The following is a 133,269-nucleotide window of genomic DNA, read 5'->3' as shown; positions in this document are numbered from 1 at the left end:
ATATAAAGAAAACCTTCAGAAAAAAAAATTAATAGCGTATTTGCTCAAAAGCTCTTCTGGCTCTGGGAACTTTCTGAAACATGATGTACCTAATGCAGCTGGGCGCCTCTTACAGTTGTTGGGGGACTGCAGATACAGCCATTGAAGGATGCTACATGACATAGGGTACAGGGGTTCCCAGGACCTCAGAGGCCACATACCCCCCCATTTCCAAGTACCAACCCTGAAACCCTAACTGGGGCATGACTCAGTGATGGCTCCAGCTGGGACAATGGCCACCAGGACTTGGGCGAAATGGCAGCAAAGGCAGCCTCACACACCCAAGCCCTTGCTTTTTATTCTGGTGGACTGTAAGTCTTCCTAATGTGCTAGTGCTTTAGGAGAAGAAAAACATAAAGGACCTTATTTTAATCTGAATCCATAGCAGGGAAAACAAGGTGTCGTGAGTGTGATACTGTTTGGGAGAATATTGTAGCTTCTTCGTCTTCCCCTAGCATGATATAAAGGTTCTATTAAAAGGGAAACTATCAGTTTCTTAAAGAAAAAAAAAATGCCCTTTCAAAATGAATACATGTCAGTCCAAACTGACAGCTTAAATTAAATATTAAAGATTAAAAAAAAATAATAAACCCCCTGAACCAGAGTTTGATTTATACAGTACTGTTCCTTCAGAGAGGATTTGTGGAAGCAAGAATTCGCTCTGTGTTGTTCTTTGTAAAAGGAAAAGAACAAAATCAATTTTTATAAAGCAAGATTATTTTAGGAGTCAAGATACGCCAGCTGTATCTGGGACATCTGTTTTTCTCTCCCCCATCCTGTCTCTTATAAAGCAGCGACTTCAGAAAAGACTGAAAAGGTGCCCAGAGCCTGCCCCAAACGAGGTTATTACTGCTTTTCTCAATGTGATTAAGCTTGTCTTTATTGCAGTGTCACTCATTTTCAGCTAACCTAAGCAGCAGAAGCACAGCTCTTTTCCCCAGACCCAAGTTTACTGCAGTCAGAAGCATCCCTGGTCCCACTGGGTGGTCTTTCACGCTATCCTCATTTGACTGCTCTCCTCGGGCCGTTAGGACACACCATTGGGCACATGGGCACCCAGCATGCAAAAATCACTATTTTCTCCAGGGGGCCCTGCTGTGTACGGGAACCGCACTGGCAGTACTTGTTAACAAAGCCAAAATGCTTAATTATTTCTCCAGCAAGCCCTGGACTCCTGAACAGGTGATTACAAGGTGATGTTTAATAGCAGTTGTGAGCCTTGCACCCCATTTCCAGAAATAACACAGGCATGGACAATTCTTACCAGACTTTGGGCTCCTTAATCTCCCAGGCTCTTCTGAAAGGAATATTCACAGCATCTAGCAGCGTTACACTGGCTTTTGCAAAACATCCCCATCTTTCAGGAGCACGTGCCAAGTCATAGCCCAGGAGACACCGAATGTTAAAAGCCCCTTATGCACGGCCAGTGTTTTACATCTTAGGAGTGGCCTGGCACCAAGTCTTCAGCTGCCCAAAGCAACCCAGATCCACTGGATCTGATGGACAAACTCCAGACCTAAACCAGGTGAGGAGGTGACCCTGGTGCCTGAGAGCAGATAGGAACAGATGAGTGAGGGAAGCTGGTGTGGGGCTGCAAAAGGCAGCGTAGGGCGTGGGAGAGTTTAAAAGACGTGCCTCGCTCCCTCGTGGTGGACACAAGCTGCCCACGGTGATGGAAGGGTTAATCAAACAACAGCTCCCATGCGGGCCTGTCTCGCAAAGGCTGTCTTTCACAAGTTGAAAAAAATGAGAAAACAGCTGCTAAAGAGAGAGAAAAGACGCCGTATGGAAGCGGCATTAGAGAACTCCTCTGGGCTTGCAATAAGTCACTGGAGCAAGTTTGTTCTTAAATGTGTCTGAAATGCCTCCAAAGACAAACATGTTATTTTGGAGAAGGATGTTTTTAGATGGAGCATAAAAGAGATTAGTTGCCAATAGAAGAGCACAGCAGAAGAAAATACTGAAAAACAACCCGAGACTGTATTAGTGGTTATCACGCAGGTCAGCACTCAATGTTAAGAGTCTTGTTAATGCTGCCATACATTAATTTAAACATATTAAAAACTCAAATGGACTAAGGAAACCCACATAAGCATAATGAAATCAGTTCGTTCACCTGCCCCCAGCCAATTTAGAGAACAAGTTTCCTCTCCTCCCATCCTGCCTCTGCAGCCACTTGTATAAGTGAAGTGAGTTTGCATCAAGATTTCAAATATCTGGATAACCCAGAAAAATGTTCAGATCAAGTTGGATTTGGCTCCATGACTTCAAACAGAAAATGCAAATCCCATCACATGTTGCACACTCACAGCAGGATAGAGACAGAGCAAGGGAACTGCTGGGACATTTGGTAGAGCAACTGGCACAAAACTTGGCCTGGCCTTCTACCAAATGCCCGTGCTTTCTCTGAGCTCAGAAAGAGAAAGGTTGAAAGGCTGTCCTTACTTCTTACTGTTTTCTCCACGTTTATTCTCTCCAGAAAATGCTGAAATGCTTATCCAACTGCTAGTTTTTAATGCCGTCTGCTCCAAGGGGACTAGAACTATTTTACAACTCTTTTGGAATTTTGTTTTTTCTGAGAAAAAAAAAAACAAAAACCTGAAAGAAAACTGAGGATCTGGATAACTAGGTAAACTTCAACTTGAAGTTATCCGAAGTGCTGTTAGGCAAAACAAAGGGATTTTATTAAAGCAGAGATGTGCCTCTTGCCATATGTTACTATATGCCCTTCCTAAATGCTCGCAGATGCGGATGCTATGGCTACGGGAAGTTTATCAGGGATCCAGCCTACTCAGTGCTGGGCAAAATAGCCCTTAAAAACAAACAAAAAAACCCCAACAAAACCAAAAACCCACACTCAGAAACCTTGAGTCTTCCTAGGCAAACCAGCCCAAAGCTTCACCCAACTCTATGTCACCCAATGAACCCAAAACCTTTAAATCTTGCAGAAAACCCATCAGCCTCAAGTCACAGCCTTCAGGAGACAAAATCCCCTGGCTTTTAAAGGTTAATTTCTAGGCACATTAGAAGATACCTTATGTGTATTACTTGGTTGGCTCCATTATTAATTTAGCAGGTTACAAAACTCTTGGTACATTCTCACCATGCTCTGCACTGGGACATTAAGCTGTGGGAATTTTCCTCTCAACATTGGCATTTCATTATCTGCTTCTGTTGATTATTCAAATTGCATTAGATGTCAAGGCTTGCTAGATTCAAAGACCTCACTGAGATGAAGGCAGTTATATCCATCACTGACAATGCCAAGGAAATGAGTACAAAAGCTACACCATCCCTCAGGATAACAAGTGAATGGTAGGATGTAAAATATATCCACGCCATGCTTTATTTAAAAGTCTCTTGAAATGTCATAATAGCTTAGATTTAATAGGGGGAGTGGGGGAGGAGGGAGAAATCCATCCACTTTCAAGATCATGGTCTACAGCCAGATCTCAGTGAATTGCACTGGTTTTTGGCCCTCACATATATAATTCATACCTAGCTCACCTCTGCAGTACAGACACGCTCTAACCCTGTAAAATGGGAGGCATTTATACAGCAGAGGAACAAACTAAGAAAGAAATCTCCCCCTTCAAAGAGAGAGCTTAGTGCAAGAGTAGGTCCAGTCCCCAACCACCCCAGCAGCTTGAAATATCCTCTACAGACAAAGAACAGCTGAACATAAAGATAAAGCAACTCCATGGCTGCTCCAGCCTGCACCCAGCCAGCCTCCCTCCAGCCTGGTCTGCAGCTCCAAGGGAGCCTCATCCTTCCCACCCAGGAGGTCTCCTGTCCCTAGGGCAGCCCTGCCCAGGGAGCCCACGAGCAGCACCTCCGTGCCCCGTCCCCTGCTGAGGCTCCCTCCTGCCTGCCGCCTGCCTGGAGAGGCTCTCCAAAGCAGAGAGATTTGATCCCACACCCCTGCTCAGGCACAAACTGAGGAAAAGAGCCTGCACAGCCAGAAAAATGAATTTGCTTTTGTTTAATTTAAAAAAAAAAAAAGGGAGGGGGGGAGTAGAGATTGCCTAATTATTCTCTCAGCTAACCATTTTAGCCTTGTTTTCTCCTACTAAGTGAATACCTTATGTGATTTCTGTGCTAAAAGCAGCTGAATGTCAGGGACATTGATCTTGGCTCCAGCGTTTGTTTTTACAGGGTTTGGATCTACTCTGTTTTGGCACCACATTATTGGTTTCTATCAGTGTCAAAGTGCCCCTTCCTGTTCTGTTTTTGCTTGGTCACAGAGCTCAGCCCTTTGGAGGGCAAGTGCCAGCCTAAGTACTTGGGGCACCTAAACTGCCATGGGAGGAGATGACACTCCTGTCCCTGGAGCACCCTTCCAGTGCTTCCAGGGGACACAGAGTTACCAACTGGATGGGAAAATTATTTCCACAGGAATTCACTGCCTCACTTCTGTACTAAAAAGGTTAGGGACATCGCTGCCATCAGGTGCCCACCCGCCAGCACATTGGGACCAAACAATACCGGTGGTGAAGCAGCAGGAGTTACATCCCGACGCTCCTGGCTTGTAACCACAATTTCAGCTTGAAAGATGACAGCTCTGTCAAATGAGAGAGAGAGAAGCCTCTGCCTCGCACAAGCCCCAGGCTCATTAAATGATTTTTTTTTTTTTGTAATAACCTTCTTCTGCATTCAGAGCATCCTCATCCTTTTCTTTCCATTACCTTCTCCCAAAATACTGAATGCTGTCTCCAGCTCCCTGCACACCCTTTAGAAAACAAGTACAAAGCATTTCCCCCCCTTCTACGATGATACAGCTGTGTAAAGGCAGATTAATCACAGAGCTCACGTTCATTTATTCATACCATTATAGACAAGAAATATTCTTTGGTTTTGAAGGTTTATTTCTTTAACAAATGAAGGTTGGAGGTGCCAAAAGAGAAAAAGAAAGAAGAAAATAGAAATAAAAAAGCTACATCAAAACATTAAACATGGGAGAATATCAAGCCAATGCACTCATGGACTTCTTGCCAAAATCACTTGAAAGACTTTCACAACTGAAACCAGGACAGAATAAAAAAACTGAAAATACTAAACGAACATGCTGAACGATTAAAAACAAAATAAAAGGTGAACAGAAATGCTGACCGAAAAAACTTAGCTGTGATCCCAAGGCATTCCCACTATCCACGAGAGCCCAAGTGCTTCTCGGGCTGGAGTTACCCTTCTCTTGTCAGGCAGCATGAGGACAGGGGTCCTGTTTGGGTCACAGGCACTGACTGGCATGGCCAAATCCTCTTCTCTGTCCCCAGCACTGTGACAGGGTGAGCAGACAGGGAAGGAGGCAGGAGTGAACTTTTGTTCCTCCTCCCAAGACTGTAGGATGCTATGGGAAGGAAAAAAGCCACCTACTCCCAGCTTTTGAGAGAGGAGGGTCTCCATGGGCTCTACATCTGGGCAGTGGATCCCCAGTGGGGAAACCATTGACCTCCCACCTGTCCCTTGCTGCTCTGACACCGGAGACATGTGCTGCTTCCTTCTGAGAAAGGTCAGCCCATGAAGGGTCAACCCAAAACATGCAATAACCTGGAGGGAAGACAGTTCCACAAACGCACAGAGCTCATCTGAATTTCAGCAGAAGAGGACTGCTCGTGCTTGCCCCTGTCAAGGACAAGCAGGGAATTTAGCAGCTCACAGACAAAACCCAGTACCAGCATTTCTTGTAGGCTCCTGGCAGAGCAGCTCCCCTTGGCCTAGGCCAGCTGAAGTAGCGGGAGGTGGTTTTAATTGAGATCTGGGTCTGGGAGAACAAAACACTGTTGTGGTTTAACCCCAGCCAGCAATTAAGCACCACGCAGCCGGTCACTCACTCACTCCCCCGCCTCAGTGGGATAGGGGAGAAAATCGGGAAAAGAAGTAAAACTCATGGGTTGAGATAAGAACGGTTTAATAGAACAGAAAAGGAGAAACTAATAAGGATAATGATAACACTAATAAAATGACAACAGCAATAATGAAAGGATTGGAATGTACAAATGATGCGCCGGGCAATTGCTCACCACCCGCCAACCGACACCCAGCCAGTCCTCGAGTGGCAATTCCCCTGCCCCCACTCCCCCCAGTTCCTATATTAGATGCAACATCCCATGGTATGGAATACCCTGTTGGCCAGTTTGGGTCAGGTGCCCTGGCTGTGTCCTGTGCCAGCTTCTTGTGCCCCTCCAGCTTTCTCGCTGGCTGGGCATGAGAAGCTGAAAAATCCTTGACTTAGTCTAAACACTATTTAGCAACAACTGAAAACATCAGGGTGTTATCAACATTCTTCACATACTGAACTCAAAACATAGCACTGTACCAGCTACTAGGAAGACAGTTAACTCTATCCCAGCTGAAACCAGGACAAACACCCTCACCCACAAGCCGCCAAGCAACAGTTAATTCACAGCTTTTCCAACCACAGAGCCAGCTGCAAAGCACTGCTCTTCTGGGAGATGTTTTGGGGAATTCCTACTCCCCAGTCATCAGCTCTCCTCACTATTAAAAATAATGTTTTTACAGTTATTTATCCTTCTCACTGTGGAAGGCAATGCGGACTGACCCTCTTTTGCCATCTTTTGGTAAAGAAGGCTGCCCACACAACTGTGTCAGCCCAGGACCAGAGGTCGCCAGTTAGCCGGGTGTCCTGGCACTGGTGAACAAAGAGAGGAGCCCAATTTTCCATTGCACATTGGTATAAAATTTCACCATTAACAAAACCAGAGGACACTACTCTGTCAGCATTTCACACCCAGCCACAAGCCATAACCCCCAGGTGCCAGGCTCTAGAGAAACGGCATCTTCTGCAGATGTCTAAAAGCAGGGGAAGGTACAACCGTGGTGCTAGCCAGGAATTAAAACAAGCAAATGTAGATCAGTTCCGATTTAGGGCTCAGGGGACAGTCAGCAACCCCTTCCTGAGGCGCAAATGGGGTCGAGAAGTGTGAAAGCAGAGAGGTGTGAATGGAGCCAGTGTTAGGTCCGTTAGGTCTGGACCGTCTGCCAGAGGTGCCTACCCATTTGCCAGCTCAGCCTGCTTTGAAGATGACTCAACACCAACTTTCAACTCAAGAGAACCGAAGACAAGTAACTGATGCGGGTTTGGGAGCAAACAGCAGGAACAGCCAAGAAGGTACAGTGAAATGCAAGAGCTTCTTGTTGTCCACACTAAGAGCTGAACAAGGCAGAGTGGTCTGTGAACATCTCTTGCGGGAAGATGCTATCCACAGGGACGGCGATCGCTTCCAAAACCTAATTAGGCCTTGTCTACATCGAAATGTCAGAGTGAAATAAAGGTGTCTGATCCAAATTTGTCAAGTGCCTCCCAGCATTTCCGTAACAGACAGTGTGATTTTTGACAGACCGTGAAGTTGAGACTCATCTGCAAACTGCAGATGATGAAGACATGATTAAGGAAATAAGAGTCACTCTCGGAGGTGGTGGTCTTAATCAATGAGTTTCCATTTCTTGAATGCCTGCCAATGTAAAGTCTGTTCTACAGGCCATTTGCAACTGACCAAGGAAACTTAAGTTGCCAGTAATTTCCTGTAACAGCCAGAAAACACAGTAACTGATAAAGCAGAAGGTGAACGCAAGTTAAGTCTTCCAAAACTCCTTGTTCAAATTCAAAGTTAGCTATTATTTTGTAGTTAATCTTCTGTCCATTTGTGGTGATGAGGGAGGCAGATGTTTAATTAGTTTTAACAAAAAATTCCATTAAAAATTGTCTTGCTTCTACTGAACTAGATTTATAACCTGTGTAGACAGAGACAATTGAAAAGCTAGAGAAAAATATTCTGTGGGGAATCCAAGAAAATCTGTATCTCAGAACACTTTCTCCTGCAGAGACCTTCAAGGTCTGTAGACTCAGATAGAAAACACACGTGCATTTTTCAGCTGTCACCATCATTTATTCACTTAACAAAGGAAAAAGAAAAGCCTAATTACTCATGGGTTCCTTTTTAATTTGCAGGGTTAGTGATGTTTAAGAAAAAAAAAAGAAAGAAAGAAAAACACACTGATGAATTACCCCTGCACTTACAGCAGGAAAAAGATAGCAGTGTTTCCAGGCAGGTAGGTCCAGAGGGGCATGCTCAGGAAGCATTACAACCCACAGAGTTATTCCAGCCTAGTGCTAACATCATGGGGTAGCATTCAGTTTGCAACCCTCTGCAGTTTTTGTTTGCATGTTTTTAAGTAATATTTTGCTCAGGGACTCGTTTCAATGTTATTCTGCCCAAACAATCTCATCAAGTCAATTTGTATACCCACCTTCCTTGTGTACAACTTCCCCAGCACCCTCAATTCAGCAGATCCAGCAAGCAGAGATGATTTTTTTATATATATTTTTTTGCTGTAATTTTGTAATAAAAATTCTGAGCTAGACTAGGGCCACCTTTTTTTTAAATAAAAAAAGTGTCCTTTCATCATAATCCTCCCAGCTGTAACAGGAAAACCTTCCATGTGCAGACAAATTGTTGTTAACAAATAACTACAAGCAGTTTCAAGCTAGTGTTTTGCAATCAGATATTTTAGTATTAGTCTGTTGGGCACAGAAAGACCTATGGTCCTGGTTACTTTGGCTCTTCAACCCTCCCAGTGCCCTACACGTACTGCTGTGACTGAGAACATAGCCACCCCCAGGAGGCTGCTAGCATGATTTTCTACTTGTTGCAATTTTCTTTCCTCTTCTCCTAATTAACACTGCTATGAAACTCGATGCTCTCATTTAACCTAAAAAATTTTAACATATGCAATAACATCAACAAACCCCACAATTAATTATTTGCAAATACCAATAAAAATACATTTTGGGGCACTGTACAGCCACATCAGTGTAAATTAGGCTTAGATATAAAGCAGATAGGGAGCTGAAAGGACTTGCTTTTGATCACAGAAAAAAGCCTTTAAGCACAATGAGACTTTGGCCTCTTTCAGGCTGTATTCTCATATTTTCCCATATGAAGGGGGAAAAAAGAAAAAAAAAAAGAATTGCAAACACATTTCTTTCAGGGCAGATTTCAGCCTTATACAAAATCGAAATTTTTGTCTTCTTTGAATAACACTACCCTCTTTGCCACAGCAAGTGGAAAACTACATTAGCCAAGACCATTTTTTAAACTGCTGTTAAGAAAAACAGGTTTTTCTAGTAAACACAGTCCTCTGTCTAGACTGGGCCTGAGAAGCATCCACTAAACCCATTCAAAGAGAAAGTTGTAGCAACAGCAGAGCTTTCCTTCATACAGGTAAAGGTCTTACCTGGAGCTAAATTCTCTCCCCAGGCTCAGCCCCAACCCTTTCCCAGGTGGTTGAGATGCATCTGACAGGAGATTTTGGCTTCTTTCTCAGCTGGAGCCAGGCTTCTGAAGAGTTATTGCAATGCCCAGCACCTTGGTCAATAATTGCATCGTTAGGGGTTGTGTCATTACACATCCACGGCCAGGCCCCCAGTGCCTCCCTGTCCCTCACTAATAAGCCTCACCTAGCACCGAGGAACTCACACCTGATGAGGAATAAGAGCTGTGAGTCCATATACAGCGGAGCAAACCCTGGCAGAAAGGAGTCACTGCGATGAGACCTTGTGAAACTTTTTGTCTTTCTGTCAGGGCCAGGTTTCCCTTGGTCCCCAGAAAAGGGCGAGTGTGGGAGGTGGGCTGTAGCCGCAGGGCTCAGCTCCTGCCTCCGGATCCATCCCGCTCCACATGGCTGGCCTGATCCGGCAGACCTCCGCTGTCACCTCAAGGCAATCCCCTGCTCACAAATGCCCAGACAGTTCAGATTATCCTCCTCCCTTTCTAAAATGTGTCCTGTACTTGTGCCCAGGACAGGAGCAATTTAGATAGCATAAATAGAAATAAATGATAACTATAAAGCAAATAAAGCACTGTGGAGGGAACGGCATCTCCCACAGCATGTTAAGAAACACAAAACAAGCTGCACTGAATATCAGATCAGGAAGGATGGCTTTTTTCTTCCTCTTCTTCTCCCTGGTGAAACCCCAAGGCATTTCTTGCTCAGCTCTGAGGCACAGTGCCAGCGCTTCTTTTAACAGAAAGTTGTTTTCTGGCCAAGCATGGGGACTGGGAAACTCTAGTTAATCAGAAAATGTCCTGCTCTCAATACTCCGGTGGGTGCTGGGTTTTTCTAAACTACTTCTTTACCTCCCATGACAGCAACCTACAGAAAGTCCTGGCAGGATGACTCTGTTTTCCCCTCCCTTTCCCCAATTACAGCCAACCCTCCCTCCTCCCCAGCTCAGACACAGGTCCCCTTCCCTAACCACATCCCATTTACCAGCCTTCCTCAGGGACGCCCCCATCCTCTTACTCTTCTGAACTTATCACTCCCATCTGGCATCTCCCACTTCATCTTCAGGTAACGGTTTGTGGGAAGGAGTATGAAAGCACGCTGTATGTATGGTATGGGGGCCTAAGGAAGCTGTTGAGAACTATTCATCAGAAGAAAGAACTGTGTCACTTACCCGTTTGGTCTAATCACTGGAAATGGGTGTAGAGTGCTGCTTGCAAAGGTTTGGAGTGCCCAGCATGGGCTAATAAGGCAGGACATCAAAATACAAGGTAGAAAATAAATGAGATGTAAAGTGATACTAATGTCACAGCAGACCTGGGAATTTCCTGCATCTCAAACATCAGTTTTCAAGGGGTGAGTGGATTCCCGGAGCATTGCTTTTCCCCAGTCAAAGCAGGGCTAAGGTCCCAGAACACAGGGAGGGGAAGCGAAGAAAAACCCAAGGGATGTTGCAGAAGTGTATTCAAGGCAGTGATGGAGTTAATGAAAGTTCAGCTCACAGAGGCAATTGAACATGGCTGGTGAGAAACAACCAAGGAATGTGCATGACAATACAAAGATGCTGAGCAAGAGCCTTCAGGATCTAGAAGCCTTTGGCAGGATCCAGACAACTTTGGCAGGATCTGAAGCCAGCCCTAGGGTAACAGAAACACTGCTGCCCAAACAAACTAGAGCAAGCATCAGGATGCTGTAGGGCATATAAAGCAGATGGCAAAAAAGGCACAGGGCTCATAGTGGCAGCAGGCGGGTTGAAAGCAAATCACCAAAGACTGGAAGATTATACCAGGGAAGAGTCACTGCATGCCCTGCTTCTCTTCTACTCTTCTCTATGCAACCTCTGCAGGCCACCATCTCAGACTGAGGTCTCTTCAATGCAGTATCCACCGTGGGGGGACTCTTGCATAGTAGGAATAGAGTAAAAAAACATAACTTGGTATGGTCCCAAAACTAAATGAACACTTAACTTCAATTTGCACTCAAAAAGGTGGATTTTGAACTCTGCGACACAAATAGGATGACTAATACGAATGAGTTAATAGAAATCACCCCCATCTGAAGTGGAAGTAAAACCCAGAGCTTAACACTCAGGTTAGGGGGACTAGGTAATTCCTGAGGATAATGATAATTAAAGGGAAAAAAAAAATTCTATCAAGGCATAAATGGCAGCATGTGTGAGAGAACAGCGAGCATAAAGCTGTATTTAAGAGAAGAGCATTAATCCAACTGCAACAGTGTGCAAGATTTCCTGAACAAGTTATGAAGGGAACAATAATTAAAAGATACAGTGGTTAATGGAAAGTGGTATAAAATGTAGCACAAGTTTACAAAGGGAAGCTTATGCCAGACTGAATCCAATATCTTTCTTTAAAAAGATAACTAGTTTTCAATGGGGGAAACGTGGTAGGTCTAATCTATTTGGACACCTGTAAGGAGCTTGGTAATAAAACTGCATGGGAAATTACTAGCTGGAACTAGAAAAAAGAGAGGGTGCTACAAGAATTAGTAACAGGTGAGGAACTCACCAAGAAGGTGACCAGGATACACACAGAGGGGATTTCAGTCCTGGGGGAGGCTTGGCTGTCCTGGACTGAGTTCAAGGACAACCTTGTCTAAAGCTTTTGGTGCCAGTGCTGGCTCCAGCAGGACAACCACAAACTCCAATGGCAACCTGGGTGGGAGAGACCAGCTCCAACAGGGCTGGGCTTTACTGCACAGGGGCCACAGAGTGACGTCCAGGACTGGATTAATAAAGTAGGATTAAAAAAAAAAATCTCTAAATTCAGTCATGCATTTAGGCATTAACAAGCATCTATGGTCTGACATGAGAGCTCATCAGTTGGAAAGGGAGGACATTAGCCCATCTCAGAGTAGACACAAGATACCAAATGAGACATAGCCATGAAAAAGAGAAATTCAGTCCTAAAATATACCAAGTCAGGAATTTCTGCTAGAAGTTATCCAAAACATTGCATAATGATACAGAAGACAGTAGCGAGGTGCCCATTAAGGACATATACACCATTTCATCATGCATATTTTGGAAAGTTTGAATGTCACCCATCACTCAGACATGCATGATGTCCTTTCCAGCCACGGCTATAAAACCATCACCTTGAGGTCAGTAATACTGTTCTAAAAAAACCACCCAAAACCACCAACCAAAAATCCCCTCAGCTTATGTTTGGCTGAAAACAGCCAACAGATCCTTCCTGGTGACATGCACAAGTCTTAGCGCAGCATTCGCCAGCTGATAGCTGCATCCCACCTGGCACAGACTGATTGCCAGCAAAACATTTTCTCCATGTTATGTTCTTGCCCTCCCATCTTTTATCTTAGACTAACCTTAAAAAAATTAAAGCCACTCCTGGATTTCTATGATGAAATTCAATTCTCACATCTCAGGTACTTAATAAACCTACATACAGAATGAACTCTTTTCAGGGAATGTAATAATTTATTGTCCTTTGAAGTAAATAAGGACAGTGGTATAAGTGTCCTCAGGTTTAGAAAATCTCTGTGGAAATTTTATGTCATAAAACATCCAGTTGCTGATGCTCCCCAAGCCTGCAGTTCTCTCCACAGCTGCAGAACAGCTTTGTTTCTTCACACGGTTTCAGTCCACCCTCTCTCTGTTCTCTGCAGGCTCAGTCACATAGCTGCAAGTGACAAGATGTGAAGTTTGCTTCATGCTGACAAAGAGAAGATCCAGATACTCTACCTCCAGCTTTGAGCTATGGATACTGCTGGGGCACCAGAGATGGACATTAAGCATGTGGGAAACCATCTGCCCCATGAGGACCAGCAGCATCAGCCCCCAGCACAGCTGGACTCACTTCAGTGATGTTTTGCAGCATTTAAGGCTGTTCTCCATAACTGAGAGGGAACCCCTTGTAATCTGCTATGAGTGTAGTTTAGAAAAAGACACCCATTGGCAAAGGAAAAGACTTGGACCATTCTCCTGCCATCAGATGGGGAAACTTAGTGTTTATTTATGGCTATTATTCAATACTGTGCTGGCACCAGTCAAACCCAACACCAATCTACTGTGGAAAAGCCCAGGGCATGACTTCCCTGGGCCACGCCAGGCAAGTCCAAGACCAAACAGGAATGATATTGTTCTGGACCATAGCTGGCTGTGTTGCTATTAGGGAGACCTTTCCACAAAGGCACATTCTCCTTGCCTTACAGGAGCACGCTCCCACCCTGAGTTTTCCCCAGGCACAGTGGCTCTTCAGCTCCACAATCACAAGCCAGTGCCTAGAAGGCACAATTTTCCCTATATTAGCAAAGTGGCAGATACTTTGGCAGCATGAAAGTGTCTGTATGGCTATTTGAGAAATAAAATCAGGAAAGGCTGCACACACCGAGTGGTACTAAACTGCTATAAAATTCAAATCGGGCTGCATTACATTGCACAAACTTCCCCCCAAACCCACCCCGAGTAAGGTTATTAAATGGAAGCAACACAAGTGCTGTAGAAGAAAAACAATATGAAAAATCTGAAGAAAGCCAATGCATAATTTTCCCATCTCGAGGCTGTAATGTGGCAGTGCTACGAAGGTTTCCTATTTTGGAAACATCAGGCAGGCATATTCTGTCTCCATCCCAGCATGCTCTAATCAAAAGCATCCCGATCTCAGGTTCGGCAGCTATTTGCAAGAACAGCCAGCAGCATGCAGGCGATCAGAGAGATTACAGAAGAGATGAGTCCCACACCAAGCGGCCTTAGCTGGGTCTCCTACCCTTTGGAAACGCACGTGTCTTTGTGCTTTAATATCTCCATCCACCGCTGCACAGACCAGACGGGAAATATAGAGACAAGATGCGAGCAGTATGGCCAAACCAGGCTTTCCAGGGCATCGCTCACTCAAGGATGCTAAAGAATTTAGCTTGATTGCACTTTCTGTGGTGCATCTTCCAGCCTCTGGGCACAGTGAAGAAAGCAGGGAGGAGGCTAGGAGCAGGGTGGGAAGGTGCTCAACCAGCCTGGAAAACACCTGCAAAGAGCAACAGCACTTAAAATTAGAAGTTGGATTTCCAACAGGAAACAGAAGAAGATCCAGTCCTGATGTAATTTATGGTTTAACTGTTTTAGAGCGGCTCAGTTATGCACTGACTCATGGCTCTGCCTTCCCTGAAACCAGAGGTTCAGACATTGTGAAATGGAAATCAATGTCGATGAGCCAGAGCTCACTTTTCATTACAGAAATAATGAATAAACAGCTATTCCTCAAAAAGGGCAACAGAAAACTTTACAAAACCATTCACAATTTGAATCTTAACAAGCTTAAAATATAAGAATACCACAAGCATTTGATCTTTCATGAGAGGGGAAAGAATATTAATTTACTGCTGAAGAATATTTTGGTTTTTCACCTCCTGTGATGAATCTCTCAGAGAAAATCAAATCAGTTCGCATTACTACATGTATATCATCAGATCATACTGAGGTACCATTCAGAAGGTAATTGAATAAAGTTTTTAATCTTAGATGACATTCAAACATAAGTAAACAGTTTTCTCACTGCTAAAAAATACCATTCAACAGGCGGCAGACGCAATGACAGCTTTTAAAGAGATTGCAGTATTAAGCTGAACAAAATGACAGAGCTGACAGTATCTCTTCAGTGGTCTTTAGAAAACAAAGTTTGCTTGCAAATGTTTAAGTCACTGTCTCAGAAGCTCTCTGGGAAAGATCAGCTATACATAGACATGATCAGAAATTTAGAGAAGACAATTAAATTTTGTTTTGCAAAAAGTTAAATATAAGATTTCAAAAAGACACAAGAAAACTGATACAGTTTATAAACCAAGCTTTTACTATTTCTCTTATTATTCTCTTACTACTATTAGCCTTTGGGGAGAATATGAACATCGTGTCCTAAGAGTTGATGTTTAACTGAAATGACAATTATGGGAAAAGGCAATACGTAACCTTGGTAATCAGTATTTTTTTATTCCTGCTCATCCCCATAAAGGGATAACTTGAAATATTTCCAATGAAAAATTGTGATAGCTTTCACCAAAAGCCTTCTTTTAGAGAGATGGAAAGAGCACTTTGTTTCTGACACCAGGGCAGCTTGCTCAGCTACTCCCCAGTCTTGCAGATGCCCTCTCCAGTGTCTGGTCCACCTGGACCTTCACAGTCCTGCAGAGAGCACACGGCCATAAGCCTCAGTGAAGTTTATGGGCTCACTAACAAAACACCTGCAGTTAAAGCTCCAGTTTTCTTCATACCCTGCCTGTAATCAGCGATTTGCTGCCTGCAGGCCCCCATGCCCACCACGCAGCGGGAGGACAGGCTGCGGTGCTGGCGCAGGGAAAGGATACTCATGCTGCTGAGCCGCAGGGCAGCGCAGCCTCGGCACCTCCTGGGGCTCAGCCACCCAAGACCCACAGCAACTATCATGAAAGCAGCACCAAAAAAGCCTGCCTAAAGGGATTTTTCCCTCTCTGGCTTTCAGGTGAACCCCCTTAGGACACAGCCTTCACCCCACTGAGCTGAGTGGCACTGGGGAAGCTGGGGCAGCTCAGGTGCTGGTGTTCAACACTGCCTCTACTCATCACCTTTTTGGGCTCATCTGCCCTTCCAAGGATTTAAGGAAATTGATGTCCTCTGGTCTATAAGTGAGACACAAGGATTCTAGGAAGAAGCACTATATTTTATTGGAACAGTGATGTACCTGGGAAAAAGAAAAAGCAAAATAGGAAGGAACATACTTGCCTGGAAGCCTTCCTCACTGCTTCTTTTACCTTAATACAGATATTGCAAACCTCCTTCTCTAGACAGATGAACAAATAAAGAGTTTGCAGAATTTGCTGAACACTGTGAAACAGGCTCCACCTCAACACAACAGTTCCCACAGTATAACCATCCCACAGTAACATCCACCTGAAAGAGACAGTGCTGTCAAAAACCACCGTGCCTGCTAAAATGAACAGTATTGCAAAGACTGCAAATTCCCCCAAGAAGACGACAAAATGCAATAGTCCGCAGACAACCAATGGCCTCCAGGTCAGTGCCGAGTTCACTCAAAGCAAGATCGCCCAGGGATTTCTTCGAACATCTCAGCTCCTAGCTTCAGAGAACCAGCATCCCCCTCACCACCTGGTCTATACATCAAAATATACCCTGTCCTGCTGCCCTGCACCAGGCTCAGTCCTGCTTAACCTGCACAGTGCCCACTATGTCCCCATGTGTTTGGGAAACCCCTGCAGTCAGAATTGCTTTCTGTTGAGAATGGTTAACAATCCAATTAGCTTAAAATTAGCTGGTTTTAAGGTGCAAGGTAAGAAGACATTTAAGTCAGGAGGAATCCTCTTTAATTAACTTTGGTGGCAAACAAGTTTGTCAGATCAGGTATAGATGTGTTTGTTTTGGTTCACTAGATTTCTTAATAAACACATTAGCTGTAACGTACTATGCTGAGCTTAATTGCACAGCTATAACAAAATTCAATAAAGAACATAGTTAACAACTGCTAAACTGCAGTTGTTCCTGTTATTGCTCCTGGACTTATTACAGATGGTAGTGGTCATCTGGTTCCCCTGGAGTCTGAGCAGAACAGGGACTGCATCAACCCATAAAAGAGGCAGAAAAGGGGAGAGACTAATATACACTTAAATAATTGTGTAGCAGCATTTTATAAGTTTCAATTTCTGTTAACACTGCTTCCCATGGAGAACAAACAGCTTCAGCTGGCATGGTCCATGCTTCTCCCACCCAGGAGCTGTTCTGTTCCCTTGCCAAGAGCTGAGCTCACTATGAACTTAGCTGCAGAGGTGCTCCAAGCACTGAGGACCAGTCCTGCTAAGCTCTTCAGCGATACACTGGGATCGAGGATCATGGCATCGCTCGCTCCTGTTAGAGCTCACTCATAGGCCAGGGAGGAGTAATGAATCATTTTACTCTGCAAGTCAGTACCTGGCTTTAAGCATTTCTGTTCACAAGCTGGAAACTCTTGGAGGGAAGAGCAGAGAGCAGGAGGAATAGGTGCCACCAACACCTCCCTACTGCCATGGGGCATGCCACCACTGCTGTATTATGAGGGTTTGCCCAGTTTCCCTATTTGAAGGGCACAGCCAAGCAAAATGCACGCTTTGTTGTTGTTCACTAGTAGCATTATTGGAGCCTCAGATAGTTTTGGGGGGTATTATTGCCCATGTGCTGCATAGGACTTGACTGATGAGGAGCACTCATTTTGCAACAAGAGGAATCAATGCCTCCGCACGTGTGATCTTCCTCTGGCAAGAGAGGAAAGCCAGACTGGGGCTGTTGGAGAATCATCCCAGTGTGGCATTAGTGCAGAGCAACTGACAATGCAGGAGCATGGCAAGGGCAGAAAGGGCGAGACCCTGCACCGAAAGCAGCAGGCAGCAGCTCTGCACACATTGGATTTTGCTGTAGAGACATGCCCCACCCCGGGGAGCCCCCCGGGCACAGCCCCTCCACATCCCAACCTGTGCAAGTCCCACACTTTATACAGGCTGACCCAGCCAAGGCAAGGAGCAGCAGTGACAGAGACATGAATAATTCTAGTTTTGTTTGACATAGCTTCAAATTTCTATTCCTCCTGATAAGCTGAGCAGCAGCAGTATCTCAATACATATATATATATAGAACAAGCATTCATGCGATTCGCGAGATGGACATCTTCCTTCTCTACCCATATCCCTCAGTGCACAAATTAACCTCAGTCAATCAATCATTCTACTATCAGCACCTATCACCATATATTAACTCCAGTGATAAGATGAAGTTTAGATATAGGCCTCTAACCTCTGGCTGGTGCAAATGAGTTTACACAGACCATACTTTCACAATCCCATGAGAAGCAATAATACCTACAACCTCCAGTTTAATGATGAGCCCAGACTGCATAGCCATACTTTTACAGTTACCCTGGAGAAAGGCAAGGGGAAAATGCACTCCATAAGCATACTGATGAGTTATATAGTGGTCCCAGTACCTATTAGACCCTCTAATATGATGTACTCTATTAAGGGGGACGCAGGCTGGATGAATTACTGTACTCCGTTCATTTTATGAGCGGTAGGCAGAGAGGCTGTGGATAGAAGGAAGTTCTCTGACTAAAATTTAATCAGACAGAAGACAGTGCACAGGGTTTTTGCTGCTGTTCCACCCATCGTTCCTCAAAAGGAGAAAAATGATCCTCACTCAGCTGTGCTGGTGGAGAAGAATTACTGCCACACTGGGGGTGAGGGTTGAGGGCATTTTCTCCACCAAATAGACGCTGATAGCTGTTCATTTACTTTTGCCTCTTCCCAAAAGCCAATCATGTCCCAAGCCATCCATTGCACATACCCTCAAAATGGTGTCATTTGTTCCACTCCTTGGTAAAGTCCATTTTGACCTAAAACAGTGGCAATTTAGCAAAGCAAAATAAATTCAACTTCTTTTGGTAGATGAAGCATATTAGTCATGGAAGAGATCTGCAGTTTTCCTCCCTCCACTTGGAATTGCAGGCTGTACTCAGCCTCAGGTGGTTCAAAGCATTTATGTTTGGAAATACTGGTTGTCTGCAAGTAAAATTGTGCATTGCCATTCAAGGGAAAGGACAAAAATTCTCCCCAAAGATTTTGACTGGTGCCCAGCTCTCCAGACCACACAGCCATCCAAGGCAGCATCACTCAGCTATTGTTTCTCCACTATTTGGTGAATATTCTCTATTCAAAGGTAGTAACAAACAGCAGAAAGAAATAACCTGTTTCAGTTGTGTCACAGCAGAAAGCCTGGAGAGCATCAATTAAGGTCAAGGGAAAGATTTAGGAGGACTAAGAGCACAGGAGCAGTCAGCAGCAAAATATTGCCAATTAACATAGAAAGTGCACAAGATGTTCGTTCTATTTAAGCTAGTTAAATATTGAGATTAAATGTTATGAACTATTAAATAAAATTAAAGCCAAAATTAACTGCCATGCATGCTACGCTTCGCCTCATAATGGCTTATTAGCAGTGCTCGCTGAGAAGCGCCCCCCCACACTCACACCACCGATGCTGCTCCCTCCCAGGGTCTGCCTGCAGTTAGCTGCCATGCATCAGGCTCCCAGAAAAGCTAGTGGGCAAGTGCTCAGTACTTGTGGTTTGGGAGCCCAGCCTTGTCTGTCCAAGCTAGAAACAGCTGGCAATGCATAATAACCAGCAACCATCGCCTGAGCATTTCAAGTGACAGCGCTCTTTTCAGAGCAGCTTTAAAATCCCCCCCTTCCACATGTTCACTAATTAATCACTCCTAAAAATACATCATTTGCCCTGGAGACCAAGAGGATTAAGTCATAGATTATTTTTTTTTTAAAGAAGAAATGGTATTTTTATAGGAAGAAAATTTGGTAAATATATGGAAATGAAAAAGCTCTCCAAAAAGGTTCTCTAATTTTAAGTGAAGACTGTTCTGCATCACCAGCTGTTTATATGCACTGATTGAAGGCTTAATTGACAAGGGAAAATTGCTTATTCTTCCTAATATATGGTGAATTACATTTTTACGACTCAGCACATTGTGCTGCTGAGAAGCCTGGGAAAACATTTGTGACAGAATCAGTTTGGAGAGCAGGAGCCGCACGTGCTTTTCAACAGGAGCGGGTCACTTGTCTACATTGACTGTGCCTTGCCCCAAGAACTGGAGAGCCATGCTGAGTCTTGAAGAAAGCCTGTGACACCACCCATGAGGGCTAGGTCTCCATGGCAGTACAAAATAGCTCAGCTAACAGTGCTACAGAGGTACCAGCAAATCATTCCTGGTGCAAAATCCACAATCAAGAAAGCACAGACATGTTCTGAGCGTACGCTAGGACCAGAGATCAAAACAGTGAGAGGGTTTAAATATGAAGAGTATTTACTCATCAGGTGAATGTAAGATCTACTTAGGACTAGAAGCATTTAATAATGCTGATAAAAATTAGCAAAGGCTGATAATTGCTTTGCAGAAAATAGAGCACAAGGAATGAGTGGGAGGAAGATTTAAAACTCCGTAATATTTGAAAGTAAAAGATGTTTGTCCTTAAAATGCTTCACAGCTCTTTAAACTGGGAAAAGGTTTTTCAGAAAGGGTTTTAGGGATTTGAGAAGTGCATTTGGAAATCTTTCCAGAAGTGTTGGAGATTAAGTTGGAAGAAGTTATTATTGAGTGCCCTCAAGTCCACCAATCCCCCAGGCTTAGCCCAAAAGCAGCAAAATGCCTCCTCAGTTTAGCATTAATTGTAGAATGGTACAATGTCTTGTCAGTATTGACAGAGAGATCCTGTACAAGACAAAATGACAGTTCTTCCTTGGTCAAATACTGATTTTGGTGCTCAAGCAAATTCTTCAGGCAAGTGAGGCAGACCATGGTAGTACTTTATGGATGTTCTCACAACCCACCCCAGCCACAGTGTCTTCAAAGGCTTTGGATGAGGCTATCACACTCCAGGAGTATCTCCAGCTCTATCTTATCAGAGGATGAGGCTATCACACTCCAAGAGTATCTTCAGCTCTATCTTATCAGATGAGAAACTGCTTTGAAATCTAAGGCAAGCATATTTGAAGGCTCTTCATTTTCTGCATGTTCATCCTGTTTCAGTAGAAAGATATTTAACCTAATCCTCTAACTCTGGCTACAGAGAATAATTGGCCAAGACTGGCAGATAAGCAGTTAAAAGTCTCCAGTTCCTTTTTCAATTAAGGCTTTCTTGAAAATAATCTGCATCACATTTGATGAACTTGAAATAATTAATGCTTATTCAGTAAGTTTCACTGGAATTAATTTGTTTTATATCCAAACAACACTTCTGATAGGTTGAAATACATATCTCTTAAAATTAAAATCTGCTGTTGGGAGGTATAATCTAGTATCTCCTTCAGATTAATGCCAACATTAGTGAAGACATTTCTTGAGCAACTTTCCTGTTCCAAAGAGCTCTTAAAGGATGGAAAATAAGTTACACATGCAGAGGTGCAGGGTTCATCTTCCCTTGTGGGACACCCAAAGAGGTGCCCTTGCTGTCTCTCCCATCCCCACACACACTAGGGATGGTTGCTGAGCAGACACGGGTCGAGGTTCACCTCCCTGCCTCACGATGGGACAGGGCTTACTGTATGGCCACAAACTGACCAAGTCAAGGTCTCTGCTAAATCTGCCTCCAGTGTGTGCATCCCACCTGATCACTGGTTGGGTTGCACTTCACAGCTGGATGGTTCTTGGCCACAGCCTGTGCCTTGATTTACACAGGCACTTGAAAGCACGCTGATGCTCAAATCTCAAGAAACACCCTTTGCACAGACTTCTTTGGGAGTTAGTAGCAGCATACAGCAAAGGGCAACAACAGTCTGTCAGCTAGTGTGAAGCTTTGCCCTGGCATAACTTCCCCAAGTCAAAGCTAGAGGAGGAGGAATCAAGGTTGGACGTCATCAACGAGATCAGATCTTAAGATGGAGCAACTTTGTCCTAGCAAGTGCCACTGAAGAGTCTCAGCAAAAGGCAGAGAGCACTAACAAGACACAGATTAATAGTCACTTTGGCTTATCTGTTCTTACCTAAAGGAGAGAAGAGTCTGTAACAGCAGAAGGGGTCCCAAGCAGCAGCAGCTTTAGCAAGCCCTCTAAACACCCACATCCCCAGACCTCCTTACCTATACTTCAGCAGTGTGTTTGCCTGTGTGGAGAGATGGAATACACCTGCTTCATCACCCCAAGGACAGGCCCTTATTCAGTGCCAGTGACTTTGCAAAGCCTTTAATGCTGCATGTCATGTGATGTGGGAATACGACACATAAACCACTACTGTTGCAGGTTTCTGCTGTTTAAGTCAAGGAGACAAGAAGGGAACCATGGAAATCTGTGAGGCTGGATTGTGTCTCTGAGACATTTTAGGGCTCCAGCAGTGATGCCCAATTAACATAAACAGCCAGTGCCAAGAGCACTCCCAAAGCACTAGGTGCAGATTACTCTGCAAAATACAGACATCAGCTTACTGTCTCCATGCGGTGTTTTCCAGAGGCTCTGGTGTATCTCACCAAGTAGACTTGTTTTCTTAACCTACTGCTGTAGGCTATGGGTTTAGAAGCAATACAACAGAGAAAAGGAAAAATGAAGATAACCTAAAGAAAATAAACCCACACTTGCTCTCAATGAAACTGCTGGCTCATTTATCAGCCAAGAATTAAATGACAATGGCTGTTCAGCTTGGGTTTTGCTGTACTGCCTCATGAAGTAAGACACTTTTAGCCTGAATTCACTTGCTCTGCATGCTAGGGGGGGTAACTGATATATAGTTGACAGAGGGCAAATATTTTGAGATCCACTGAGCACTCCTGCCACATGGAAGCTCTGCAAGAAGCTGTGTCATTCACAAGATAAGGATGTGATTGCAAGACACAGTGCCTCTCCTGCTAGCACAGATAAGATGACCAGCAAGGACACAGCCCAGGTCCCCGCACACACGTGCCGGCCTCCATCTACACCAAGTCCATAGTGCAAGGTGTGCTTCCCCAAACCCTGACCTCGAGGTGGGATGTCTGTGCCCATCATGGCCTGTCATTATTGCTGTCATATAAGGGAGCTCAGAGCCCAATGTTTAGAGCAGTTGCAACACCAGTGTGGTCCTCTCAGCTTGAATTTGCTTATCCTTGAAGATACAAGTGAGAGCTGCGAGGTGAGGCACCTTTGTGTTGTACAGAGCACACCAGCCCATCGAGGAGAGGTGTCTCTGCGGTCAGCTGCTGTACGAAAACAGACCTCTCCATCAGGCATTTATTTTGATCCTACCAGTCTAAGTACAGCCAGGCCTGCTATCTGTCAGGAAAAGTAAGAGGGGGACAGGAGACATCAGGGAAAATAAGAAATCAAAGATGCTTCCTCTGCACTTCAGAGTACGAGAATTATTAAGGTACATCCGTAACCTCAAGAACTCTCCAAGTGATACTCAGAAAAATGAGTTTTGATGCACGCTTAAGCCAAAGAAATTACCTATAGCTGTTGAACAAACTCTTGCAGCTCAGAAGGTGAGAGGCCGTTAAAGCCCAGCAGCCTTACTAAGCAGCTTTCCATCTCCCCCATTGTGATGTCTCTTCATGCTGCAGTTAATGGGTCACAAGGATGGAGGCTTACATCTGTAGGTTAGTCAAGGTGCTTGACATCAACCTGTGAGATGGGAACACATAGGACAGGTGTTTGGGGCACAGCTATGCTGATTGGCCTCAAATTTTTCTCATTTTATACCTTACTGATGCAAGCTAATTTCTGCAGTGATCTGAGTGACAGTAGCTGGCAGCTGAGGGACAAGAGGGCTGGACTGCCTTGTCCATGCTGGCTGGGATAAGTATCTGCTGAAAAAGCATCAGGTGAGCTACCAAGTGATAGGAACCAGGAAGGGTTAGAAGGCCACTCCAAGGCAGACAGGTATGGCACGACAACAGGGTATCTCTAATTAGGACCACAGGCTGGGGACAAGAGAGGGACAGCCAGTCTAAAACCCAGCACAGCAGACAGCTCAAGTCAAACTGTTCTGGTTTACAGGGGCTGCTGGTCTTACCCAGGGTCCCTGGGAACATGCAGAGCAAAAAGCTTAAAGAACACTGAGAAAATTAGTAAGGAAAGCAAGTGTGCTAGAGATGCAGGCCATGTAATTAGAGGCAAAGACACCTAGCTGGCTTAAAGACAGAGGTAATTGAACTTAAGTTCATTAAGGGTCTAACACAAGACAGCCAATGACCTCAAGTGGCAGCACTAACTAGGGAGTAGGAAATTACCTCTTCAGGTCCAATACCAGTTTGTTTTGCATATGAAGATCCCAACAGAGCAGCTTGGGCACAGCTGGGAATGGGAAGTGAGCAAGAAGAGTTTCCTGCAAACTCATTTGGAAAGGACATCACAGGGAGACCAAGGAAAACCAACAGATCAACCAAGGCACTCACAGCAGGGACTTGCAGTCACAAACCTCTGTCTTAGCTTTGCAGCAACTGGGAGATGCCTCTCTCCATGCAGCAGCTCTGGCTTATTTTGGCAACTTTGCACAGTTGCACCCTGCCTGAAGATGAGTCTTCCTCATCTCTCTTACAAACATTGTCAACAAGCTCACCGGCATGCCTTAGCTGGGGCAGCAAGGTCTCTGCTCTCCTTTGCAACAGCTGAGGAGTCATTTCTCTAGATACACCACTGATTTCCACCTTGGAAATCCAGTGATGGTTTTTGCTTTGCTCTCCCGGGTTAAGTTTTTTCACTGTTCCAGAGTCTTCAAGCAACACTGGTATTAATAAAAGAGGGAAAGAAAGGAAGGAGATAAATGTTTAAAGGCAATTGATATAGCTGGAAACTTAGGAAGAGAGTGGAAATCCAAAAAACACTCCTCTAGGACAATGGGGCTTGGATATTCACATTGTACCTACTTTTTAGTCACCAAAAACATTTAAAAGCAAAGGGGACCCTTGTTAAGGGCATCCCTTGCCCTATGAAAACACAAGAGGCTCTGCCTCCTGCCATGTCACACTGCCTTGTGCCACCAGCTCCACATGCAGACAGAAAATAGCTTTTTCAGCTCTAAGCTTATAGCATCCAAGAGGCCATTGACTTTGTGCTGGCCAACCCCTACCTGATGTGTGAGGACAGTGCAAGGAAATTAGAGAGGCAGAAAGAAAAGGTTCTGGAGTTCTGGAGCTCGGTGCCCCTCCAAAACAGACCAGGTTTCTTGTACCTTCTTCACACTACATAACTGGGGGGGGGGGGGGACACCAACACCAAAACATAGTCTACATAGACTGCAGCAGCATACTTTGCACCAACACACATTCAGTTTGTGCTGCTGTCTTGCTCATATGAGTCCCTACACAGAGATTTTTCAACCCCAACCACCGCTACCCAAAGAGAAGAAACATTGCAAGAAGGTAGAGAAAAAGCCACTTTCCTAGATTGTATCAGGGCTGTTGGCAAAGACAAAGGGAGAACCCGAGCATCCTTCTTGCAGGAGATGCTGAACAAACAGCAAGCTGTGCCCAGCAGTGCTGAAGGCACCAGCTGCTTTGCAGAGCTGGACACAGAGCTGTGTATTGCCATCCCACTCTTGGTGGCAGCTTGTGTCCAAGACCCCAGTGGGAGACACCCTCAGTGGCACAGGTGCTGCCTCACAGCAGCAGAGGGATGCACATAGTGCTTCAGAAGAGAACAAGCTGCCTCAGACAAAAAAGAGAACTTGAATTTCTGCCCAGCAAATCATCCCCTTGAAATGGAACTTTCAGATCAGCGTTTATTAATTCTGGAGTATGATTTTGTTTCCAAGAAACTTTGTCGGCTGCAACAATAAAAAAAAATGCTGGTTTGGCAAAGTTTCTGATTGAGAATTCAAGTGACAGCATAAGTTTTTTGCTGATAACAAAATCATATAAGTTTTTGTTTTATATCCACTGCTATTTGCTGCAGAATATTTATGGGATGTGCAAAAAAAAACCCTATACACTCACACAGCTCAAAATTCTTTCCCCTGGACAGGTCTTTTCCCAATCAGAAGTTTTGTCTGGACAAATAAGATGTTACCTCCCAGAGGTCCAAAAAAATGACACCTCTGCTGCACACACATGGACCAGCTCACCCCTTCTGCATGGGACCAGGACTGCCAAGAGGCACTAGACGGAGCAGGTAGGAGCTGCACGAGACATATACTCATCCATGTCCACAAAATCCTGTTAGTTGGGGTGCAACAGTCCCTGTGGGCTGAAGTCAAGGAGGCAGAGGACCTTGCAAAAGGACATCAGCTAACAGGGTTACCACTGCTTCAAAGCTCCCAGGCTGCCTCCAGCTCCTCACAGAGCCTTAGCCCAGCCACAGCAGCACCAGTTAGAGGCCTCCAGCCACAGCATTACTTCATCCAGCATACAACAAAGCCTTCACCAAACAAATCTCGCCTGGCAAACCAATATGAAATTTAGTTTAGCCAAAGGAACACACAGTTATCCTTCTCCCATGCACAAGGCACATAAAAGCCCACTTAACTGCTCTTTCCCTCCTATATTTTAATTTAAATCCAATCAACATTAGTCCAAATAGATGCTCTCATATAAGCTGTTTCTAGGCAGCCTAGTTTATGAGTGGTTTTTTTATCTGACTTGAAAGTCTTTTTTTTTTTTTTTTAAATACCTCTTGCAGTTAAGACTGGAAGCATAAGGCAATTTCCAGCTCTGCCTCTTGCCTCGCTCAGTTTGCCTAATAGATCTTCGGGCAATGCTGCAGATTACTTGATTGTTGCTAGATCTCATGTTGCCACCTCTGAAAAACAGTGTGTTGACAGGCACCGATGACTGTAGGTCAGAGCAAACAGCTGGTAAATGGCTACTAACATTTCTGTGGAGGAAGCAAGACTATCAAGCCTCAAGTATTTATCAGACTGCAGGAGAGCTGACTTGCCTGCTAAACAGGGTGGGTTGGGTTTTCCTCCATTCAGATGAGGAGGGAGTAGGAATCTCATACAGCTGTTTGCTGGAAAGGAACAGCTTTCCAGTTTAGCAATAGCAGCTCTGCCTGAATTACCACTGTCCTGACAGCCAGGATATATTGCCTTACTATAAGAACAAAATTCATGGATTTGCAGCTACAATGCCTACCATTAATCATCTAGGTCCAGAGATTTTACTTTTGTGCATCTCCAGCAGAGCTCTTCAATGTGCAAAAGATGTCTTAACCCCCAGGTGATGGCTCTGACACAGAGGTTCAAGAGCTCAAACCAGGACCACACGTTTCCATTTAGACAAAGGACCACAATGTGAGTGGGGGGCACTGTGAAGGGTCTGGACACCATCTTTGATACCTGCCTTCCTTAAGGATATGTACGTGCTGGAGATGTAGAAGTCTCCAACTTGATTGAGACTTGTAGCCTACATGCACTGGCTCAGGATACCCTCCTGAACTGTTCAGGTCCATGTTTGCCAAGTAAAGGCATCCTAGCTACATGCAGACAGGGCACTGCTCAAAAGTTGTGATGTATCTGCCATTGTTACTGAACACAGCCGTTTTCCTTCATTTCTCAGTTAAGCTCATCAATCCAGAGAGAGACTATTACTGTTATTGATGTGCCTCCGACCCCAGGAGTCCTCAGACTTCCAACCCCAAGAGCTTTAAAGTCATGAATTAAGCCCTAAGAGTCATTATTAAAAGAGCTCCAACCATTGCATTATTTTCATCTGCCGTCTGTTTAAATGCTTTAGGCTATACTTAGCTCAAGGTTTCTCTCCACAAGAGCTAGAAATGTACTTGCTCTTAATGAAAAAAAGTCCAATTGTCCTGGAGTTATGCAATGATTTGAAGTTTTCATTATTGTGATACTTGCAGTATAGGCAAAATGCTCCAGTGCTTCCAGCTTGCCCTTGAGAATGTATTACTCAAGGTGGGGAGTGATGAAAATCCAGGATCTGGCCAGAGCTCATCTCACATCATTTGTTTCCGCACACCTGCGGAAGACAGAAGTGAGACTGTCCCACAGTTCACATCAAGACAGTGATTTTCTTAGGTGTTTGCCTGCACTCTTCATCTTTGGTTTTAAATCACTAGATCAAGAGGAACTTGGTTTATCTTAACTTTTCTACTTGGATTCATTTTCAAGCCACCAAAATTGAATTGAAAAGTAGACCACAGCTTCAGTTTCCTAATCTGCTCTGATGGATCCACCCCACTCCTCACAGGAAACAGCCTTCATTCACCTGTTTTCACCAAGAGCAACATTAATGGGAACAAATGTGGAGAAGAGAATATTTGCCCTCAACAATAAGGCTTTTGAAATTTTGCATTCTCCTGTTTACTGAACTCCCATTTCCCCCAAGACCTAAAGAGGAACAAAGCTCAACTATAGCTGATTGAAAGATGTTCCCTTCAGCAGCTAAGTATCTGAAGTCCATAGACTCCAGCCAGAAATAGCCATTTAGATTTTAATTACTTCTTCTAATTCATGTAGTAGAAAGTTTGTGGTTACAAATTAGGACCCAGTGCTCCTTGAAATCAGTGAAAAAAAATGGCACCAAGATCAGACTTGGCCTTGCAAGGGGAAACAAAAAAGCTTCTTTAAGAATAGCCTTAATTTCTATATTCAGTAGGAATTCAAGAAAAATCCAGTGTGTTTTTCAAACTGGACAGCACTTCAGTTTATTTTCTGCTTTATAAAATAATCCTATTGGAAACATCTCTGTGCATACATTCAGTAACTCTATTTCAACAGAAAAGGAAGCCCTACCCAATACTGCAGATAGCTTTAACAAATATTGAAAGGATTGCTCTACAAATACTGCAGCCCTGCATAGCTCTGGAATCAAGAACAGCAGCCAGAAGGTGGATGCATCATCCCCATAGATAGAGCACCCCACTCTCCTTCCACAACACCCTCACTATGCAATAGTCCCCTCTATATGGGTATCAGCTTAGCCAATAGCAATATAAAGCAGATTTATAGCAAGACATCCGCAAAAGAAAATCATGAGGAACTCACACATTCACATTGCTGGTAAGGTAATTGCTCCATTAAGGAATGAGACTGTTCACTTAAGTCCGTGCAAAGAGCCTTTATTAGTAAATGAGAGCCCACAAAAATAGCTATACCTTGTACTGTGCTCTGAGCAGCTCCAGCTCACATGGATTGAATCCTCAGAAGTTGCAAGCACTCAGACATCTGTGGGTCTTCACATCATTGACAATGACCAGGCACTTTGCACAGCCCCCATTGCATTTTTGAGTGGCTAGATACCAACACACAAAAAAAAGTAGTAAGTTTCTCTTAATACTTAAAGCAATTTGCAGATTCAAAACACACCCATCTTGGCTGCATCAATTAGTATTTCCTGCTGCTGATATCAAGGTCTCCTTTCTGGAGAGCACTGAATGCTGCAAAGCAGCTGTATCACTCACAAGGGCACTAACAATTCCTTTAATAAGTAATTTTTAAACCACCTACCACACTCAGCCATTCATGTCTTCGGTGCTCATCTGCTGCTTTGCTGAGGCCCTTTGTTAAAGGCACAATGTGATTGACTCGAAGCTCTCTAGGGTGAGCCAATTTTCACAGAATATGGCTTTAACAAATTCTATGTAGCCAACTGGAAAATTAAGAACTGTCTCTTTTTCTCTCAGATTTATTAAGGTTGAAGTGGTCTTTATAAGTGTCTTCTCAACATGACAGTGCTATCTAATCAATTGAAGATAAATTAAGGGTTTGATCAGCTTTTTTCCCACAGGAATTGACCTGATGATTAAAGACAATGCCCTGTGCATTACTTCATCCAGTGCAAGAAAAAAAAGCCAAACCAACTGTAGCTTGCTATGAGTGGACAATTTTGGGTGCTTGAGGCAACCTGACCCATTAAGCATCACTTGGTACTACTGTTGACTAAGAATGACAGTACAACATACTTGTTTTTCATTTGACTTTATGGAAGAACTATAACAGCTAGTGTTTAAATAGCTTTACATTGTGACAGCTTGAAGTGCAGAGGGGCAGACTGGACCATGCAAACTGAAGCAGCTCCACACAGCTCATCAAGGTCACGACAATGCTTCTTCTAAAGCCTTCCTGACAAGAGACAGAAACCCTTTCTGATTTTTCTGCTCAGAAAGAAAACAGCACAGTCTCTAAGCAGTCAAGGGTAGTTAACAGCAGTAAAACCCAGATCCACCTTCAGACATTCAAATTCCCATGTCAGGTAACCAGCCATTTTCTAAACCAGGTAGAGGCAAGGCTGGGAAGCTCACACCAACCTTCCCTCCAGGCACCTGCAGGGTCTGTAGAAATACCCCCACAGGGAGAGAAAAAGCATCACCACAGAGGCATCTTCCCAGCATCTACAGAGTAATCCTTCAACCTCTTACCATGCAGGGCAGCCAGACACTAACCTTAACACAGCTGCTTTGACTTGCTATCAAGGCATCAGAATTGCTGGACATACTGACAAATTTGGCCTGATATCCTTTGCCCTCTTGGTTGCAAGAGGTGCTTCACAGACACACAGTACTGGTGGCTGCAAGTATCCCACGTGCCTGCAGAGATCCTGAAACAACCATGTATTCATTTCAGGGAAATTATTGAAACAGGGACAGGAAAAATAGTTTCTATTTGAGTGTAACGGATAGCCCCTGGGAAGATGACAACCTTTGTGTATTTGTTGATAGAACAAGCCGATGATATGACGGGCCACAAGAGAGGCTAATGAGTTTTTGCAATTATTACAGAAGGTCTGCTCAGGAGAAGCTGGAGATTAGTGTCATTGCTCAAGCAGCGGTAAGGGATCTGAAAAACAGGACAAGCCCAGGCATCCCAATTCAAGAAAGATCTAATTCAGACTGGAACAGGTACAAAGAACCATAGATGTTTAATCTCACAAAAGAAGATTAAGAATAGCTCATTTTGCTTTGCAAATGAAAGACCAGGGGTATAATTACAGTCTTTGAATACATCAGGGAGATTGCTAGCATCGGACCCTGCCTATTTTTACACGGAGACCCCCAAGAGCTGGAGTGATCCCCATCCCCACCAAAGATGTGCAAGACAAAAAGCAGTTTTGGCACAAGAAGAATTTTGCATATAACTAACCGATAAGTTTGTGCTGGAAATTAGGTGTCTGAACATTAGATGAGAGCAAGCCTGGAAAAGCTTTCCCATAGGAGGAGAGGGAGAAATAGGCATCCCTCATTAAAGGGCATCTTACTATGTAGAGAGGGTGACACTGTGGCACAGCCAGTAACAGCCTGGTCTGGACTTCATTTGCTCATGCTGTGCTTCCACACCAATGTCTATGTCAGCATGGTTTTATCTTTTCATTGATAACCATCTTTCCGCTGGGAGGCTGGCTGAGCACACCCCAGCAGCAGTACCTGCTTGCAAGATCCCTGAACAGGACTGGGATTCTTCCTTGAGTCAAGACACTCGGTTAAACTTTCAGCTACTTTCCTTTTTCCCCAAACCCACACAGCAATTTGTGTGGATACCAAAAGCCCCAGTAGTATCTGCAAAACTCTTCATATTTTTCAGTCTCCTCATCACTGAATATTTCCATGAAGTAATTGCAATTTTTTTCAGAAGGGGGGAGAGAGGGTAGGGCAAGTTTAACATTGAAAAATTAAAAATTTAGGGGCAGGATAAAACTAATTGAATCTTATGTTAAATTATACAACTGCAGGAATGCCAGTGCAATTTTATCATTCATACTTAGTCTATTAAAACCCTCAGGCCTTTAATTTATCTCCACTCCAGTACCATCCTGAATCACAAACGGGTTTTGCTGTGGAGCACAGGTCAGGCTCACTGCAGAGCACCACAAGCTGTAAATACAGCCAACTGGCTTCAGCTGCTTCCCATCAGGATGCTCTTTTCTAAGGATAAATCAGAGAAGCACAGCACCTGAGAGCTCATTTGCTTTCCTGCTCTGTACAACTGTTTTGCTCTTGAAAGTGGGCACAAAACCACACAGAGCTAGGATGGGTGAGTCTCAGCTGGGTTTGTCCATTCAGCACAGTGTCACCAGCACACAGCAATAACTCAGGGCTCATGCAATTGCTGCTCTTCGACAGGACAGGAGGAACAGCTTTCCTTTTTCCAATGCCCTGGTCCATCCCCTCACTCCTGTCTGCATGGCATCCATTCCAGGTGCAGTGACACCTCCCTTCAGCTCCCTCGTTACCATCTTGATCTTCCTCCTCAGCATGCCCCAGGCTCTGGGCACACAACCCACACCCATTGCCTGCACCTGCAGGGCAGCATCACCACCTCAGCCACCTCACATGAGCTCATGGCCATAATTCAGCAGCTCCATCACCACCACTTGCCCTCAGAGGGGTCCCAACAGCATTAACTGTCTTGCTATTTTACAGGATCTCCACTTTCTTTTTTAAATGCTCTGAATACAGCATAGCTCAGCTAATCACACCCCTTCACCAGACCTCCCATCCAGATTTTTTGGGGAGCAGGAGGTGGCACTGTAGCACAGAGGGGAGCAGGCAGCACAAGACAGGAAAGAGACATTTTTGCCCATAAGGTGCTTCCGTTACCATTATCCTCAAAGGCTAAAACCTTATAAGGCCCCGGAAACACAGATACCTTAAATTTCCCATGCACCAGAGCAGATGGCCATGGGTAATGTAGAGGGGAATAGGAGCCCTCAGATCTCACTGAACCTGGCTGAAGCACAATGACATTGCCAAGACATAGCTCTTACTGCCCTGTTTAAATCCAAGTGGTTATGAATCTCATGCATTTTCTGGGGCAGTAGCAAGCACAGCATAATGCAAGTCGAGGTTTGAGATAGTCAGGACTAATACATTAATTTTACCTTTTGGTAGCCTGCATTTAGAGGACCTCCTGTAGACCACAGGCAACTACTCAAGCACTGCAAGGTGTTTAAGCCAGGGACACTGGCATCCTCAGGGTTTACCCAGCTTCCTCAGCCCAGTCCCAAATTGCCTGTGAAAGGGCAGGGCTGCATACCAAGCAGTTGTCAGTAGCACATCTGACCCCAGGAGACACAACAGCTAGTGCTGGGGCTTGCATAATCTGCAAGACCTGCTGTACTTTAGTCCCCAGATCTGTAGGGATGTGACATATTTTGTGCATCTTCTGGACTAGAGATTTATTGCACAGTTACCTGAGCTCAGCTTGCCAGCTGATCACTGTTAGACCCATGTCCCTGTACACCTTTGAAGCCCTGTTTAGAGTTGACTGTCCAAGATGGGAATTCAACATGTTCTGGAAGATCCGTGTGGCTCCACCTGCCTGAGATCTGGGTGGATTTTGATTTCACACATCAAGCTGCTCAGTGAAACCTTTCTACTCCATATCTATTTCCCAGCAGGATTCATAAGACCTTGCACTTGAAGGACTACTGGTCCCTGCCATTCACTCACCCCACTCAAACCTCAAGCTCAGCCTGTGCACCATCAGTCATCCCAAACTGGGCAGGGTATAATTTGCACAGTGCATTTTAAGAAAATTTCAACTATAAAAAGCCAACACAAAAATGAACAGCTGACTAAACTGTGGCAAAACTGACACATTGCATGGTTTTGAGGAATTATTTCCGTTATTGATACGAGCTATGCATTCATAAGCAGCTCAGTGCCTCACCAGCCTCCTGCCAGACTGAATCATTTTAGCTGGAAGATGAGAAACCACAAAAGTTCAAGGTTGACACAACAGCAATCAAGCTTTAGGTCTGGAAATACTATAGACAAGTAAGCAAAATCTCTCTCAGCGTCAGGACATTCGCGATTCAATTTCATCTAATAAAGCCGGCCACATGCGATCCACCACAGCGCTCAGCAGCATCATGAGAGCACAGGGCTTTAGCACCCATAGGATGGAGGGACCCACCAGGTACCAAAGGGTAGCCTGGAGAGATCAGTACCATCTGTCTTTGTAACAAAGATGTCCTTTAGGTGGTTCTTACCTTAAAGGTTTTAACCTATTCCAGAATGAAAAGGACCATCAGAGCGTCTCCCCCAGACTGAGAAAGGTAATGCAACTACATTATCCTGCTGCCTCTACAGGGGCATATCAGACAGCAACCTGTAGAGCTGCACTAAGTAGGTAAATATGGTCAGGGACCACCTTCAAAACATAGCAGTTTTAATTATTTTTGTTTCTGTGCCAGACATATGGCTTTTTACCTTTGGTTTAAATGCCATCAGCTTCTATTCCCATACTGTTCCTATCCAAAACTTGTTCTCTTTCTCCCCGCTTTAATATTTTAAGCTGCAGTGGAACTAGATTTTTTCAAAGGAAAAGTTAGTAGCCAAAAAAATATGTCCATGTCATAAAATGAATGATTAAACAGCTAGAGCAGTGATGTTTTCAGGATTAATCTTACCTAAATATTTCATTTCTCCATTTTGAATTATGAACCTCTTTTTACATAAATACTGATAGAGTTTATAGATCATTCCTGAAAGCAAAGTTTGATTAAAAAAAAACCTAGAAAATCACTTGGGAAAGAGGACTTCAGTCTTATCTAAAAGGCAGGTTTTGCTATCTACAGAAGAACCCATGGCAAGATGATAGGTCACCTATTTTTGATAGTGTTTTTACTTTGACTAAGAGGGCTATCATAAGTCTTGCACTACTTTTGCCATTGTTGGATTAATATAATGAAACATTTACCTGAGAATAAAACCATTAGGCATTGTCAGGGACTATCTAGGACTCACCACAAGGATTCAGCCCTGCATGCACCTCCTGTATTGTAGAATTCATTGAGAGCTGTCAATACACATTCCCTTCAGAAAGTTAGAAAGCATAAGAAACCCTGTGGCAGACAAGATGCAAGACTGATGAGCTGCAATCAGTATAAATTAGCACCTGCAAAGGATAAATCCGATACCCAAGGAAAGAGAAAATATCTATTATGACTATCAGGAAAAAATTCAGATGCAACACACACTTGAGGAAGTCACAAGATTGTTATTTACAGCAAGACCTGTTCAGCAACTGGAGCTTTGCAAGAAAACAAGACTAATATCTACTCAGACACCATGAAGATGGGTGTATACCACCCCAGCTAGGCAAATCCAGATCCACTGTGCACCAAGCTAGCGTCAATCTACATTTACAGACTCTCCTCCCGGCAGGATCACAAAGGGTGGATTTATCTGAGTCCTGAGCAGCAGCAACACCTACACCAAGTGCTAAAGGCAGCAGCATGGCTCTAGCACCGTGCAGACAGCAGAGGTTGTAAGGGTGAAACAGGGGCAGCCAGCTCCAGTGCACAACATCCAGTGCCTTCTCTAAAGCAAGTAAGCGGGTCCCCCCACCTAAGCTGCAGCACCCACCACAGTGGTCTCCTTTCAGGCCAGCAGCTCTGCCAGAGCCAGGCAAGGTGGCTCCCCAGATGGTGCAAGCTTTTTGAAATACAATGGGGGCAGCAAATCTTTTGCCACATGCTTCTTGCACAGCATGTTCCTCCAGCCATGGCACCATCCTTCTCAGCTGTTAGTTAATGTTTAAGAGCTCCTGGAAAGCGCCCAGATAGCACAAGATGTTGGGGAGCAGCCTGGGAGACCCTGAAGGCAAACCCCTTCCTCCACTATGGGACACTTCTGATCTAGCTTTCCCTGAGGCCCCTGGTTTGGGGCTCTCACTAGTTTTCCTCTCCCACCAGTGCTCTGCACTGTCTGTGTGCTAGCCCCTAGTATCCCAGGTATTTTCCATCTGTAGTCTGATATGCAGTTTTGCTCCAGCCACCAGGCAGGACTGTCCATGCCCTGATTGCTCACAGCTAACTCCCACTTGTTCTGAAGACCACCTTGTCAGACCCTGTAATGACCTGGGATAGCTCTAGAACTTGGTGTCTTGCCTTAATAATCCAGCTAATATGGAGAAGTCTCTCCCACATGCTGCTGGCTGTACCTGGTCCCCAGGTCCTGTCCATGCTGCTTGCACCAAAGCCAGATGCTCAACCCCCAGCTGGGCACCAGCTCAGAGGTTGTTGGAGGGCTAGCTGGAAAGTGTTAGACCTTCCAGAGGAGCAGTTCTGCAGAAGGTTTCTGCATGTTGTCCAGGCTCAACAAGGTCTATTTTTCTCCTATGGGTTGCTGTGCGGCCAGGACAGAGACCCAAATGGACTGGAAATGCCCTAATAGACCATGCAGATGAGAAGGACTTTGGCGTCAAGAACAAGTGCAGCCCAGTGTCACCAGGCATCCCACCAGGTGAAAAACCATCTAAGTTATTAATTTCATTTAGATCTCCATGTTCTTATTACATCTGCACAATCCAGGTAGCAATCTCACCCAACAGCTCTTCCTTAACTAGGAGACAAGTACCATTAATTACCAGCAGGCCTGAGAATATCTCCTTTCCCTATTACCCCACTTTCTCAGGCACTTTGATAAATACCAAGTTTCCTCTGCAGGGGGAGGGATCATATCTGCAAAGTGTTAATAGTCTAAAGCCACTTTCAAAATAGCTTGTACCAGGTGATAAGTTTATCCTACACCTCAGCACTTTAAAAACAGCAGCTCCAAACATATTTTTCCCTGACCAATTTATCAAGATTTATATCAGATTTGGGTTCTCTGTTCCAGCTTGACTTGCCCAATTTTTCAGCATTCTGTAATCAAACCCCAAGAGGCCCATGACTCCCACACATGACATCTTCTGCTTTTGAGATGCTCCTGTGTTATGAAATGAAGAGGCAACTGTGTCAGGCAATAAGCAGGAAGAGAATATTTCATGAATACAAAAGAAATAATTAAAACTCAGCAATTTATTTGGGAACATGTATGTGCTTTTGTTGGTAGGATAATGCCATCCCCGGCTTTTTTAATCTCAGGATGCACTGATGTATTGTGACACTTTGTGCTTTTCGATGCTGTGCGTTTCCATCCATTTCATTCCCTCAAGTGGGGCAGACTTTCCAATGGATTGCCACCATTTAGTAATTACAAATACAAATGTCACCGCTGTCAAATAATATAACACACCTCACGCATCAGGACACAAGCTGTTTAAAATCAAACTATTATAGTAAAACCGCCACTGTGTGAATATGCCTTGATTAAATTCATAGACATTAATCATTTTTAATAAAAACTGAATTTTGCCAAGGCAGCAATGAACTTTCCAGAAGACATAGGAGTGAAGCAACGTTTCCAGAAGGCACTGTTCCTCCAGGCGTTGCTTTAGCACTGTAGAACAGTTCAAGTACATAATGTATAGCTGCAAAAAGCATTTTATAAAGAGTGACTTCCATACAGCAGTTCAATACTGCAAAAGCCCTGAAAGCTGCAACTCTCAACATATGGCAACTGCTCACCTGAGCACAAGCAGAGCTACTGCAACCAGTAGTGTTGTCTGCATAAGTGCAGCCCTGGCAAGCCGAGACCAGGGTCCACAGTTATTGGTTTTACCACACTGTCAATCCCACCCCCAGGAAGAGGTTTCCCTGCTGGTCTGCTCAATGCCAAGACAGTTTCTATTTTCCACACTGTCAGTCTCAAATCCTATCAGATTTCAGGCTGTAGAAGATAGATTATCTCAGCAGCATTATGACAGATGCACTGCTGAGGATGTCCAGTTACTCAAAGAGAAAAGGGTAAATTTTTTCCCCTAAGCCTTTCTATCTGTGTCAGACCCATCTGCCATCCACTGCTACGTTCATCTCTGTCACACTTGGGAACTGCAACTCTACTGAAGGGTCTGCGACATGCATTAATTAAGCAGAAACATGGTTTGATGGAAGGATTTAGCTTCTTTATCTTTCTAAAGAAGGGATATCCTGGGAAAACAAGCTATGATTATTTCTCCTATATATTCAAGAAGTTATTCTGCATCAGGATCAAATTGCAGTCACAGAGTGGAGCAGCCACTTGGCACAATGATAGATTGCTGTATCAGTTATACCTGTGAACCTTATTTACAGAAGCACCACAAAAATATTTGAGCTGGCAGCCATTCCATTTTGAGAGCAAATATAGCTAAAAAATGTTTTCTAGTCTGCAGAATTTACAACCTCTTCTGGGAAAAAAAAAAAGCCTGTGCAAAACATGTCTCTCCTCACAGTCCTTCAGCTCCTGCCTGCCTTTTTCAATAAAGAGTCTTAAAACATGAAGTATTTGCTAAAACACAGACAACAATGTTGATCTCATTGTTCAGTCGTCTTAGAGTCCAACTCTGAGACCAAGAGCAGATGAAAGAGGAGAGAAACCTCATTTGGAGCCAGATGCTGCTCAGCCTCAGCTTGCTGCACATCCAGCCAAGTCAGAGCTGCATTCTGGGTTTACACCATCACTGAGTCAGCCTGCACTTAAAAGACTGGTTTCCCAGGTGGGACTGAGCCTTACCCAGTTTGGGGTGAGCAGAGACACTGGTGCCAGCAGAAAAATCCCTGGGGACATGGCAGAGCTGCAGCAGCTACCCAGGGTCAGACCAGCCCCAGAGACCAAATTCCTTACCCTTCCCCCCCGCCTTCAAACCCAAGGAGAGCTCAGAGCCCTCACATGAACTGAGCACAGCCACAGGGACACCCCTGCTAATCCCTCCCCTGCCCTCAGTCCCATGCTGCTCCCTCCATCACCCCAGTACAGCTGTACGTGCAGCTGCACGGCAAAAGCAGACTGAGGAATTGATCTGGGCTAAAAATAGGGGCAACTCTTTGTAAATAGTCTCATAAATTTAGCTTCAGAAGACACAGCAAAACTCTGCTTGAATGAGGCTGGTCTGCTGGGAGCAAGATGCCTCCTGGCAGGGAGCAGCCACCATGGCATGCTCAGCTCCTCTCAGGAAATGCTGGGTTTCTCCGTGCCACCCTCGTGCACATCAGCAGCGCACACCACAGAGCCTGTGGTCCCTACAACACCCCAGTCCTCCCCTGGGCCATCCCCTACCAGGCACAGCCAGCCTCACCAGACAGACACAAAGCATTGCAAGGCAGCTCATCTGACCTGCCCCAAGGGTACCTGGTGGCTTTATCACATCATCTTAGCCGACAGCAAAAGCCCCTAGATTTTGGGGTTTACTATTTTTTATAATGAGTCCTGATAAGCTGAAACATGCATCCATACATTCCACAAAATTCATCTCTCTACAGCCAGAAGAGAAGCAGACAGGTAAAACACAAAAAAGGCAGAATTTGTTGTAAGTGCAACAACCAGAGTCCACAGCACTTCCCCCTCCAGCCCCCCTGTCCGAGTCGAGCAGGTTAACCAGCTCTGCAGCTCAGCCTCCTCTTCCTGATATAAATGCATATCAGAAGAGAAATTGTGCCAGAACACAGACCACGTTACCAGCTACTAACAAAGTCATCACGGCACTTCATACCTGGATATCTCTCCCGGGTTCTCATTACAAACTCAGGTCAACATTTGACTTGCCTGGCAGCAAGTGGAGCAGCTCTACTGAAAGATGCTTGAACTGCAAGAGCTTGCACTGGCACAGGCCCCTCTCCCCAAAGGTGGTCCCTGAACAACCAGAGAACTTCACCATATTTAAGCAGGCTTGTTTTCTCACTTGGTTTGCCCAAGTACAAGCCCTCTTCTGCTTCTCAGCACAGCTTCTCAATCTCAAGCAATTGAGCACCAAAGTGAAGCAGTTGTTTCAAGCACAAGCAAAACCAGAGCAGTCATCACCCCAACCTACCATCCAGGCTCCCAAGCAGCTCCTCTTCCCACAGCCATCCCCCTTCTCTGCAAAAGCTCTTCATCCTGCAAGCCTCCAGCCTGAGCACCTCACCCACCACCATCCTGCTAAGCTGGGGAAGAGCCTTTTATAAACTCATGGCCCTTAACGATTTTCAGGTGGTCAGGCTTCAATGCATCAAAAAAAGCCCATCTTCTCCACCTGAAAGCTCTTATCCCAGTCTCCTGGATTACCCAGGGAGAAAATGTGTGACTTTAATGACAAATCAGTTGTGTTCTTTCATGGGAGAGAGAGGAGAGGCCAGCCTGGAGGTAAGGGCTGAGAGAGTGTCCAAATGGAAATACTTTTGGTGTTCTGGTGGTTTTTTATTTCTTTCTGGACAAAGAAACAAACCTTTCTATATGATAGAAATATAAAAACATTAGGCATAGATTCAGCAGCAAAGCACATATCTTCTGCTAAAAAAAAATAACACGTATATACAGATGTAATAAAAGCATCTGCGTCTCACTCTGCACTTCAGCACCAGTGTGTCACTGAGGCATATCTGCCTATGCCACCGATAACAAACCAGCACTGCTGCTCCATCTGCAGCACCAGGTCAGCGACGGAAGAACAACCTGGAGTCTGCTCCGCCTCATAAATCACCAGCAAAATTGTCCTGTGCAGAAAGCCCTCAATGCAGCTAGCGGGGCTGGTTAGCAGCCGTGACCTGTCAGAATGCAATCTCGAATCACGATGTGCTGTCTTGCCCTTCACTTTTCAGCCCCTGTTTTTAATGCGCAGGGTTAAATTCGTTTGCATTAGTTTCAGAAGAGATAACAGGTCCTTAGCAGTCACCAACACTACATACCTGTCAGCGCTTGCTGCTGGGGTGCGATGAGGCATCCCCTACTCTTATCCGTGCATTATAAATGAAAGCCGGAGTGACAGCCGTGCTTTACAATCAAAGGGAACCTTCTTGTGGACCATTGCAGAAACGATGCTCTGCAAAACATGGTTTTCCTCTGCACGTGCAAAACGTGAGCTCGCTAAGATCACAGAGGCGTTAACTTGCAGGACCCCGAAACCCCTGCATGCAGCCAGCTCAGGGCAGCCGCAGGGACTGAGAGCAGTGTGCCCACTACAGCGTGCCCAGGGTGGCTCTAACTTACACCAGGGTGGATGTGCACCCGGATTCTCCCTCCCGCAGCAATCCAGAGAGCACGGCATCTTCCTCATCTCCATAACCCCTGCACAAGAGCAGAAGGAGTGAGCACTGGAGCCTGTTCCTGTGCAGCCGAGAAGCAGTCACCCTGCTGGGAGGGCTCCAGGGGGTAAAAAAGTAGTTTTGCTGAAGTGATGGCTGTACGTGGTACTTTAGTGATAGAGCAGCCATAGAACTGAGCTCCGATCTCCACAAACATCATCCTTCTGATCTGAATCTGAAAATCTTTAAAAAACCCTTTCATACACCTCAATTATTTTAACCACTTAGCCATCACATTCCAGTATTGATTTGAACACATACCAATTATTTAAGTCAATTGCCTATTAAAATTCATTTTTGGTGAAAGGTCAAACCTGTAAATTGAAACCAGATGCAGTACATTATGCCTATCAGCATTGTGATCTGCACACAAGTTCATTATTATGTTTCTGCAGAAGTAATTTCTCTTGTCAAATTTTGCTCTGTATGCCAGTGTCGCTATTACAAGCTCTATTAATTAAGAGGGATTTTTATTATTATTAACAGAAAGTTTTAAATACTGCGGTCTCAAAAAAAGATATATAAAAATGCATCAGGGCTTACCTACCTATAGCATGCTGCTCCTGATATTCGGAGAGAAAGGAAAAGGAATTAAATTTGCAGCTGGATGTGCATTTTATTCAGTTACAGAAGATCTGAGGAGCTTTAAGACTCCCTATGGAGAATAACAGTGATAAGTGGTACCCTCCTCTGAAGCTGCCAGCAACATCCTGGTCACACAGGCAGCACTGCATTGCTTGTAAGGTGCGGTGACTTCTGGGCAGCCGTTAATCCACTTGAAGCCCATCAAGAGGCAAAGGCCAAAGAAATGCCCTCTTCGCGTCACCTTGAAACTTCTGTCAACTCCTGATGAAAGGCAGTAGATGTACAATAAACCTCAAAGTAGCCTCAAAGCGGTTACCCTGCTCTCTCCCTCGGCAGCCGGAGCTGGGAAATCCCACCCTGATTTGCTTTGGGTTGTCCTGGCGTAGCATCTGATTTTAAGGTCCTAGAAAAATAAAGGCCAGTTACTCATGGGTTGCTCTGCCAGTGCTTGCACATGTCTTCCCCCAATACACCCACTTCCCTTTGCATCTTTCTTTTATGTAAAACGATACAAGTGGCTTATGCAGTAAAGGGGGCATTAGTATGCAGGGGGAAAGACAGCATTTTCTCCCAGAATCTCAGAAGCATTTTGTTTCCTTTGAGATTGACCCTGTAACTGTCCCAAGAGAAAAATTAATTTTCTTCCGAACTAAAAATCATTTGAAAGGAAGCCAGCAGTTCCAATGGGAAAATGCTGGCATTCCCCTTGGGAAAACTGGAAACAAGACAAAATGGAAATTTTCATTTTAAAACACCAACTTGAATTAGGACATTTGCATTTCTGCCCCCCAACAGCAGGCATCATTTTCCTATTTAGATGTTTTTAAAAAGGTTGTGTTTTGGTGGAAGGAGGGGGTGTGTTTGATACTTCTGATAGGAAAATCTGATCTCTGACCATCTCTGAACATCTGAAAGTGTTTTGAGCTCTTTGCAACACAGCCTACATTCTCATTTCAGGGTGCTACAAGTTGCACAGATCAAGTCAACAAATTTTAAGCATCTTATGGGTAATTCAGTTCATTATGTCTCTTCCAGCCCAAGGAATCACTTCACTTACTTACACATTGCACCAACACAGACCAAGGCGGTACTTTAATTACAGCTACTTCCACAGTTCTTCCAAGATTTCCTAACAGCTCTTTAAGACAATCGCTGGGGAAAAGTGGAACAGAAAAGCCAAGAGAAGAGGAGCTGCTGTCAGCGCCAAGCATAGCCGGCAGTTCAGCGAGCACCCACAGACAAATGACCTTTTCTTGCTAAAAGTTAAACCTTTTCTTCAGAAAGTTCTCATTACTTTCTTGTAAAAATATTTCTTTTAAGTGGAGCTCTATAAAATCTTTCCAGTTTCCTTATATCGGAAAATATAGTCCTCTTATTTGTCACAATCAATTGCATTTTTGTCTGCTGCTGAGCACAGTTCGGTTTTCTTGTGGCATTTGCAACAACAGAGGAATGGCTAAATTTACTGGCTCTCAGCAAAGGTAAAAAGGGGCGAGGTGGTTGGCACCTCCAACGTGACACCCCAGAAACATCTGCTGCTGGATTTAACACTTGCGTCCCAAAGCCCACATTCCCGGTCCCACAGAGGGGCTGAACTTTGCTGCCTGGCTGACAGCGGACGAGGGGACCTACGTGACTGCTCTGAGCAGCTCTGCTTCCACGTCCCCTGTGTTTGCACGGGCTGGGGAAGGATCCCAAGGGGGCAGGAAGGGAGAAAGGGAATGGCAGGACTAGGAGGACAATTTTAACAGCTGGCTGAAGCCATGCTCTGATTGCAGAAGAGGTCTGGGGATGGGGAGTGACATCCCTGGAGCTCCCATCCACAGCTTGCTGTTAGGTTGCAGAAGTACACCTCACTGGGGAAGACGGGTGAGAAATTCCATCCAGCTCTGTGACTGGCTCTAGGTGCATGGCCAGGAAAGAAAACCCAGGGTAAAATGTTTGTTTGTTCCCTTACACCCACCCCTCTGGTTAAAACTGAGATAAATGGCACTGAAATTAGAGGAAAAGTTTTCATTTTCAACTAATGTTCGAAGCAAGCAGAGTAGCCAACCTCCAGCTGACTTCTCTTACCAGCTACTCATGTCCAGGAAGGTCTGGGATAGTGGGACTTGCATAATGCAAAGGACATGCTATCTCTTATTCTCCCTAACACCTCCCTTGAAATTAAGCCCGGGGAAGGATATACTTTATTTTACAGAAGAGTTGGTATCCTATGTGGGAAGTGTTGGAAAGGTGCAGGTGAAGGGGCTGCACCCAGAGCAGATGTCTCTCTGCTGCACATCTCGTGGGAAATGAGAAGGCGTCTCCTGAAACCGGGACCATTGTGCAAACAGCCACCGAAAAGGGAGTTCAGGATGGGGAAAGGCATCAAAAAGCGAGAGCCCTGTTTGAAGGGATGCAGTGTTGGTCCTGCGTCTGGTTGGGTTGGGCTTAACTCACCTCTCTTGAAAGTTACTTGAAAATAACTCTGGGGACACAGCCTCTAGAAAGGATCACTGGAGGAGATCAAGTTGCTCTCTCATATTTCCAGCTCAGCTGTGGAGGCAGCTGGTCTAAAGGCAGGTTGGGGCCTCTCTTGCAGCAGGTTTTGTGATACAGGCAGATACCTGCTGGGAAAAGAGTGGTGTGGCCAGGCCAGCAATGCTAGCAGATGGTGAGGATCTTCCATCTCCGCACAAGCTGCAGGGCCGTCTCGGGAGGAGGGGAGGCTTGACACCTGCTCTTCCAGTTTCACATGGCTCCGTGCAAGCAAAGGCATGATCCAGGAGCAGGAGTTGCACTGCCCAGGGCACCACCTCCCCAGCTGTGGTTTTTGGAGGCCACAGCAAGAGGTCTGCGGGACCACGGCTTTTGGAGATCCCCACTGGGGATTAAAACAGCTCCGTTTGCCCAAAAGAAACCGTCGGAAGGGCTAGTGCCTTGGAGCTATGTAACCCACGGTTTAAATCCCAAAGTCCAATAACCTTTCTCCACCTCTCTTCCTTCCTTCCCTAAAACAAGGATGAGATAAGTAAGAACCCAGCCCTGGGCAGGACTTCACAGTCTGTGGCAGGCAAGTATTGCCTCTCTGAATGCAATTCGCAAAGCAGGGACATCTCAGAGCAACTTCCAAATGACCAACATCGAGGAGTTACAACAGTTTGGCTGAGCTCATCCCAACGCCAGTGTGAGACAGTCCCCGGGTAGGGTACACAGCTGATGCGAAACCGATGTTACACTTGATCTTAGCTGAAAGGCCATTAAAAAGAAATCAGAAGAGACTGGCTAAAAGCAATTTATGGGGTTACAAAATGATGTATTACATGCACCATGGCTCCAGGTTTGCAGTAATTTAGGCTGGTATTGATTGAGGAGAGACTGGGGCATATTCCACCACCTTTTTAATTTCAGTCTGATTTGGCCGCTGCTTGCAGGTCAGCAGGCAATTTGATGAGACAAAAACAAACCAAGCATTAGAGCAGCCTAAATCACCCGCTTTTAGAAGTACCTTGTAAATAATTTTTAAGGCTGAACAAGGAGAACAAAATGAAAGAACTGGCTTTTAAGGAAATCGAGACTGAAGTTTCAGGCTGAGAAAAAATGGTTTCACGGCACCGTTAAGAAGGAGTATCACTCACGCATACCATCGTTGCCTGCCTTTATTTTCCCAAACAAATATGCTGTCTTTTTCCTCATGTTACAGTGCTAATACTGATTCAATGTGAACTGATTAGATACCAAAATAAAGCCAAAGTACACACAGTTTCTTACAAAGGCCTCTAATCATATCATTGCAGCAATGGGATGGATGACTTGGTGGGATTCCAGATTATTCAAACCATGTAATGGTGTAGCATTGTCTCTATGCTCCTAGGAAAGGGACGGGTTGTAAATTTGAGTGTAAATCTTCTATAAGGGTAAATCTGGGATGATTCTTCTCCTGAAGGTAGAGATTACAGTGCTAAGTGTACTGGCACATGGGAAGTGTTAGTCAATAGTGGAAACCCATCAGTACTTGAGTACTTGCCCATCAGCTGACATCAGGGAAGAAAATTTGCCGGGTGCTGATATTCAGGAGAGGAAGCATAGGCAGAGGAAGTGGGAGGGAAAAGTCATTTAATTCTTCATTATACCTCTTTGATTCTGGGGTTGAAGTGGTCCCCTCCTCACAAAGCTGCATTAACGTGCATGAAATGCCAGTCCCTTTCCCCTCTCCCTGCTAGAAATCTGCCCCATGCATTACTTGTAACTTCTCAAACATGTTCACAGTCCTACAGGGCAAGAGGGTGGAGGTGGGATGTGGTAAAAGGGGGAATTGGAATTGCTTCAAACCAATGAGTGTATCCAACTGCAAACTGACTTCAGTGCCAGCTACAGCCTCAAGCTCACCTCTGCTGCGCTTGCGTATTGATCACATGTAGGCCATAGGCAAAGGTCTAGGTAAAGAAGATCAATTACATAGCTTATACCAGCCATCAGGTGTTGGATATAAATGGATTTTTCCAAGTTTACTGTGACTATCAACAGCTTGAACTCTGATGTGCATAGGAAAAGAGAGACACAGAAATCCTGATTGGACTAATTAGCACTTTCCTGCAAGAAGGCTTCTCTGATCTTTAATTGCATGTTCATTACAGTCTTTTAATATTGCGCTTGTGAGGCTCTTTTCTACTTTCTGCAGGTAAAGGGAGACGTGACCTCGTATTCTGTCACACATATTGGTAGAGCAGCAGATGTGGTATCCAGGTTTGCTGAAGCTCAGGAGGGAGCAGGAAAACTCTCTGCATTTACACCAGACCAAGCAATTGCTGAGGACCCAGTTCTTTATTTCTCGCTAGCGGGGCGTTTGATCAAATAGCATCCCAGGCAAGATGAAGTCCCACAGTTCTGGCTCATAATAAAATCAAGTTGAGTGGAGTGAGGGAGGATAACATGTCCTTCCATGGGCCTGTGGAAATTATAACCTGCTCCCAAATATACACGTGTGTTGGGAAGGCCAGCCTAGCTGGACTCTGATGGACTCACAGCTAGCACGGAAACTGCAGGGATCAGCTGCAGTGAACCTGATTCCACCCTTCTAATAATTAGTTGTACAATCAAATGAAACCACCTGAGCATCTTGTTCCTTTGCTTCAACTCCAGAAGTCAAAGACCTCAAAAGTTATTGGCAATTTTAATTAAAACTAGCTTTGAGATGCAGAGCAACCTATAATGGTTATGGCTCATTCTAGATAATACTGTAATAACCCTCCCTCATATTAAATATAGCAGCAATATTGTTCACCAGAGATGAGGACATTAGCACAAATAATCAGCCTCACGTGGGGAGGGCACTGAAGCCAAGAAGGGGTCTAAAATAATTGCATAAAAGGCATTTGCCCCTGAAAAAGAGATAGCCTGCAGCTCCTTGCCCTCTTCAGTATCCTTTCCAGAAGGCCCCTGAGTCTCCAGCAGATTTAGTTCAAACTCCCCTTACTCCCTCAGCAACATGGGAGGCAATTTCCAGGTTCCTGCCCCTGCCTGGGCATTAGCTGTATTGTCTCTGCTGGACAATATCATTCACATGAGCCATTTGTCACCAGCACAGAGCTTTAGCAGGGAGGGCTGCAGGCACAATTGCAGATGTGTCCACAATTTCAGCCCTGCTCAGCTTTTCTGATTCCAGGCCTTTGACTCTGCCCAAGGGGTTGCAGCAAATGCAGGGCTCAGCTCATGGTTTACCCAGAACTTAATGTTCAAGTAGGCTGATAAATATAATTGCTACTTTGCTGCATTTCAGAGCTGGGGTGGCCATGCTGCTCCAGAAGAAGGGTTTGGATGGAAGCTCATGAGGCTCTGCCTTTGCCTGGAGATGCAGAGAGCCACTGCAGTTTAGCAGACCCTTGCTCTGAAGCAGTGAAGCCCAATGGCTTTGCAAATGTACCCCTGATGCAATGCCTGAGGGACATATAGGGGGTACTTCAGTAATACCCACTTTCTGCTCGCTTATAAATCCACAGTGTGGCTGCAAGTAACTAAAGTTCCCTCCTGTTGATTTAAATAGGAAATGTTTTTTCCCTGGTGTAAATCCACTGAGGTCAACACATTCAAGGAAGCCACACAAGGAGTGAATTTGACCCAGGGAAGTTTATTTCACAGTCTCAGGTGGACACTGAAACTGTTCAAGTCAAATGGCCCTTGCAGCATTAGCCTAGTGAACTTTTATGTGGCAATAGAAGATTCACTTTTTTCCTCACGTGAATAACAGCCAAAACTTCAGTGTATTTTCTAAGCAAATATCTTATGTTCATCTGAAAAACCTTAAGATACTCTGATTTGATTTGAGGGAGTCCTTTTGGGGACAATGAAAACAGTCCATTTGATGGAAGTCTAGTTGAGTATCACAAGGTAAAGGCATCCAAGATCACTCATTTGTTTTGAAAACCATGCCTCTATTCTTTACCAAAATACTGAGCATGTGCATGGAGCTCACTGAAACAAGTTTTTGCTCAAAAGACTGTTTCAGTGAAAAGGATTGTGGTTTTTTTAATTAATGAAACAAAATACAGCAATATTTCTCCTTTGAGAAAAATAAAAAAAATAAACCCTATGTCCTTAGAGTTCTTATTCCTTCTTCACCCTGTGCCTCTAATTAGATAATAAAGGCAAGTGAAAAAAACACTGGATTTGTACTTAGAATTTGAAAATGTCTTCACAGGATTTTTTCCAGACTTCTTGGGGAAATGCTTAGCTTTCCAACAGATGATACATGCCTTACTTATAGAACTATAAGCTCCTGCTAACTTGAAATCCCTCAAATGAAATGCACTTCAGTGGCCATTCTGTTCAGGAACAGTTCATCCTTGGGAAAATATAATTGCTGGAATGCTACGTGAGTCCACAGCTTAGAGCTGGAAGATGCATTTAAATTCTCTAAAGATGCTTTAGGAATTCATAACAGTACTTGATCTACCTTTGGGAGAGGGAATATGTCTTTTTTGCGCTGCAACAGCTGAAAACATTAATTGGTTGATCTTTTCACCAACAATTCATCATATTTCATTATGTGCTTTTTATGTGTTTGTTCTGTTGCCCCAGTGCCTTGCTAAATATTGCCTAGCTGCAAGATGGCATCTTTGAAAGAGGGAGAGGGGCTCTAGCAGTTGCTCTGTTCCCAAAGAATGAAAACAAAGTCAAAATTAAATAGGAAAACAAAGTCAAAATTAAATAGGAAAACAACTGTCACCATAATGATAATCAAACTGCAGACTGTATTAGCATTTTTCCTCCAGAAGCTCTGGAATGAGGCAACAAGATGCATGTCTTTCAACAAAATAATTATGTTGTAATGAGACTGCCCTAATGCGTTCAGTAAGAGAAACTGTTGTTAAGACTGACTTAAATGGAAGCGCATAAGCAGAACAGGTAGCCTAAATGACAGGCTCTATATTTTCTTCCCCAATCTGGAAGATTAGGATCAGTGCAGTCATAGCAAGATGCAGGTGTAAAATCCAGATCTGGATTTCAGGTTTTCCCTCAAGAGGTAGAGAATATACAGAGGAAGGCTTTTGATTCAGATTCATTTTGTAAAGGAAATGTGTAAGTCTCTATCTTTACCTCTTCACTCTGGTTCCAACAAGTAAATAACCTCAGACTCTCTGATCCCTGAGGAATGATGATTTACAACACTGGTAATGTGCACTGAAGAAAAATACAGCTTGTTCCTGAAAACCACTGATTAAAGTGATCATAGCAAAGCCAAATAACTCAGGGCTTCCTCTTTTTATCACTTATACCTGCTTTACCCCTTGTTACTCCACTGAGCAGCACTGGCTCCAATTTAATCTGCAGGAAGGGTGCTTGTCCGCAACGCCAATCAACACAATTCAGCCTTTGCAAACATTTACCAGTGCCAAGGGACCTTCTGGTAATGCTTTTAGCAGAAATATTTTTAAGGAAATGAATTGCTAAAACATGAACTTCCACAGAGACAGCACCAGGAGAAAAAAAAAAAAGAGATGACAAAACCATAGTATCCACTGCCTACTCACTGTGAAGTAGCACTGCGAAGGGTAAGAGCTATTGAAGCATGAGGGAAGTACAACCTGGCAGATCTGTTTAGTCCTGTTTCATCCACCATCACTGCCGCAGTCTCTGCCAGGAGTCTGTCACAGGGGAGATCCATAAAGGGCAAAAGCTACTAGTAATGGAAGCGAGCATTCAATTCCCATTTGGGCAATTGCAAATCTTTTTCCCGGTCTGTCTCCCCTCTCCTGTTGCCTCTCTGCACTGCCCCAGGAATTGGATTAAATGCTTTCCTCGTTTTCCTCCACCACACTAAGAGTATGTTATAGCCTTGAGGGAGAGCAAGGACCAGAGCGCAGAATGTATGGGGAAAGCTTCAGGAACCCAGACCATTTCAATTCTAGAAATTGAGAATCACAGGAAATTTGGGCTAGTAAGAACTCAAGAGTTCCCCCTGTACTAGTGTATCTCCCTGGTCAGGGCAAGGTCTATACGATGCCATTCCTGGCAGATGTTTGAGAAGGCGTCCACTGATGGACACTGCAGGACTCCCCAGAAAAACTATGCTAATGCTGCCCTTACAGCCAGTACAAATTTCCCCTCATACCTAACCTGAATCCACTACTTTGCTCCACCATGGACACAGAGAACTGTTTAGTCTCCCTACGTCTGCTTTGCACACATACATGGCTTGTAAGTCCCTCCACACAAACCACACATTTTGCTGGTGGGCACTTCCATCTCCCAGAGATCCAGCAAGGTCCAGTGACTGGAAACTGGAATGTGACCTATTCGGATTAGAAACAGGGTGCGAATTCAAACAGCGCAGGTAATTTAACAACTGGGACAATTTACTACAGGCTGTGCTGGCATCTATGATGGGCAGTTTAAAATTAGGATACCGGATGTTTTTAAATGATCACTGTGTTTCAAAAAGGAATTAATTCAGAAACATCCTCTACTTAGTGTTTACCCTGCATTACTGTGCTATATTATCCTATAATTGGTTGTTAGGTCAGGATTGCAACCTGGCAGGTTTCTCTTCATTGCCTAATTAGTGTTTCTTCCTTGTTGCTCAGTGCGGGACTCGGTTTTTTCCCCCTACAGATCTCCATCTCCTGTGCACACCCCCTCACAAGACAAACTTATTCCCTCTCACCCCAACAACTCCAGCCCTTCACATGCAGAAGAGCTGCGTTTGCTCAAGTGGGCTGAAACAAAGTTTCTAACAAAACAAGCTGTTCAGTGGGACAAGCTTGAGGCAAAGTGTTTCACACTTGGCAGCCCAGGCCAATTCACCATTCAGATACTGTACATTTCCCTCCTGCCTCATCAGCACCCCTGCAGTGATACGAGTCATTTGCCTTCCCCTCCTCTTAAAGCATGGACTTTCCCGGGGCCGAGCCAACACATGGCACTGCACAAAGGTGTGCCACGCGAAGACCTGGCTCTTGCGATGACAAATCCTCCCCTACTGCACTACCAGTCCGCTGCACTACATCCCGGCCCCAGCACAGGGCTTACGTAGGGTGCAAGTTCTTCACAGCACGAGCCCTGTCCGTCTTCAGCTGTGTAAAGTGCCTGTAAATCGACGGGGCGATAGCCAAAACACAGCATCACCCCAGACATCATGGAAATCTCTTTTCTCTCTAGCACCCTCGGCTAGGCTCAGCCAACCTCCTCCTGTATTTTGGCCTTGAAAATACAGCTTGTTTCTCATCCCAGCCAATGGTCCTGCTCTTGCAAAATCAGGTATGAAGGCCAGCAGAACCTGGCTCCCCATGCCCCATGAGAGACCACACATGAATATTGTACCAGGTCCTTGACAGAGCACTACCAGAAACACGGACAGCAACAAACTGGAACAGAAACAGACAAACTGAAAGGGGTTTGCAGAAACCCCAAATTAAACCAGACTGAGATGTCTGGCACAACGCATTGGGGAAGATCAAAAGAGTTAATCTGCATAGCTTGGCTGAACAGCACAACTCGACAGCTATAGCCTGGACTCAAAAGAAGACAAGAAACTGTACCCTGGTACCGGGAACTGGCATTTAGAGGTAATGAGGCAACACTAGTTTGGACAACAAGAGCTATTTGAGCAATTAGGAATGGGATGCGGTACCGGGTTCACCTATATCTAGACACAGATTTGTAAAGCAGGGGTGAAAGCCTGACCCTGTGCTGCCCCTCCTTCCACAGCAAACAGAGAAAGCACTTGCTGGGACTGCCCTGCCCTAAGCGCCACTGCATGTCCCACAGTGTCTTGCAGGGACATTATTTGCCCCAGATAGGACAGAGAGGTCTTTGCAGATTCCTCCTTAGGATGTTTTCAGGTTGTATGTGGTGAGGAACTATGGGATATGTGGGTTGTTGCATTAAAGCTGGCAACACAGGTGCAAGGAGTGCAGGTCCCGGAGCACATGACACTTGAGCTCTTCTGAGGACCACACTGCTTCCAACAGCACAGACATGGCTTACCCAAACAGCCCAAACCTTTGCTGGCCCTCAGGAGTGGAGGAATCTTATCAGATCAGCCTCTGATTTCCTCTGCTTCCACAGCACAAGCAAGTATGCAAAGAAGTGGGATGACATTTGGCTTCTTGCAGAGAACAGCAGATAATTTAGGGAGATTAAAGCACAGCCTCCTCTCCCACAGAAACCCTCTCGGCATGGCTAGGCAGTAACCCAGCTCCGCTGGAACGATGCTGCTCGAGCGCCTCTCTGTGGATCTGAGCTCTTCTTCCTCCCTCTCACAAGCCTCAAACCACCAACTGCTTTTTTTAATTTTATTTTACTTTTTCAAAATATGGAGCCAAATTGCTCCTATTATACACAGGTAGCACCTCTGAGTTCACTGAACTTGGCACTGAGCTACGAGTTGGCCCAGCCAGAAATCTTACAGTTTCATCTTTTGATGGTGATATTTGTGATACCTCTCAAGGCCTTTCTATAGTTTCCAGCAGCAGAATAGCTCAAATTGGTTCAGACCTACAGCTGCCTAGGGCTCATGGAGTGAGCAGGAATACAAGAATAGCTGCCAAGGGCATTGTCTTTGGAATGAGCAATCAGGAGCCCCTGGTCCTCTCCAGAATGTGCTGTGGTGCTTAGTACAGAGCTCCATCACCAACGTACATGTCAACATGCTGATCATACCAATTTTTCTGTATCCCTTCGAAGAATCAGGAAACAAATGGTCCCCTGCTGAAGTCATGAGTAAAAACAAAGGCTCTTCATCAGCCTCCTGCAGCTGCTTGTTGTTTTCCTTTCTCTGTGGAGCCTGCCAGCTCCTGGTTATCTTGGCCAAGCACATGATTAGAGTTTTAGAGCAAATTCAAACTGCAAACAAACAAGCACATATCAAGATGAATACACACAAACTGGTGGAGGCACAGTACATCTAACCGTTTAGCAGATCCTGTTTTGCCTCTTCTGATGCTAGGCAAGCCCTGCTCCTCTGTCTGAATGGAAAGCAGATGGGGTAGGATTAAGGGCACAGATCCCCAAGCCCTTTACATTTGCACAAATAGCAAGAACTAGACCCAGTGCTGTTCAAGAGGCCACATATTAGTTGTGCTGGCTCTCTGCAGCACAGGAAGCAATGTAGGAATAGGAATTCCCACGCTGAGTAATCCCCTGTGCCCAGTTATGGCAGAAGGTCCATTGTTTCTTAAAGTACCACAGAAACAAAATAATTAAGTTGTTACTGCCACCACAGCAAGAACGGAAGAAAAGATCAAGTATTGTTCCTTGTTCACTTCAGTGCTGAACCAGGTGGCTCAGTTTAAACAGGCATTGAAGATGGTTTGAGCTAACCCTCTTGACTTTGCACTGAAGCAGATGGCAAGTGCTCACACAACCCAGTATCACTATCCGTAACAATCAGATGAGCTGTGAAGCTGTAATCTGTGGCAGATGGAAAATGACAGCACAAAAGGCTTTACTATGGCCCTCAAAGCCCTTCACAAAGGTAGCAAATAGGAAGGTTTAATTCGTATATCTTGTTCTTCTCCAGAGCAAAACCAGGCATCTGAGACTGTGAAACAAGTGGAATGCTTCTCCTCTTTCCTACCTCCACAACAGACTGACTGACTTTATTTCCAGAGGATGAGCTGAGACCTCCCATCAAAACTCAAACAAAACAAGACAACTTGCTATAAAAAACTGAAATGGGACCTTGGCATGGGAATGTCTACATAGCTCAGCCTGTGCTGAATCCCTAGCACCCTGCACTGATGCTTTGCTGAACCTTTGGGGGAGTCACTAGAGGGAGACCTGGAAAAAGTACAGCTCACCCATGCACACAGATTGGAGTGGTTGCTGGCAGATTTGTCAGATTCTTTGTGGATTAGGCAGTCATCCTGGAAGCACAATCAGTTGTAAAAGGACTGAGACTTTCTCATGGTTTTTATGCTCAAGAAAGCTTATGTTTGATATGCTTAAGAATGGATATTTTGGGTCACCTGCTCCAAAGCCCCTCAGGTTCCAGAGGACTCCTGACTGCCTGAAGAGCAACAAAGATGCCCAGTGCAAAATGCAGGTAGGCTGTCAGCCCATGACTGAGCAATCAGACTCTGCAGCCAAGATCTAGATGCTGCCAGTCTCCCACGGCACTACAGACCTGAAAATACTGACAAGTGAAAGACTGACCAGGGAGCCTGCATACTTTTTTGCCCCATGTGTCAAGCATACAAGGCAAGCTACTAACTTAATACACTTCTGGAGTAAGAAACAAATACATGGATATGGATTCTTGGCCTTGAATTGTCCCTGCTAGTTCTTTGTCCTGTGTTGCCTGTAGGAGGGATGCTTCAGCTTTTTATGGCCTTTGACCAATGTGCTGGCCACGCTCCTGGCTTGTCTTTGGCTCAGCATAGCCCAGACTTCTCTGAACCCCCCAGCTTCTGTCCTGCTTCTCAGTGACAAATTCTTGGCTCTAACACCGGTTCTAGCCTGACCTTAACCCACAGAGTTTGTCTGCACATTTCCAGGCTGCAATTCCTAAGCAGTCTTATCCCAAAACTGCCTGCTCTGAAGTCAAAAGAAACAACTAGACTGCAGAACAGCCTAGGTCAGGCCTGACACACTCTGCAGTGTCACTGCTGCTTGGCGTTGCTATGCTCTGGGGGATGCCACCTTCATGGCTGATTTGCCTGGTTTGAAGACCAGGTCTCTTGCTAAGCACAAGGATGCTGCTGCCTGCCCATCTGGGTCAGAGCAGAAGATGAGACACATTGGTGAGCCCCAGAAACAGAAGGATAGAACTTCAGAGTCTGACAAAATGCCAGTCCTATGAAGAGCAAGAGACTTTTACTGGAGAAAAGGCTTTATTAAGGAGGGACATTGTAACATACCATATTGCTCTGGTGCTCCAGGTCTCTGGGAGGACTCAGAGACCCAGCACAAATACTTAGCTCAACCACACAGGTGTTGAGCCTGCCACCTTGGTGAGAGGCCTCTCTTACCTCAAGACTCTTCCATCAGCAGTGTTTGTCTCCGATGAGGAGGGGCTGAACCCTGCTGGAACAGGCTGAGGGTTAGGTAAGGAGAGAGGCAGGGTGCAGATCCTTGTGGTTGAGCAGTGGCAGGTAAGCAGTTATTTCAGATGACAAACTGCCCCAGGATGGAAAGCAGCAGGATAGATTTGAATAGAGTTGCTGTCAAAATATTAGTGCTGGATCATGGGTCTGCAGGATCGTAATAGTGCAGAGCCTGGCCCTCAGGATGCAAGGCTGACTACAGCTTCTTCTGTCCCTTCACTTTCTGTCTCTCCTTGTCCATGGCAGCTGCTTGTGCCTGCAGCCGACTCCAGTACTCAGGCAACTGCTCCCTGAGTCCCAGCCGACTCTGCTGCCTAACGAGGGAAGAAAAGGGTGGTTAAAACAGTCCCTGCCATTCCCCCAGTGCGCAGACAACCCTACCCTGGTTCCCTCAAGGGTCCCTGGGTCTCGAAACAAATTAAGCAGTTCAGAGTTCTTGTGTCCAAAAAACCTCAGTGATTCCCTCATGCCCCTCAGCACTCAAGTTTGCTGTTCTTGACAGCAATGACCTCCATATTTCTCTTTGCCTGTTATCCTCTATAGACACACGTCTCACTGCAGTTGTATTTGCTCTGCTCTGGCTTCAGCTCTCAGTACCCAGGGAGCAAGATATCCCTGGAAGTGATGTCTCCCCACTTTTTCTGGTATAAGGCAGACAAGAGTCTCGTCTCCAGCTTTATGAGAATGAGGGACAGAACTGGTGGCTGGTAGCATGGGATGAAACTTTTCTGCATTTAACTAGCCAGACAACACCACAGGATTCACACTGGACACAAGGAATTAGGGATGGCTACCAGGTAATATGTGTTGTAAGGTCATACCTGCACCCACCAGTTCCATTTCAAATTGGAGAATTAAGGCATAGTGAAAAGAACAAACAGAGTATCATTGACGCGGATCTGGCCCCAGGTTGCCAAAAGTAATTCAAGGAAAAAGTCACCCAATAAGAGATGTCACATTGCCATCTAGTGACAGCATGAACTCAATGCATCAGCTAAGCTCTGACTGCAACCTCGGCCTGAGGCTTCTGGAGACCTTCTCAAAGCGAGAAAACCCCAACACAAATCTACCTAAACATCAAGTGAACGTAGAAACGGAGAGGAGGAGCAAGGTACAAAAAAGATCCAGCTCTGCCTCGCTATGGGGTCAAAAGGAAGACGCAGACGATTGAGGATCATATTCCCAGACAATCTTGCACAATCTGTGTTGCGCAAAAGCACATTAGAACTAGCAAGCCCTGTCTACCTGGAATGATGAGCCTGCCCCAGGCATCCTGACTTACAGCAGTTAAGTTGTTCCAGGAATGACAGACGAGAGAAGGAAGGGTTCTGAGTAGCTGTCAGCAATCCAGCTACCTGAACATCAACCTTACCCAGACATAAATCTGTCACAACACACAGTAGAACCCAGAAGCTCCAGGGCAAGACCTTGCATGGACCTGAGCAACACCACAGCTTACAATAATGCACATGCACTTACCTATCAGTCTGAAGGAGAACCTTACCTATCACGTAAGAAAATGTTACATCTCTCAATCCATGGCAGGTTCTGCAAGGATTTCAGAGGCAAATCTGGTTCCTTTGGGAAAGCCTCCTTCAGTGGATAGGAGTTGAAGTCAAAAAGGAAGATGGTGCTGTGACTGGCTCTGCTCTGTGCCAGTGCATCTGTGTTCTGCTGCCTATCTCCTAGACAGAGAAAAAGAACAGTGGGTTATTGCATCAGGAGTCATCCAATAAGAATTATCAAGGATCAGTGCACAGCTGAATGCACCCAGCGACCATGTACCTAAGACCACTCCAAGGCGCTACCCACCTCGAAGCAGCAAGCACTGATTCACACCATCCACTATGAACACTGGCTGCCAGGAGGATGCTACAGCATGAGAAGGTGGAGTACTGAAGCAGTAAACAATCTGCGATGTGGCAGTGTTCATCAGGGACACCGTGCCATCCCAGGAGAAGACCAGGACCTGAAACAGCAAGTTGACACTTAGAAATAGACGTAAAAGAACTTAAAAGCATTTCCTGGAAATGACATGGAATGACATTCAGGACTTCACATCCCCAACTATGATGCTGTTTTCTTTGCCTGCCCAGTAGTCATAGGGCCACAGCAGATCAAGAATAGGCCATGCAGGAAACTTGGACTGGAATTGCTGCAGGTTGGGATTGGAAAAAGGCAGCAGGGGAGGTTAGAAATTAACTAGATCCAGCTTTCTGCATGGTTGGCTCTGGCAAGCAGCTTTTAGTCCTTTTCTCCCCATGCCTGAAAACTTTCTGAGGCCACTTGAAAGGTCTGGCTGGACTTGTGCTTGTAAATTCTCCTCACTATGATGCCCTCTCATATTTGACCTTGATGCCTGAAGCTTCATGGCTGAACCCTCTTGCCTTTGCAGTTGGCCCTGTCCATGTGCAGAAGGCCTTCGGTGCCACCCACATCAGTGGTCAATTCGAGGACATGAGTGCAAGGGGATACTGATTAGGATCACGGAAGAGAAATCCTTTGAGAGTGACCAGCTACATACAGACCTGTAAGTGGTTCAGGAAGTCCCCATGCTAAAAATAGTTGGAGGCTGGGAAAGGATGTGAGGGCAATACCATATCTGATTACCCTGTTCTTTATCTTCTAGGCACACAGTTACAGCCATTACTGGAAACAGGATCCCAGGCCAGATGGACCTGTGTTCTCACAGAGTTCTTGAGAGCTGGCAGTAATACTCACCGCACTGGGGAATGCCAGGACAGGCACCACCGCGCTGACAGCAAGATTTGGATCTTCAGGCCTGTAAAACACACTCAGTCTTATGTCACTGTTTCATGTACCTGGCACGTACTGAGAGGCTGCGATAATGACAATGGCAGTTTGTGGCACACAGTCTGGCATAAAGTTCCAGCCAAGCCCCTTCCCTATGGAGACAAAGCCTGCCTCCTCCTGGGCAGGAACCCCCGAGGCCCATCCCTGTGCAAACCTGCCTAGGAACTATGTTGGAGATAAAAATCCCCTGCCTGCCATGGAAGCATGAAACCATAGCCTTCAGAGCAGCAGCTTCCCCAAACTTGACACTTCTCCTCAAACCAAGGGGATAAGTGAACATAAAATTGCTAGAAAGATGGCAAGAAATGTTTACTCTGACTTCTAGGGGGAAGTTACTCTGGCAAGGGCAGAAGAGAGAAGAAAAAATCCCCCTGGGTACCTGGCAGAGACCCAGCTAGTTGAACATCAGCCCTGGAGTAGTGCTACAAGCACTTGTGTTCTGGTGCACAGAACTCAGAAGCACCCCCAATTCTGGCATAACCGTTGGATCTTAGCACTGGAACTGACTCCTAGCAAAACCACTCTTGCTGCTGACAGCAGCATGGCAGAGCTATCTGGGTAAAAGCAGTAGAAATTTCTCTACTCCACAGAAAGCTGGGGCTCCCTGCCAGACCTGACCGCTATACCACATGGTTTCTTTGGCTGGTGTAAGGTCCATCAGTCTGCCTCACCTGTCTGCCAGGAGCGTGATGCTGGACTTCCCGGCCCTGGGTGCTTTCACCAAATAGAAAGAGCTGTCTGTACATAGCACTAGAAGCTGCACGATGGGACAGACAGAATCTGTGCCAGGACAAGGTGTCTCATCGCTAACAGCTGCAGAACTCCGCAGGAAGTGGATACTACGGATGAGACGTTCCTCTACAATGGCAGTCACAGACAGTGGGTATCCTGAGGAAGCAGCGGTGGGGGAGGAAAGACAGCAATTTAGTAAGAAAAAGGAAATGGCAATTTATCCAAGGAAAGCTTAGCTTGGACTGTGGCCTGCTCAGGGACAGCAGCCACCAGAACAATCCTGATGGCAGAAGATTCTTCTGCCAGAAGAATCCCTGCATCATGGCAGGATGACACTAGCACTGATGGCAGCCTGGACTGTGATGCCACAACAGCCTTAAAGATGACCTGAGGGTGCAGTGACAAAGCAGTGGCTGTCTCACAGCCTCAGGGCAAGACAGGCATCAGTCCTCAGTTCGCAGCCCCTGCATTGCTGTGGATGGGAAGAGTTCTGTCAGGGCTAAGGCAGTCACACTGCATTGGCAACTTCTGGCCAAGCATCCCATGAAGGAGTCCAAATATTTTCAGTTTTGCTTGTAAACTCACTGCCAGCCCCCTGTTCACACCAAGCCAGAGCCTCAATCTCCTAGGGAAGGGAGCAATTTATCCACTGTGATTCCAATGGACAGTCCCAAAGGGCAAGCTTACCTAGGTGTTTATCCCAAATAGTTATTGTTGCATCTTCACATGCCAGTGCCAGGTACCTGGAGCAGGAGCTGACAGCCGAGCATGCAATTGGAGCTGCACATGGCCACACAACATCAGGCTTTGGATCAGAATCTAAACAGAAGGACATGAAGACAGGTAACTGTAAGAAGGTGCAGAACATTCTCTCTCATGGTACCAGCTTTCAGTTTCCCAATAAAACATGCACCATTCTGGGGTCTCCTGCCAGAGCGGCTTCACTCAAAATACTGCCAGCCTACACAACATGGAGCCCTACAATCCAGCCTAACCTACAAGATATAGGGAAGCTCTCTTCCCCATTCCTCATTTCCCTGAATCATGAAGATCTGACTGAATGACAGCCACTGGTCACTGAATACTCCCACTCCTTACAGACTGCTCTGCTAGAGAAAGCAAGACTTTCTTACCTGATTTCTCCTTGAGTGGACGGTTAAGTAAGTACAAGCAGAGATTGTGGCTTCCATCCCAGTGCACACCGATGCCAGCTGGAACATCTAGTACAAAGAAGGGGACAATAAAAAAGAGAAGGAGATCAGAGACAAAGAAAGGAACAATCCAGGACACTAAAATACCATTAGAAAGCTCTTATTAGAGCTCTCACAGTTTCCTTGATGGGACTTACAGAAACTGTGCTCACACAGAAACTAAACCACGACAAACTCTTCCCTTGCCTGTTATTTTTATCTTGCCTATGTGCCCCCTCATCTTTTTTGGTGTTTTGGGGGTTTTTCATGTAGTGGGTTTTTTGGGTTTTTTTTTAACTATGGAGATAAGTTTGTTTGACTCCATGCCAGTGACTGACTTATAAGTCTTAAGGTTGACATTTTTATCCAGGCTTATGTCCTTGGAGATGGAATTTATGTAGCGAACCCAAGCCAGAGCCATTGAGCTCTAACTGGAGCTCTACATCATGCAATGATGTGCTTCATATGTTAACAGCTTTTTGCCCATTTGGATTACCTGGCTGTACTTTCATTTCAGGTCCCACCTGTAGGATCCGGCTAGGCAGGAGAAAATGAAAAGTAGCATGTCTGAAAAAAAGGAAGTATGAAATATATATAAAAGAAAGGTCTTGACAGTAGGCAGCACTGGGACAAGACCTGGAATGGCTCTAGCCCCCTGCCCTGAAGCCTTGGGATGAAGGAGGCAAAGCTAAGACAGAGGCTTCCATCTACACTTAAAAAGTGCCCTGTGTTGAAGTCTCATGGACTGAAATTCTGGTTGGTGCTCCCACTCACCTGGGGATCTCCTCCTTGCTCTCTCTCACACCCTCAGCCTCCAGATACTCCCGATAAGTGCTGCGGAAGATTGCTTCCTGCTGCTCCCACTGGGAGTCCTTGATTAGGTGATTGTACCCCAAGCCAAGCATGCTGTCATCATCCACTTTCTTCAAGGCATCCAAAGGGCTTTTAAAACTACTGCCTGGATTGGGAACACAAAGGGAAAAGGCACAGCCCTGGAGAAGCAGACACCATGAAGTGCTCAGAGGTACTTTGACCATCCTGCCTTCAGGGTGACACTGTCTTGAAGAGGGACACATTGCATCTTCCTGGTAGAAGTATTTCAACATTAAGAATATATTATGTGGGACTTTCTATATCACTAGCCCATTTTCCAGTATTTGAAGGCAGAGACTAGGGCAAGTCATCTGAGGACCCAGCTCACCTTGCCTTTCTGTGTCATTCTCCCTGAAATTGTCCCAGCATAAGGTCTGCTCCATCCCCATCCTCAGCATTTTCCTATGAATCCAGGACTCAGAGTGGTGAACTAGGGGTGCCACCAGGTTGCTAGGATCTGGGAAACAACCTCCTCCCTCTCTGGTGACAATGAAGCTGAGGGTGTATGACACATACTTCAAGACATGCTGAAGTATTTTGTGCTAAGGTGACATGTGAGATGGTTGGGTAAAAAGCAACTCCCACTACAGGATTACATGTAACTACAAAGACAGGTCAGGAAGGGACCAGGGAGCATGTTACTGAAACTTTCTGACCTGTTCTGTACTCATAAGAGCCATGATTCCTTTGCCACCTGAAGGAGGCTGCAGGTTTCAAGTACAGAATCAGTCCTAACCTGTAATGGGTTTGGGTGGCTTCACGTTCAGCAGCAGCACTGGGAGACTCAACTTTGCATCAGCTTGGTTTGCAGACACAGGAGACTCCTGCAACAGAAAAATGTTGGCCTGACAACTGTGTTGTGCCCTATGCTGCTGAGTTTTCACCTGTTCATGGGAATCAAGCACTTCCTAACATAAGTGTATGCTAAGCTTGGATGACACTGCCTAGCAGATACTGGGTTTAGGCTCATTCTTCAGGCCAAAACACAGAAGCTTGAGGGAGGTCACTGCTTTCTCAACAACATTACAAAGGATGTCCTGCCCAGACACCTCCTGTCTTTGTGCCCTAAATAACCTCCACTTCTGATTTTACTAATCTCTCTGAAATACTCTTGTTGCAGCACAGGCCTGGGTGGGGCACATCAAGGCTCAGGAAAAAAAAAGAAAAAAAAAAAAAAAAAAAGAAGTAGGACTAAAGGTTGCAGAGTTCTTCTGAATACAAGAACCAGATTTTACTTCAGAAAGCCCAGGACTGGAAGAGGTCACATATGTGCTTGGCTAGGAATGGAAAGTACTACAGAGGACTAGCACCGATCTATCCCCACCACCCCACCCACCTACATTGACACTTGACTAAATAGAAAAGATCTGGCTAAATAATCAACCAAGTCTGAGAAGGAAGTGACAGGAACTTGGGTAGTTTACGTGGAATCAGCAAAGAGGGAACACCTGGGTGTTTGCTTTTTGCTTGGCCAGGTTAAGAGGGATGTTTGCCCTGAACACAGGGCTGAGAAGCAGCTCCCTCTTAAATGGCCAGGAAAAGTCTCTGCTGAAGGAGGAGGGAAGAGTTACAAGGCAGGTATCACAGAGGGTTAACTGGAGGTGCTGGGCAGAAGGTGCCTGTGGGTTGAGAAGTGAAATCTAGCAGGGTGAAAGCGATGCAGGAGAGGGTTAAGCACTGACTCAGCATGTAAAAGTTCCCCGTAACAGCTCAGGACATTCATCGAGCCCAGTTACCATCTCTGCAGAACTGTCTCCATGCAGCTCCAGACTTTTCTGCCAAAGAACCAGAGGTAGCAGTGGTTAGTGCAAACAGGCAGAGACCCTGCCCTGCTCTAGTGGGTTCGGACATGACCCCACCAGGCTCATCTGGTAGATAGCCTAAAACACGAACCCTGGTTCAGGACCAGACTCCCAAGTGGAGCTATCAGCGTGATTCCCACTCCTTCACCTTTCCCCAGTAACATAATGGAGAAGCCCTGTGGGAATACCCTTATACAGGGCCTCCTCAGATGGGGCAATACTGTTGGGAAAGGAGCTGCCAGTTTCAGGGAGGGGCAACAGGAATGCTAGCCCTGGGACCAAGGGAACCTCGTTGGAAAGCCAGCCTTGGGAGAGTAAACATGTCCCAGTAACAAAAAGGCCTTGTGAAATGTGGGATGGGCAGCTGTAGCAGCTGTAGAGACATATACTCCATCTCCCCAGGGCCGACAGACTTGTTCAGCCTGTATCTTGCTGTTGCTGTCTGCAGGAGCAAGGGTTGGGGAAAGACCTGTAGGCAAAAGAGTGCAAGAAAAAATAGCACAGTGGGAGATGGATCTGTTTTGTACCGCAGATGTCCAAGTTGGCCTCCTCTCCCTGCAAGCCAGCCCTGCTGCAGCTCCTGGGTTCTTTTCCACCTCCTTCAGCCAGGAATCCTTAGGCAATCGGTAGATCTCCAGCCAAGCTTTTGTGCTGTCTGCATTGGGAAACCATGTTGAGCAATTGGAAATGAGGAGAAAAGGTCTTTCAAGCAAGCAGCCTCTGTTATCTTATATCCTTAAAACAAGATTTTGATATTTTTTGAAATATAAAATCCCTGTGAACTCCACGCAGCCCACCTCTCCTCCCACTTAATGCTTCACATGCTTGACTGAGACTGACGTCTCGGCCTCCAGTTCAAGTCCTTGAGGTCCAACATCCACCAAACAAATTCCATTAAGCAACTCAGTCAAAGAATTTGACCTGTAGCCTCTGAGGTAAAGTAGAAAGTGAGACATGGTCTCACACTGGTTCTCTGTGGATGCTACGCATCTCATTCTCAGCATATGTCCAGGCAGATTCCACCAAACAGGTTCAAAAAACCTGCTAGCAGCAAATGGGTTGACAAAGGCAGCTGCCATGAAGCAGAAGAATGCTGTAGCAAGGAGTTTGTTGTAGTTTTTTTAAAGACTGCCTCTATGTTGTCTGGCTTATGTTTGCAGAGAAAATTCTTCAAGTGTACGTATTTCCAGTGTAACAGTGAGCCATAGCGAACCAGAGGAAGAACTGGGTTTGGTACTCCTGGAGACGAGTGGGAAACCTGCTTTCACTGAGCCTTCTGGGAGCTGGGAACTGCACTGACCAGTTCCAGATAGCTCAGTTTGGGATCAGTCCTGATCCATATCAGGCCTTTTGGAGAGGACAGAGAGTGGCAGGAGCAGCTCTCTAAGCTGGAGGAAGGACTGGGAGGGTTAGGAACAGGACCCCTGGAACCCAGAACACTTTGAGCATTTTAAAAGCATGGCTGCTGGCCCCTCTGCTAGAACACAACAGCCGTCACCCAACACACCATGTTCCTCCACTTGCCTTGCAGCAGGACTCCTGCATAATCGCCTCCTGGGGACAGCACCACCTCCTCACAAGTACTTCGTTTGCTGATATCCTCCTTCCAAAGAAAAACAGGCTGGCATCAAAGTGAGATCACCGATTCAGAGAGCTCCACGGCCTTACACAATTCTCAACAGGGTGAAGGCCAGACAGATTGTTGGAAGAATAGGAATAAATATGGGGCAGCACTCTTGGAGTGCTGCTGCCCATGACAGAAATTCCTGAGGGCAGTTAGTACTCCTCATGAGTGATTACTTACCAGCCTTTGCCCAGTGCCTATGGAATTAACTCAGTACTTACCATTTCATTTAGGATTTTAACGAGTAGGAAGCCTCCCTTGTGAAAGCAGAAGAGCCAGACAAGCCCTGGAATAGAAATACAAAAGTAACAGTAGCAGGAGGAGAGAAGTGAACAGATAGTAGCCATGCTCTTGGGAGATGGCTGTTAAAACATGCAGGAGAGTGAACAGGACTACGTTTTCTCCTGGACTCAAGGAAGAATATCCCACCGCTTCCAGCACTGAACTTTTGCTGGCTTCCTTATGCCAGCATGAGCAAACACTCGATTGTACATAGAGATGGATAAGCCAGTTTGAAAAGTATCTCCACCAGAATTGATAGGTTTCAAATGAATCAACAGACCAACCTATTTACCACAGGGCTGTGCAATTACAGGTGCTGAAACAAAGCACAGGCAGGAGGTCATACCTAGCAATGGTTCTTTCTCTCTGGTCCAAGGTGTTCCTAAAATTTACTGCACTTCACTCTCAGCTCTGCACCTGCCTCTGCTGCTCCGGAGAGGACACCAAACCCCCACCCTCTACTAATCACAAGGCCCTAAGGGCCACTCTGTCACCCTACAACCTGTTATCTAATGCCCTCTTTGCAGGGCTTTCTAGGAAACCTGTCAGCCATTCTAACGTTCCTCCTGACTTAGCACTCTTCCATAATGCAGCTACCAACTCTTCAGCCCCAGAGCACAGCCATCCCCAGCTAGGTCAAGGAAATCCATGTCACACTAACCCATTTCATCCACAGCAAGCAGGACATGGCTCTCATTCCCCAAATCCGAAGCATGGATGGCACAAATCTCGGTCTTGACTGCATCCCAAGCACAGACCTCCTTACAGTCAGACACCTTGAAGGCAGCCAGACCCACGGACAGACCGACAAAGATGTATTTTCCAGACACTGCAAGGCAATTGGCTCTTCCAGTTACCTACCAAGAAAGGGAAAAGATAAGTGTACCAAACTGCTTCCCCAGTGGAGGGTACATCAGCCATACTAGTGATACAATCCTACCCTTTCACCAACAGAAAATGCTGATTTATTCTACAAGGGAAAAATTTTTGCATGAGCTTTCATCAGAAAAGCAGGGGAGGGGCTCTCATCTCTGTCACAGAGATTGTTCCTGTGCTGGGAATGAGAAAGTTTGCTCCCACCTTTTCCCTTCCGATAAGCAGAAGGGACTTTAAAGGCCAAGAACTCAGTAGTACTCAGCCCTCCCACTGCAAACGCAGAGCTGCGACAGGATGCTGAGTTCCTCTGGGCAGTCGCAGAACACCAGCAGACGCCAGCGTATCCTTCACAGAACGATGGGGAAGGCAGCGCTGCCCTTCTGCTCACAACACTCCCATTAGGGTATTCACCATAACACAGAGCTGAGTTTGCCCATTTATATGCTACTGACTAATTACTTCTCCTTGGCAAACATGGGTGGAGCCAGCCTGAGAAGCAGAAGGTGAATTTAGTGCTGTTTAATATCTGCTTCTCTCTTTTCAGAGAGGTGTGATAGATGGGTGGCAAGCAGAACCTGTCAGACAAGCTTAGAAGCTGCAGCCTTTTGAAGTGAATCAGTGAGATGGTGGTGGATTCTAAGGAAGGTGATGAACAGAAGAATGTAAAATCAACTGAATGGATATTCTCTGGGAAAACTGCTATGGTGATTAACGCTATCTCTTCTGTGAGGGGCTCTGTACCTGGAATTCAGCTGTAGGAAAGCATTTTGTAGGCTGGACCTTTAGTTTTTGCACTTCTCGGAACATCTCCCTTCTTTCAATGATTTCCATAGCATTCTCAAAAACCAGCATCACCAGTTTGTTGACCATCCTGAAGGGCTGAGGCAACGCATCACGCTTTTGATCAGGATCCTGCAGGAAGAAATCTTCCTCGTCTTCCTTTAGCCAGTCCTTTTCAGATGGTGGAGGAATCTCCAGGGGATCCTTCCGGATATACACAGCCATGGTTCTGCCAGTCCAGATGCAAAACACACCACAGATGCAGGAATCACAGTAGATGCAGAAGAACGAAGAATCGTGCAATATCTACTTTCATGCGGTAATGGGGGAAAAGAAAAAGATTATTAATGATCTCTAGGAGGGAAGGGGGGGGGGGCCTTTCAGTATCGATAGCCAGAACAACCCTGTTCTATGCAGCTAATTTCTACTCGCTGCACCGCCTCTGTTACTCGGGGGTTTTGTCCTGTTCTGGGAACATCAGCCACGCAGACGGCTGTAGGTTACCCACAGAAAACGGGAGGGCAAAAGCTTTGGCACGAGTTTGTACGAGAATTACGACAAAGCTTTGGCACGAGTTTGTACAAGAATTACGACACAGCATTAAAAAATATTAGCTTGTTCTTCATTAAAAGACTTATTCGGCCTAGATAGTATCCCAACAATGAATTTGGAAAGCGGGTGGTTTCACTGGATGTTATAAACTTCCTTGCCAAGCCCCCAGGTGCTTTCTGAGCTTCCCCCTCGGGGCCGGGGCACCTGAGGCCAAAGCCGGGCTCACGGCGGGCCCACCTCCACCGCCGTCACCCCACACAGCGGCCTAACCTCGGAGCGGGAGCCGAGGGGCCGCGCCGGGCTGGGCCGGGCCGGGCCGGGCCGCTCCAGCCTCCCCGAGCGGAACCGCCGCAACCACCGACGGCGACGGCGCGGCCGGGGGGAGCCTTTAGCGGCGACACCTGCCCCGCTGGTGACGGTCGCCGTGGCAACGGCGCGGCGCGGCAGGGCCCGGCCGGCAACGCGCACCGGAGCGGAGGGTTCCCCCGGTGGGGCGGCGCCGGGGCGGAGCGGAGCGGGGCGGGGCGGGGCGGGGCGGGGCGGGGCGGCCGCGGCCTCCGCACACCTCCCGCGGCTCCTGCCGCCGCCGCCGCCGCCATGGAGGGCTTCGTGGACTTCACCAACCGCAGCCAGGGCCGCGACCAGCTCTTCCGGTGAGTGCGGGGCCGGGCGGCCTCCCCGGGCCGGGCCGGGGGCTCAGCCCGCCCGGCCCCGGCCCCTGGGTGCCGGCTCTCCGGGGACCCCCGTGGGGCGGAGCATCCCCACCGCCCCTCTGGGTGTTGGGGCCCTCGGCCGGCCCCTCACGCAGCCCCCCGCCGCTCTAGGGCCCCCTGCCTCAGGCAGGAGAGCTGCCCGGTCCCCCCGGGCCGGCCCCGGCCCCGGCCCCTTTCCCGCCGCGCCGCTCTGCCTGTCCTCAGCCGCCCCACCTGCGCTTGTGCCCCTTCCCCGAGGGGCAGAACTCACCCCGGCACCGCCCGGGTGCGAGCGGGGTGACCTTCAGCTCGGAAATAAACGCTGCCCCTGCTGCAGATTGTCCGTGTTTCACCTGTGTACCGTTTTCCTCATTTTTTCCATTCCAGAGCCACTCAGTACACATGCATGTTGCTTAGCTATTTAATAGAGCATAAGGCTGATAAAGAGAAGCTGGTAATGAAACTCAAGCAGTTGGAAACTAGCATGAGCTCTGGCCGGAAAAGTAAGTACCTGGTGTCTAGAGGGATGAGTCCGTCTTCACTTGCTCCTTCCAGCAAAACAGCTCCTGGCCTTGCGTTTTCTGTAGTTAACTTGCCTAGAGCCACAAAACCTCTTTTAGTACATTCACAAAATTGTCAGTAGACCATATCCCTGCCTTGGCTTGCCAGGCTAGATAGGGCCAGAGAGACATTTATTACTTCTTCAGCCTCCTCTCCGATCAGGCAGTCTGAATTATCGCTGAGAGAACTAGAGAAATAAGTTAACAGTCAACGGTCACTGCAGACATCGAGTTGTCATCTCTGTTGAAGGACAGACCGCAGAGTTACAATGCAAGGCCAGCTTACTGCGCTTTCATTAGTCCTTCCAGCTAATGGGTTGAGATGGCCTAACGTTAAAGATCATCATGCCAATAAAATCACCTCTGAAGGACCATCCTTCAATATGGCTTTTTATATCCTACTTCACGTATTAATTTTCTTCAGCATTTATACTCTACTAAATCATATACCCTTCCATACTTTTCTCATAGTCTAACCGTTTCCATCACTTCATTCTGTGTCACAGTTGCATCCATTATGGTCACGCTGTTGCTGTGGTTGTATTGCTTGCTTTCAGGTTGATCTTACACCTACTTACCAGTTGCTCAATCCTGGAACAATTTCAATACATGAGGCAAATATTCTCATTTAATATGTTACCATGGATTTGTTTTATAATTCCAGTTAGCTCCAGAGTATGGTGATTTCTAGCCGAGAGGCCAGCTGGTTTATCAGCATAGCCATAACTCTCCTGCTTCTGCTAAACAGTTCGCTAATAGACGTCAGGCCTAAATTCAGGACTCTTGCAGTTCCACTAAGCTTGGGTGCTGCCAACATCTGTCACTGTGACGGTGCAGCAGGTTATGAAAAGTATTTTGCATAATATTGTATTAACATTCACAGGGTGAAACCTAAACTGTGCAGCGGATGAAATCAGGCTTGCCGTATATTATGGCTTGAAATGGAATACACTGTTCCTGTTTGCAGGGAACTACATGTACCACTGACAAATTCATGGCTGAGGAGGGACTTGGGTCTCGGTGTGCTCGGCACATGAATCACCAGCTTTCACAGAAGCTTAGGAAAGTTGTAGCTCATGGTTGCAGTGGGGTTAATGCCGTAACATCTCCTGTCCACAGAGTTAGGTGAAATCCAGTGAAGCTGAAATTGGAGGCTCTGTGTCACGTTTTTTGCTGACACTGACTCATTCAGAGGTGTGAGTGGTATTGGTCCAGAGGGCATCCAGGCGCTGAGAACAGAGCGGCAGGAGAAGGCTGCAAGTCCTAGCTATTGACAAAATTTGTGTGTAGGTCCTGGGCTGGTGCAGGACAGAACTGAGATGCTTACACCCCTTTTCTCGCTAATACTAGCTTCTCACGCTGTGAGAGGAAAATGCTTAAGCATGCAAATGCCCAAAGCCCACTTTTAAAAGTACATGTGGACAGTGACATGCCAAGCTGTCCTGCGTAGGGCTGTGTCTCTGCGGTAAGGGCTAGGCCATGCTAACCTTTTGGGGTTTCTCGCAGTGTTCAGACTGGGCAACATGGTACATGCCTTGGTAGCAGCCAGGAGAACTACACAGCTGCCAGATGTGGTTCCTCGCTTCTGCCTTACAGCCTCCAACCTGACCCGTGCCCTCTACTTCGTCTGCGATGCTGTCCTATGGTTGAAAAGCATTGGGCTCCGACCTGATGTCGATAAGCTGAAGTGGCGGAATTGGGCTACCAAGTGTTACTACTTTTCACTCCTGATGAATCTAGCCAGGGACTGGTATGAGATCTCCTGGAGGCTGGAACAAGCTGTACAGGAAGAAAAGACAAAGGAGAATTCCTTCTGGGACAAACACAATCAGGAACTAAACTGTGTGAGATGTGATGGTTTGCATGGTTTTCTCCTCCTGCTGTTTCAGATACTGAAAAGACATCCTCCTTTGCTGCTGGACTTGGTGAAGAATCTCTGTGATCTCTCAGGTCCTTTGGATACGCTAGGGATCTGCAAGACCAACCCAGGAGTGATTGGTTTCTGTGGCATCCTCTCCTCCCTGGTGGGGATCCTCACAATAGCAAGCCCACAGCTGAAGCTGAAACAGTGACATAAAAGGAGCTGCAGAGTATGCAGTGAGCTTTGATCATCTGATAGGTTTTTATCCTCCATATGGCACTTTCAAAATGAACATGTCTCACAGTAACCTCAAGATTAATTTTGTCCTCTGAATAAGTGAATTCTACCCTTTTTCCTTCCCCGTGTCTTTGCAGATGAGTTTGGTGCTATGACACGCTCCCTGATGGAGTGGAGATGGGAGAAGGCAGAGTAATATTTCACAAAGAGAAACAGGACTTGGAACATGGCTGCTAGATAAGGAAATACTGATGTTCCTATATTTTAACACAGTGTTGTGAAATAGCTGCATAGACAACTGTAATAGGTATATGACTCATAACTAATCATGTTTACACTGCAAAGCTGGAATTCACCCATCAAAGTCAGATTTTCTATAGTGGGCTCAGGCAAGTTAGAAGCTGTGGTTAAAATGGCCTGAAGTCAAGTACGAGTGTTCTGATGGGTTTGGGTTGATGGATCCTGTTACCTGTAGGCAGTGGTTTGAATGCAGTGTGATGCTAACTGAAGAGAGGTATGATCTGACCTTCCGATGATCTCTGTAATGTGCACTGGTGACACTGGATCTGTAGTCCAGCGAGTGCCAGTTTGTGTCCCAGGAAATCAGCACTTTCTTCTTTTCCTTCGATAATGTGAGCCAAGGACCACTGGCCACCAGCTCTGACTTCTTCAGCAGGCCATGGCTGAGGGTTTTGGTGAAGGACAGCGTGTGGGAGAAGCTTGTCTGAGTGCTGATGATGCTGTGATTTCTAGGGAACTGGTTTTCCAAAGCTCTGAATCTGGAATCACTCACAAGCACTGAATTTCCCATTACACATGCACCTTAATTCCCAAACCCCTGTGATTCCAAGTGCAATGATTTTCCATTAGTCGTACTGTGATAAGGAGCTTGTTTTGCTGTTTTAATTTTATGTGAAAAATTCCAGTATAATAAGGAGCTTTGGAACCTGCAGTTAATGAGAGAAGCCGGGCTCAGAGCTCGTTGAGTCAGAAAAACTGCAAGGGTGTGTTCTAGTTGTGTAAGCTCCCGGAGGGAAGGGAATGGACTTGGTCGTGATAATATAAGAATCCCCTGTGAGAAGGAAAGCTTATTACTGGATTTGGGCATTCATGGTTTCGATTTTCCTATCGGGTCCCCCTATCCTCCCCTCTCATGACCACAAGATTTCTTGTGTGTTCCCTCGCTGGCTGAATGGGTTCTACCATTTGAAAATGCCTTACATTTGCCCTGCAACTGCATTATTGCTCATCACTTACCTTGTTGGGAATGATTGCCTGGTAGTGTAATCTAGGTTAAAGGAGAAATGCTGTGTCCGGCTGACTAACATGGCATGCAGTCTTTGTTGCTCCTGACTTTGCAGAGTACCAGTTCTGACATCACCTGAGAAAAATTTGCACATTATATAGGAGAAAAAATTATCATTTTTCTTCATCAGAGTTAGGCCTGTGTGTTCTGCTACTTTCTGGTACAAGGACTCATTGATTAATCTGTCAGGAGATGTTAACAGAGACTACGCTAACCTGGACTAAAGTACTCTCTTATTATTTCTGATACTGTCTGGAAACAGAAATTAAAAGGTGTTGGTCTCTATTAAAAGGTGAAGGCTGTGGGATTGAGCAGACACGGTAAGGCAGTGCCCCAGTTTACCTCAAGTCATTGTGGTCGGGCTTGGAATTACTTCTAGTTTGAATCTGAAGTGTTAGCGTGCCAATGAAGTGTTTGAGAAAAGAGGTTGCTGGGCAGGGTAATTAAGTGTGCCTGAAGATCAAATGTGGCCTGCAGCAGCTCTTCTTTTTCATATAGAAATGAATACCATTAAAAGTAGAGCGTACTGGTGGTTCAGACTATAATGGAGCATTATGTATGGGATACATTGTCTTCAAGGGCTTTCTCTCCTTTTTAACAATGGGGTTTTTCGTTTCTTTACTCCATTTGCCTTTGAGCTCCTGGCAATGTGGATGCTATCCCTCCCTTGGTCAGATTAGATCATGACCCCAGTGTGTAGCAACCCCTGTAAGGAAGGAAGAGGAGTCTTGAAGATTTGGCAGCAGAGGTTTGGCTGCCTTTTGTCTACAGAATTTCATCTTCTTGCAAAAAAATGCCTTTTTGAATTCCTCTCAGGGGAGCTCTCGGACACAAAATACTTCTTTCACTGGTTTGTGAACTGATTTGTCTTTTTCTCTTGTACTTCATAGGTAAAGGGAAATGAATTAATATAGTGACGTGGCCCCTAGGCAGCTATACCTCCCTGTGCCCTGTGGAGGGAGAAGGGTGGGTTTTTCCCTTGTGCCAGGCAAACACTGTGCAAAGCCGTGAGCCAGGCTTTGATGTTTCTTCTGTAGGCACTGGCATGGATTAGCAAGTATGGACTTCATGTGGGAGATGGGGCAGTGAATTTTCAGACTGTCTCAGCCTTACCTGTCCCATTCTATATGATGTGGGTTGGAACTTAGAGGATTAACTCTCTTTACTGGATGTTAAGCACTAATACTTGCCTTCTGCATCCGAGCTGGAGGCTAGCAATTTAATATACCTTCATGTAATGTGACTGAAGCCATAGAATCACAATCATATGGAGAAAATCCTTTCAGTGCCTTTGTTTGTTTGTTTGTTTCTAATACAGCAGTTGAAATAAGGACAGCTGTTTGAATACAAGCAATAAACTGAGATGAGTGTGACGCCGTGTCTGTGTGTGACTTAAAGGGTGGGGAAAAGAGATGCCGAAGGAGGAATCCTCCCTCTGATCTCTGAATTTTATGAAGGATGATGCTGTTAAAGAGACAGCTCCTATATTTGCTCTTGGGTTATAGAGCTGTCCTTTCGCAGTAGCAAGATGGCAGCCAGATTCGTCAGATTCATTGGCAATCCCCATTTCAGTTGCAAAAACGTGAAGAAGTAAATACGTGAGTACATGGCAAAACTGCATATGACATGTCCTGAAGCAAAATGACATTTTTCAGAATTGCCATCAGTTGCCCTTGAGTACCAGTGGAGAGAGCTGGAGCCTTCTGCCCAGTGTAGGCACAGCTACAGTGAAAGGAATGGGTGTAGCTGCATTTTAGTATCTTATAAACAACCTTTCATTTGGATGGGTCTTAGTGTCATAGGGCAAATCGCTGCAGCTGTTTAACATCAAATGTCTGTTCAGGGCAGGGAGTGAAGGGTAACATCTCCAGCTGAGATGGGGAGGGATGGAGCTGGGACAACCATTAAAACCGAGCTTACTGTTAGCTCCTATCCCCTGCAGTAAGAGCCGTGCAAACTTGGAAGCTCCAAAATGTCAGTTCCAGAACAATGTATAAAGCATTGCATTCAGCAACATTTTAGCAAGAGTTTCCTTCTGAATTACTGGTCTCATACACATTTTGTAATGGAAACTTAACAGGTGAGTGGTCTGTGTGAGATGTGCAAAGTCATCTTCTATTCTACCTACAGACAAGGCCTTCCTAATGTTAGTACCATGCTTAGCATATTTCAAGGAATGCGTGAGCCATTTGGGATTCCCAGGTAAATGGCAAGAACGATCAAAGGTCTGAAAACCAACATCTCCAGGGAGGGACCAAATGAACCGGTTCTGTAGAGGAAAGGTGACTGGGGGAGGGTGTGAGAAGTCCTGAAGCGTCTAAAAGGTTGTCTGCCAAGAGGAAGGCAATCAATTGGTCTCTGAATCCATCCAGGAGGTAATACATTTATATTGCAGCAAAGGAGAATTAAATCACTTTTTTTTTTGAACTGTGAGTAAAATAAAAGACTAAATGGATTGCCCAGGAAAGCAGTCCTTAAAAAGAAACTGGACAGACATCTACCAGCAGTGGTTTAGGGGGTGCTGATCCTGCCATAGGGCATAGAAATGAATTAGTTACCTCTCCAGCCCCCTCCCAGATCTGAATGTAAAGATGCCTTGCAGGTCTTTGGGGATCTGGCTCATCCCCTGACCATGGTATATTAATGGGTATGGAGCAGACTGCGGAGGCAAGGGTGTAAAACCGTTTCCCTGCACCCAGCTGATCCGGTGAGCTCTAAATGTTGCCTGCAGAAACACAGAAAGTATTTCTGGGGGGGGGGGTGGAGGCGGTGGTACCTTTGCACTGCAGAGCCTCTGCCCCGGAGGAAGGGGAGGGGATGAGCGAAGGCTTTAGTAGAGCAAAGGCTGCGTTGTCTGTTGATCCCAACTCCGGCCAAGGCAGGGAGAAGGTTGGCATGGCCCCTGCGCTTTTAGCAAGGCCAGCAGGGCTGGAAAAAGTCTCAGTGCCAAGAGAGCAAACTTTTGAGCAGGCTGCTGCTGCCCTTTGTCCCGCTGTCTGGAGAGCAGTGACTCACCCCGCCACCGAGCTGGAGACAGCCCAGGACATTCATATGCCTCCGCACCCAGCTAGCAAGGCAGTCTGTGAGTTTTGCAGAGCCCCAGGCTGGAAGCGAACTCCAGGTTCTTAGGGAGAAAAGGGGGTATTTTCCTCCCGTGTGTGGCGTTCCCACGTCCCTGGGAAGTCTCCCACCCCCGTGTATGAGCAGCACAGCCAGGAGCAGGGAGCCATGGAGCCGTGCTGGGTGCACACCTCCTTGTCCTGCACAGGGGTGGAACACCTGCGGGTGTTCAAGGACTTGGCTCTGCTGCGTGGGCCTCCCCTGATGCCGAGTCACACGCCAAGGGTCTCCCTGCCTTATGCCGGGTGGTCCAGGACACACAGCAGCCTTGTGTCAGCAGGCTGCCTGGATCACTCATCTGGACTGATCCCCTTGGATATTGCTTTGTTCTCCGGCATTTGTCCTCTTTCCACCACGTTGTCCTTGTCTCGTGTGTGTAGCTCATCCTTAATCTCCATAGTCAATAACCAAAACCTATCATAGCTCCATACAGGTGGTGTCTTCTTTCTTTTCAATCAATACCACAAACAGATTTGTTAATTATGATGTGAGTCAGCAGAGTGCCTTCCACGCAGTGAGGCAGGCTGGCCACAAAAGAGCAGCAGTAGTGAGAGCGTTGCCAGCAGGTCAAGGGGAGCAGTTGTTCCTCTCTGTGAAGCACTTGTGAAGCCACATTTGGGGAACGGTTTTGGCCCTAGCAGCACAGGAAAGATCTTGAGTAGAGTCCAGCAGAAGATCACTGAGAGGGTAAGAAAGACATTTAGGGGCATGGATCACATGCCGTACCAGCGCAGACTGGAGCACAAACTCTGCTCAGAGATGAACAGAGCAAGGATAAGAGATGGCAGGCACAAGTTGCAACATAGAAAATTCCAGCTGGATATAAGGAAAAAATAGTTTACCATGAGTATGTTTAGCACAGGAGCTGGGCCCCAGAGAGATGGAAATCTTAATCCTGGAGATTTTCAAGACTGGATGAGACCTTGAGCAGCCTGATCTAGCTTCAAGGGTAGCCCTGCTTTGAGCAAGAGTTGGATAAGGTGACCTCCAGAGATCACTTCCAACCTGATTTTTTCTTCCATTTCTGTCTACTCCAAATACCTAGAGCTTTCCTAATGCAGTGTCTACCCTGACCCTCAGCTAAAAGCCTTCTCACCAAAATCCTCCAGGAATTCTCTTAGAAATTGCAGACCTGGCCAAACCAGATTGGTTTATGCAGGACTTGTCCCCCATGCCTGCCTTCTGCTTATTGTAAACTCTAAACTATTGTAAACTTAGTAAACTCTCCTGGGGAGAAACTGTTCTTGGTCTGTGTTGCGTTTCCCAACAGGATAGGATCCTGGTCCACCACAGGGCATAACAGGGGCTACAGAAATACAGGAAGGTTTTAATCTCTTAGGAAACCCTGCCTGACTCTTCACCTTCTCCCTGGCTGCTCATGATCTGTTGCTTTTGAGGTGGTGAGGTCCAAGGGCAGCTTCTTTTCATCTTCTCTTGGTGGAGAGGCATTAAACTCTGGTGCATCCCAGCTGTGCCACAGCTTCTGGGCTTTGCAGAGAAGACGACAAAGGGGATTTTCTGCCGTCATCTGTTCCAAATTACGGTGGCTTCAGGGAGCTCTTTGGCCAGTTTCCACCACAACCCGCCAGCTCCCAAACCCGTGCAACTGGGAGGTGGGGCCTCGTGGTGGTAGTGGCCGGGGCACGGTGCATCGCTCTCAGAGGACCTGGGTGAAGGGACGGTGCAGCCACCACTCTCTGCTCCTGCTCTGCCGGGGACGGGCTGCCCCTTGGTGAGTAGCCGGTCCCCACCGGGCGCTCCAGGGGCAGCTTCAGCGGGACCAGGGGGGTGAGAGCAAGGATCACCCGCTCTCCCTGAATCTCCTGAATTTCATCTGCTGCTAAGAAAAGGGAGTCTGTGCTGGGGCTGGGAGCTGGAGTGGTGCTTTCAGGTGTCACCCAGCCAGGAGCAGTGGAGATGGGTGTTTCACAGTGCTTTTGCCCCCCCGCATCTAGCTGGGGCTGTGCAGGGACGGGCGCTGGCATTGCGAGCGGCAGAGCTGCCTGCAGGTGTCTGGGAGGGGGATGCTGACTGCAGCTGGGCAGCTCGCTGCATCCCTACCTGCAGCTCCTCCCTCTGCTCCTGTCCTGCCTTCTTACCCCTTCTCAGCCTGCATCTCTCAGCCTGGCCCTCATGCACATCTATGAGCATCCTGGTTGCTCTGAGTTTGCTTTACAGCTCTGCCAGTGCCTTTTATCCTGCTTTGTACTGTAGCTCCTCCAAACTAGATGCCTCTCAACTAATTTTTTGCATCTTTGGATGTTAAGACGCACTAGCAGGGGAGGGCTGTGTGGAGTCATTAGTCTTACAGCTTAACTGGTAAAAAGTCAAGCATTAGGCAATGCCGCATCCATTGTACCCAGGGAAGGTGTGTGTCTCAGCACAGCTCCCAGCACCACCATGCTCGGGGGGAGCGCAGGAGTGAGTGGGGGGAGCCCGAGGCCAGCCCTGCCTTCGCAGCAGGGTCTGCGGCTCCCAACTTTGCTTTGCAGGTGGATGTGTCACGATGACAGTGAAGAAGAATCAGACTCTGCAGAATGGCAGTGCCAAGGTGGGTGCGGGAAGAGGGAGAGAGGGGAGGGCAGAGAGGTGTGCCAAGGGCACCAGGTAGCGTGTACTGGCTCTAATGAATGAGTATGAGTCACATCTCATGTGGTCTCATGTGTCCCCCGCTTATCTTTATATGAATCTTTACTTGCAATAATATAGAGCATCATCAAAGGGAAAGGATAAAACCCTTCGCTTGCTTGAAATTAAATAGTTCAGAATCAAGAAAGTTAACCCTGAGCTGATGGGAGCTCTCGGTGATACCTGCTGGCAGTGCCTGTCCTTCATCTGTGTCCCTACTGTGGACCCCAAAGCTCCAGCAATCATGCTGCTGTGGTTGCATCACTGCTCTGAACAGCTAGAGCCCCCAGGATTGCTGAACTGTGGGAGGACTTGCTCTGTGTCAGGCCAAAATTAGCATACTATAGCACCAAAAAATACAGGTTTTCTCAAATATGCAGATTCACAGCCCAGTCATGGTCACAAGTGGGACATGAAGCCAAACGTGGCCTCTCGCCCACTGGTGATCAGGGGAAAGCTCAGCTTCTTCTTCTGCTCTGTCCCGGGCAACCCAAAGAGTTCTTGCCTCACGGCTGCTGTGATGAACCAATGTTCGCCTCAGTCCTCCCTTGGGGCTGCAATGTCTCTCGGTTGTCTCACCTCGCCAGGTGGGCACCGGGCGAGAGCGGGAGCAGAGGGTTGAAGCTGCAGGTTTATCCTGCTCACCCAGCTTTGAGGGACCTACCTCCAGCTGTGCTCTGGCACCGGCAGCACACGCAGGTGTCAGCTGTGCTGGTTTATACTGGCATCCCACATCTCCCGTGCTAGCAGGGGGTGGGGACGTGGTGCCTCGCTGCCTTGGAGAGCTCTGGTGCCCTCTTCTTAGAGCAATGGCTCCTACCAAAGACCTGTGCGCCCTCGGGGACAGACCTGTTCCTTTCCTCTCCCCTTCTCCTTTTTGAGGTCCGTGCCCCTTACTTGTCACAGTGGTGACAAGACAGACAGGACGGCGGTGCCACAAAGGCACTGGTCTTTGCTGGCCCAAGGACAGGAGCAAGGGCTGGGTCAGGTGGAAGAAGCAGCAGAGCAGGGTGGAAAGCCAGCGGGAGCACTTGGACAGTCGGGCTTGGGAGATGGGGGGAGCGGGGACCGTCACCTCTCCAACACTGCCTGTGGTGTCCCTGCTCCTTCAGCGGCAGCAGCCAGCCTGCTTGTCCACGGCTGTGCCCTATGAAACGTAGCTGGGAGACCCTCAATGGGGCTCGAGAATCGCCCTCCTCCTCCAGCGTGAGCTGAGGTCCTCTGCAACACACCAAATGCCACCGGTGTGTGGACGATGGGGCGTTCCTCGGGGAAGGGCTGTTGGCTAACCGATGCCCGTCTGCATACGCAGGAGAACGTGCTGCAGAGGGTCCTGCAGCTGCCGGTGGTGAGCTCGACCTGCGAAAGCCTCCAGCGCACCTACGCCAGCACCAAGGAGGCCCACCCGCTCATGGCCTCGGTGTGCGAGGTCTACGAGCGGGGCGTGCAGGGTGCCAGCGCCTTGGCCATGTGGAGCGTGCAGCCCGTGGTGCGCAGGCTGGAGCCTCAGTGTGAGTCCATCCGCCGGGGGGGACACGGCGGGGGGAGCCCACCAGAGCCTCTCTTGGTGGGACAGCGCTGGCACTAGCAGGTGCCTAGCACAGCCCGCGAGCTTTTCTTACCAACCCACCCCATGCTTTTGCCCAAGGCAGTTGCTGTGGCTAACGACCTGGCATGCCGGGGCTTGGACCACCTGGAGGAGAAGATCCCTGCCCTCCAGTACCCTGTCGACAAGGTAAGTCACAGGCAGGACAGTCTGGGACCCCCCAGCCCCTCTGCAGAGCCCACAGCATGTCTCCTCTGGTCTTGTTTCTGACGGTGATGGGCTGGAAACAAGGCAGCACCTCCAAGCAAGGGCTCCTCCAGGGGCTCCTGCAGCCCAGGCAAGGGTTGGGGTGCTCCCAAATATAGGTCAACAGCATCCTGTGTCCCATCCCTGCCAGCTACCTCCAGCCCAGGCTGGAGAGAGCTGTTATGCCCCTCTTGGGGCTGCCTACTGGCATGGCTGGGGTCCCCATGGTCCCGCTGGCTGTCCCATGCCACCCCAAGCACACCAGCAGGGCTGTTCTCCATCTCTCCGCCCGCAGCTTGCATCTGAACTGAAGGGCACCATCTCCTCCCCCCTCCAAAGTGCCAAAAGCACCATTGGCAACTCCGTGGATAAGATCATAGAGCTGGCAGCAGAGGGCTACGAGGCCACCAAGAGCACGGTGGAAACGACGGCGAGGTACACGAGGAGGAACTCGGTGAGCCAGATGGCAGCCGCGGGGGTCGACACAGCCCTGGGAGGGCTGGAGAAGCTGATGGAGTACCTGCTGCCGGAGGAGGATGAAGAAGCAGGTAGTCCCAATGCCCAAATCCCCTCTGAGGCTGTCTGATGTGGGCTGCCTGTACACGGGGTGGCACCTCACTCGTGGGGTGCACGTGGCAGGAGGAAGCCCCTAGATTTTGGTGTAGGGCTGCCTAGGAGGGTTGTCCCACCAGACATAACCCCCCCGCTGCTCTTCTGCCTGTGCTCTTCTGCCTTCAGATCAGAAGCCCAAAGAGACACGTGAGTCAGCAGCAAAGGTCTCCCAGCAGCAGTCCAGCACTCCCAGTGCTCCCAGTACCCTGGGCCGGATCAGTGCCTTGGTTGGTACCGTCTCCCACCGTGCTTACCAGCAAACCACCCAAAGCCTCCAGCGTGCCAAAGCCAAAGGGCAGGAGCTGGCCACCTGGATCCCCATCCTGGTGAGTGCCAAAACCCACCTGCCAGGTTCCTGCCCCCCCATACCATCTTTTGGGCTGATTCTGCTTTTGGATGAGACATTTCAGGCTCCTAGGAGCACGTCCAAGAGCAGACTTGTGGGTGCTGCTGTTTCCCCCACTCAGCAGGATGAGCCAGGGCTGGTGGTTCCCATGGCATGTTCACACACAACCTTGTACTGTATTAGTGGGACAAGTTATTTTTAGCCGGCTCCCAATATATATTGTTAATTTATGGTCTTGCCATAACATCCTTCCTAAAGCAAAAAGCCCCTGCAGAGGCCCAGAGAAGATGGGGAGAAGGAGGCACCTCTCCTCTCCCACCCAGCACTGTGGTGGGAATCCCTTCCCTGACCAGTGCCAAAATCCCAGAGCTCTCGGCTGCCCTCCGTATTTCTTCCCATGTGCATAAACGAAACCCACTGCTCCCTGCACACCCCAGGGCCCCCCGTGAAATCCTCAGGCTAAGCAGGATGGGGCGGATGGGACCTGGCAGCTCCCTGCGAGTGGTGGCTTTTTGCTCCTTTTCCAGGGCAACCTGGCCAAGCCGAGCGTACCCGAAGCGCCACGGGTCCACAATGATGGGCAGAGCACCGCGGCCGGCTGGTTGAGCCGGCGGCAGAGCAAGGTGCCAGAGCAGAAACAGGAGAAGGCGGGGAAGAAAGACAACAACCACACCAAGGAAGTATGGAGAAAAGGGGGGCAGCAAGCTGGGGGCACTCCAAAGCATCCTCCTGCCCACGGACCATGCCAGCACGGGGGAAGTTCCCCCAACACCCTTGGGAATGAGGCCCCCATCTCTGCTGAACCCTGAACTGCAGCTTGGAGGAGGCGAGGGGGGTTGGCAAGGGGGCAGCCCCAGCAGCCCCCTTCCCTGACTCCCCAAAGCTGGGGGCTGGCGGCAGCCTCTGTGCCTAGCAGGGTCACCCTGGCTTGTACGTTCAAGACCTCTTTGCTGCTGTGGGCTGTCAGCACCAAGCTCCCTAGCAAGCCCCTGAACACCCCCGAAAAATCCCCCGCCACGGTCCCAGCAGCGAGGGGTGGTGTGAGTTGGCGGGGCTGGGAATGGCTCCGCTGGGACGCGGGGACGGGAAGCGGCGGGTCGGGGTCACTGCCCTTCACCTCTGCCTGCAGCGGAAGCGCAGCCCGGGGCAGAGGGTCCCCAGGGGCCTGGGAGTGGGGGGAGTCGGGGGGGGAGGACAGGGAGCGACCCTGCTGAAAAGGGCTGCAGTGGCTTTTGCAAAGCAGTGAGCCGAAGCACGCAGGCTTTAAGCTGCGGAGGGGATGGGGAGCCCAGGGCCACCCCTGTCCTGCCTGGTGGGTCTGGTGGGGCCGGGGCCAGCAGCTGAGCTGGTTTCTCTCTGCAGGCAGGGGACGACCCTGGGCTGGTTGGCAGCATGGCTCACAACCTGCAAACTGCCTGCGCCTCCGGCATCTCCAGCGTGAAGAAGGTCCCGGCCGTGGCCTGGGACGCGGCGGAGGGGTTGATCCTCTTCACCCCCCGCAGGCTATCCAAGGCCATGGAGACGGTGGATGCTCTCGGGGGGACCCTCGTCAGTGCCCCCAAGCATCTGCTGGGCACCCTGTACAGCTACGTGCCGGTGAGTTTGTCCCCAGCCGGGTCCCATCCATCTCCAGCAAACCCCATTTTGCCCAAGCTCTTCCCATCAGCACCCCATAGCTCCGGGCAGTGCCAGGAGGTACTAGAGGGGTGAGATGGGTGCTGTCAGGACACCTCAGTCCCATCCTCCTCCTGAGCATCCCTCCAAGCCGTGACAGCGAGTCCCCCCATAGAGCCAGCAGGTCAGCCAGCAGTGGCACCTTCACACAGTTCATGCCCAAGCCAGGGTGCGACCACAAGTTCCTGGGAAGGTGAAAGTTCAGGCTGAGACCGTGTCCCCTCTCCTTTCCCCCACTCTACTGCTCCCTTGGGACCATCTCTCCACTGCAAGCTTCCCAGGGGCTACAGCCACCCACTCCCCTCTGCTGGGAGCCTCTCTGGGGACAAATTGGCTTGTCCTGAGGTTCCCCCAGTTTTGGGGGGGCTGTGTAGCACAGGGAGAGGAGGGCTGGTGGGTGGGTACAGCCTGGCTGGGTGCTCACCCCATCTCTCAGCTCCGCAGGCAGTCAGTGAAGGAAGAGGAGGCAGCTGCGGGCAGCAAGCCCAGCCCGGAGAAGGAGCAGAAGGAGGAGGATGCCAAGCCCGCCGCCCCCTCCGCTGAGGAGAAATCCCAGCTGAGGGGCGACTGGCGGCTGTACCGCGGCCATCACCCCCTCTCCTTCCTGGGGCTCGAGGACCCCCTCTTCCTGCGGCACAACCTCTACCGCAGCCCTGCCTTTGAGCCCGAGTGCCCCCTCCCACGGAAATCCGCCTTCGCCCCCTACAACAGGAGGGTGAGCGAGGGCTCCTACCGCTTCAGCCCTGAGGCCATGTACAGCCGGGCTTACTACACCAACCTCTACAGTCCTGCCTTCAAGAAGGACTGAGCTGGTGGGGAGGATGAGCGCATCCCAGCCCCGCTCTAATCCCCCCACAGCATGCTTTGCCCAGGCCCCCATCAGCCGCCTGCACGCACCCCTGTATCAGGACAGGAGCTCAAAGTGGTAGACGTGCCATGAGATGTCTTCTTCTGGAGTGCATCAGGGCCAGGATGGGGGAATAAAGGCAGCCAAAAGCCCTGCTGGTGGAAGGAGAAGGTAGGGGGAGGTGGGACCAGAGAGGTAAAGGAGACACAGAAACAACAGTGAGACCAGAAAAGAGAAAAATGGACCAGCCAGGCCTGGCACTGGGCTACCCTGGTCCCTGTTGAGCAGATAGCGTGGATTTAGATGGGCTACACATTGAGAACAGTGCAGAGACAGAGCAGGTTGGACAGCAAAGCCATCAAACATCACCATAGCAAGCCCAATTCTCCATCCTTCCTACGCTCCATTCCCCCCTACAGGGCCCATCCCTGGCCACAGATTGCTCCTCCATGGAGGAGCTGAAAGTCCCCACCGACCAGCAGGACTCAGGAGTCGAAAGCCCTGGGCACCCACCCCAGCTGATGGTGGGATGGATGGTGGGGTCAGGAAGAAGACTGGTGAGAACAGGTGGAGCTCCTGGACCCTCACTCTCCCGCAGGACCACCTTGGCTTCCCGCAACACCTTGTATCCACTGCAGTAATAAACCTTCCTGACCTGCCGCTTACCACGTCTGCTTGGCTGCTTTACGGGAGCGAGCCACCAAAACAAGGGAGCAGAGTGGGGAAAGACACCCAACCCAGGGCCGAGGGAGCGGGAAACTCATCCTCGGGTCGCTGCTGCAGGGACGGTGGGTGCTCATGCCCAGCAGAGTACGTGTCTCTTCCCATGCCCTGAGTACAAATTCACAGCCCCGAGGAGCAGGGGGCTTCCTGCCAAAGATGATTTATTGCATTTCCAGAAGAACACAGCAGAGAAATCCGTGTCTGTACCACACACACAAACCCTCTTCCAACACACCGCTTTCCCAGGCGCACGAGGGGAAGGGTTTGGGGAAAGGCAGGGAAAAACCTCCCAGCAGCAGAAGGGTTCGGCGATGAGCCCAGCAACCCCTTTCCCCACCTCCTTTCCTCCCCGGGGACGGGCAGCCTTACAGAAGGAGCAGCTTGGGAAGGCGCACGGTGCGATCCCCATCCTGGGAACGAGCCACACGTCTGGTTTTTCCCAGGCACAGCCAGTACAGTGCTCGCACAAGGGAAATGGCTGCGATTGCTGAAAGGCTGTGGGAGAGAGGACATGAGCAGGACAGTTCAAAAGCAAGGCGGGTGGGATGGGAGGCGTCAGCCCTCACCGAGGTCCTCTGGGGTCAGCTGGTGCCACAGGCTCTGGGACACTCTGACACCATGATGCACATGTGGGAACTGCCGGTGGCTCCCTGGCAGAGAAATACCCACCTTGCCAGTTCATGGGTGCTCCAGTGTTACCGGAGAGCACCCTGATGAGCGTGAAATAGGAATAAGGATCCCAGGGTAGGAGCGGGGGAACAGGGAGCCGGGCAGCCGGGCAGAAGCGGCGTGTCCTCCCTGCTCACTGAGACCCCTGGCAGCTCCTGCCAAAGGAGCTGGGCATTACGCTGCCTGGAGCTGTGGCAAAATCACCTGGTGGTTTCCAGTGTTGAAGGATGGGAGGAGAAAGCAGGAGGCACCTAAAAAGCTGGTACAGCGAAGAGTAGAGCCTCTGCCCCATCATGGGGCCAAAGAGGAAGGCACTACAGTCCTTGGCTGCACTGGCTGTATATGGCAGGACACCCAGACCCCGACATTAGGAGGACAACAAGGAACCCACCCACCGTGGTTATGGAAACACACATGCCATCTCCACGGGCACCCAGGGAGGAGGCTTGGTCCAGCCGGGCAGCACAGAGAGAAGCAACACCCATGCCATAGGTCAGAGAGAGTCTGTTCGCTTACGGGCAAACACGGCCGACATGGTCTTGACGATGCCACGGATCCCCGTACCCTTTTTCAGTGCCAGTCTGGTGTCAGGGATGCGCTCGGCCAGTCCATGGAAGACCATGAGGGCCCCGTGATAAGCCTCGGCTGCAGAGACCTCGTAGAAACCACAGTCTAAAGAGAGGGCCAGGAGCCGACCCTCCTCGCTGGACACCACCCGTTGGTGGTGCAGGTCCCGTTTGTTGCCCACAATGACGATGGGCACTTTCTCCTGGCTCTGCCCCTCCTTGGCTGCTTTGATGAACTGGATCTTGAGGGGCAGGATGTTAAAGCTGGCACGGTCGCAGATGCTGTAGACCAGGACGAAGCTGTCTGCCCACTGGATTCGCTTCTCCTCTGAGGAGCCCTCCTCTGCCTGCTCCTGGGGAAAGAGAAAAAGAAGGGGGTTTTTTTATCTGTTCCCTCCCTCCACGCCTGCCTGCTAGCACAGGGTGCAGTAATCCTGAGCCTGTCGGGACAGGGATGGCTAGTGAGCAGCAAAAGGGCACAGAGAGAAAGAAGGGTACTGAGGAAGGCAGAGCAGCTCCTGGCAGACCTCACCAAGGGGACACAATTCAGGCTTCAGCATCACTGTCCTTACTTTATCACCCAGCTGCCAAGCACTGCAGGCTGTAGGTGATAACAGTGTGGAGACCTCAGAGCGGCACTTCCACTTCGTTAGCACAGTCCTGTGCTCAGTCTGGGCTGGTAACATCAGTGCTTCAGCTCTAATGTCCTCAGCCAGAGGACCATGGGCTACAGTGACTATTGCTACCCTGCCAGCAACGCTGCTGCCCTGTGCTCTGCAGGCAAGAAGGGTTTGGTCGCCTACAAACCATCTGCCGTGAGAGCTTTACTCAGCTGGAGCTCCCAGCCTGTGGCTCCCCAGAGGTAACTTTTAGTAGAATTTTTTTTGTCCTGGGGTGAAAACGGGTGACAGGAGTGGAGCCCTCTCACCTGGGAACTGGGGACGTCCCAGATGTGGAAGAGAATCTCTCGGCCATCCACAGTCAGGTTGTGGCTGTAGATGAATTCTGCCCAAAAAAAAAAAAAAAAAATCATCATCTTCATGGACCCAAGAGATAGCTCCCTCAACCCAGGTCTTCTCCTCCTGGGGACAAGCCTGTCACGTTCACCCTGGGAGACCGTGCTCCGCAAGGCAAGGTCCGGGGGCTCTTTTTGTACAGCAACAACCACATGGAGCGTGGTGGCCTTCACAGCTGTGACTGCCCCAGCCTGCCTCCACCCCAGCATTCAGTCTGGGCACACTGGTGCCACCAGCTGCCACCCAGGACCTTTCGCACCCCAGAGAAGCGGTTCTGGAGCAAAGAGATGGGTCACTGAACAAATACAACTATCAAGCCCCCCAGGAGCAGGCAAAGGCTCTGGAGAAAGGCAGAAGAGGATGGGAAGCAATGAAATCCTGCAGGCAGAAGAAGGCTCGCCTCCTGACCCCAGTCCCTAATGGGAACTGGCCTGGCCCTGGCCTGGCACTCACCCATGTCTCCGTACTCCCCAATGAAGCGCCGGGTCAGGAAGCGCACAGTAAGAGCTGCAGAGGGAAGGATAAGAATCATCATCATAACCCTAAACCTGAAGGATTTTTCTTTTTCAACGCAGAGCAGTCAGGCACCATCCTCCTGTAAACTCCCACTAGCAGGAACGACCTCTGGTTCTCTCCCAGCCACCAGCAGGTCTGCGAGCAGAGCAGAGGCACAGCATGAACTGAAGCATCAGCAAACTATAGCTCAGCAGAAAATACCTTCCCCCATTGCTTGCCCACTGCCTACAGGGTTGTGCTGGGCTTCCCCACCTCGAATCACGGCCGCAGCCAAAAGCTCAGCCCCATCTCACCGGCTTGCTCTGTGGGGCTGCTCTCTGCAGCGTGTTCTCCAAATGCTGCTGCAGTTTTCAGCCTTTTTTGTGGGAGAGAAATGGGTCTCCCCGCCTGGGAACCCCCTGCTCCCAGCTCACGGTCGGTTCTTACCTGATTTCCCCACGTTGTCCGCTCCCATAACGAGGACATTTGCTTCCATCTTCAGGGCAGTGGGGCCAGGCATCTCCATGAGGGCAGGGTGGTCAGGGGTGAAGCTGGCGCTCCGGCGCAGCGGGAGCCGGAGCCCCATGCCGAGCACAGCCATGCCTCGCCGGCGGTCCCAGTGGCGTGTGCGACTCCTCTCCGCGCAGCCGAGGAGCCAGCGCTTCCCACGGCACCCAGGGGACCCACGAGGGCCATACCCCTCCCCACAGCCGCAGGGGCGGTGCAGAGGGAGCTGCAGGCGGCCAGATGAAAAACTTTGTTATCGCTCAGATTGTCCCGAATGTCTGTCAGTGCCCGGAGCCGGCCCTGCCAGCTCCCAGCACGGCAGGCGGCCGGGAAGCACCGGCTGTTTGCACCAGCTGCTCCACAAACTGCATCCCAGGAGGCTGCCCACGCCTGCACCTCAAGCACGTCGTCCCTTGGCAGGGCCACGTAGCCCCTTGTCCCTTCCCCACGGTGATTGTGGGAATGCCTGTGAGGAACAGTGGACCGACTCGTGAGTGATGGAGCATTGTCTCCCAAGTGGTGGAGCATCTCATGAGTGGTGGAGTGTTGTCTCACGAGTGATGGAGTGTTGTTTCACAAGTGGTGGAGTGTCTCACAAGTGGTGCAGCGTTGTTTCACAAGTGGTGGAGCATCTCACAAGTGATGGAGCAGTCTGACAAGTGAAGGAGCATCTCACGAGTGATGAGCATTGTCTCACAAGTAAGGGAGCATCTCACGAGTGGTAGCGTGTCTCACGAGTGGTAGAGCATCACGAGAGATGGAGTCTCTTGTGAGTGATGGAGCATCTCACAAGTGGTGCGGCGTTGTTTCACAAGTGGTGGAGCGTTGTCTCACGAGTGAGGGAGCATCTCACGAGTGGTGGAGCATCACAAGAGACGGAGTTTCTTGTGAGCAATGGAGCATCTCACGAGTGGTGGAGCATCATGAGAGACGGAGTCTCCTGTGAGCGATGGAGCATCTCACGAGTGGTGCAGCGTCGTTTCACAAGCGGTGGAGCGTCTCACAAGTGATGGAGCAGTCTGACAAGTGAAGGAGCATCACGAGTGATGAGCGTTGCCTCACGAGTGAGGGAGCATCTCACGAGTGGTAGTGTGTCTCACGAGTGGCAGAGCACCACGAGAGACGGAGTCTCTTGTGAGCGATGGAGCATCTCACAAGTGGTGCAGCGTTGTCTCACAAGTGGTGGAGCATCACGAGAGATGGAGTCTCCTGTGAGCGACGGAGCATCTCATGAGTGGTGGAGTGTTGTCTCACAAGCGGTGGAGCATCTCACGAGTGGCGGAGCACCACGAGAGACGGAGTCTCTTGTGAGCGATGGAGCATCTCACGAGTGGCGGAGCACCACGAGAGACGGAGTCTCTTGTGAGCGATGGAGCATCTCACAGGTGGTGCAGCGTTGTCTCACAAGTGGTGGGGCATCACGAGAGACAGAGTCTCTTGTGAGCGATGGAGCATCTCACGAGTGGCGGAGCACCACGAGAGACGGAGTCTCCCGTGAGCGACGGAGCCCCTGACGAGTGGCGCAGCGTCGTTTCACAAGCGGCGGAGCGTCTCACCAGTGACGGGGCGCTGTCTGACGAGCGAGGGAGCCCCTCAGGAGCGCAGGAGCGCCCCGGGAGCCCCCCGCCCGAGGCCGAGGCCGAGGCCGAGGCCGTCCCGGGGGCGGCGGGGCCGCGCTGGCCGCTCCCCCTCCGCGGCGCCGGGCGGAGCCGGTGACGCCATCGCGGCGCGCCGGGCCGGGCAGGGCCGGGCCGGGCCGGGCCGTTGGCGCTGCCCGGGGCGGCCCCGCCATGGCGGCGGAGGGGGCGGCGGTGCGGGTGGCGGTGCGGGTGCGGCCGCTGCTGCCCCGGGAGGCGCTGCGGGGGCACCGGCCCTGCCTGCGGGGCGACGCCGCCGCCGGCGAGGTGGCGCTGGGCCGCCGCCGCCGCTTCCGCTTCGCCGCCGTGCTGCCCGAGGCGGCGGGGCAGGCGGCCGTCTACCGGACCTGCGTCCAGCCGCTGCTGCGGGCCTTCTTCCGCGGCTTCAACGCCACCGTCTTCGCCTACGGGCAGACCGGCTCCGGCAAGACCTACACCATCGGCGAGGCCAGCGTCGGTGAGTCGCGGCCCGGCCGGCGGGGCCCCGCCGTCCCGCCGGCGGTCGTCGCCGCCTCCCTCCGCCCCGGGCCGAGCCGCCGGCCCGGCCGCCCCTCCGCCCCCGCCCGCCTCGTCCGCTTCGCCCTCTCCCCCCGGCCCCGCCGCTTCCCGCGTCGCCATCCCAACCGATCCTTCCAGCCCGCCCTCCCGCTCGACGCCCCCCCCCCGGCCCAAGCCCACCAACCCACCCGCCACCCGTCCCCAAACTGCCCACCCCAACGGCCTTTCCCCCCCCCCACCACCACCCACGCTGTTGTAACCACCCCCCGCCCGCCGTGGGCAACACCTTCTTGGAGATCGCAGCGCGGAGGTTTTCTCCTGGTCCGCTGCAGGACAAGCGGGAGGACTGCGTCTGGTCTGGAGGTGGTGGTGGTGGTGGTGATCTTCCGAGGGCACCGCTGCCTTCAGCTGGCTTGAATCTGTCGGCCTTGTCCTGAAATAAGCCCTAAGGAGAGGGAGGTTTGCGGGGGTTAATCCTGTTAGTTTGTTTATGTGATGGAGACGGGGAAAGAGGAAGCTTTTCCTTCCTATAACTGCTGGTTTAACGGTATTACAATATCTTACAGAGGACACACTGTAAATGTTTCAGTCAGCTTTAGTTAATTGCATAGTCTGTAAACACTAAATTGTTTCCGTATTTTCAATCTACCTCTGTTTTCAGTTTCCCATTTCAGGCTATCATTGCACCTAATTTGGGGATTGTCCTTTTACACGGCTCTTGGAGACAAAAGCAAAATCATTTAAAATTCAGACAGCAGGGTGCTGTGACCAGATACAGGCAGGCTGCAGGCACAAAAAAACATCCTTGGAGCTGGGGAAATTGTGGAGTTGTGCTGGCTTCAAAGGACAGCATGCTGTAGCTGCAGGCATGGTGTTTGCTGCCTCCTGAAACACTAATGTGCCTTTTCCTTCTTGAGGAAGGACTGGAAACGAGCGGCATGGCTGGAATCCAGCACAGCCGTAGGATAGGATTTGCCCCAAGGTCCTGTGGCTTAGAAACACTCAGAGGGATGTTTAACGTGGGCTGCGAGGGCTGAGCTGTGGGAGGGTTGTGAGGCTGCTTCTTTCCAGCTGACGTGTGCTGCAGGCAGGCTCCTGCCCGCGGCTCTGTCCCTGGCCAGCACGGGCTCCCCGGGCATTCGCTGTTCCCCGTGACCGTGTGCATCTCTCTGCCAGCTTCCATCAATGAAGATGAGCAGGGCATCATCCCGCGAGCCATGGCTGAGACCTTCAGGCTCATCGATGAGAATGATCTGATCGACTACACGGTCCGAGTGTCCTACCTGGAGGTGTACAAGGAGGAGTTTCGGGACTTGCTGCAGGTGGATACAGCCAGCAAAGACATCCAGATCCGGGAGGATGACAAAGGGAACATTGGTATGTGTGGCTGCGCGTGGGCTCCCTTTTCTCCCCATGCCCGAGGCCAGGGTTGGGTTATCTATCCCTGAAGGCAGAGCCAGGTCTTCTCCCTCCATCCCTCCGTCCCTCTCCTGCAGCAGATTGCTGTGCTTAGTCCTGTTCAGCGTAGAAAGCCGATCTGTGCATGGTACGGTACGGGCAGGGCAATGGCACCAGGCTGTGCAGAGGAGCTGCATCCTCGGGCAGCCCATCCCTCCCAGCCACAGCTCCGTTTGCCGTTGCAGTGCTCAGCGGTGTGAAGGAGTCAGAAGTGGAAGGGCTGGACGAGGTGCTGAGCCTGCTGGAGATGGGGAACACAGCCAAGCACACGGGAGCTACCCACATCAACAGGCAGTCGAGCCGCTCGCACACCATCTTCACGGTGACCATGGAACAGCGGCGCGGGGCTGGCCGCCTCCCCCTGCACCACCACCCACCCTCCGTCCCTGCCTCGGGCCAGGTCCTGGTTTCCAAGTTTCACTTTGTGGACCTGGCGGGCTCAGAGCGAATTGTGAAGACGGGAAACACGGGGGAGAGGCTGAAGGAGAGTATCCAGATCAACAGTGGTCTCCTGGCCTTGGGCAACGTCATCAGTGCCTTGGGAGACCCTCGGAGGAAGAGCAGCCACATCCCCTACAGGGACTCCAAAATTACCAGGTACAGCTGGGGCCAGGACCTCCACGTCTCACAGGCTCGTGGCCCAGCAGGAGGGATGTGATGCTTTTCCCTGCCTTTCCCATGCCCAGCCTGCCAGGTTTGGTGGCAGAGTCCCCAGGCTAGCCGAGAGGAGCTTGCAGGGCCAGTTGTCCCTTCTGCTCTCACAGCAGGGCTCTCAGACCGACTGCTTGATGGTACGGGGCCAGCTGATCCGCTGTGCCTCACAGCAGTTTACAGGTGTACCCTCTACGGTTTTCATGTAGGGAAGCTACAGGAGCAATGAGGCCAGGATAGAAATGACGGACTAGCTCATTGCAGTGCTGCAGAAGACGGGCTTGCATAAGTCATGCTGCTGAAGCTGAGATGGGGTGTCACCATGGGTTATCCTGCCCTTCCTGCCTGGCAGTGAATAAAAAATGCTTCCAGTAGGCTTGTTTGATGGTCTGCAGTTAGTTTTTAGTTCGAGCGGGTGGTCTTTGCAATCTCTAACAGGTTCCTGTGCAGCACGTGCCTATTGGTGATCACCAAGTCAGGGAGCTCCCAGCCTCAGGAATTACTCAGATGGAACCTTGCCACAGTGCAAACTGTTATTCCTCTCCTTAATGATTCTGCTCCCTTCACTGGTGCCTAACCAGCCACAGAGCAAGGTTATCATTTTCCTTGGGCTTAACCTCTGAAAAGGGTTGGAAACCTTCTGGTTCCTCCATTATTTGTATTTCAGCTATTTTAATCACTGTGGTTTTCCCTAGGATCCTGAAAGACTCTCTGGGGGGGAACGCCCAGACTGTGATGATAGCCTGTGTCAGCCCATCCTCCTCCGACTTTGATGAGAGCCTCAACACGCTGAACTATGCCAGCCGGGCTCAAAACATCCAGAACAAAGCTGTGGTGAACTGCCGCAAGGAGACAGAGCATGTCGAAGAGCTTCACCTGCAGATAAAGAACCTGCAGAAGGCGCTGGAACAGCGGCACCGCTCCGAGACTCGTATCATCAACCGCTCGGCCACCGCCAAACGATGCGTACCAGACCCCACGGCTCGGCTGCTGGCAGAGTGCGCGCATTACCGGACCTGCACTGATGCCGCGTACCGGCTGCTGATGGAGCTGCAGGAGGACAGTAACCTGACGGTGGAGCAGATCCTGCGGGTTAAGGAGTGGTTGTGCGCGGTGGAGAGCGAGAGGAGTGAGCTGACGTCGGCCGGGCTGGATAGCGGCATCGAGAGCACCTCTGCGGAAGACCAGAGCCCCGAGGCACAAGGCTCAAAGCTGGCAAAAGCCCAGGTAATGGTTGGGGTGTTGCAGCTCTGAGGTTGGGTTCATCCGATGGCCACTGAAGGCAGCAGCCTCAGCATGGCATGGTGGAAGGGTCAGGAGAGGGAAAGGAGAAGCAGCAACCTGGCCAAGAGACTGTAGGGAGGCAGAAAGACATGGTCCTCCCAGCAGGCAGGGAGAAGTTGGGTTCATCTGCAGCTGAGAGATTTATTTCACAGGAAAATCAGGGTCTGCAAAGCTGCTGTGCCCGTGCAGAGTCCAGCATGGGAAGGGAAGGACAAAGGTGGATGCTGATGCCGCCTGTCTTATATTTTGGGGGGCAGGTGAACTCCGAGAAGAGGTGTGAGTCCATCAAAGATGAGCAGGTGGCCAAACTGCAGAGGCAAGTGGAGCGCCTGGAGGAGGAGAACCGTGATTTCCTGGCTGCCCTGGAGGATGCCATGGAGCAGTATAAGCTGCAGGTATTTCTGGGCCGTGCTTTCTTTACAGGGACTGGCCCCACTCCTCCCCTTCCTCCCCAGGAGAGCACAGCCCAGTTTTTGGGTTCCTCTGCAGCAGGTCTGGGATCCACATGTACGTAACCACATTTTTGTCATTGCTTCCTAGAGCGACAAACTGCAAGAGCAGCAGGATAAGATCTCAGAGCTGCACGTGCGCTTGGAGATGGCAATGCCAAACCTGTGTGTGCCAGGACTGCTGGAAAACCTTCACCTGGTGACTGCCAGCCAGAGACCTCACACGGCCCCACTGGATGCTGCCCTGTCCCATGGCCTCAGCGAGGTTCCCTCGGGGCTCCTTCCCGCCGAGCAGAGTGGAAGAGCCCTTTGCAGGAAGGTGAGGGCATAAGTCTGTGCTGTTGAGGAGCTGCTGCCTTTTCACTTGCGTGCCCTCCACTGTAGGAACTGCTTTTTTCCTTCTGTTGAACGTGAACCTTGTGAGAGGAATAGTCCAGAGGACTGCAGTCAGTGTTCACATCCAAAGAGTTTCACAACTCCGGCAAAAACAGCCCAGTTTTAAAACTGACGCTCTTACTTTGATGTTACAGGCAGGTTCCAGATTTGCTCAGCGTCTGAGCAGCAGAAGGCAGGAGGGCAGGCAGCTGGGTCTAGCAACACACCAGTTCTCCTGAAAATAGGCTCAACTCCATTTCGTTGCTTTTCTTTGTGTGTAGCAGTGATGCCCAGCTGAGAGCTGCTTTTTCTAATACCGGCTCTCAGGCAGCATGTTTCCTCTCTTTCCAATTCTCTGCCCCAGAAGCTCGACAGCAACGCCTCCTTCCAGGAGGAGGACCTGGCAGGCTGGCACCTGAACCACGCACAATGCCCAACCGGCAACCCAGAGGTCAAAGATGTGGTGCTGAGGAGGGAGCTCAGCCAGGACTTGGAGAAGCCATCAGAGCTGTCCTCGGGAGAGGAGGAGGAGCAGTGGGAACAGAAACGGTCCCTGTCCCAGCGCCGGTGAGTTGAAGCTGTCTCAGCACTGTGCAGTGCCCTGGCAGTTGCGTGACCCGGCAGTCCCACATCTCACATAGGATGTAGAAGCAAATGCTGCCGCTGAGGTCAGTGATTCTGCTCAGACAGCTGCCTGCTCACTGGGGAGCTAATTACCATCTTTTCTAACTCCTTCTGAAGCCTGTGGATAAGTGAGGGTCCTTACTGGGAATAGTTCTAGCAGTGCCCAGACCCAACTGATTAATTTGCTGCTCCTTCTAGGAATGGGATCCAAAGCTGGAGCAAGAAAGAGATTTGCAAGTTGAGCGAGGAGCTGAGCGGAGGCAATGCCCACTCGATTCAGGAGGAGCAGCTGGACCTATCAAAAGGCAAGTGGCAACCGTAGGTTGTTGGACAGTCCTCCTCAGGCTGGCAGTGCTTCATTGGGTGCTCTTGATGTCTCACCTGGATGAGCCCAGAGGACAAAAATGGAGCAGATGACAGTTTAGCTGCTTTTGTTAAGGAGAAATTTGAACTGCTGGGATCTGGCAAGAGCTGGGTGTTTTGGTGGAAGCTGCGGGTGACTCTGGGCAATGCTGTGCCAGATCTTGGCCGTAGATCTGAGATCAGATTGTCCTTCTGTCACCCGGCTGCTAAGATGGGACACCTTCCTTACCTGGGAATCCATGTTGCAGAGGTCTGTCGGAGGCGGGAGCCGCTGCTCAGTCCGTGGGAGCGCCTGCCAGGGAAGGACTCCGAGTGGAGGCTGGCACAAGCACAGCAGAAGATCCGAGAGCTGGCGATCAACATCCGCATGAAGGAGGAGCTGATCACGGAGCTCGTTAAGACAGGTGCAGAGCTGCTGGTGGAAATATGCACCCATTCCCCATGAGATCTCCTCCCAGTCGTGATGCTTGGTCTCTACTCCCATCCTCACATTCCCTCCCTGCGTTGCTTATGCTCGGTCCCTTCTCCTGCAGGCAAGCAGAGCCCTGTTTCTCCATCCCTTCCACTGACTGAGACCCTTCCCATTGGTTTCTCCCTTCCCTGGAGTAGCTGAGGGAAAGGGAGCATTCAGTCTCTGTAGCCAAAAATACTTGGGGAGTGAGAGGAAAGGTCCGTCCCTCAGCAGGATCCTGGCTGCGAGGGAAGGGGGCCTGGAGGTCATGGCGGAGGGGGGTTGTGTTGCAGGCAAGGATGCCCAGGCGCTGAACAGGCAGTACTGCCAGAAGATCAGCGAGCTGGAGCAGGAGGCAGAGCAGGTGCGGGCAGAGCTGACTGACAGCCAGAAGCAGCTCCAGGAGCTGGAGGGCAAAGAGCTGTGGGACCCCGGGGAGAAGTGGAAGCTGCAGGAGTACCGCACACGCGTGGCGGCCGCGCAGAACAAGGCACGGGTGAGTGGGAAGGGCTCTGCCCACCCGGGGAGGTGGGCAGGGGCAGAGTTGGGGGCATTTCTGCAAAGCACGCAGGGGAGACGCCGAGCCCAAGGGCAGCTTTCCCCTTCCGGCAGGTTCTGTGCAAGAAGAAGCAGGCAACGGAGAGGCTGGTGTCGCTTTCGGCCCAGAGCGAGAAGCGAGTGCAGGAGCTGGAGAGAAACATTCAGCTGATGCGGCGGCAGCAGGGCCAGCTGCAGCGCCGGCTGCGGGAGGAGAGCGAGCAGAAACGACGGCTGGAGACGGAGGTGAATAAGCGGCAGCACCAAGTCAAGGTAGGAATGGGCAGGAGCAGCTGTGCTGCTGCGGTATTTGCGAGGATGACGATGGGTTGGCTCTGTAAGCTGCTGGGCAGGCCAGGGTAGCTCTGGCTGGGTCTGTGGTTGTCTTGGAGAGCATGGAGATGGCGAGAGGATTTTTTTTAAGAGTACTCAAGGAGCTAGCAGAGAACATAACCTGTCCCTCAGCCCCTGGCCGTAGGGCAAACAGCTTCCACCCCCTCAACGCTCATGGCTGCTCTTTCCCATGCAGGAACTGGAACTGAAGCACGAGCAGCACCAGAAAATCCTGCGCATCAAAACAGAGGAAATCGCAGCTTTCCAGAGGAAGCGGCGGAGTGGCAGCAACGGCTCCGTGATCAGCCTGGAGCAGCAGCAGGTACAGGCAGAGCAAGCCTGCCTCCTGTTTCGTGTTTGAAGGGGACTGCTTGGCAGACCGCAGGCTGACGGGAGATCTGGAAGCAGGGACCTCAGCTTGAGACGGGGGACATAGCCCATCCTGCCTTTGAGGAGGACAGTCCATAATGTCACTTGCATCTAGTAGCAGAGGACTTAAATCTTGTCTTACCCCCAGGACCAGGATCTCTTCTAAATACTAACATTGGTAAAGAAGCTGTGAAATCTTGTCTGTTAGCAGAAGGGTGGTGGGAGATGTGGCCCCCAGGGACTCCTTGGCAGCTGGGGATTTAGCTTAGCTCTGCCTCTTGGAGGAGCTGGAAGGATAAAACCAGTGAAGTCTGGGCTATAGGGGTTAGCAGAGATGGGATCAAGACTCTTGCTCTAATCTCAGCCCCACTGCTCTTTAATCTAGCAGTCCTGGGCATTGCTGCTGCTTTCTGCACGCGCACATGCACATACATGCCCTTTGCCTCTCCTTCCGTCAGAAAATCGAGGAACAGAAGAAGTGGCTGGACATGGAGATGGATAAAGTTCTTGAGCAGCGCCGGGCCTTGGATGAGCTGGAAGATGAGCTGAGGAAGCGGGAAGCTATCGTGGCCAAAAAGGAAGCCCTGCTGCAGGAGAAGAACGGCCTGGAGAGCAAACGACTGCGCTCCAGCCAGGTAGGACAAGAGCGTGACACCTGAACCCCTTGCTTGATTTCCAGCAGAGGTGGGGGGCTGGAAGACCTGGGTGCCATCCTGGGGCTGGTGGAGGGCTGCAGGCCAGCATGAGGTGGTGTTGGGAAGCGGGTAGGAAATCTGCGTCTACAGAAGAGCCTGCTTGTGCTGTGCCTCTGAGCTAGTTTGTTTGATAGGCCTTGGCTTATGTGTGCATGTGGGGTCACTTGACCTATGGAGGGAGTAGAAAGGGGCTGAGGGCCTGACTTGCCTTTAGAGCGGATCCCCTTGAGCATCTTCTACTGCAGGCCCTAACAGATGACATAGTGCGCGTGTCCAGCCGCCTGGAACACTTGGAAAAGGAGCTGACCGAGAAGAACGGCCAGCTGCGTCATGGCAGTGCTCACGACCAGCAGCAGATCCGCCAGGAGATCAACAACCTGCGCCAGGAGAAGGACCAGCTGCTCAAACAGAGGTTGGAGCTCGACAACAAGCTGCGTCAGGGCACCCTGCTGTCCCCAGAGGTACCTCTTCTTGGGCTGGGCGGCTCTGCTTGCAAGAGCATGAGGTAGTAAGAGAGAAGTAAAGACCTGAGCATGGGGTTGTTAGCAGATGCTCCCCCACATCCCCAAACTGTGCACATCCCAACTTCTTGCCAGCACTATTGAGATGAGAAGGGAAGTTAGGGCAGGGTGAGACAGAGCAAACCCTTTGTCCCCTAGTAACTGCAGCTCTGCCCTGGCAGGAAGAACGGATCTTGTTCCAGCTGGATGAGGCAATCGAGGCTCTGGATGCAGCCATCGAGTACAAGAATGAGTCCATCACGTGCCGGCAACGAGTCCTGCGGGCCTCGGCCAGCCTGCTGTCCCAGTGTGAGATGAACCTCATGGCCAAGCTCAGCTACCTCTCCTCCTCCGAGACCCGAGCTCTGCTCTGCAAGTACTTTGACAAGGTGGGAGACAACTGCCTTCTGTGGTGGTGGGAGCTGTAGTACCCAGCCAAACTCTTTGTTTTCCTCAGTTTCAAGCTTTCTGCCTGCCTCCTACTGTACTTTTGCCCTGTAAGGTCAGGCCACAAAGCTACAGCAGCATGATCCCCACCTGTCCCAACATCTGGGAGAGAGGCTAAACTAGTCATAGGAGGCTTGGATCCCTGTGGTGGCTCTGCCACATCAGTGCAGCCACACGTTGCTGTTCCCTGTGTGAGGCAGCTGTGACGTCCCAGGACTACTAACCTTCATACACTGTACCAAAAAACTTCCTCAGGCTTAGTGGTGCAGGAAAGCTTCCAAGCTCTGAAGGGAGCTGAGATGTTTCTTGGTCTTGGGCCCTGGCCAGGTGGTGACACTGCGAGAAGATCAGCACAGGCAGCACATTGCCTTCTCAGAGCTGGAGATGCAGCTGGAGGAGCAGCAGCAGCTGGTGTACTGGCTGGAGGCAGCTGTGGAGCGCCAGCGCCTGGAGATGGACCGCCAGCTCACCCTGCAGCAGAAGGAGCACGAGCAAAACATGCAGTTACTGCTCCAGCAGAGCCGTGGTAACCTCCCCAGCTCCTGAAACAGGCAGCAGTGGCATGGCTTTTGTCTTTCGTAGGGCTCGCAGCTTGAAATGGCCTTGTTTTTCCTTGTAGAGCACATGGATGAGGGGCTGGCCAGCAGCAAGCTGCAGTATGAGGCAAGGATTCAGGTGCTGGAAAAGGAGCTGAGCCGTTATATGTGGGCAAACCAGGAGCTGAACCAGAGGCTGAGTAACATGAACCTCCATCCTGGACAGACCAAAGGTGAGGGGAAACCCAGGCTGGGGCTTTGCTGTTCCTGCCAAGTTAAAAGGGAGGGAGTTTAAATTCCTTTCCCTGGGAGCGAGAGCTTGGAGCAGAGTCAGGAGCAGTGCGGGGCGTAGGTGGTTGTTGGCCTTGAGCAAGTGCTCTACAGGCACTGATTTTGATGAGGACATAGAGATCCTGATACTCATCTCACTGTACCCCCAATCTTTCCCAGGAGGGATGGAGAGAAGCATTCACGGGGCTGGGGACAGAGCTCCCCCTGCGCTCGGGACCTGCGAGGAATCCAGCCTTGGGGAACAGCTCGTGCCTCTGGCTGTTGCTGAAGAAAGCCATCGGGTCAGGGATGACAGCAGGGACCTGGTGCATGCCCCTCTGCCATCGACATGGAGGCGTTCCTCCCTGCCCAATGACAGCCCTGGGGACCTTCGGCAGAGGGAGGCCGAGCACTTGCTGCGAGCGGGGCAGCCCCACGAGGTGCACCCGCTATGGAGCCTCGCTCCTGCCTCCAAGCCCCGCCGGGAGTTGCGCAGAGCCAGCCTGAACATGACCCCAGTGCCTTACCACCCAGCAATAATAGATGTGAGGAAGAACCCACTCCAGATGTAGGCCTAACGCTTACCTGGCACAGGGCAGGGAGGAGCAGATGTTGCTGGCGTGAGCTTAAGAGCCTTCCTGCCCGTCAAGCCAGCCTGGCTACAAACCTGTTACCTTTCAGAGGCCTGAGGAAGAAAAAGGCCTGACTTCTCATCATAAGGGAAGAAACACGTAAGGTATAGGACCACCAGCCTGCATTCTTCATGTTGCTGCCAGTCCAGACAGCGCTGGCTGCACACCTTCCCTCCTGCACCCTCTGCAGCTTAAACACTGGGAAGTGGGAGATACCTTCCATCCTGGCCTCTAACACTAAAAACTTGTTTACAGTTTGGAAACCTCTGCTGTGGGGCTTGCTCAGCCCTAGCAGCCTCAGAGGGAAATGCTCTGCAGTCCTGCAGAACTTGTACATAGATTTTTGTAGTTAACTTTGGTTTTTTACATTTCTACTGTAACTTTTCTAATAAAGCAGAGTGAGTTTTATGAAGCAGTCACTTGTCAGAGGGTCCAGTGGTCACTTATTCCAGGTATGTAGGAAAGGAGTTTTATTTAACTGTCACTGCATGGGAACTCAGCTGCTGTCACAGTGTTGTCTTAATGTTTAAATATCTGCTTTGTAAGTGCTTGCAGCCAGAGCTAGTAGGCTTCCTACACAGAGTTGCTGCAGGAAAAGCATCTCCAGCCAGCACAATTGTCTGAAGTATCTAGGGTGCCTCTAAGCTGCTTTAAGCAGTGTTTCCATATTCCTGGGAAAACTTCCAGTCTGGATTCAAGGGAGATTAAATACAATCCTGCAACTTAACACTGACACGATCTACCTCAGGAAGGGGGACATAAGTTTTAACTCTGGCAGAGCAAGAAAGCCCAGATACTTGCTTTAAGAAGGGCAAGAGGGGAAAACAGCAGCTTGGCAACTCAACCTCAGAAAGCAAGCCACTGCTTCAGCCTGAAATCATCAGGAACACAGCTACCACAACTACCTTTTGAGGAGTAACACACACCAAGTTAAAAGCCAGCATTTGAAGTAGAAACCACCTTCTGAATTTCATCCTACATACTTGATCTTGCCTGTAGGGGTATGGCTTTCAGGGGGGACATTACTGAGGGCTCTGGGTATGGCAGAGCTCCACAAGATTTAAGTTCAGAGACTATTTTCTGCTGTTCAAAATAAAGATCTTCAGTAGGCAAAAGAAGAATCCATCCTACTTGGAAGCTTCAAGTAGTAGTCTTGGAGCTCTATGATTGTTTATCGACCCACATCCTTGAAGCAGATGCACCCTTCCCACAAGCGAAAGAATCACTCATAAGTACAGCATTCCTCCTCTTAGAAGGAAAGTCAGCTTTTCTGCAACAAATGAGTGTTTCTGGGAAACGAATGCTATTCAATACAATCTAGCCCCTCAAAGCCTTAAAGCTATGTAACAAACTTCTGCATCGCCATGCCTGGTTTCAGGATGACCTCACACTATCTTCATAGTTCTCTGCTTCCTGTGCATTCACTAGACACAGTAGGGCGACTTCCCCAATACCCTGCCATGCACAAACAGATAGCTATCCTAAGGGAAAAAAAACTTAGCCCTTCCAAGATAATGCACAATTTTAGCCCCTTGTAGGCTACATCTCAGGCACTGAATCACAGCTCCAGCTGTCTTCATGGGGTTAGAATGCAGGCACATGTGTCACAGGCACCTAAGTCACTATTTAATCAGTGACTCAGTTTGGTACAGTAGTCTTTGAACTGTCATCTCCAGTTAGTCCATCCAAGTTCTATCTCTCAAGGAAGCTTCCCCAGCCAGTCCTCTCCGGCTCACTGCAAGTTTGCAGGGAAGGACAACAAAGTTACTCCATCAGCACCTGCTTACCCAGCAGTGGCTAGGAGCAGATACACCAAACCATTAGTGATCTACAAAGAGGGAGAATCAAACTCCTCTCCCTCCCTGTTCCCAGCTGAGTTATCCTTCCCTTCCTCTGTACTCTTCTGGCATTTGTCAAGTATTGCTGAGCAATTTACTCAATCTATCAGAGTTAATCTGCTCGTTATTTTCCCACTAAGCTGTGGCAAACTGGATCCAACAGAGGGATCCAGTTAGTATCAAGACAAGATACACAGCAGGAGCACGCAACTTGCTTTGTACTCATTCACCTCCAGCATCCTTCTTCCTGCAGCCCCAATCCCTCACCCATCACTTGGGCTAAAGACAGATTTCTGATTAAGTGACACAATGAAAATTCACATCAGTTTATTTTACAAGAAAGCTGTAGAAAAGTGACAATTCTCCCTCTTTACATAGCAGAATTGAACCTTCATTGCAGAACTCAGCTACCCCGTGCAGGAGAAGTACCAGAAAGACTGAGCTAGGCTTTGAATGGGTGGAGAGATGCTGCAATTGAGGTTAAAAAAACCCCAAACTTTTAGAGTGGGCCTTATTTCCACTGTCATATGCTTGCATCCAGTCTCCTACCAACATAAAACAGCTCCAGTCCAGCACCAAATATACAGTCCTTGTTGAAAACAATGTTGTCCAGCTGGAATAATGCAAAGTTTCCCATACTGTTGTGGCACCAAACTTCAGCTGAGCAGCTTTTTCCGTGAGTAAGTCCTGCTAAGGGGATGCTTCCTGGAAGTCATGATGTGGAATGGAGACAGCTCCTGGTTGGCAGTAATTTGGAAAGCATCAGATTCCTCTTCTACAAAATAGAAAGAATAAATTAAAGCCAGTTTGCCAAAGTTTACTGGTGACTCCAAGAAGCCAAATACTAACTGGAAACAAGAACAGTACAGCACCCTTCCTACTAAGCTACTCTCTTTCTTCATTGCTGCCTCCCCTCCCTTCCAAACTTCCCACTTCACGCCAAGCTTTGTGGAAGCATGCGAGATCGGGACACTGAATACAGAAATGGCAGATACAGCCACAGGTATTCTGCACAAAGACCAATGCCTAGCACAGTATGCTTTTGTTCACATTTAGTTGCAGGCAAGCAGAGAGCACACCTAGTCTGCTCAAGCCCAGCCTTTCCTTACAGCACAGGTGGTTACCTTGAACACACTTTCTCCGAGATGGTGGTGTTTGCCCCTGGCACAACAGCGGAGACTGGGTCAGTGCTAGAAGGCTGGTAGCAGAGAGCACACTCTTCACTGGTGGAGTTGAGCCTAGAGAAGCACAGTGAGATGCTGCAGTAAACTGACAACTCAAGAGTGCTTTCAGGTAAGTTTCATACACAGCCTTTATTCTACCTCAAAATTTCCATCAGTACAAGTGATACTTGGAGTTTATCTGAAACAAAATCTAGGCTGGCAGAGTGGGTTTCTGGCATCAAGAAAGGTAAACAGCAGTCTGGAATTAGCTCTTGGCACATTTAATTTTCTTAGGTGGTTTAGTAGAAAAGCACTTAACTGAAGAGTAACTATGTTTAATACGAGTGAACTCATGTGTGCTGAAAAAAACCCTGTTACAACCACGACGATCTGTAAATACAAAAACAAAGTCTGTAGGTACAGAAAGTCTCTTACAGGACCAGCTTAAGGCTAAATACTGCTATTATTTCCTGTCCTGAATATGGACTAACATGGCTTTGAAGTTTGCCCATTTTTCTCAGTGATACCTGCTGAATGAGTAAGGCACTGCCTCTGTATACAAACCCTTCCTTGCAAGAGGAAACAGACACTGAAGCTTAATGCTTCAGGGCATGCAGTGACTACAGAACAACATCTGCCATAGTCCCCTGTAACACCTGATTTCTAGAGTGATACTGGATTAAGTATTTGAAATTCAGAAGGCCTTGCTTACAGAGCTGAGAGAGCCTGTTTCATCAAGGTCAGCTGAATCATCAGTACCCACAGCAAAAGCAGAGGTAAAGTTAAATACCTACCAATACAACATTACTGCTAGCAAGGCAATCATTTCTGATACCCACTTTCAATGGGCCTGCCACTGCAGGCAGATAGAATAATTGGAGCACCAATAAATACCAACATCCACAGGACTAACCCTGCCAGGGTTCCAGTTTATACTAAAGCTTTAGACTTAAGACAGTTGGCTTCAGTGCTAGATGCTGGGCAGAAACAGCTAGCAGCATCAACACAGACCCAAATAAATCACCAGTCATATGCAATTGGGAACCTCCCTCCCCAAGTTCTCAAACTTTCCTGTTAATTCTTCCAGCCTCCTGCTCTTTCATATTTCTCTGATCTCTCTCCCATCACTAACACTCCATTGATGAACTCCTCACATCCAGTCTGCCTCTCCACATAATTAACTTTCATGTCATTTACAACCCACTCTCCACCTCATTCTCCCTCAGATAGTCAGACAGAAAACAATTGTGTTCCTGTTTTTGTCTACCCCACACTTCTAACCATCTCTGAATTTCAATGGCGTGTCACTCATGCCACTTAATTACCTGACAAAAGGAAGACATCATCATCCCCTACACAATTGCACTGCTCAAGAGTTATGAGTGCACATGCTCCTCTTTTCTCAGGAAGTACAGAGTCCATCCTTGAGTTGCTTCTGTTGCCCTCATCTCTGGAAAAGTCAGTGAGATCCAAGTTGCCCCTATCAGTGCAAGATCTCTTGGCATCATGATTCTCCTCCTTTTCTGGTGATAGATATGTAAAGACCCGCTTCCGAGATTTCAAGCCAAAAGTTCCCATGGCAGAATCCTCATCAGCCCTGGATTCAGAGTCACTAGGAGATGCCTGGTCCTGGAGCCTGGAAATCCCTTCCAGTTCAAATTCCCCAAGAGTATTTGTTACTTTGCTGCTACAATGCTCCGAGATCTTCATCTCTCCTTCTCTGCCTGTTAACATTCTTTTCTGTTCATCAGCATTCTTCTCACTTTGACCACAGCTAGCATTAGCAGTGCTGCCTGCTGCTCTCTTTCTCCGAGGCCAATCGTTGATAGCATCAGGGGTAGTCTTCCCTTTCTGCTTTGGAGAAGGCGTCCGGGGAACTCCTGCTTCTAAGGGGGATGGCGAGGTGGCATTAGAGGCACAGCTTGTTGGGGTGTATGACTGGCATATGTAGGTCTGTCCTCTACCTTTCCCAGGTGTACTGTGGAAAGAGCGAAAGCAGGATGGCGAAACACAGGCAGCTGCTAGTTTTCCCGGGTGCTTGCTACACCAGGTCATAGCAAGATCACCAAAGGGGCTTTCTCCTCCCTTGGGTTTGCTGGCATTTGCTTCAGGGTGAACTTCCAATGATGAACAAGAGCCAATTTTCTTAATGCGAAGTTTGGGCAGGCCTGAAGCTTGCATTTCAAGTTCAACCTCGTAAGTCGGTGTGCTAGCAGAAGGCGGTTTGCAATGACTTTTAGGAGTAGAAAACTTGGCTAGAAGTTGAGGATTTCCCATCCGTGCTGCAGCCTCCCGCTGCCTCCTGTCTGCAGTGCAGCGTAAAGAATAGGCAGGAGCAGACTTTGGCATAGGAGGTGTAGTATTCAGGGAAAATCTGGAATGTCTCTTAAGACTTGGAGCCTTCAGCCCCATATATTCTTCTCTAAGCAGGGTTCTTGGTTCCAAGTCATCACTAACTGTTTGAGAACCACTTAGGAACGATTCACAGGTGTTTGCACTGGAGTTTCCCTCCTTAACCAATTGCTCACACTCTATCTCAGCATTCTGTGCATGTACCTGCCCTCCAGCAGAAGGCTGTGGAGACAAATGCTTTTCCAAGTCTTCTGCTTCCTCTCTTGGAAAAGACTTTCGAGACACTACATCCATCTCTTTATTTTTCTCTGATAAAGGGGTATTTTCTGTAACTGGGGATTGACAAAGCTGAAGGCTTTCTACAGAAGAGTTACCACCACTATCATGATGATTGTCCTTATTTTCAGAAGGTGTTGCACATGCAAGTGTGAGGTTCTCTCCTCCAGAATTTGGTCCACATTTGGCCTGCTTGGACGTGTGAAGCAGGGACCTCAGTGAAGTGCCAGTAATACCTGGAGATTTTTGAAAAGATGGTTTAAATGCACTAAGCTCCCAGTCAGACTCCCTAACCTGCGTGTGGGAAGGAGAGCAGATTGCTACAGTGTTCGTGGAACTTTCACAGAGAGAACTGAAGGGAGGCTCTAGCCTCACAGCGAGCTGTGATATTTTTGCACTCAGTGGGCTGGTACATAATTCTGAACCTGAATCTTCAGGTTTCCTGGGAGTACTTTTAATTGTTTGAGGTAACGGATCTGACTGCTCCTGAATTTCCTTTGAGAGGATTTGCCTCTGAGTACTAACTGGAGATGCTAATTTTGAGAGATATCTCGAAGAACATCTTGGAGTTTGCAGTTCTGTAAAACATCTTTCCTGGACAGCAGAGGGGGAAGAAGCAGCTGGATTTGAAGATGTCAGAGGTAATAATGAGGCATTGAGCACTGCAAACCCTTCAGGTTCTGGTATTTGTAAGCCAGCCTCTTTGCAAGGAGGGGAAAGTCCTGCTGGAGAACAATCCTTAGAAATTACTTGCAGTAAGTGAACCCTTTTACTTTCAGTTAACGCAGATGGCGATTTGACCCTTTGTACAGGATGAGAAAAGTACTTTCCCAGACACTTAGCTGCAGTCTGCTTAGCAGCTGGACTTTTGCCAACAGTCTTCTCCAGCTTCTGTGGTGTCCTGTGGAGAATGCGAGGTGACCTCCTTGGTAGCTTACTGGCAGAATTCAGTGGCTTCTGGGAAAATTTATGAGGTGTTTTTCTAGGAGTCTGCAGGGGAAAAAAATTAAAAAAAAAGAATCATGCTTGTTCTATTCCAGCAGTATTATCTACCCCTCTTGATATTTACTTCTCAAGATTTAAAACACAAAGAACATTTGATTAGACTTAACAGGAACACTAAATTTAAGATGTGTAGGTCTCACTAAACATGAATTGAAAAAGGGGATAGGAAGAGAGAGGTAAGTGTTTCTACCTGACAGGCATTCAGCTCCTCTAAGTTTAAAGAATCTTTTCTTGTTCTCCTCCTTCCAGGTGAATGCTTCACTGCAGGACTACACACGTCAATGACTGCACCGAAGAAAAACCTCTTGGGAGTCTGGACAGTGGGGCTCTCCGAATGCTGCTTAATGCCTATAAAGTGGAACAGTACAATACAACTAACACCAAGTAACCTGCCACGAACAATTGTCTCAATCACTTCAGATGTATGGACAAGTAGCATACAAAGCCTATAGCCCTGGCATGTTCTTTTCTAGCCAACTGTTAAAGCTTCACCAGAATTATTGTTATTTCCCAATACGAAACTAATATCCATCTGTAGAAAGAGTGCTCTAGCAGAAAAAAAGTACAAAATAGCTCAGCCTCTTATTCTATTTATAGCTTGTAGCTTAAGAAAGTTCTGGTTCACGACTAAGGATTCTAGTAAGTACAATATAAAGAACCGAATGTCACCATTTATAGCTGATAATCCTACTGAGAAAGCCAGTAAAGAAGATCCCATCAGTCATTCCTTTATGCTGCCAAAGTAGACTGGAAGTAAGCTTTAGGATTTCTGTCCCATATTTTACAGGGATTTCACTGCATTTAGGGAATGCAGACTGACAATCAGTGGTATTCTGTTAGATGGGCCTGACTGGTTTCTTAAGATGGCAGTGTATTCATCATAGAAATAGCTGCCTTACCATCCTCCAAATTCAGTATCCCCGTTCAAAAATAATTACTGGGGATGAATTTCTGTCTACAGAAGATATTACATGATAGCTCTTCACTTCTTACAGTCTCTTGTAGAGACAAATCAAATCAGAGCTATCCATGCCAGCTTTTCAGATCAGCAATATCAGCCTGCTCAAATCCCATTCAGTACCTTCTACATCTGGCAGTGTACAGCTCTCTTCTTGTCCCTGATGGACTCGGTGTGAATTTTGTGAGCTGGGCTGTGTAGCGGAATAGAAAACACCAGAGCCGGTCCTATTCAAAGACAGCTGTTTGATGCGTGGGCTTCTTCTCAAGCCTGCTTCTGAAAAGGTAAGAATATTGGAGATTAAGCCTTCTTTCTCTCCCTCAACCATGGGGACATCTTCAGGAACCGTTCATAACGGAAAAGAACACACTCTAAGAAGAAACTTCCACACAGCTAACTATCTCATGTAGGAAGGCAAGCGTGCAAAGAAGCTTCAACTTTCTTGGGGATTTAGAACATCAATGCATACAAATCTTCTTCCAATCATGATGCCCCCTCCTCTAAGTCATGATTACTCTCATCCCTCTCTCTAGCAATTATATGGAAACGAATGCTAGAAAAGCCATGTTCAATTCAAGTTACATCCAGGTTAAATGATTAGTTAATGCTCCTGTCTCTTTTTGCTAGTGATTTCATCTTCCACTTGCCCAACCATGCTGTTTTCTCCTTCCTTCCTGGGGCTAAGAAACAGCAATAGCCAACATAACATAGAAACACTTCACAGAGCCAGGTGCCTATCTGTTGCACTAGAAATCAGAGCAGTGTTAGGGCCACAGCACAACATGTTGAAGTTACATTAAAAAAACACCCACATGTGCTGGTTTGACAGTAATTATAGCAGCTCAGAATCTTGTTCACCCTCAAAGTCCTTAAGGTATTTTCATTTAAAAGAGTTACTATCTACCTTTCCTTCTTAACTTCTACTATACAGGGTTGTCAAAGCAGTGAGCAGCAAGTGGTTCTGTCAGAGAAGGCTATGCTCCAGCAACAGAACAGTAGAATACTTTTGTACTGACTATTCATGAATTACCTAAGTTGAAGCATGCTCCTCTTAGGAGCTACAACACAGCAAAACCACCTTTAATAAAAAATAAGTGCTTACCATTTATGGCTTTCTCTGGAGATTCTTCTACAACACCAGTGTCACAACCTGGATCAGAAGACCTTGAGAAACAGCAGACATTTTGGACTTGGCATACTGTTCACATTTCCAAAAACAGAACTTACCACATAGATTGAAAAGCAGTACTCTATTCTACAACAATATACTGCTTTGTGGGCTACTTTAAGTGAGCAATTAGCCCTTTGCCTCCTATTAACATTTGATTGAGTATGGGTAACTGTCTAGCTGTATAGGTAACAGTTCTACATGGAAGTAAATGCTAAATTTCAGCCTGGAGTCCACAAAACACAGCACAGGCCTTTTCTTCAGAAGCCCTCGAAACAGCAACTGAACCTAAACAGTAGCTAGCTGCAGGAATTAAAGCACCCTGACCTACATGATGAAGGCAAGCAGTATTTCTCCCCAGTGAGACAACAGAACTTAGCCCCCACTGGTTCTCTTACTGCCTTAGGTGAGGATGACACTTTAACCACAAAGAAGATACCTGGTTCTTGCGCTCACAGCCATTAATTAGGCATCCGATACTTGTTGAAGAAATTCAGAAAGAGCTTACTCACCGGCCTTTGATCTGCTTATGTAGTAGTCTCCTGGAGACCTGCTTATGTAGTGGTGTTTCTGCAACTCTCTTGGTCAATAACTTGCGATGATCTAAAAATCAAGCAAGAGCTATAACATCACACAATTATAAAGCAGTTAGGACAAATAAATACATACAGTTTTGTACTGGCTTCAGTTGAAGAATGACAGCCAATATAGACTCATTGTGCACCAGTCTCTCAGCACTTATAAGCTATCATCATAGCTTATGAGCTATGAGTCCAGTGTCTACACTTCCTTCCCACTCCCTCAATATTATTAATAGTACTGACTGTCAGACATAATTAACCTACTGAGATAACTTTCATTCTCCGATCCTTTTTTAACCAAGCATTTTTAACAGTTTTCTTTATGAGACAGAGAGAGTTCAATAAAAAACAGGTTTCAGTTTCAATACCATCCTATTCACCCTCCAAAACACCACAGCAGTGATCTAAAAATACTTTCCTCTTTCATTAAAAACATGTCGTAATTAATTGTTTCATAGAACTGAGCATGCAAAAATAGGAATTTTAGCAAAAGCTCTTCCACAACAATCCTACATGTGCAAGTCATATCCTACCTTTAGTGCCTTCATCAGTGCATTTGTATCTTAAGCCTTCCACAGCAGATACTGACTGGCTTCTAGGCATCTTCTTCATAGACCTTTTCGATGGTGAAAGTATCTCTTCATTGAAGAGGTTCCTCCTTACCTTTGTAACCTCTGTGAGGCAAGACAAAGCAAGAAATGATCAGATTAAAAGGGAAAAAAAGGGGGGAGGGGGGTAGAAATCACAGGAAGGTAATTTTGTCAGGTCACTAGAGATGGGAACATCACATACCAGCATAGAAAAACAACTTTTTAGGGGGCACAAAGCATTGAAAAGTTGCTTTTCTGCTACTGGAACAAGTCCATCCTGGACTTCTCTTACAAGTTTGCATTATTTGCATTATCCCAGCAATAAGCTATGAACAGATCCATAGCAGAAAAAGCAGCCAGTCAGCAACCCAGACAGAGAAACATTAAGTGAGCTACAAAATCTCCACTGAAGTACATGTTGGTTCAGAGAACGCTATGTGGGATTTAATTTTATTAAGTATTTTGCAGAGAGCTAGCCTGTTTCCAGATATAGGAGTTCACTCTTCTCTGTCCTGAAAAGAAAATGAGGACAAGATGGAAATAATTACAAGGTTCAAGGAAGAATGGAAAGGTTTTCTTTTCAGGATACATGATTTAAGTTTTCTGCATGTGAGCACACACAGAATACAGTGATTATTTTTTCCTCAAAGTTTTTGCAGAATTCAGCAAAACTTCCTTCGATTTCCAGCATGCTTCAGCATAATTTCATCACGGCTCACTAAAATTTACAGGGAGAACATGTGCTGAAGATGCACCTTTCCATGGAAAAGCTAGAAGTCAATATACCTTGCACTGCTGCTTTCTGCAACAAAGGCATCTGTTGGGACTTCTCAGTGGCAAGGTAAGAACGCAAGTTCTCCTGAAACAAGAAAGAAATTAGCCTCACCAGCATGTTATGTTTAGTTATTAAGAATACTAACTGTAAGCTCTGAACCACACATTATTTCAATTTCTCCCTCAAAACGATTTTGATCTCTGCACAGCTGATACAGGGCATACTTACTAAGTCAATACAGAGCAAGAATTTTTGCACTAAAGTGTCACTTCACAACATTGCTGCACCCCTACAGAAGCAAAACACACACAATCCTCTTGGAAGGTTTTACCTTTCTGATGGGATTCTTGGTTATCTTAGGAATCTCAATTTGACGCAGGTTCTGTGGTGCTTCTGTCATGCTCCTGTGTCTGGCTAATACACTATTCCTTTAGAAAGTATACAAAGATTAAATAAGATCAGAAGCATAGTTATCAACCTAATGACGATTAAACCTTAGGTTTGACTCTAGAGATAGGAAGTCTTTACCTAAATTCAGATTGCAAATTGCATTGGTACTTCACATTACAACACTGAAAGATGATTTGCAATATAAATAGCTATACCTAACTTTAAGGTTGGTATTAAAGCTCATTTCACAATTTGCTAACATGTACACAGGACCCTCAACATAGAGGTCTACAGTAAATTGCAGTTTTAACTTCAACAATATAGGGTCACCTACTGCACAGTAAAACATCCTCTTTCTCTGACGGAAGATACTCGTGAACTCTACTTGTGCAAAATATACACATACAGAATCAAGATTACACTTTGATATAGTCAACAATGGCAAGTTAAAACAAAAAATTAATATTTCTCTCAGGCTTGCAGAGCTATCAGCAGGTGTCAGCTTGCCCCAACTAGCTCTCCAACAACAGAAACAATGACTGAGCTGTAGTTTAGACAACTCCTCAGCCACAGCCCAGGCTGCAAAAAGCTGCCTCCTATTTGGAATTATTACCTTCTCTTTTTGGCAGATCTGGTGCGCAGCTCCTCCAGCTGATCACTCTCAGTGAGCAGGCGAACAGCACTGGGAGTTAAGGCAGACGATAAAGATGGTGGAAGGCCTGGAGATTTGCTATCCAGAGTCACAGAGTCATCACTGAAGAAGTCTGAAGGCAGAACAGATGCCAGCTTCAGGGGTATTTGTGTACCGAGACCATAGTAAATATCTCCAAGGGTCTTTGGTATAGAATTCACATACCTAGAGCATCAGAGAGAAGCCACATCAAATACAATGCCCCATAAAACTGTCAGTGTTTCAATCACAAGGTTTGAACTAAATCTTTGTTCTTAAGTGTCAATTAAAAAACCAACTGAAAATCAACTCTTTTTCATTAGTTTACTTGTTTATCAGCTACTTTTTCTTTAATCAAGATATAACAAACAGCACATGCCTAAACTTCTGAAAATTACAAAGATGCAGTAAATCAAAGCTGTAGATTGCTGTTTACTCAAAGAAGATATCCAACCAAAACCACAGTCCCCAGTAACACTTAAGTCATGCTAAAGAACTTACAATTCTAATATTTCCTCTAGAAACTTTGTAAGATACCCTGGGTCTTCAGTCAGACATAAAATGCGTAGCATATCTGTCATCTGGAAGAGAAAGTCAGTGGGAAAACAGATTAAGTTGTGACAGTTGCAACACCAGATTTTTTTAGCAAGTAATATAAAGTGTTACAGTAAGACCAAGGGAAAACTACAGGTTCCAGGTCCACATTTCTAGTGCCATCCAGATATGCAACCTGGTGTATAATTCACTTGCCTCTTCTAACAGCTGCTCCATTTTGTCAGTGTTGCTTTGCAGTGAAGGGCACTGAAGACATAACTCAAGGCGCAAAAACACCTGAAGTCGGCACCTAAGAAAACAAGTAATCACTCCCTGCCTTTTTTCTGGTGGAAACAGCATATTTACTGCAAAAGGTATGCTCAAAAAAGCAATGGGAGGGGAAGTGGCTCCTTCTGACAGCATAATTTGGTTAGCATTTCATTTTGGTGGCAGGGGAGATGCCTCATTTCAGATATAGGCTGCAATGCTTATCACACAGCGTATGTATATTTGAATTTAATGAAATGTTTTTACTGTGACCAGAGATTCTCCTTGGAATATTTACCCCGTGTAAATACTTTTCCACTTGTACAAAAAAGCCACCATTAAAAATTGCTAACCAGCTCCACAGTATCTCAGAAGTTGAAGTAAATAGAGTGTCTCATACTCTCTGACTTTGGCCTCCTTCTGTAAGCCATGCTGTTGTCTGAGCATTTTGCTGGTCTTCAGGAGATGGTTTCTAACTCTTTCCACACAGGCCACCTGCAGAGACACATAATTACAGCAAAAACTTCAAGTCTGTTCCCCGTCTGCAGGACAGGTTTTTTTCCACCCTCCTCTGTTGACCCATTCTTTTGGGAATAGCTCAATTTTTCTCTTCTCCAAGGAAAAGAATTCTCTTTTTCTTTTAGTAGCAAAGTCACAATGACATGAGACATAGAAGAAATTGTAGCTTAAAATCATAGAGAAGGACACTTGCTTGCAGTTTCAGGCCTTCTTCAGTAACTATAAGATTTGTCTTTCACACTATTTTTTTCAATTACTCACAAGTTTACCAATTTTGGTTTTGGTGAGTTACTTTAAATCTATAAATAGTGTTAAAGATTGTAAGAAATACCTTGAATTATTTTTCTTTCCTGGAAAAGTAGTAGGCCTAGATTTGCCATATAAAGAAAAACCAGAAGATACATCTTTTTTAAAATATGGTTTTCAAGAACGTATTTTTTAAAATACTGTCTTTGAATAAGTGAAATTAGAATTCAGAATGAGGTCAATGTAAATGAAAGACATCTGTTGCAATCTTTAGTAAAGGTGTAAACTGATAACCAAAATGGATTTTCCTATACTCTTTACAACTACCTACAGTTTTTCGCTAGTGAATCAGCACAGATAGAAGTAGTTAGCAGTTGTGGTTTTGACTACGTGCAACTGTGCATAAAAACTTCAGGTAAGATGAAGGAAAGGTAGCCTAAAATATTAAAAACTTTCATTTCCAGATCAGTAACAACCCTGCCCACATGCTCTTACCTACCTCTTTCTCTTTGGTATCTTGTACTTTCAAGAACCTTTTAATGACCATAATCATATTCTGGGCACACGCAGATGACAGAACTCCCTCAGCAACAGCCTTCTGGTAGCTTGCAATTAAATGGAACTGCAGTTCCTCCTCAGTTTTGAAGTCTGCAAGGGAAATGGTTCAAGTTAACTAAATGCCTGTTCACCACACCTTACTGATAAAACACCCATTCCAGCTGAAGAGGGGAACAGAGGTCATCAAAAGATATATTTTCTCCAGCAAAGACACATCCAGACCACAGAACACGAACAGAAGCAGTCCCAGGTCCAGACCCCATGACAAACGATAAGCTTAGTTCCGAGTAGATTAGCAAGCTTTCAGGTTACTGTAGCAGTCAAGAAATTTCCTTTACTTCTGCATAATTAGTAAATAGGGCACTCCCCTCTACTCCTTTTGGTTAAAGAAAAAAGATAGTTCCTTATAGCTTTTTCCAGATGGAGACATGGCAAGAAATTAACCCCAGGAGTAGTTGTAATACTAGGTTGTAAACATTTATAGAAACTAACTGGGAAAACGGTGGAAAAAAATAACCACTCTGTGCCAAGCTGAAGATACAGTAACCCAAACATTGATCTTCTCCCTAGCACCCAATACTCCATTATTATCCTTCCCTCTCCCTTCCATACAAATCCCATATGACCTCCTACAAATATCAGACCTGATAATGCATACCTATTGATATTTTAAGTGCCTTTTCCTTTTCTTCCACTTTTTCATCCAATCTTTTTGATGAAAGCTTCTGCGGAACCTTCTCATTGGTTGTTGGTGGTACACCATCAGGTTGAAACTTCTGAGCTTTTACATTCAGTCTTGCTACGTTGAGCATCTGCAGGGATCTGGACATGGTCTTCATTTTCTGTCTGACTGGAGTTCGGGGAACCCCACCTGCAATGCCACAAAAAGAGTTCTACTGTCAGACATACTGGGGCAGGAAAGCAACCCAAGGTAGAGCATAATACTGAATTCTGTGTTACTGTCAAGTGAGATTAGTAACCTTCTAGTGGAAAACATGGCCAAAAGTAAAAAGCAGGTGAAAAATGTTGCTCTGCATAAGAATTTACACAGGTATAACCAGAATTTACATATATAGGAAGCAATCTTGTATCACAGAAATAGAAATAGCTGACAGAGCAAGACTTAGGGATACATCAGGTCCAAATATAATCAACTGTGGTTAGTGTACTGAAATGCAATGATAAAACTCTTCTAGAAGAAAGTGGTTTATTTCTCAAAATTAGAACAAAGTTGAGAGGTTGCAATATTTACTACTAGTTGGAGCGGTCCCTATTTCAACAGTTAGTGAAACTGCAAAGCTCTGCATGCTGCTTTTTAACAGCTTTGTCAGTCACTGCACAGGCTTGAATTAGTTATTTGGATTGTACTAAAGGACAATCCTAATATTAATATATAAATGATGCTGTCTCTAAAAAAAATCTAAAGCATGCAGCTACTCAGAGGAGAGTACAGATCTCTAGGGTTCATGCATTAAAAAGGCCTGCTGAGAAGTCTTTATGATCTTTAATTGACAACACACACATATAATCCCAAAGTATACATACGTCTTTTTTTATTATTTCCTGGTCCAGCTGCAGCAGATGTTTCACTGAATTTTCTCTGGTACAGCTCAGATAGCCTTTCCGAGAGTTCCACTTCAGATTGGTCTGCATCATCCTTCCCATTAGCACTAGGAACCTGCAGGAGACTATATAGAAGATCCATTTAATACAGTTATCACAAAATATGGGAGTGGGAGGCATATCCCAAGTTCCCAGTGGACAGGAATCCAGTTTCTCTAGGTGCCAGCCCACAGCAGTATAGTGTGACTAAAGCATGCTAGTACTCTTCCATTGCTTACTCCCCAAAACTCTTCCTTAAAAGATACAAAAAACCAAACCACCCTCTTAAGAGGGTCACACCAAGTTCGAAAAAGGCATAACAAGAGTTGCCTGATGTACAATGGATATGCCACTGACCCATGCCAAAAAACTACATGAGCAGCTTTGCGCTAAGCTATCCTGCATTAGGCTTTTTTTTTTGTTTCACTCAACAAGCTCTTTGAAGAAAACAGGTTTATACATTCCTACTAAATACCAACTGTGATAACACAACTACTATCTTCAGTATCTTGCAGTGGATCTTATCATACCATAAGAGCAGATGAAGTCTGACATTTCCCCAAGTAGCTTAAGGTCATTTTAAGTCACCTATATCACTCCTGAGATTGTCAAGATCTTAATCCACACAAACTGCTACCCAAACATCCTGTTCCCGGTTCCTTTTGTCTATACACCAAGACATAATGAAGCAAAAGCACACAATAAACTAAGTACAGAAATAAAAGCTCTAAGAGTAGCATTTAATTCTAGAACTCTGAGCAACACTGCAGCCATACTCCATTAACAGGAAGCAGAAATCCTTGATTATTACTGAGACATGTTTCAGAAAAATACCTGAATGACTCCATCAGATCTGAACTTGCTCCACAAGCATTCGATGCAGGATACCATGCTTCAAGCATTGAAGGATGCCAGCCTCCTGTATGGGACAGTTCCCGTTGAACCCACTCTGGCATAGGAGTTTCTTCTCCTGTGAGCAGACACACAAAAAAAAATTAGAAAACTAAATGAAGTGGCAGGAGGTCCCAGACTCCACAGAGGCTCTAAAGCAGAGGTTTCCAAACCTTTGCTCCTGGAGAGACAATTTAATAGCCAATACATCAGGCAGGGAGACTCTTAAGATTTACTACAACACAAAACAGGTGAGCTAAAAGCAGCCTCCTTGCAGCCCCACCCAAAGGCTTTACTGGCCAGGGCTGGCCTATGTGACACATTTTAGGAAACATTCTAAAAACTTGTCCCCAGGCACAAGTAGCTGCGCTTTGTCTACAAGCTAATGGAAACTAATGCTCTGTCAATAAAACAGAAATGTACAACAGTGCAGATTTCTGCATCACAAGGCCTGAGCCACAGAAGACAAGACAAAATTAACAAGTCCCAAAAATGAGAGACTCCTTGCTGAGGAAATTATTAGTTTTAGATTTTTCCACACCAAATCAAATCTAGAGATGATCAAAAGATGATAAGTTTTGCATTGGCTGACACCTACCCATACTGGCCAGAGAATCTTCCACCGATGTGTTAATTTTACTCAACACACTATTCACAATGTCTGGGATGTGAAGAGCATGGTCTTGGGAAGAGTTCTCCACTACAGCTCCTTCAAGGTTGCACTGCTGAACTTCAGCAGTCTTCTCAGTACCAAGTATAGTCAGAACTGCAGTGCTCTCAGAAAGTGGTGATAAGACAGCCGTGCAGGGGCACCAAGTTTTACATAGAGATACCTCAGCAACCTACATTAAAAAAAAAAAAGCAAAGTTTACATTATCTAGAAATACAGAGACCTAAGGAGTACAGATACTTTACAAACAGGTTATAGATTTACATGACCTTCTAAAGAATGTTCTGAATTTAGCTCCAAATGAGCAATTTGCAGTGCAGCAAATACCATTACTATTGTCTTCACAACATGATACATTGTCACCCCTTTTGTCACAGCTCATTTCAGAACAGATATTAGTTTAAGGCAAAGAAAAAATTTACCATGTGCAGTTCTCCAGTCACTAGACTCCTTAAGAGCTGAAGAAACAGTGACCTGTTATGTTCTGCCTGCTCAGATGGTGAGCTCTGGAGTATCCAGCTCTCTGTGGGAAAGTGGCCAGCCTGCATCAAGCTCCAAGACGTCAAGCTACCTTTCAGGAAGATATTGACTGGACAATGCAGTTGTCTTTGGCTCATGGCTAGAGGTTCCAGGACCACAGCACAGCTTTCCTGCTTCTTTCCTCCTGTGCAAGGATAGGATAAAGCTTATAAAACAGGTTTTTCATCTAGATGAAGACACAACTTCAATGCAAGAAAAACAAATTCAGAGATTAATCTGGGAATAGTTCTACCATAAGCATATTGCAGAACTGATCTTCCTGAGCTCTCATGGAGGAGCTAAGTGCACAAAGGGACACCTAAAGAGACAATGCGCACTTCATGCTGCTTTAAAGCTAATCTGCTGTCTTTTGAAGGTACTTTTTGTGTTCTTTCTTTAGCCAAATTGAAGCCGAGCAAAGCATTTAGAAGAAAAGGGTGTATTACCTATATAAGGTGGGACCAGCAAAGAGCACTTCAAGCATCCAAACCTCTGGAAGCATGGAAAACTGAAGAGACTAAATCAGAAACATGGGCTAATAGCTCTCTTATCAGAGGAACCAGAGCACATGCAGGAATTTTTTTTTTTAAACTTAGGCTCTTAAATATCTGAAATTACTTACACCCATACTGTTCACAAGGGAAGCTTATCAAGGACCCTACATGAGAGATCACAGTTATTACTCTGCACACCAATTTCTTTTTTTTTTAATTACCAGGCATGCTGAGAAACACCGTTCCTTCTTGCTGAGGGAATACTGCTTGAAACACAGACGGCTTTGAGAACAAGCAGTTCAAAGTTGCATCCAATGGCAGAAGCATGGTCCAAGGCACAGTCTGTGGCACCGGGGAACCCGAGTCCCCAAGAAAGCCATGAGCAAGATCTGCCCTGTGGTGACTCAAACATTGCACTAAAGTTTCAGACTGCAAAATGGTGCCTCCCATCTGATGGATCAGTTCAAACATTGTCCAGTATCCAACATGATCTGGGGATTGGATCAGCTGAAATAAAGTAACAGAGAGATCTCAAGTTAATGTTAGCAGTGAGATAACTTCCATCCAAACAAATAGAGATTGCATGCTTTTAGAAAAATTGGCATAAGAAACACCTACAGAGCATCTTAACACAGTGCTTTCCAGGTATTTTATGGAGTTTATTAACCTTATTAGGAATCCAATAAAAAAATACTATTCCCACTGAATTAAGAGGTAGCTAATATTTTCAAGCATGTATCTAGACTCCTGAATTGTCAGACTGTTTATCTGGAATTCTGAATAGCTGCAACTCCAACCTAACTCAAAGCACAAGATGACCCATCAAAAAAACACTGTACAGTTACTCAACTGCTGATATATCTCCACGGGGAGAACTACCACTCCAGATTTCAGTCTCTTGCTGAACAAGATTACGTGGCAGAAACTGCAGACCTTTCCCTACCACTCAAAGACCACAGCATAAAGCGGCTCTCCCTTCTTATACGGGAAGGTAGTGTAGAAGATGGCCCACTAGTACCCACAGCTGAAAGCTGTGCGGTATAATCTCATTACCTGAGGCCACTCGGCAGTGTCCACCCAGAACAGGGTGATCTTCTGGTCCACAATCAACTCCTGGACACTCTTGGGCAGGAGTTTCTCTGCCAGCTCCTGAGCCGTGGGCGGCTCACGAGGGGAGGAAGGGGCGTCGCTCCCCGACACGAACTGCCGCAGCTCCCTCCGCGAGTGGGGGCAGGGGGAGAAGAGGAAGACGGCGTTCACAAAGCCCTCGGGGGGCGTCTGGCTCTCCGGGGGCTCTCCGGCGGCCGGCCCAGTCCTCCGGCTCCGGCGGAGCGGCTTGGCGGGGGACGCGATCTCCGGGCGGTCCCACTGGAAGTCGAGGAGCGTCTCCTTGAGGCCGTTGTGGGTGAGGGCGGCGCGGGACGCCGGCCCGGGCAGGACGGCGGCGGGTCCCCGCGCCCCGAGCCGCTCCGCCAGCTCCTCCTCGAAGCGGGCCCAGGCGTGGGGCCCCGGCGGGCGGAAGCCGCCGCCCCGCGAGGCCCCGCCGCGCCCCCCGAGCGAGTCGAAGAACCTGAAGGCCCAGCGGAGGTGGGGCAGGCCGAAGCGGCAGCCCAGGTGGTTGAGGAGCCGCAGGGCGCCGCGCTGGAGCCGCGCCCGCCGCCCCGGGCTGGCCGTGTCCAGCAGGAACACCACGCTGTGGGAGCACGCCATGACGCCCGCCCGCCGCCTCACAGACGGCCCAACGGCCGCCCCCGCCGCGCGCGCGGGCCCCGTCAGGCCGCGCCCGCCGCCATCACCCGGTACAACTGCTGGCGCCCTCGCCTCGCCGCGCCCTCATTGGCCGCCGCCGAGGGACCGCCCCCCCACAGTCTTCGCTCCCCATTGGGCCGCCGCGGCGGCCGCGGCGTAGCGCGCCTGCGCAATGCGGCGCCCGCGCTGGCGGCGGGCGGGGGACGAAAGGGAGGAGGGGCGCCGGCCGTTCGAGCGGCGCTCTCCGCCGATTGGCCGGCCGCGGCGTGCGTGCGGGGCAGCGCGGCATTCCATTGGCCAGGATCCGTGTTAGAACGTGGAGGGCGAGGCCAAGCGCCCGGAGCGAGCCGATTGGCCGCCGCCGCCTTTTTAAAATTTAAAGCCGGCAGGGCGCGCGTAGCGGTGACGTCATTGCCTTCCTCTCCCCCGCATTGGGCGTAAAGGCTGTGACCTCCCCGGGGCGGGGCGGGGTCTCCGAGGCAGGAGGCGTGGCCGTCGGAGCCCGGAGAGCGGGGGCGAGGGGGCGGCGGGCGCGGGGCTGCGCCGCGCCGAGCCGAGCCGCAGGAGCTTCCCCTTCCCCTTCCGTTCCCGGCCCGCCCCGCACCCGAGCAGGCTCCCGCTCGCCGCTAGAGGTCAACGCCAGCCCGCAAACCGGCACGGCGGCGGCCCCCGTCGCCGATCGGCCGTCCGCGGGCAGGCCCAGCCCCGGGCAGGAGGGACAGCCTTCCCCCGGAAGGTCCTGCAGACGCGGGGGAGGTGTCACCCCAGGGCTTATCCTCCTCCCTGAGCCTCCCCGGAGGACAGCAAGGACAGCCCAGGGCCCGTATGGGTGAAAAGGTGTAGGGTTGGGGCGCCTGGAGAGGGGCTGACGCCTGGGGAGGTGGAGGACGAAGACCCTGGGTTGTCGTCAACCGCCTTGCCCCCGAGCATCGTCTCCCTGCAGGTCTTGGAGCACATCTTTACCCCGTGGGTGTTAGCAGTCAAGGTGTGATCCAGGTGTGGATGGATCACACTGGGTAACAGGGAGGAGAAAGACCCACGGACCAGAGCCGCCCAGATGTCCACACCACCCTTCTCTCCAGAGCTTGAATGCCCCAGCCTAAACCAGTGTCACCAGCAGCCAGTCGTATTTATAAAGCAACAAAGACAAGCGGGCAGTAAAGCACCCACTCGGCTTCGCTGGTGACTATGAACGCAAGCAGGTTTAATGAGCTGGAACGAGGATCTGATCCACTCGGGTGCGCAGGAGTAAGCTGCCACCAAGAGCAAGGGAAGGACACCAGGTCTCCCTGGTTGAAAGGGTGGCGGGCAGCCTGTGGTCTTGGGGATGTGGGCTCCCTGCGGAGCCATGGGTCCCTCCTCCTGGCTGGGGGTTGCTCTTGGCCCTGTGAGACATCTCATGCTGCTTATCAATACATCACTCTGCTGTATGAGCCCTGAAGAAGAGCCAACCCCACCATGCTCCTGCTGCCATTGCCCAGCCACTGGCATCCGTCCCAGCAGCCCGCTGAGGACGCTTAGCAGACTGTGACCAAAACCTGCCTTATCACGGTCCACCTGGGACCAGAAACAAACTCGGGGCACAGGAGGAGTTTCCCAGCAAAGCCCGCCAGCTCCTGATGCGGGAATTGCTACCGGCTGCTCAACCCCCTGCTCCTTTCCTCCCCACTCCAGCATATTTGCTCTTGAAGCCCATTCAACTCTTGGGAGAGCTATCAGAAGTGTTGGCTGAGCCCCAGTGACCTACATGTTTCCCAGCATGACAGCCGGAGTCGCTCACACCTCTGCTTCTTGCACTGTCCCGCACTTGCACTGCTCAAAGAGACATTCGCCCTCTCTGCCTGCTCCCCAAGGACACTGACTTCTCTCTCAGAGCCCTTGGGTTCTTTCTGGACAATCATTTACTTGCTGCTAAATGTGGTTTCTTGGGAGGAAGGAGAGGGCACAGGAAAAACCATTTGTAAATTGGGCTCATGTTTGGTTGGCACTTTGATCCAGATAGGGTTGTTTTTAACTTAAAAAAGTCTTGCTTTATTTTGACCTTTTTCCAACATTTCTCTCCAAGTGATATTTAATGGTGAGGGCTGAAAAAAGGGCTGAGAAAACCCAGACCTAAATGAACTGTTTGATCTCCCACCATACCACCACTGTCTCCCGCCCAGGTGGAAAGTTTGTTTGCCATTCTGCTGAGACAGCCAAAAAAAGGTTTTGTTTTGGATTGACTCAGATACTTTGGTTTCTGGACACTCCTCAAGGACCTGCACAAGCAATGAGTCACCTTTGATGCTGGGCAATGCCCAGACACTCACTTGTGTTGCATCAAGGCTTCTGAGCCTCTCCATATCATCATCTTCCAGTGCCCTCTCCATGCCACATGCACAAAGGCTGCTGGTAGTGGCTGCTGCTGCTTTGCCCACTAATTCCTGGAGAGCAAGGCAAGCTGGGCACAGAGCTCCTTGGTGGATCTCCAGACAGTTGTCTGAGAAGGGAGGAAGCTGCAGGAAGGGAAGGCGGCAGCTGGGAGGGTTGACTGTGCTTCTTGGGTGTTAAAGTCCTTGGAGGTGGCTTTGGCATGGGTGCAGCATGACGTGGAAGGTCACTGGTGCCTCCTGGGGGGCAACTGCTTTGGTTCTCTGTCTTAATGCAGAAGAATTTGATCTGTTTCCCTTCTGCTTGCCAGCGAGCTAGGCAAGCCAGCATGAGCTCTGGGGTAAATCCAGTCAGGAGCAAGGATCGCTGCCTGCTGCATGTAGGCTAGCCCAGCCTCACGTCCCTCCTCTGGGGAAGTTCTGGTATTGCCTGGTTTTACCTGGTTCTCCTCAGTCCAGTGAATCCTTGGAGCTGCCAGGAGATAAAGGAGGGAAAGGCGAGGGTAAGCAGGCAAGGACTGTGAGGCCAGCACCCACAATGCTGCAGATGGTGGAGATGGTGCTTCCAGCTCTGCTCTCCCCTGGGTGTCTCCAGGCTCCCGGAGTCCTTGGCTTTGCGGTCACCTCTCAGAGCCAGCACAGAGCCTTGGCCCAGCGTTGGCTGCGATAAGATCTGCCGAGACAGTTCGCAGTGACCCAAGGAGCCCCCATTCCCTCCTCTCCAGGGTGAAATTGCCCTGAGGCCTCTAGGCAAGAAGGAGGGATTTCTGTGTGCTTCAGAACTTGTTTTTACATCTCTCAAATATTTTTAGTGCTCATAAAAGTGAGAAACTGGGAGAGACCCAGCTGGGACTAGTACTGTACAACCCTCACCCAGACCCTTCCCAAGGCAACTGAGACTTGACCGCTGCCAGCCCTACTCCCATGTCTCCAGAGCAGAAGGGCAAACATACCTGCTCCTCTTCCTCCAGCGTCATCCCACTGATTTTTGGGGGAAACCTTGCCGCTCTGATGGGTGCTGGACATGATGGGCCAAATTCAGTGGTGGAGCAGGCAAGCATTGCCTCCAGCAGGCACTGCGCTGGCTTACACTGGCATGGAGTTCCCAACAGGGCTTTTAAGCAGCTTGATATTTGTGACTGGGGCATGGTGAAATCTGCCCCATGCGTCCTACCACACAGTTAGGTACCTCGTAGGATGGATACAAAGGACTTGGTCTAACCCACCATAGGAAGCACCCTGCCAGCATCGCTGCAGGCACCTGTGCTGGCACGGCCCTGTCAGCCTTTCCAGTGTTACCCTGGCCCTGCAAAGGAGCTTGGAGAGAAGCTGGTTCTTTAAAGGGCTCTCACAGCATGGGCAGTCAGTGGAGCATGCCAGCCACGATGGGACTGCAGTAGCAAAGCACTGATCTGCAGGTCGATAAGGAGGGGTAGCACAAAGCAGTGCGGCAAGGTGAGACTATGGGGCCAGCGGAAAAGCCATTAGCCTTTGTCCTCGGCCTCCAGACACAGGGGAGAGGAGCTGGGGACAGCGGGTGGGACAGAGCTGCTACCTCCTGGGCTGTGCAAGGGCTTTGCAAGCTGCTTTTCTGGGGACACTGCCATTTCAGTGAGACCACGGATTAGAAAAGCTCAGCAGTTTAGTTTCTTCTGCTAAGGAGTAGTCACAAAGCACAATAGCTGGTGGCTACGGTGCCTTAGCAAGTTCCCTTGTGTTATAAGATGCTCCTCTGTGCCCTTGTGTTGCCTTTCTCAAGCTGTCTAAGAGCTGCTCTAGGGTGGGGCTGAAGACTGGTCCTACCATGTAGCTGGCAGGAGAACATGCAACTATCAACACTGCTTCTAGCAATTATGGCTCAGGTATTGTTTAGGGATTTCAGTTTCTTTCTAGCTGGAGATCTCTTCTTTCCTGGTGTGTACAGCTGAGACTGCCCTGCAGAAACTGTGTGTAATGGGAGATCCAAAAACATAGTGGGTGGGCCCTAAGCAGCATTGCTCGAGGGAGTGCCCGACCTCAGGACAACAGCAACATCCACTTGCTTTAGGTGTCTCCACCAAGTGACCCCAGTCCAGCCACAGCCAGCTGAAGCTCAGCTCATGCAGGGTAAGGGCTAGGCAGATGGGGTTCTCTTTTCCTCAGCCCAGGCATGGACAGGAGGGGAGGGGTGCTGGTCTGGACCCTTGCCAAGACAAGCTCAGCACAAGTTTGCGGCGCCGATCTCCCAGTGCTCCCCTGGGGGCTGCAGGAAGGAGCCTGCACCCCGATGCTCTCCCGTGGTCCAGCATTCCCTTGCTGTCTGGGTTCACTTGCTGTCTTACTCCCAGCTGACCCTCCCTGGTGTGCCTGGATCACTAGCTGGTTCCACTGCCATAGAAAAGTGCTCCCGAGCTGCATCTCCCCAGCTCTTCCCAAAGCTGCCTCTGCCCTGCTGCCTGCACAGGGCCCAAATGAGGTTGGAGAATGATTTTGTGTGGAGAATGATTTTGTATGGCTGTCAGTCTCTTTAAGACCATCCACAGCATTTTTCTGCCATCTGTCATTTTGAGAAGAAAGCAAACAAGAAAAACTAATAAACTCAAATTATTGCCTAATCAACACAGAAATCAGTGCTACTTGCTCAGCCTGCGGGCCACAATTAGATGCCATCAGCAAATTTGGGCAGCTTGCCTGGGCTGCAGTCTTTCATCTCTTGAAGACTGACAGGCATCTCAGGGATCTGCAGGCAGAGGAAGGAGCTGGGATCTGTTTGAAGGACTTGCCCAGCTCTTTGGGGAAAGAGCACATGGTTCAAAACCATGGGAAAAAAGGAGTATTGTGTTTACGTTTATTGATTAAAGGAAGCCCCATACCAGAGGAGGGACATTTAAGCTGCAGCTCTGAGATCTCCAGCCCCATCTCCAGCACCATCTCAGAGTACTGCCCAGGTTCATGCAGCCCCAGCCCAGCTTGTCTTGCCAGGAGGATGTGCTGGGTAAATCATTCTGGGAAATGATGGAACATGTGTCACTTGAACATCCTTATAGATATATGGCAGCCTTGGCAGGGCCGTTGCATGCCTGTGCATGCATGCAGGATCTTGGCTTTTGGTTTGAAGCATGTATCTTCCTCTTCCTCCTGGGACTGCCCCACAGACTGCTTTTCCAAAAACCCAGCCCAGTGACTCAGGCTGCTGGCAGGGATGTGGAGAGGCCCCACAACTCATCTTCTCCTGGTCGTCGGAAGGGAGCCTGGCCCCTGGGCTCAGCCCCATTTGCTCTTGGTCAGAGAGAACCATCTACTCTGGTTAGGGGGTGGGCAGCCCCAGGCAGACCCCCGCTGCAGCAGGGCTGTGTCCCCCCATCTCTGCACCCAGGACAGAGGCTCGCGGGAGGAAGCGGATGCTGGTGACAGTTTTCCGTTGCCCAAGAGGCTCTGGGAGTTGCCCTGCATGAGGCTCACCTCCACCCTGGCTCACAGGGTGCAGTCAGCTGTCTGGATGCACGCTGCAAAGCAAGGAGCAGGACAGTCTCACCCCGGGACAAAGGGCCTCCTGGGGCTGCTGCTGTGCCCGATGAGACAGGGGCGGACAGCTGAGAGCTGGAGCAAGGGGCACCCTACCTTCACCCTCAGTGCCAGCTGGGGAAGGGTGCTTGCAGAGCTGGGAGGGTGGCGAGGGGAGCACCTAGTGCAGGGAGGGAGGGCACTTGGGGCGGCGGGGGTCAGGGTGCTCCTGCAAGGGGAAGGGAAGGGGTGTGGGGCTGGGCAGAGCAAGGGGCAGGACGCCCGGGCTCCACTCCCCACTCGCACTGGCCTCCACGGCTACTCGTCCCCAGGGGAGGCAGGGCTCAGAGGTCCTCGGAGCAGCTCACAGAAAAGGGGCCGAGACCTGTTCCTCCTCCCAGGGAAGAAGGAGAGCGCGAGGAGCAAGCCTGCTGAAGCTCCTGAAACGTGATCCTGCTGCAGGCACCTCCCTGGGCCCCACCTCGCCCTCTCCAACCTATATATGTCGCCAGCCTTGGACAGGCACTGTGGGCTCACACGGTCTGCTGGGCCCCTGGGGATCCCTGTGGATGGAGCGTCCGAGGCACCAGGGGATGGCGAAGAACACGTACATGCGCTGGCGGCTCCCGCTCGTGTGCCTCCTCTGGGAGGTGGCCATGATCGTCCTCTTCGGGGTCTTCGTGCGCTTCGGCCCCGAAGCTGATGCGCACTGGGAGGAAGAGAAGCAAGAGATGAACCTGACCAGCGACATAGAGAACGATTTCTACTTTCGATACCCATGTGAGTATTCGGGAAGCGTAGTCCTGGTGCTGGCTGGTCCTCACCCCATCCACCCCATCCCAGCCCATCGCATCCAGCCCAGCCCAGCCCAGCCCATCCATGGCAGAGCCTGTCAGAGGCGACATCTCCACCGATTGCTGGAAAGTCAGGCTCTTGCCTTCAGGCTGGTTTGGGGTACACCAAAGAGCAAGAGAAAAGCCTCGTGGCCTTCCAGTGCTCTTGGGGCTCTGTCAGCAGGGTACCGTGACACCAGTACGTGACGTCTTTTTTTCCAGGAATAGGGCTGACGTGTTCCCAGCACCCTGCAAGTTTCGGCTTGCTGCCCCCTCCCTCAGCTCTGGATCAGAGCAAGCTTTTCTGTGCATACAGAGGAAAGGCTGTTGAGATCCTGTGACATCTTCCTCCCCTTCCTACGTCCTCCCCCTCACTAGTAAATTACCCTTTAGGTACCGGCATTTTGATGCTGGAGTCCTCCTAACCTGCCAGGTTCCCAAGGTTCTTGGGTCACTGCATCGTATTGCCACAGGGATTATTCAGGTGGTTAAAGCCCTTCTGGCCAGGTGGTGCCTTTGGCCGGCTTTGATCTCCAGGGCTGGTCATCTCTGTGAGCTGTTCAGAACAGGCTGCTTCTGTAGGCAATTGTTTCCAAGGAAGCAACAGGCCTGAGTCATGCATCTATTTAGAACATTTCCATTAAAAACACCTGCTAAATCAAAGGAGCTATAGAAACCTGTAGCTGCTAAGGATTAGCTAGTTCAGAAAAGGATTTGCTTGCAGAAACCCGCTGCTCAGCCAGCCTCTGGGTTAGTGTACAGGCACGGCTGCCCTGGGCTCTCCCTTGAGATCTGCCCTTGGGACTAACTGCACATTGGTTGGCATGAAGCAGCAGCAGTGCCTGAGGGCTGCTCTTGTCACTGATGTGCTGGGAGGACATCAGGGGTCCAAGAAAGAGCTTGTAGGAGCTAAGGGCATGACATCTTTTCTGTCCTCATCTCCCACCCCTGCTCCACAGCACCAAATATTCCCCCTCAAGTGGCTACATGGATTCACGCAACTAAATCAACCTAAGAGCAACTGCTTAACTATGTTAAGCTTTGAATTATGTTTCTGTTTCAAACCTGAGGAAGGGCTCACGTGCCCAAAAGCACAGCTGGTTTTTCTCCATTATCTAATCAGAAATATTCTCTCTCTGCAAAGATGGACAAACATGGCAAGGCAGCCAAGCCCTGGCATTTTCATCCCTGTGTCCATCCAGCGCTGCTCAGAAGAGAGTACAATGGTTGAACACCAAAGGATCATTTGTATTAATGTGTCTGCGACCACTGCTGTCCATAGGACCTGTTCACAATGGCAGTGGGATAGGAGTGACAAACTGACAGGTCTTCCAAGCCCAGAGATGATTGGAAAGGCAGGCAGAGGGAAGCCTATGCATGTTTGTGTCAGTGGTGCCAATTGCCAGGTCCAGTCAGTGAGACAATTCCTTCTCATTTTGAGTCGCACATTGATATTCCCTAATGGGTGACTCATCTGCTCTCTAGGGAAAAGAAATTACATTCTTCTGCACAGGTAGCATTCCCAAAGCCCAAACACTTCCTCTCAATAGTGATGGCAATTGTCCTCCCACAAAAGCAGGGTCACAAAACCTTTAGGGCATGGCAGTGCCTGGGCTGCCTCTGAGCAATGCCAACATTATTCTTCCCAAGGGAAAACAAATGCAAGTTTTAGAAAAAGGCTTTAGACTGGATGCAGTTTGAAGGAAGACCTGCTCTTCCTCCTGTGTTTTTTACAAGGTCTAACACACAGTGGGGATCCTCTGTGTTTTCAGAGGGCACACAGTCCGCAGCTTTAACTCTGACCTGTGTATTTCTGCTTTTAGGATGAAAGTGGGAATATATAATGCAAATGGCAGCAGATAATTCTAGCTGTGTATTGTGCTGCTTACACTGGAGAAGAGAGGTGGGGAGAATAAATACAGCTGCAGAGGGAAAGTCTGTGGGATTGTATGATAAAACCAGAGTTAGGAAGACTGGTTCTTAGGACATGCAGAGAAGTGCATTTGAAGTGACCTCTGCTGAACAGTGCCAGCTGCAGATCTCGTCTCCTTTCATTTTTTGACAAGTGATTTCATAGGCATGGGGGGCATTTATAAAAACAAGCAGATTAACCTGTCTTGGCAACATGGCATTACATTTCTGGAGCCTGTCCAAATGCTTGTCCTTAAACAAGTTGCAAGATCTTGTAAAGCACCAAAGGACAAAAGCCACGGCTTCTGCAGAGCTACACCTCACCCAAATCCTCACCCAGCCCTTAGTGGAAGCAGCAGGTACAACCCCACTGTCCCTGCAGGAGCGGATCTGGGGCTGCTGGATTTCAGCACAGGTTCAGGGTAGAGTAGATTCTCAATCGCTGAATTTCCTTTGCCCTGAGCTTATGCCTTCTCTGTGGTGCACAGATGTTGCTGGTTATAGTGACTATAATGGTTTGTGTGCTGCATAATGCAGAACTTGCTGGCAGAGCTCTGTCAATGCTGTGTTTACCTGTTCTACAGTGCAGGTTTGCTAGTGGGAATCTCCTAGCATTGGATCCCAGCCTTGGGTCTCCTGCTCTTTTCATGGGCAGAGTGGCCTCCAGTGTGAGGGTTTGCATGGTTCACTTTGTAAGTATGCAGTGTTTCAGCTCACTTAATTGCAGAGTGATGCTTATCTGATAGAAACGTGCAGCATTAAAAAGTACAGCAGGTTTACTGCACCGAGAAGTTCTTTCAAGAGGCTCATGCACGTTTGATTTCCCCCGGGGAAGGACATCTGAGGGGCTCAAGTTAGCAGGTCTGAACATTTGTGGGAAGAACTGGGTCTCTCTGGTTTAAGCACTCAAAATCTCACAAGGTGGGACCCTGGTCTCAAGGGTATTTTGCCACTAATTTCAGTGGCATTTAAAAATGTATTTGTAAACTTCCCTTGTTCTTGTACTCTTCTTGCTCTGAGCCATCACCAGGACCCTGCATTGGATGGATCTACCCAAAACAACCATTCACGTGTTTTCAACAAAATTTCACTGTTCATTTTATGTGACATTTTCTAAGTTTTTTTGCAGAAGAGGAAAAAACATTCTGAATAGAAAAATGTTTTCCTTTGTACATTCCATTAGTTTCCGGTCTTTTCTTGCACACAGCTTTTAATAAACATTTTTACTTTCAAGACTGAGCCTTTTAACCTAAAATCAGTTTCCAAAAACTGAGCCATTTTCAGACTTAGAAATGTGGGGACATGGGACAAACACACATTTTCTCTTTAATTTCCCCCCTACTGCCACTGATGTGGTTAGTTTCCTTTCACAACCAAATTCAAATAGCATTCACAGCCCTGGTGCTGCCACAGAGCTGATGGTCCCTTCCCTCTGCACAGCTTTCCAGGACGTCCATGTGATGATCTTTGTGGGCTTTGGCTTCCTGATGATGTTCCTCAAGCGTTATGGATTCGGAGCCGTGGGTTTCAATTTCCTCCTTGCTGCCTTTGGGATCCAGTGGGCTCTCCTGATGCAAGGCTGGTTCCACTCTTTCAAGAGCGGGAAGATCCTCATTGGGGTGGAGAAGTAAGGAGGAGATGGGCTCTGGGATGCCACCTCTTGACTGGCCAGTGGAAGAACTGGGATGGGACCCAAGCAGCTGGCAGTGCCTGTCCCTCTGTTATGTGCAAACAAGTCTCTAAAATGTTGTCTTCCCTCTGCATACCTCCACTTGCTTTCCACCTTTTAGCCCAAAGGTACCTGCCATTATGGTGGTACTGCTCAAAGGGAAATGTGAGATGAGCATCACCCCTTAGTCCCAGGCCAAGCACCATGGATGCCAGTGCATAGAACACATATATTCCACAGTATTTAAACAATTTTGGGGAAAGCACCTTTCCTGGAGAGTATGTAAAGTTGGGAGGAAGGTCAGTGGGAAATCGAGGTCTCTCTCCTAATCACCTATTTGTCTTCAGGGGGGATCTCTAGAGCTGGGGATGGGTGAGGGTGAGTTACAGAAGAGCATTTCCTTACTAAACCACAATTTTCCTTCCCCTCTTCCAGCCTGATCAATGCTGATTTCTGTGTGGGCTCTGTGTGCATTGCCTTTGGGGCCATCCTGGGCAAAACCAGCCCCATACAGCTCCTCATCATGACTTTGTTTCAAGTCACGCTCTTCGCGGTGAATGAGTACATCCTCCTCAACCTGCTTCATGTAAGGCTTTAGGCAGCACCCACCTGGTTCTGCTCCTTCCTCTCCGTGTCTCTCCAAATTGTCTCCCTTTGCTATGGCTCCACCAAGGCACTGCCTTCATAAGCATTTGAAATGCAAGAATTCAGGCAGAAAAAGTAGACAGATTATGAAGGAGGGGGTCAGCGGGTGGTACTTCCCTGAGAAGGGAGATCTTCTGGGGTTTTATACACAAGCCTGGCAATTCAAGAACACTGGGTCCCTCTGCCACGGCTTCTGAGGCAGACAAGAAGTCTTAGCACAAAGGACCAGTCACTCTCTTCGTGCCTGAGATTTCCCTCTCATCTGTTTTCCCTGCTGGAATATGGGCATTGTAAAAGGAAATCAAGTGACAAAAAGGATGAGATGTCTGCTGTCAGAGGCAGGGTTCCTGCCCTCTGAGAGAGGGCTTGAATGGCTGGGAAGCAAATGAGCTCCCAGAAGACCTGAGTGCACTTGGGAGCCAACCTGGCTATCGCTGCAACCCACTGCCATTGGGACCGGTCAGAAACTCCCCTCTGCCTCGATGCCTTCCAAGGGAAAGCTAAGAGGAATGCCATGGCCATGCATGGGACCAAGCAAGGAGGATAGATAGCAGGACCAGAGCATTTTTATCCACCTCTCCCCATGACTGAGTGCAGGCTGGAAGAATGAGTGGGCAGGCAAGGTGGGCATGATGCAGACCAGACCTCAGCTCCATAATGAGTGGCGATTCCAGAAGCAAACCTCTGTTTTCCCATGGCTGCAGGTTAAGGATGCAGGTGGCTCCATGACCATTCACACCTTTGGAGCCTACTTTGGCCTCACAGTGACACGCATCCTGTACAGACCCAACCTGGAGCAGAGTAAGGACAAACAGGGCTCTGTGTACCACTCCGACCTCTTCGCTATGATCGGTGAGTCAGCCCCCACCTCAGGGGTGCTGGTGCATGTGGACCACTTGGCTGCAGAGGACTGGTCCCTCCTGTGTCTCTGGAAAAACCAAACTGAAACCAGGATCTGGGGCTGCGAAGCTCTGTATCCCCGTCTTCCACCTCTCAGAGCTACTCAGCTCCCTTCATTAGTGGCTGGACTGAGATGGTACCTGGGAAGACAAGGACGTGTTTTGATTCCCCCTCTGTGCCAGCCCCTCCTGATGCTGGTCCCATCATGGGGGGGTGCAGCTCCAGGGGAGCAGGACTATGGGATTTAACTTCCCCCTGTGCAGAAAGTTCTTCTTTAGAGGTTTTTTTTTCAATCCCTGTATTCTCTCTTTTCCCCGCCTCTTCTTCATCCCCTCCTTCCCATCCCACCAGGTACCCTGTATCTATGGATATACTGGCCCAGTTTTAACTCAGCAATTTCTGATCACGGGGATGCCCAGCACCGGGCTGCCATTAACACATACTGCTCACTGGCCGCTTGTGTCCTCACCACAGTGGCCTTCTCCAGCATGCTGCAGAAGAAAGGCAAGCTTGACATGGTAAGCAGAGAGCCCTGTACTGCCCAGGGGACTTATAATGAGGTTGATCAAGGGTTCGGGAAACGATTTGCACTTGTCCTTTGCTGAACAGATACTGAGTTTCAGGGGATGATGGTGAAAGCAGCATCCAGGCAGAAACCCAGAGCCTATATTGAAAATAAGCAAGTGGGAAGTGAGTCCTGCACTGCTTGATGTGTAGGCTGATGCCCCGCACATGGTGGACCTAAGTCACAGCAGGGACTGGACTTGCTCTGCCCAGAGAGCTACTGATAGGCATATTGCAGAGCCATGTTTGGCAAGCAGGGCCTGCGTGGCAGCTCATGAGCAATCGGGGGGCTGACTTGTACGTGTTATGTGTGTGGGTGACATGTCTCTGTGACAGCAGAGCCTGCATGACACATGGGTGAGACAATTTCCATCTCATCACAACTCCCCACCCAGATTTGTGGATGCAAAGAATGTGTGTGGTACAGGGAGTAGGAGTCTATGTGTGCCTGTGCTACAGACAGAGGCTGCCTGTTCTTCTCCTGTTTTTCACCAACAAGCAGGAAAATGGGCTCTGATATTTCCTCTAGAAACATTTTCAGAGCTGATTCTCCCACTTTGCCATTTGCACCATCCCTGAGCAATTGCATCTCCCTGAGATGCCAAGACAGGGCGGTTACTTCTGCAGGTCCACATCCAGAACGCAACGCTGGCAGGCGGCGTGGCCGTGGGCACCAGTGCGGAGATGATGCTGACTCCATACGGCTCCCTTATTGTCGGGTTCATCTGTGGCATCGTGTCCACGGTGGGGTATGTCTACCTCACGGTGAGTGCTGCTCTAAGGGTCTGCAGCCCTGGTCCTGCTAAGGAGACCAGAAATGGATTCACTTCCCTTTGAGGCTTACTGCTTTCCACCATCCTTTATGTAGATGCACTTCTGACTCCATTTACTGCCCCAAAATGCTCAGGAAGGTTCAGTCTCACAATAGGAGACTGTTTGGAGGGCATGTGGTTATTTTATCTTGAGCTGGGCTTACATCTTTGTCTACAAGCCCTTAGCTCTTTGATGGGACACAATACCACTCTTCCTTCTCTGTTTATCCCAGTCCTCCATGGAAGAAATTAATACTTTCCAGGGCTGTGCTCATGTCCCTGATATCCCTCTGCGTCCCTTTCCCTCAGCCTTTTTTGGAGTCCAGGTTGCACATCCAGGACACATGCGGCATCCACAACCTCCACGCCATGCCGGGCCTCATTGGGGGCATTGTGGGGGCCATCACTGCAGCTGCAGCCACGGAGGATGTATATGGAAAGGAAGGGTAAGACAGCTTGAAAATCTTCCCTGAGAATAGATTTCACCTGGGGCTTCTTGGGCTGGCAGCAACGAGGAATTAACAGACCTTGTTAATTGTTCACTTGCCCTTTTCCCCCTCAATAACATGGGGTTTGCTGACAGTGTCGGGCTTACTAAAGTGTAAAAGACTCATTTCTTGCAGCTGACTTCTGGTAGCCTCAAAAAGTGAGCCACAACCCTACTGCTTGGCATTATTCTGGGGCACAGTGGGTGGGGAGGTGCTCCTCCCTCCCTCCCTCCATCCATCCTTGTGTTGTTTTGGGGGGTCAGGTAAGGTTGAAGGTCTGAAATACAAAAGAATTGTTTGTATTTTGGGCTCCTCCTAGATAAAGCTTCGCCAGGGGCCAGAGGACAAGGAAATGAGCGGTCTTTTGTGTCATTGCAACACTCTCCTGGTCTGTTGCAGAAGAGGGATGGGGCTAGGGAGGAGTCCCTGAGGGAGCAGGACAACATGGCTCTTCCAGATCTGGGGAAGATCTCCTGCCGGGAGCCATCCTTGCCATTTCTACCCTCGGCAGGTTCATCAAGGCATTTGACTTCACCGGCACATACCAGACGCGAACACCCAGCGTCCAGGGAGGGTTCCAGGCGGCCGGCATTGTGGTGTCTCTGCTGATAGCTTTTGCCGGGGGGGCCCTTGTGGGTAAGCAGGAGGGGAGCAGGGAGAGGGGAGGGCTGAGTCCAGCCTGTGGCTGAAATGGAGGCATCCACGTACTCCTGCCTGTGGCTGGATGCGTCCTTCCCACTTGCATTGCAAGGGTTGCAGCCCCTGGCTTGCTCACATTTGGACGCCCTGCAGTGGGACCACAGGAGCAGGGGAAACCGGGCAGCCAAGGGGGGAGCAAGGTCAAACGGGTTTGGAGAAAAGGGGGGATCGGCACCGAGCACCGTGCCAGGGCTGCATTTGCCCCCTTTGCTGCCGGCATGGGTGGACTCCGGCCATCCGCACCTGCCTGCATCCCACACGGCATTATGGCCCCCTGCCCACCGCCCTGCCCGCCCGCTTCCAGGGGCCATCCTGAGGCTGCCAGTCTGGGGCGACGCCGCCAGCGAGAACTGCTTTGAGGACGACGTTTACTGGGAGGTGAGGAGGGAGGGAGGCGGGCGGGCTGGCCCTGCCGCGGGCCGAGGCGCTGAGGCGGGGCGCGGGGTCGAGGCCGGCGGCGGGAGCGGGGCGGAGGGGGCGGGAGGCACAAGATGGCGCTGTCGCCCCGCGGCGTGAGGGGCCGCCGTGGCGCGGCGCTGAGGGGGCTCTGCCGCGCCGCAGGTGCCCGAGGACGAGGAGAGCGACGTGTACCACATGCACAACCCCGACAAGCCCGCCTCGCCCTGAGCCGCCCGCGGCTCGCCGCCGCCCCCCCCCGCCAAGGGCGCTGCCCCCTCAGGGGGGGCGGCGGGGCTGCCCGCCATCTTCCCGCCTGCGGGGCTGCCCCCGCCGGCCTCTTCCCCCACCGCGGGACCGCGGGCCCTGCCCCGGGTGGGCGAAGGCTCGTTTTCTCCCCGTGACGACGAGGCACCCGGCTCTGCCCTTCTCTCCCGCTTTTGTAACGAGCTGTCGTGAATAAAATAAAAACGTGTTCTTCTTTCCAGGCCTGTACTCCCTTATGTCAGTAGTGGAGCAGGATGGGATGTCACCCAGACCCTGTCTCTCCCGCTGCCGGCACAGAGCGGCGACTGGGAGAGCTCTTGGCTGCTGGGGGTAAAGCGGGGGCCC

General features: G+C 48.6%; 7 protein-coding genes across 10 annotated transcripts; 4 read left to right on the top strand and 3 right to left on the bottom strand.

Annotated features, from left to right (window-relative positions):
- Positions 1-54,567: 54,567 nt before the first annotated feature.
- Positions 54,568-66,695, bottom strand: WDR93 (WD repeat domain 93). Its single transcript, XM_075045097.1, has 17 exons — positions 66,584-66,695; positions 65,723-66,067; positions 64,767-64,962; positions 64,045-64,109; positions 63,720-63,802; positions 62,727-62,850; positions 62,134-62,172; positions 61,134-61,221; positions 60,299-60,482; positions 60,021-60,091; positions 59,468-59,554; positions 59,022-59,153; positions 58,274-58,490; positions 57,510-57,570; positions 56,601-56,757; positions 56,293-56,473; positions 54,568-55,102 (listed from the first exon to the last, which is right to left on the bottom strand). Exons 2-17 carry the CDS (start codon positions 65,984-65,986, stop codon positions 54,985-54,987), a joined length of 2,067 nt encoding a protein of 688 aa, XP_074901198.1. The 5' UTR covers positions 65,987-66,067; positions 66,584-66,695; the 3' UTR covers positions 54,568-54,984.
- Positions 65,538-72,342, top strand: PEX11A (peroxisomal biogenesis factor 11 alpha). Of its 2 annotated transcripts, none has more exons than XM_075045100.1 (3): positions 65,538-66,080; positions 67,393-67,508; positions 69,072-72,342. In XM_075045100.1, exons 1-3 carry the CDS (start codon positions 65,941-65,943, stop codon positions 69,635-69,637), a joined length of 822 nt encoding a protein of 273 aa, XP_074901201.1. In that variant the 5' UTR covers positions 65,538-65,940; the 3' UTR covers positions 69,638-72,342. The 2 variants fall into 2 exon arrangements, with proteins under 2 accessions (XP_074901201.1, XP_074901202.1); XM_075045101.1 differs by lacking the exon at positions 65,538-66,080 and adding an exon at positions 66,869-66,966.
- A 3,423-nt stretch (positions 72,343-75,765) lies between these two features.
- Positions 75,766-82,644, top strand: PLIN1 (perilipin 1). Its single transcript, XM_075045099.1, has 9 exons — positions 75,766-75,821; positions 76,582-76,640; positions 78,030-78,228; positions 78,370-78,452; positions 78,805-79,057; positions 79,248-79,447; positions 79,995-80,147; positions 80,830-81,063; positions 81,578-82,644. The coding sequence occupies exons 2-9, from the start codon at positions 76,596-76,598 to the stop codon at positions 81,947-81,949; spliced, it is 1,539 nt and encodes a 512-aa protein (XP_074901200.1). The 5' UTR covers positions 75,766-75,821; positions 76,582-76,595; the 3' UTR covers positions 81,950-82,644.
- A 213-nt stretch (positions 82,645-82,857) lies between these two features.
- Positions 82,858-87,236, bottom strand: LOC142039010 (ras-related and estrogen-regulated growth inhibitor-like protein). The gene is made up of 4 exons (XM_075045096.1): positions 85,905-87,236; positions 85,416-85,469; positions 84,875-84,951; positions 82,858-84,299 (listed from the first exon to the last, which is right to left on the bottom strand). The coding sequence occupies exons 1-4, from the start codon at positions 86,056-86,058 to the stop codon at positions 83,874-83,876; spliced, it is 711 nt and encodes a 236-aa protein (XP_074901197.1). The 5' UTR covers positions 86,059-87,236; the 3' UTR covers positions 82,858-83,873.
- Positions 87,237-87,693: 457 nt separating this feature from the next.
- Positions 87,694-98,488, top strand: KIF7 (kinesin family member 7). 2 transcript variants are annotated; one of them, XM_075045095.1, is made up of 18 exons: positions 87,694-88,058; positions 89,276-89,476; positions 89,743-90,154; positions 90,904-91,435; positions 91,750-91,887; positions 92,033-92,260; positions 92,681-92,883; positions 93,139-93,245; positions 93,552-93,707; positions 94,048-94,250; positions 94,367-94,564; positions 94,821-94,946; positions 95,452-95,628; positions 95,934-96,149; positions 96,371-96,577; positions 96,963-97,161; positions 97,255-97,404; positions 97,622-98,488. In XM_075045095.1, exons 1-18 carry the CDS (start codon positions 87,755-87,757, stop codon positions 98,011-98,013), a joined length of 4,149 nt encoding a protein of 1,382 aa, XP_074901196.1. In that variant the 5' UTR covers positions 87,694-87,754; the 3' UTR covers positions 98,014-98,488. The 2 variants fall into 2 exon arrangements, with proteins under 2 accessions (XP_074901196.1, XP_074901195.1); XM_075045094.1 differs by having other exon boundaries at positions 87,697-88,058; positions 92,684-92,883.
- Positions 98,489-99,967: 1,479 nt separating this feature from the next.
- Positions 99,968-117,915, bottom strand: TICRR (TOPBP1 interacting checkpoint and replication regulator). Of its 2 annotated transcripts, XM_075045091.1 has the most exons (22): positions 117,193-117,915; positions 116,361-116,646; positions 115,549-115,790; positions 115,055-115,298; positions 114,400-114,535; positions 113,509-113,651; positions 112,622-112,834; positions 111,905-112,053; positions 111,041-111,135; positions 110,590-110,683; positions 110,341-110,420; positions 109,783-110,025; positions 109,111-109,207; positions 108,791-108,863; positions 107,948-108,088; positions 107,346-107,436; positions 106,768-106,829; positions 105,789-105,941; positions 104,898-105,055; positions 102,400-104,692; positions 101,036-101,149; positions 99,968-100,686 (listed from the first exon to the last, which is right to left on the bottom strand). In XM_075045091.1, exons 1-22 carry the CDS (start codon positions 117,847-117,849, stop codon positions 100,568-100,570), a joined length of 5,883 nt encoding a protein of 1,960 aa, XP_074901192.1. In that variant the 5' UTR covers positions 117,850-117,915; the 3' UTR covers positions 99,968-100,567. The 2 variants fall into 2 exon arrangements, with proteins under 2 accessions (XP_074901192.1, XP_074901193.1); XM_075045092.1 differs by lacking the exons at positions 116,361-116,646; positions 117,193-117,915 and adding an exon at positions 116,092-116,348 and having other exon boundaries at positions 99,970-100,686.
- A 6,394-nt stretch (positions 117,916-124,309) lies between these two features.
- Positions 124,310-132,888, top strand: RHCG (Rh family C glycoprotein). The gene is made up of 10 exons (XM_075043959.1): positions 124,310-124,520; positions 127,925-128,111; positions 128,589-128,739; positions 129,503-129,650; positions 130,050-130,216; positions 130,890-131,027; positions 131,384-131,520; positions 132,074-132,198; positions 132,566-132,639; positions 132,823-132,888. Exons 1-10 carry the CDS (start codon positions 124,310-124,312, stop codon positions 132,886-132,888), a joined length of 1,404 nt encoding a protein of 467 aa, XP_074900060.1.
- The last annotated feature ends 381 nt before the right edge of the window (positions 132,889-133,269 follow it).

Source organism: Buteo buteo, chromosome 13 (genome assembly GCF_964188355.1).
Source record: "Buteo buteo chromosome 13, bButBut1.hap1.1, whole genome shotgun sequence".
Taxonomy (NCBI): Eukaryota; Metazoa; Chordata; class Aves; order Accipitriformes; family Accipitridae; genus Buteo; species Buteo buteo.
This window is presented reverse-complemented; position numbering and strand designations above follow the sequence as displayed.

Excerpts from the sequence above, each read along its gene's own strand:
- PEX11A (XM_075045100.1), top strand. The coding sequence starts at position 65,941 with ATGGTGGAGGAATCTCCAGGGGATCCTTCCGGATATACACAGCCATGG. Across the intron at positions 66,081-67,392 it reads GCAATATCTACTTTCATGCG|AGCCACTCAGTACACATGCA; the intron begins GTAATGGGGGAA and ends TTTCCATTCCAG. Across the intron at positions 67,509-69,071 it reads CATGAGCTCTGGCCGGAAAA|TGTTCAGACTGGGCAACATG; the intron begins GTAAGTACCTGG and ends GGTTTCTCGCAG.
- WDR93 (XM_075045097.1), bottom strand. The coding sequence starts at position 65,986 with ATGGCTGTGTATATCCGGAAGGATCCCCTGGAGATTCCTCCACCATCT. Across the intron at positions 59,154-59,467 it reads TCCACTCAAGGAGAAATCAG|ATTCTGATCCAAAGCCTGAT; the intron begins GTAAGAAAGTCT and ends CCTTCTGTTTAG. Across the intron at positions 55,103-56,292 it reads AACATTTTCTTACGTGATAG|GCAGCAGAGTCGGCTGGGAC; the intron begins GTAAGGTTCTCC and ends TTCCCTCGTTAG.
- PLIN1 (XM_075045099.1), top strand. The coding sequence starts at position 76,596 with ATGACAGTGAAGAAGAATCAGACTCTGCAGAATGGCAGTGCCAAG. Across the intron at positions 76,641-78,029 it reads TGCAGAATGGCAGTGCCAAG|GAGAACGTGCTGCAGAGGGT; the intron begins GTGGGTGCGGGA and ends CTGCATACGCAG. Across the intron at positions 81,064-81,577 it reads CCCTGTACAGCTACGTGCCG|CTCCGCAGGCAGTCAGTGAA; the intron begins GTGAGTTTGTCC and ends CCCATCTCTCAG.
- LOC142039010 (XM_075045096.1), bottom strand. The coding sequence starts at position 86,058 with ATGGCTGTGCTCGGCATGGGGCTCCGGCTCCCGCTGCGCCGGAGCGCC. Across the intron at positions 85,470-85,904 it reads GGACAACGTGGGGAAATCAG|CTCTTACTGTGCGCTTCCTG; the intron begins GTAAGAACCGAC and ends TTCCCTCTGCAG. Across the intron at positions 84,952-85,415 it reads TGGGGAGTACGGAGACATGG|AATTCATCTACAGCCACAAC; the intron begins GTGAGTGCCAGG and ends TTTTTTGGGCAG.
- KIF7 (XM_075045095.1), top strand. The coding sequence starts at position 87,755 with ATGGCGGCGGAGGGGGCGGCGGTGCGGGTGGCGGTGCGGGTGCGGCCG. Across the intron at positions 90,155-90,903 it reads AGGGACTCCAAAATTACCAG|GATCCTGAAAGACTCTCTGG; the intron begins GTACAGCTGGGG and ends GGTTTTCCCTAG. Across the intron at positions 95,629-95,933 it reads AACGACTGCGCTCCAGCCAG|GCCCTAACAGATGACATAGT; the intron begins GTAGGACAAGAG and ends CTTCTACTGCAG.
- TICRR (XM_075045091.1), bottom strand. The coding sequence starts at position 117,849 with ATGGCGTGCTCCCACAGCGTGGTGTTCCTGCTGGACACGGCCAGCCCG. Across the intron at positions 114,536-115,054 it reads AGATTCTCTGGCCAGTATGG|GAGAAGAAACTCCTATGCCA; the intron begins GTAGGTGTCAGC and ends GTCTGCTCACAG. Across the intron at positions 110,026-110,340 it reads CTAGAGGAAATATTAGAATT|GTATGTGAATTCTATACCAA; the intron begins GTAAGTTCTTTA and ends CTGATGCTCTAG.
- RHCG (XM_075043959.1), top strand. The coding sequence starts at position 124,310 with ATGGAGCGTCCGAGGCACCAGGGGATGGCGAAGAACACGTACATGCGC. Across the intron at positions 128,112-128,588 it reads ATCCTCATTGGGGTGGAGAA|CCTGATCAATGCTGATTTCT; the intron begins GTAAGGAGGAGA and ends CCCCTCTTCCAG. Across the intron at positions 132,640-132,822 it reads AGGACGACGTTTACTGGGAG|GTGCCCGAGGACGAGGAGAG; the intron begins GTGAGGAGGGAG and ends GCCGCGCCGCAG.